At 37.7% G+C, this 104,598-nt stretch overlaps 5 protein-coding genes and 1 long non-coding RNA gene across 7 annotated transcripts; 4 read left to right on the top strand and 2 right to left on the bottom strand.

Annotated features, from left to right (window-relative positions):
- Positions 1-271: 271 nt before the first annotated feature.
- LOC125227940 (sodium-dependent dopamine transporter) lies at positions 272-54,781 on the bottom strand. Of its 2 annotated transcripts, XM_048132347.1 has the most exons (12): positions 54,665-54,781; positions 48,908-49,084; positions 8,938-9,072; positions 5,858-6,012; positions 5,244-5,353; positions 4,416-4,554; positions 3,814-3,948; positions 3,461-3,564; positions 2,445-2,682; positions 1,909-2,137; positions 1,320-1,588; positions 857-1,169 (listed from the first exon to the last, which is right to left on the bottom strand). In XM_048132347.1, the coding sequence occupies exons 2-12, from the start codon at positions 49,050-49,052 to the stop codon at positions 990-992; spliced, it is 1,839 nt and encodes a 612-aa protein (XP_047988304.1). In that variant the 5' UTR covers positions 49,053-49,084; positions 54,665-54,781; the 3' UTR covers positions 857-989. The 2 variants fall into 2 exon arrangements, with proteins under 2 accessions (XP_047988305.1, XP_047988304.1); XM_048132348.1 differs by lacking the exon at positions 1,320-1,588 and having other exon boundaries at positions 272-1,169.
- Positions 41,504-45,151, top strand: LOC125227942. The gene is made up of 5 exons (XR_007177245.1): positions 41,504-41,972; positions 42,298-42,419; positions 42,670-42,740; positions 43,204-43,299; positions 44,994-45,151. It is a non-coding gene; the product is annotated as an uncharacterized LOC125227942 (long non-coding RNA).
- Positions 54,782-61,114: 6,333 nt separating the features above from the next.
- Positions 61,115-66,987, top strand: LOC125227934 (small integral membrane protein 14). The gene is made up of 4 exons (XM_048132342.1): positions 61,115-61,282; positions 61,549-61,622; positions 62,489-62,680; positions 66,802-66,987. The coding sequence occupies exons 2-4, from the start codon at positions 61,551-61,553 to the stop codon at positions 66,838-66,840; spliced, it is 303 nt and encodes a 100-aa protein (XP_047988299.1). The 5' UTR covers positions 61,115-61,282; positions 61,549-61,550; the 3' UTR covers positions 66,841-66,987.
- Positions 66,988-71,049: 4,062 nt separating this feature from the next.
- Positions 71,050-83,515, bottom strand: LOC125228068 (zinc finger CCHC domain-containing protein 8 homolog). The gene is made up of 7 exons (XM_048132516.1): positions 82,715-83,515; positions 82,171-82,340; positions 81,133-81,331; positions 75,505-75,636; positions 73,877-74,054; positions 73,195-73,526; positions 71,050-72,599 (listed from the first exon to the last, which is right to left on the bottom strand). Exons 1-7 carry the CDS (start codon positions 83,420-83,422, stop codon positions 72,090-72,092), a joined length of 2,229 nt encoding a protein of 742 aa, XP_047988473.1. The 5' UTR covers positions 83,423-83,515; the 3' UTR covers positions 71,050-72,089.
- Positions 83,516-83,695: 180 nt separating this feature from the next.
- LOC125228306 (28S ribosomal protein S22, mitochondrial) lies at positions 83,696-97,424 on the top strand. The gene is made up of 7 exons (XM_048132813.1): positions 83,696-83,874; positions 83,947-84,176; positions 85,120-85,244; positions 85,789-85,846; positions 85,995-86,203; positions 96,080-96,260; positions 97,168-97,424. The coding sequence occupies exons 1-7, from the start codon at positions 83,757-83,759 to the stop codon at positions 97,381-97,383; spliced, it is 1,137 nt and encodes a 378-aa protein (XP_047988770.1). The 5' UTR covers positions 83,696-83,756; the 3' UTR covers positions 97,384-97,424.
- A 745-nt stretch (positions 97,425-98,169) lies between these two features.
- Positions 98,170-102,088, top strand: LOC125228214 (MORN repeat-containing protein 3-like). Its single transcript, XM_048132694.1, has 5 exons — positions 98,170-98,371; positions 98,770-98,833; positions 99,655-99,902; positions 100,811-100,998; positions 101,920-102,088. Exons 1-5 carry the CDS (start codon positions 98,227-98,229, stop codon positions 102,028-102,030), a joined length of 756 nt encoding a protein of 251 aa, XP_047988651.1. The 5' UTR covers positions 98,170-98,226; the 3' UTR covers positions 102,031-102,088.
- Positions 102,089-104,598: the final 2,510 nt, after the last annotated feature.

The following is a 104,598-nucleotide window of genomic DNA, read 5'->3' as shown; positions in this document are numbered from 1 at the left end:
CATACTTTTTAAAAAATCTGTTTTTTTGTGTTTTTTTTTTATTATTTTGGACAGGTTACACATAGGTAATATATACCTACCTCCTAATGTAATTTGGCCTACGAGACCTAAATGCTAAAACGCCATGATCTAAATCAATTCAAGGACAAGTAGGTTTTATTATCTACTTATTTACACTGTTATTTTAAACTACGGATACTTAGATAAGTTAATTCATAAAACTTTCACACATGCATACCTATCATTTAAGACAGTTTTATTTACATTTTTTCTTACTTATTTGGGTTTATGACTAATTTTCTACTGGATACTTTTTTAGTTTTAATCGGTAAAGCTTGCTAAATACTTCAGTAAAATACTTATATATAATTAAATCAGCAAAACAATACATTATAGGTAATCGTTTAAATATTACATATGATATGAATAGCAATTTAAAACGTTACATAGCATATCTTATTACTGGCACAGCAGTAAGCGTCAAAATGATTCTTACCAACTACAAAACTCATCAAAATATGCGTAGTAATTTCTAATATATCATCCATCACAGCACAATATTTCATCATGAGTATAATGTATAAATATTATTTCCTTATATTATATGATTAACATAACTTGTTCTGTACAAAAAATATAGAGTTAAAGCGTAAACCAATCGAAAACACTAGTTTCATACTCACGTTATACTAAAAAATATTATGCCTGTTTTGGGGAAGTAAAACTGCTATTACATACACTCTCCTATAAATTCGACAAAAGAAAGGTAAGATCATAATTAAAAGCATCAAGCATTACCTTAGCCTCTAACATTTTAAACGCCTAAATAATATCGACAACCTTTTTTATCCAGCAACTATCCGATGAACTGACACAATTGTCGTAACCAGAATACGTTGCACAACCCCGATTTCCTAGAGACGGTTCAACACAACTGCTAAATGAGGCTAAGCGGACTACACATAGTAGACGTCGAAGGAGAGTTGCGCTCAGACGAGCGCGGGGCCTGCGGCGAGGCCGGGTGTCGTGGGGGTGGTCGCTGGTGGTGTGCTGGGAGATGGTGCAGCGGAGGCTAGCCGCACGCCGCCGCTTTCTGACACCACCATACCGTTGGTAACGCTGCGACGGGCCTCGGTGTCTGCGTAGGGCGTGGTGAGGGTGCGTATGCGCTGGGAACAGATGAGTTTCCGTTCAGACAGGCTTGAAAATAGACGAGAATCTTAAAATGTGGTGTCAGGTGTATCGTGAAAGAAGATACGGCCAAATAGGTTAATAAGCACCAAAAACTAATTATTAGAAGACATTAAAAGTCCTCATACCTCCACAAAAGTGCCCTTAGTGGTGAGAATTTTAAATATCGCCACGGTCGGTATGCATAACACGCTCGACCCAGCTATAGCCCATCCCAGCGCATTAGCCCAGCCGGGGTACACATAGTCCTCATATCGTAGCGGTTCGTAATCCAGTAGCCCGTATACGATGATGAAGAGGAGAAAGATCGGAGCTGCGAAGCGCCAGCAGACGCGCCAGTATAGGCCTGGTCGGAAGCCGATCATGTCGCGGATGTCTTCGCAGAAACGTTCAGTGCCTGAGGGAGAATCGAGTGTCAAGGTCGAGTTGTGAATCGACAAAAAAGTTAGACGATTATAATTATTTGGTGTTGGTGCCGAAGAGATTCAGCTCCGAAGACAAATTGTATTTCGCACAAGCTAAAAGAATGAATATCTAGGTGTAGAACCAAGTGCAGATATCATATCTAGCTCTTTCGCCCCTTTCTAAATGCCTGTTGATCAACTTGATCAGGAAATTAAAGACGATAGTAGGTATATTAAGAACATTTTATAATTTCGTATAAGTAATCAGTACATTTTAATTAAATATTGTACACATTCTAAACAATTTGCTCACCATAAATCCAAGAAACAGCAATCGCCTCAAAGAACACAGCCACCAGAATGGAGTATCCTGCCGCGTACCGGTCCAGAAGTTGGAAGAAGTAGAAACCGCCCTTGGTGCAAGAAGCCAGGCCCACAAAGAAGTACAGTGTGAAGAGGCAGGCCACGAAGATCTCGCGGTGGCGCCCGATCGGGGGGAACTCGTCGCTTAGCGCTGTTATTATGGCCTCAGAACCGCCAAACTGCGGAGGAAAGAATTTATTAAGTTTTCGGATTTGACATTAGAAAATACGACCGATGACGAGTAGGTAGATCTGCCAAAGATTTCAACTGTATTATGTAAATGTACTTATGACTTATGACCTATCAAAGATTGGGGAAGAATAATAATTTGATCGTAATTCTGGCTTAAGTTTTTGATAATGGTACGTTATTGTCGTTATTGCTAGCCTACCACCCTTTTATGCTATGTTGTGAGTACAAGTACATACGAGTCGACATCATATAATCCAGAACAGCTGAGCTTAGTTATGAACTGATTCTACTTACAGAGCTATCCAGTCCCAGCGTAAGCAGCATCATAAAGAATATCAGCGCCCAAAACGTCGAACCCGGCATGGTCGCTATAGCAGCTGGGTACACCACAAAGACAAGCCCTGGACCCTCTGTGGCCACATCCTCAATATGTCGCCCAGACGCGTTGGCCATGTAACCCAGAACGCTGAAGATGACGAAGCCAGCGACAAATGAAGTAGCGGAGTTGATCACGCTTGTTAGGAGGGCGTCTCTGTTGGAAAAATATCCATTATTACAAATTAATGAGACGTCAATAAAGAGGCAGTCGTATCTTGGTATACTGCCTCAAATTTACCCTAAGCAGGCATGTCATGCTTTGAAAAATCGAACAGTCCTCAATAGTACATTACATCAGAGGCCGGGAAAATGAGGATTTCCGGCCAAGTGGGTATATAGGATAGGGATACGAGGCCGGGAATCCGTTTTCACGCCGAGGCATGTATAGTGCTTTTCTCAAACATACAATGAAATAAAATAAAAATGCTCTAAAGGACAATATTTTATAAAAAAAAATTACTTTGCAGGCCTAGGCCTAAAAAATAATATGAAATCCCTTTACAGTCCTCTCGAGTTGTTGCGCCCAAAAAGCGATACTTCCCAGCCCATTTTAAGGAACGTAAAGACAATATTTCATTGCATGTTTGAGAAAAACATATTTATTTCATTATTATGTGATTACTTAGTTTTGATTACCGATTCGCCATCAATTGGATCCTTTTGTACGTTTGCTTTTGTTGAGGGATCGTATGTGTAACTTTTCGTAGGTATGTCAAGTATTTCAATTTATTTTAAGCAAAAAGAAAAAACCTTAACTTATATTTCAAAGATTCACGAAGTATAAGATTAATATAACCCGGCAACCTTCAAATCAAGGGTGAACAGGCATCTTCTGGGCGAGCTCACTCCATCGTACGCCACGTCTTTGCCTTTGGCTAGTCCGAGGTTAAGAGTAATCCAATACATAGTAAAAAAATATTGGTAGAACTTACTTGTATACGTTATTATGGTACTTATTGTATGAAGCATACGCCAAGAGCACGCCAAAACCAGGTCCAAGAGAGAAGAACACTTGAGTCGCCGCGTCCACCCACACCTATTAATAAAGTCGGTTCTCGGTTCAACATTTTGATTCACTAAATACAGCTTACTAAAAATATTAAGAATAAGGGCCTGTTTACACGGTGCACGGTACTGGCACGCGATTTTAATGCGGACTGTTGAGGTTGAAGTCACATCCAATTCGACCTGCCGTTTAGATGGCGCATTGAAATCAAACTCGCATGCAAGATCTCGTTTCGTGTAAATCGGCCCTTAAAAAACAGACTATCAATTTGAATATTACCTGAGGTTGTGTAATAGCCTCAAAGTTGGGACTGAGGTAGTACCGAATGCCGTCCGCCGAGCCGGGTAGAGTGATGCCACGTACCAGAAGAATCAGAAGTACCGCGTAAGGAAAGAGAGCCGTGAACCAAACCACCTACAACAATACAAATTAGTAGACATTGAGAGAGAAAAGTTTTCCACTAGAGTATTGGATGTGCCGAGGTCAAAAACAATGCTAAAGCAGGTTTTAGTGTCTAGGGCAAACCCTATAAAATTATAAAGTCAAGCAGTGCTAATCACGAAATGTTGTCGTTTTGAATCTACGAAGCATTTTTGCCATCCTAATAAGGGAAATTCATGTTATTTAGCGCTAGTTACGACCGTGCAACAATGGTCTTTGTGTTCAGTTATAAATACTTTTCTTTAACGAACAATACTTATTAAAACTTATTAGACATAAAAGGTGTTACGTTTCATTAAAATGCCCTTATTAAAATACACATTATATAAGGGGTTAGATTAAAGAGCAAAGACACCAGCGAGGTTTGTAGCAAGGCATCTAATCAAGAAGAAAAGAAAGATTAAAGTTTTTCCCTATTGTTATTATGATTTGATCCTAACCTTGCCAGAAGTGCTGATGCCCTTCCAGAGCGAGAAGTAGCAGATGATGTAGACTGCCAGCAAGCACAGAGCCATGTCCCACTTGATCGCGCCCAGGTCGTGCAGCCCTTCGCTGCCTTGAAGCTCCAGTATAGCCCGGCTAAAACAGACACAGCTTTTAGAATACCTAGTATATTCAGAAATCCCTTTTACCACAGCCAATTTGGAAAAAAACGCGTTTGTACGGGACATTGGTAGATTTTTTCATGGAATACTCCTATAATAGATTCCTACATAAAAAAATCGGGATTCTTACAAATTGCTCAGGTAAATATCTATAGGCAACTATCTCACCTCGTTAGTCGCCTTGCTCGAGTATCCATTCTGCTCACGTATCATTAGCGGGGATCTTACTAATTGCCCGATTCGAATGTTAGTTATTAGATTTGTTTCTGATATGGTACCGATCTAAAAACTGAAATTCGAGTCTGGCAGTAGCTTTAAGCAAGCGCGGATCCAGCTTAGACGTGGTCTATTTGTATGGCCAACTTAGGCTCAGGGATACGCGCATGGCTTTAAGTCAAATTATAAGTACATTTTTTTTTAATAATTATATGGCTACACTTCAAACGCCTCTCTTCTTCAGTTTACTTTTGGATACCTATACGTAGGTAGGATATCTAATTACAACATACATGATTATTGTATCGTGTATAAGATAAAATCCAGTTTTCAGTTATTAGAAAACTGAATTTAAAATATAGTTTTTTTTAATTATCTGCATTTAGAGTGACATCATTATTTCGTAAAGATTTAAGTCAAAAGTTGAAAGGGGCTTTAAATACTCACTTGAAGTACTCGGAAGCGGCGGAAGTGAAAGGGGTAGTCGCTGCAGCCGCCATTGTGGAATTGTGTGTGCGGGATTGGTTGGTGCTCGTCTGATGCAGAAACGCCGAGAACTGCCACCAAAAAAATTTTACTTGATACACGGTATAAGTAGTGTCTACTTTAGAATGTAGAAGTTGTTACAAATATGTTAGAAAAATCCTGTCACAAAAATAAGATCGTGGTGTTACAAATGACAAACACAGGTTACTAATAGACTATAGGTGTATTGTCAAAATTTTGTAACGTAGTACTGCCCAGCTTGTCCACCTTTTCTAGGCCACGCCTTCATAAGAGCCATGCCTTTTGGTCCTCAGTGATTCTTCTAAACTCGGTAAAGGACCGTTGCCAAAAGCCGCCTACACAAGCTCGCACCACGCTTATCTTCAGCGATCCTTTTGGCCTAAGTCCAAAGTTTAACCCGACCGTTCATAGCTCACTCAAAGGACTGTCGCGTCGCCAAAAGTGTCCACGCCTGAACGCCATACACCAGGACCTTAACAAAAGGGTCTGAGGGAGGGCAGAAGGGTCAGGGACAGGGACCTATAAAATTAAGTATGCAAGTTTAGAAACCTTACCGGTTTACAAGCAGGCGTGTTCCATTCATTGTCGCAGTTGGTCCAGGGCAGCATGGTGGTGAAAGACGCGAAGAAGAAGCGCAGCGCCCACGCAATAATCACGTTGTAGTAGAAGTCCACGTAGAACGCGATTAACACCACAGCGTAGCCTATGCCTGTTATACATTTAAAAAAAAAGTTTCAATTAACTAACATCGCGATGAGAACTTTAAGATACGTCAAATAATAAATGGTAAGTACTTATTGGATGTGCAAGTTTTTTTTCCACATTTTTTTAACAGATAGTTACATTAGGTACTTGTTCGAACCCCCCGCAGGTTGCTCACCTTGTCGTGGTGGAGGGGCTTAGTAACCGTGGCTTGGTCACCCACGGTGAAGCGAAGAAGCAACCAGGGCCGGCTTGTTGATGGGCGAGCTGGCCCGAGGAGGACGCTCCAAGTGGGCTTGTAAAGCCCACTTGAGATGCTTCTAGGAGGACTGCCGTGGGAGGGAAGATCCGGCAGTATGGGATGCCGCTCTGTGCCCTCCCACGGTAGCCGAGGTGGGATCGCAGGGGGAGAGGCGTGATGGTATAACGGTGCGCCACTCTCCCCACCCCCTGCGACCTTGGCGGGGCCGCTCCGCTGTAGCGGCATTGGTGGGGCCGCAAGGGAAGAGGAGTGCCGGTATTACGGTGCGCCGTTCTCCCTATCCTTTGCGGCCGACTTGGTTAGCGGTGGAACCAGAGCCATTCCCACCGCCGGGCGCCGGAACTCTTCTGGCGCCCATGGCCTCTTTGTGGCGGACTCGAGGGGGTCCGTCACTGTACCCATAAGTGGCCGAGGAGGAGGGTGCGCCCTGTCATCTGGCGCACTCATTGTGGAGGGCCGTTGGGCATCCACGGAGGAGCTGCAAGTGGACGGCTGCCGCCGGCGGGGTCGCCGTTGTGAGCGTAAGTGTTCCGGTAACCCCGCCAACAAGGCGGCGAGGTGGCATGTGGGGGGGTTTTAGTGGGTATACCGTGGCCTCATTAGCCAATACGGGAGTCCCACATAACCACTAAGGTCCCCCCTCGCTCCCTAGTGGTATGCGGAACGCATTTCCCCCCCTAAAAAAAAAGGTACTTGTTCGAACGGTACTAAAATCCATCCATTTATTTTGCAAATAACGAAAATTATAATCGAAATGGTACCAAACACATATTTTTACTTCAAAAAATATGTCTGCGATATAATTACCGTGACTCATACATATATTTTCATACAGAGTTGTGCGTGGCAATTAGGCACGACTGCAGACATATTTGCAGAAAAAAAATCACCTTTAGGTACGTAGAAATTAGAATTTGTTTTTAGTCTCCCAAATTATTTATTTTTGTAGACATCATTCCTATTTTTGTATTTGTTAAAAATACTTCAAATACTTTCAAGCTTGGTCACTGTAGAATAAATTAAGAAAACAGTAACAGTTTTGTAGATAAATATTGAAGTAACAGATCTAGAATTTCTAGAAACTTCAAATCCACCTTTCAGATAATGCGTCCAAAAATTCAAAGAACCGTACACCGTAACATTAAATCCAACCCCAACCGGTCAAAAATCCTCCATAAACCTTTCCACTCCATTACCAATTTTATTTCCCAAAAATTCCGAAGCCACTTTACACGGCACGTGACGACAACGTCAAATGAAATCAGAGCGTAAGCCTCGCAAATCTCGAGTCCTTTTAGCCCATACGGGGCACTTAGGGCGGAATGGTGTCAATTATGGATAAGTGCCGGGGCGCGCTTATATCAACCCTGACATGAGACTTTTGAGATTGCTTAAGGTTAAAAGTTGAATAGGTATTGGAAAGTGCAAACAATAATTGATGTTCAATATTACTAATCGCAAGCACTATTGATTGCGGTGTTTAAAATTCCAATGCTATCGTATTATTTAGTATCAATACCTACATACATTCAAAACGTGCAAATCAATTATCTAAGGACAAAATCAATTATTCAACTAAATTAATCATTATTTAATTACACTATGATACTTAAATAAGTACGGTACCAAAATGTGTGAATCTGCCTAAATTTTTTAATGATAATATGTACCTTTACCTTTATTTCTACCTACGTACCTTTATTTCATGAGTCTTCCTTTTATTTTTATAATTTGTTTAGTAAAAGGATGACTTCATATATATTCACGACACATAAACTTGGTAGGTGTCTTAAGAGTGATGAAAAATTACAATTGCTTCTTAGCTTTCAGGGGCTCTTGTTAGTTCAATTGAGACATTTTGAATACTCAAGAATCAAGATGTAAATATGTACCTATATGAAGATATTTCGACCTCGACCTCCTGTATTGACTAAGCAGCACTCGACCCGGCGAGCCTAAGCTTAAGAGCGTAATAACTCAAGATCCAAGCTCTCCAGTTTGATCGTAGCTACGTGACTTGCGCCAATGTGTGTTCACGGTCTACGGTTGATTTTCTCAATGACATAGTAAATAATACAACATAGTAGAAGTTAAATTAAACTTTCATGAGACATTATAAAATATATTGAAAACCATACATAACATGTCGTAAATAACGATATAATCAACATGCATTTTTATGACATGACATTTTAATATTAGAACTGACATCTTAAAGTTAGATACCAATTTTTGTATGTACGAGTATCAGTTCAAGTTCAAACTTAGGATACCGGCGTGATGCATTATGGCACCATAAGGAATAAGCATCACAAATGCAAAGGTACCTTTAAAGACCAGCGGGATTAGCACATGATTGGCGCGAGAATATGTTACTGCGAGACAGACTACCCGTCCTTATGTCATTAATACAATAAGAAAAAGACGTGTGGCCAGGCGGTCTAAGCAGGTCATGGCGACCTTCCAGTGGAACTTCATATTGAATACCGGGATTTTCCCACCGCCATTATGATGCAGCACAGCATCAGAGACAGCCCACCTTTGAAGAGCGGCACCAGGTGGCCCCAGCAGGTGATGACACCTTTGTGGTGGAACTGTCCCAGCGCTAGCTCCATGTAGAACAGCGGGAACCCACCAGCATGATGCCGCACGGCACCAGAGACAACCCACCTTTGAAGAGCGGCACTAGGCGGCCCCAGCAGGTGATGGCGCCCTTGCGGTGGAACTGGCCTAGCGCCAGCTCCATGTAGAACAGCGGGATGCCGCCCACCACCAGCATGATGCAGTACGGCACCAGGAACGCTCCTGCACAAAAATATTAAATCCTATTAGAAGAAAAAATACAGGCTACGTTTTATATTAAAAGAAAAATGGAAAATTTACTTTCGGTTGGACTTGAACCTTCATCCCTTGGAATTCAAAATGCAAATAATTATCCTGAGAATCTTTTGAATTTCGAGAGTTCTATTGAATTTGGACTTGAAAGTTCTATTGAATTGGTACAGTTTTTTACTTTGATATCTACGTAAAATATCCATCAATAATAAAAATATCATACCTGTTGGGTTCAATACCCGTGCGCTTACAAATTAAGATCCCAAGAAATCAATTCCCTGACCAACCAATAAGTCCCAAATTAATTCACTATCTCTAAATCCGACTTATTGTTTCCACAGATTGAACCAATAATCTTCTTAAAGTATAAAAATGTCTGCAATAATGCCGCCGGGAGCGAGGCAAATTGCCCGTAATTGGCCTTTTAAGACGCGGGCAATTTTACTCGAGACTCCGTCCCTTTTGAACTGTGAATTCAGTTGACACGGGCGATAGGGCTTGAATGTTATTAATGTTGCATTGATTTCGTTTGCATTCTATTTTATTGTCGCTGCTACGGGTTAAGAATCATTGGACTAATCGTCTATCGCAGAGGGTTATGATCCTAACATTCAAGAAAAATCTTATGATGGCTTAAATTTTCTATGCGAAACCGGCTTAGTCCACCGCATGCAGGACTGTCAAGAAAAGTTTGTGGAGGTCGGCCCTGACCCCTTGTCGTCGTTTTTGTCTCTTATCAGCGAGTGCCATAAAACAGATTTTGCAACCCTCCACATTCTCTACAACGCAGAATACAGAATACAGAATCATTTATTTGTCCAACATAGGTGTACATAAGTTGTTACATTACATTTCAGTTCAGTTTCACTATGTGGCGCCTTACGGCATACAAATTTGAGAGCATGCATGTCAAACTATAAATTAATAATTACCTACATAATTATATTCTAAATATTCAGAAGTCTTTATCATCTAAGAATTCTTTTATAGAGTAGTAACTCTTTTGAGCTAACAACAATTTTAAGGCATTTTTAAACTTGTTAAGTGGTAATAATTGAATATGTTGTGGTATTTTGTTGAATATTCTTGGGGCCATTCCGACTACATTTTATTGGAATAGCATTGTCTTGGGTACAGCTGAATGCAATATTTTTCCTTGTAGTCGTATGCTTTTAAAGCTTAAGAATAAATGAGAGTTACATTTGACAAAAATACACATTTCATAAATATACAGACTAGGAAGTGTTAGGATCTTAAGATTTTAACTGCACTTGTGTCTCTCCGTCTGATGCTCTGCGAGTCGGTGGTTAATACTTATAAAAAGCAATCGTGTACCTCTTGGTACAGTTTGGTAGCGAAGTAACGGCTACTGACGCTAACCATCATGCTCACCAAGAAAAACACAATGCTGTAGTCAGTTTGTATGGCCTAGCTACTCTAGCTAGGCTCCAGCGCATGAGACTGCGACGACGTTATAATAGTTTTATTATTAGGTAGGTAGTTAGAATAGGTCGGTACGTAAAGGTTAACATTTGAAGATCGTCCTACAGATGTCCACATGTCGTTAATTCGCCAAGATTGTTGACGCCAACGTTGTCAACAGTTTCCAAGTAACGTTGAATGCGACCGACTAATGAACGTCCCAATTGAAGAACGAGATGTTTCCGTCCAAGTCTCATAAACGAGCGAAGTAATCCAATAACAAATATACAATTTTGAGTCTTACCTCCCCATACAGAAGCTTTAAATCTGCAGAGTTATGAACAGGTTAATGGAGTCGTAGTATTGTCGATATTGTGCTTAAATTATGAGTTATCGCACTCCTTTGTAAGGTAAAAATAACTTGAGAATTTACTGACAATATCTAATAAAAATGACTAGGTATACAGAGTACATAGCAAATGAGAAGAAAAGAAAAAGTCTGCACACCTAGCACCTAGGTAACCGTCTTCGGTTATCGCGACAGCACGTATTACTTTTTTTTTATTTATTGAATAATAATAGTTATTTGTTATACAAGGGGGAAAAGTTGTATTTTAACGCTGAGTGTGGAATTGAAAAACGAGCAAGTGAAAGGATTCTATAGCTGAATTTGCGAGTTTTTTAACACACGAGAAGTAAAATACATTTGCACCCGAGTGTAACACAAAACTTTTCCTCTCACTATAGCGAGGAAACTACAACGCAAAAAAATGCGTGCTTCCCTGCTTCAAGTAGTTCCACAGGTGGTAAATCATCTTAATTACTAGATTCACCTACTTTTATCAATTTTAAAGCAGTTAATCTGACTTTATTCAAGGTCAAATTACTTTACCCACTAGTGGATAAAATGCGTTTTTACCCGCTGGTATTAAAGGACAAAACACGTGTTTCCGAGCTAGTGAGGGGAAAAATAATAAAAATACACATTTTCACACGAGACCCACCGTTGGCAAAACCTTGAGGAGGTTTGTGTGGGGAGAGTGTAAATTATGGAATAGGGTTATATACCGTATAATTAAGTAATTTGTAAAATATCCGTTGAACACGAACGTTGTGAAGGGTTTGAAGCATCGGGTTGTAATTTGTAATGTTTCCACAGTTCTATAAGTATTCAATTACACTTCAAATTAATAAAGGTCAGTAATTAAGTAGGCCATTTTTTTTTCAAACTTTCCCACCCCACTTTTTTGTAACATAGGTATTTTTACGTGATTCATACTCAGAATCACGAGGTCTTTCGATCCTGATAGAAGAAAAAAATGTCCCAAGACTTCCATACATTTTTCAAACCTTCCATTCCATTACCGCCATACAAAATGTACGAAAAAATGATAGCGGAATAGGGGAAAAACCTCGGGACACTTTTTTTCTCCTATGAAAGAGCTCGTAATTCTGAGTGAAAACCACGTAAGAATATAGTGGGGTGGACAACTTTGAAAAAAATGTACTATTGCCAGTAAGGCAGTAACTTACGTAAAACAATAGATTCACAATAAAAAAGATAGTAAAGGGAAAAATCAAAGCCACATTTTCACACTGCACTCTCACAAAATGATTATACAGGCACCCCAAGTTCGCATTACTCGACTCCCTCGAGGGGAGACGGAGATTTTCTTTATAGCCGGATGCAACAGGTCGGGAGCTTGGGATAAAGGCATTGTGAACTCGCTAAAGGGCGGCCCAACTTTAACACTTAGAGGGTAATGGGGCCTTAAGACGCAACTTGCGATTCCTTGCTTTTGAAATATTTTTTGGGCGAGTGGTTTTCACGGAGATGTAGGTTGAAATAAAACTTACTGAAATTTTCTAAGTAACGGACATTTTAACTAAATCGGGCAAATCTCGACTGGGGGGCAAATGTAACTGGTCCATTTTATTCCTTGTTTTACAATGTTTGCAATATTAAATAGAGTGTCCACTGGTTATATTATGGTAGGCGTGTTCAGTGGATACATGTAGAACTCAACTGTAATAATGGAAAAATTGGATCAATTACAATTAACCCCCCCCCCCCTCCAGTCGAGATTTGCCCCGCTCTACCTTAAACGGTTACGGATAGTTATAACTTCATAATATATCATTGATATGTTATTATAGGTAGTTATACCGATTCTCTCATATTTAGTTTCTAAAATAAATGCAATATGCTAAAAAATACTCAAGATCTCCAGTTACTCAAGGCTTGAATCGAAATCGAACCAGCGTCCTCTGCTCTCGGCAGATACCTGAGCCATTCGACCACATAAAAACATTATCTAAAATAATTTAATTTGTTCTAGTACTTCTAAGAGTTTAAGGTACTTAATCATTTCTTATTTGAATTTCTCAATTAACATAAAATCAAAACCGAACACTTCACAATTCCCCAGAAACTCGGAAACCAACTGCCCCACCGAGCAAGTCAATAAATACAAGGTCTATTAAATCAAATCCGTATTTCTGGCCCGGTTCGAGTCAGGTGTAATCGAATCGTCTCCGATAGCCCGGGAATGCCGGGTGTATCCCGGTTAGGGTTGTCAGATGATCGGGATTTTCTTAAATTTCTGAAATATCTTCTGACTCCCGACGGTGTAAAAATTTCTTACAGTAAGGAAAATTTAAAATGGTACAATACATGTGACAAACTAAAAAATAATTTACTTTGATAAGTGTAATAACTTAATAACATACGAAAATCATTTCTTTTTGGTCTTTAGTGCGTTTTCACATTATCCGATCCGATATCGGATGTCGGAAGCTTGAATGTATGGGATATCGGTTCTACATCCGATATCGGATCGGATAATATGAAAACGCACTTACGGAGCGCGGTCATTCAGAAAAAAAGTCTTCTAGACTATTGTTTAAATAGGGTTGTGGCAATTTTCTATCGACATCGGATTTGTTTCTCCCGACGAACATTACTAAATCTGTGTCGAAAATATGGTCATTCGATCTGGCAACCCTAATCTTGCAGACGCCGGATGATTGGGTATTATGAGATTTAAACCGGTACGCTAGCAGGGTCGGATCTTTATCGGGATTATTTCGATGCCGACGGAAATGTGTCTATTATGGACTATTGTATTGTATTATTCAGTGGGTTTGTTATGATTTACTACTTTATTATATTACAGGGGTTGATTTGCACCACGTCTGCAGGAAATATCCATCGCTATTTTACACGTGACCCCTTGGTGGTCCTTAAAGTGCAACTGACCTTACAGTTCTAGTTACACGCCATTTATACAAATAGGTAAATAACTTTTTTATAAATGTCGTCTAGAATAAATGAGCCATCTAACCATAAAAACTCACCCCCTTTTCTGCTGCACTTTTAGGCAAAACCTAAAGCCGAGTATCTAAAATTACACAATAGGAGAAATAAAATTACTAAAATAAAACTTTTCAGTAAGAAAGAAAAAATCCATAAAAACTGATGGTGCATGGTGCTAGACATTTTACGAATAAAGTGTCACTCTAATTATATTCAAATTTCGATTATTTCATGTTCCAATATTATCTTTAAAACTCAAGTTTGAAGTCACGCGTCACGCGCCTCAAAATTTTTTTTTTTTATACTACGTCGGTGGCAAACAAGTATACGGCCCGCCTGATGTAAAGCGGTCACCGTAACCTAAATATTGTCTCCATCAAAACAAGAGCCAAGTCCGCGCGCTATACGTCCTAACTGTCACGTCACGCGTGATGAATGGCCGCGTGATGAAGTGGGCGCAATCAATTACGACGCAACCACTGCCCGCCAATTAGAGGGTTATGGAGACGTTTTCTTACTTATTTAATAATATGGGATACAGCTACTAAAGATATTGCAATGTTTCGTAGCTAACACAAAGATTTGATGACAGGCATGTGGAGTGAGACATCTTAGTACTTGCACCATTACAAATCTGACAGTCAAAAGCAATACCTATTTTACCATTATGTAGGTATGTATATATTATATTATATTACAATGCAATAAGGTGAAAAAGTGGATACATCTCTTTGTAGTCGACTGTACCTATTAACATATTCCGTGCCAGCGTGCGTAGCCGAATGGCATTTCTCCGACGCCAAACGAAAACGAAACGCCGTGCCAGCTAGTCTGGCTCTGTCGCGCCAATACGCACGAGCGATAGAGATCTACGAGTACTAGCGTTTCCTTTCGTGAGCGTTTGTGCCATTCGGCTACGCACTCAGTGCATGCTACGTACTACGAGCGTAGCCGATAACAAGGGTAAAATAAAATGTGCATGTAGCGAAAAGCGTCTACTGGCAAAGTACCCGATTTTAGGTTAGCGGCACTATATCGCGTTGAGGGAGCGAACATATACGAGGGGCGTTCAATAAGTAATGATAATGAGTATTAAAACATAAGAATGTAAGTATCCTTATATTTTTATAATTAAAAGTAACTCTTTTGTGATTTATTTACATATTTAATTTTTTCAATTATTATTTTTTTGCCCTCTTTAAAAATTAAAATCTTAACGATAGTCTAAATGTCTAAATACCATGTCAGTAAGCACTTCGCTTCATTATACTTCAGAGTAGCGATTATATTACAATTTTATTTAAAGGTCGGGTATAAAATATTAATGATCCTTATATTGCCTTCAATATTAGGTATGTCACTTGTAGCTTTAAATACACTAACTTGAGCAGCACCCTCGGCAATTTGAGGGTTCGGCCCTGTCGACTGTCATTTTGAAGGCCAAAAACATTATTATTTGTTTGTTTAAAATGTTCTTATTGTAACTAATCATTTTTTTAATATTAAAATGATTGTATGTTCTTCTTTAATACTAACGTAATTTTGTTTCCAATCTATATTCTCAATTTTGGTGATAATCTGTAAAAATCGCGAACTTGACCCAAAACAGTGTGACAGAACAAGCATTTGATTCGTGGTCTTGTTCTTGTTTATTTTTCTTAAATAATACTTACATTGTCAAGGCAACTGGAGACTTCTTTGCTCGATCCTTGGAAAGCATTCATCCAACGTTATTTCACTGGATATTTTAATTAATTCATTGTGGTACTTGTCCGCATGTATTATAATATTATCTCACATAAAATTCACTATTATTTGGTGCAAAACAGGTTGGAAAAGCTTATTTATCAACAAGCTACGTTCACATGTACGGAATACTGACACTGACAGCTGTCAACTGAGTAGCGTTCCAATATTACATCTTGGGTTCAAATACAGGTCAGGAAAACTGGTAAAGATTAATTGTGAACATACTCCCTAGAAAATATTAAAAAAAAAACAGTATTTAATTTTACTCTTAGAAAGAAATCTGATATTTTACCTCTAGTTTGATCTACAGAGCTGGTTAAAAACCTATGATGAAGTAATATTTGCACATTTATATTTACCACAACATAAAATGTTTCATTACGTACTAGGAATCAATAAAAGATATCTCCATCTCTCTCTAAAACACGTGCAATCATGCAGATGTTACTACTGATAGGTAAACAATTATTTGCTGAGAGAACATGAACGTTAAGTACGGCTTAGTAAACAAAGCAGTTATGTCCCAAGTATGTCCCAGGTATATCCCAATTACGTCCCAGTTACTTCCCAGTTATGTCTCAGTTATGTCCCAGGTATATCCCAATTATGTCCCAAGTCCCAATTATATCCCAATTAAGTCCCAGTTACGTCCCAATTATATCCCAAGTATGTCCCAGTTGTATCCCAATTATGTCCCAAGTCCCAGTTACGTCCCAATTATATCCCAAGTATGTCCCAGTTGTATCCCAGGTATGTCCCAGTTGTGTCCCAATTATGTCCCAAGTCCCAATTATATCCCAATTACGTCCCAGTTACGTCCCAATTATATCCCAAGTATGTCCCAGTTGTATCCCAATTATGTCCCAAGTCCCAGTTACGTCCCAATTATATCCCAAGTATGTCCCAGTTGTATCCCAGGTATGTCCCAATTATGTCCCATGTCCCAATTACGTCCCAGAAATGTCCCAGTTACATCCCAATTATATCCCAATTGTGTCCCAATTATGTCTCAAATAGATACTATAAAAGGGTCGAATCAAGTCGACACGCGTCATTCTTCAAATATCAACGAGACTAACAGTGTCCCTGGCTATCGTGTATTATACTGGTAAGTGAAGTTATTCTGCTATTGTTTCTCTGTTTGTATTTACTTGGAAATTATTCTAAGTGATTGTAAACTTTGAAATTGTGTCTCTGTTTGGTTGTGCGAAGACAATATCTTTGTACAGTTGAACTTAGGCTTGTAGTGGAATTGCTTTACTGTCAGTTGGGGGTTATTTTAGTGTTCTTTTATAGTGTAGTGTTACATTTTAATTAAGTGTAGAGTTATTTGTAGTTTAACGTGTATAGTGAAGTTTCTACGCTGTGATTTCCTAAGTGTCATTAAGCAATACAAAGACTGGGTCGATGTATGGCTGAGATTTGGGAAAGCGTCTGTGTTTGATTTTATAGGAAGTGATTCTTGTAAAGTTAAGCCCAGATCATAGTAATTAAAGGAAATTTCACTTGTCGGTTTATTTATGTGATTTTACAAAGAGTTGTGTTAGTAAAATTGAATTTAGTTTTTTGTGGGGTTATTTTGCTATTTTACTAAGCCAGGTCATTGCTTGGGCAGACAGTTTGCCCGACTAAGCGCTTCTTACCTAACGGTGCCAAAAAGGAGCGATTAGGAGTCTTTTGTTCCAAGTCTGAGGAGGCTTGGCGTCTTTTTTATACTTACAAAAGGCGAACATTCCTCCCTGGTCTCAAGGTCCAGCTGCTAGATGGAAGTGAGGACTTTCGCGATTGAAGAAAGACATTAGGAGTAATCCTTGCTCACTGAAGTCAGCAGTAATTGAGGCTAGGTCTTGTATTATATATATTTATTTACTCGGTGCTCTGGGTCACGATGGCGCTGGTTGCTGGGGAATTTCAGTTGTGATTGATCCATACCTAAACGACAAAGTTTTGATCGCAGCTGGGTCTCCTCAAGTGACTGGTGTTGGTGTGTCCTAGAATACTGGATATATACACAGATAGGGCGGTCTACTCTCTGCTACCTAGTCTGCGGACGCAGAGGGGGGGATCAGAACACAAGCCTATAGGTTGCCTATCTCAGCTTCGCTGGCTGAACTGTACAGTTCTGGTAGGGATACACTTGTGCATATTCTGAACACAAGATCTATGGTAAGTGAAGGTCGGTGTTTCAGATATGCTAGAGTAGGGAAATAGATAGGATTAGGGTAACGTCACACACTATTTCTATGAAATTAGGGTTGTTTTACGATTGGTCTTGAAGTATAATTGATAGGCGTGTATTTCTATGGACTAAATGGACTTTAAATGTGGTGTTTACTATCTTAAAATATGTGATAAACTAGTAATTCATAAAATCTCTTAATACTTAATTTATCTGAGTGCAATTAATAATTGTGGTAGCAATTTCTGATCTCTCGGTGTAGCTGCGGAACGCTAAGTGTTGCTAACTGTTTATTCAAGGTAAATTCTATCTAATTGGCTAGGGAAACAAACTGTCTTTGGAATAAAAGGATTTGTTTGTTATAGGGCCCAGTGGCATGCGAGCGCCGACCACTGATGGAAAGTCAAAAGCTTAGAAAAGTTAGTAGACTTAGTTCTTATAAAAGTTAGCAACTGCTCGGTGTTTCGTTGAAACATTAGAAAGATCGAGAAGTTATGGTCTATTAGCAGTATAGGGGAAAGGGGGGTTTAGCTAGGGAAAAAGAAACAAAACAAAAGGGGGTTAGTTCGTAGATAGATAGCCCTTCAGGCTTACTTGCTTAGGATCCTGATAAAGTGGTTTGGTCAGGTCAGGGGTCCCATACCGTATCGCAAGCCCTTGCCCAAGCCGGGACCACTAATAAGGTGTAGCGGATGATTACAAAAATATTTTAAATATTCATTTTCTAAGTGCTGCAATAAACTAGTTCAAAAACCAAAATATTTACATTACATCATTATTCTTATTATAACTTCCTATTTCTGTAACGTTTTAAATTATATTATGCTCTGACAACAGGTTATTTATATTTACAAACTAAAAAATAACTAGAGTTCAAAATATAGTCGTTACTCATTAAAGGATCTGGGTTATCACGGTTCACATCGAAGGGTTCTACATACTCGCATTAGACGATGATGAAGGCCAAATTTACGGGGTATATTTAAAGGGAGGTTAGCTATACTGTTGGTTAGTCAAGTAAGTAAGTAAATAAGTAAGGTGAGCGGCGGTTTAGTTACAACAGCACCTAGATTTTTTTTGGATACCATACCGTTTGAAAATGTATCTATACGAACTTTTTTTATTGCTGTTACTAACAAAGGATAAACCCAGCTTTAATTTAAAGTATGATTATTTTTGATATTCATGTCAGAAATGAACTCACGACATGTCAAATATTCATGAAAACATGCTCTTATTTTACTGAAAATTTTCATCCCCCACCTTGTGTTAATTATTTACATATCAAAGAAAAACAAATGAAAGTAGTAAAAATTTGAATTATGCAATTTCACTTTAATGAGTACTGCTACATGGACAAGTTAAGAAAAATTAAATCAAGATACAGGAACATATCCATTCTCATTACTTTTTGAACGTCCCTCGTAGGAATTGTTTTCACTTATTTCGTATTACGATCTACATATTTTGCAAATAAAGAGTACTTATAAATTATTATTGTCATGACTAAAAATTCATACATACATACAATCACGCCTGTGTCCCATAAATGGGTCAAAGCGGACCCAGGCTCCAATGAGCCGTAGCAAATGCCGGGATAACGCAAGGAGAATCCCATAAATGAGCACATGACATCACTCAAATTTCAGTGCCACTCTTGGCAAATAAAGGGTTGAAAGAAAATAAAATTGTGACATTGCAGTGACAGGTTGTTAGCCTAAGTACGCCACAATCTAATCCACACATCATATCCCACACCCACAGTCGAGTAAATATTTAGAATAGAATAGAATAGAACTTATTTATTCAGGCAACACATCAGTAAGTACAAATCAATTAATAAAGTAGGATAAAACACATCAAACATCAATAGATAAAATAGGACAAAAAGTTGCACAAGGTAAAAAGTAGTAATAACGATGTGAGGCCTAAAATGGTCTCCACTCAGCATTGCAGATGACACGGCTAGCGTGGTCAACGGCGCTGGTTTTCTGTGGAGCCAGCGGGGTTTGCGGGACAGCACACTGAACGGCACTGACGACGTAAATAAATAATATTATAAATATATACTATGTCTTATTTATTTTTAACTTCTGATTAGCAGAAACGTCTGCAATCGATGCCACTAGGCTTAGAATAAATTTAAAAGTGGAAAATGTCTGCCCTGGGTGAGACCCGAACTCACGGCCTCTGGACCAATATTCCAGCGCTCTGCCAACCGATTTCTTTTCAAATAAGTTACTTTGACACGACAATAATATTTTTTTTTTTAATACTACGCTGGTGGCAAACAAGTGTACTGTCGGCCTGATGGAAAGCAGTCACCGTAACCTATGGACGCCTGCAACTTAAGGAGTGTCACATGCGCGTTGCCAACCCATTATAAATTTATACACCTCCTTTTGCTGTAGCCAGCAAAAAGGAGTGCCGACGACTCATAGGACAATAGACGGAACAAATTAGCTCCGTAATAGGTCCTTCCGTCACCAGCACACCGCACCCTCGTTGTGCTCTGGTAGCCTTATACTCACCGGCAGGAACACAACACTATGAGTAGGGTTTAGTGCTATTTGGCTGCGGTCTGTGGTAAGGCGGAGGTACTTCCCCAGTTGGGCTCTGCTCTAGATTCGAGCGAGATGATATCCGCTGTGCTGTGCCCTACCACACAAAGCGGAATATCATTCGCTATGCCCTACCTCCTAGACAAATTTTACTCAAAACCCTCCCCGCACATCCGCATCGCTCCACTCTCGGTTCAGCTATATTGAATTACATTCCCTCGGAGCACTAAATACATTTTCTCAGGCAATCTCGCTCCAAACGTCAAAAGACAGTCATCGACGGCGTATAATCTGATTACTACGCGATCGCCTCGGCGAGATGACCTTTAGAATAGATCACTTTACGAGGACCAAGACTAGACGGTTACACTATGCATTAGTGTTTGAATACTAGGCATTTAGTACTTGGGTTAGAGTTATTAGGTCGGTTGGCTTCAAACCTAATCTTGATCTATCTGGGGATCTCTAAAGAACAATCAATTGCGTTCTTTTAGTTTTAGGTACACACTAACTCAACCGCGTTAGTGAACTTTGATAGGTAGCTAATATAGTACTCTCGACCAGGTACTTGGCCACTTGGAACTAGGCAACATATATTATCATAAATAGCAAGTAATAGTAACATTTTTTTATAGGATTTGCAATAAAATATGTTGGTTGTATTGTATGTCGTTGTTGTTATGTTGTGTTTGCTTGAAATTCCAATCAATCCAGTAAAATACTTGAAAAATAACATGCGGAGTCCACAAGCAGTCACTCCCACTGTCCCAGTACATTATCTTATTAAGCACGCCCCATTATTGCGTTACTAATTTTCCTGCACATCGGGCCCGTAACGAAGTTGTTCCCGACGTGTACCGTTTTGATTGTCAATTACTCCTGGACGGCAAAGGGCTGAGACCAAAGACCAGGATGTAATTAGTGTACGAAACTTTGGTAATGAAAAATGGCGGCTGCTGTGAAAGTTTTCATGAGGGTACGCTTTCATTAAGTTTAAGTTGGTTAAAGCTGCCACTGATATGAAAAAAAAATCAATATCGAATCTAATTTGAAGAAAGAAATTCAAGTAAATTTTGAGGCCAGCCAAATAATATTTACACTCTTAATTGAATCTTTGAGTTTGAGTTCTTAATAGAGTTTTGAATTTAAAAGTAAATTTCCAAAAAAGGCTTTTCAGTGTACCTATCTATACTTTCTCGAACAGATCCTTACTAAACTTTTTTACTCTATCGAGCACTACCTAGGTTTTATGACTTTAACACACATGAAACGTTATATGTTATTGCTAATTTCAGAGTCATAGTGACTCAAGTGAGTCAATCATAATTACTGCATGAGGGAGTTAAACTCAGTTCATGGCTTATTATCCATTACCCAAAGTTTTGAAGACGGTCCTAAACGGCGGAACGAGTAGAGGCGACAAATCTCATTAGAGCCAGTTCCGGCCGCGAAGGACTCATTTCCGGACCCACGCATCTTGTCACTAGCACAGACACTGCAATGGAGCCGTATTCTGACTGTTTAAGCTTTGAATTTGATCCAGATTTTTTAGATTTGTTGTGGTTGGATTGTAGTTCGAGTAGTAAATACGACACGTGTAATACATGTACTAATAGTACAAAAGACACGATTCCCTGCACTGTACTAGACCGAACTACTCCCAAATGATTCTGCTGTCTAGTACATTTAGTACACTCACACACGCGCAACAGAATGGGAGCGAAGAGCCGAGAAGTGACAATGACAGCAAAGGGATCCGTGTGATCCGACCACAACCGAACTAGAACCGACTGACTCGGACCGAGAGCGCGCGAAAACGGCCGATCAGCGCTCGGCTAGTACGAGCGAGCGTTACTGTACTACGCCATATGCACAACTTGTCTCTCGCTCTCTCGGTGTACTACTGTCCTAAATGTCTTAAAAGAATGAACTAGTACACTTCGGAGATCGTACTAGTTGGGAGCGATCTTTTCAGTGAACGAGCAGGCACAACTCTAGTAACATGCTTTCTTATACCGTACTCCGTCTGTAGTCAAAAAGCATATGCAACACGGATTTAACTCTAAAATTGGTACTGAACTTGCACTTGCTTGCAAATTACCTCTATGGTTTGGTTTCTACGCCAAATGAAGTTGGAGCTAATGCCAAACGTTTATTCGGCATTGCTACTGAATTCCATCAATTCCAACTTATTTAGTAAATTTAAGTTTATTTTTAAAGTGGCACTTATTTTTTTATTTCCAAATAAGAAAGTTTTAGTAATACATTTGGGTAATCGTTTATAGTATTTTATGCAACAGGCGTTTAAAGGTGGTCAAAAAAGACGAGTGGCGTGGGTAACAATTTGAAGCGAAGCCGAAAATTGTTATTAAGACGCCTAGAGTATTTTTTCACTCAGTTAAACACCGTTGCATACAATACTTTTTCTACGACCGTGCACTTAGTTTTTAATAGTTTTCTTGAATAACTTTCGTGAAATTCACACTGTTTCCTGTATTTCGACGCAAAGGTTTGCACTGTCAGCTCAGGTGCCCAAAGTGCTCCGTGCACGCGCGCAGTATCGTTATACATAGTTTAGTTTAGTTTATTTATTACATAATGATAAATTACAGTATAAATTAATCTACGTTAACCTATATGAATTTACATTATGATCGTCAATAATGATAATTATAATTAGGCATGCAAACATATAAGAGGTACAATAATATTTATGTCAATGATAATCATAAGCAATAGAAAACATGAAAGAACAATTTGAATTTCAAATGGTATTTCAAAACTACCGTCATTAAGTAAATATGTAGACAATAAAATACAGGTCAAATTAAAATCTAATAGGTAGGTATCTCATAGTGATCGTCATAGTAAAATTAAAACTATGTCAAAACAATTTAAAGCAGGTTATTACAATTTTAATTCCATATATTCATCTACTGAATATAATGGATTATTCAATAAATTGCCGTTCAAATGCTTCGTCAGATACCTCAGTTCTTAATTCGGCGGGTAGGTGTTCGTAATAAGTAGGGCCTATTACTCGTGGGTTCTTGCATGAAAGTGCCATGCGACGCGGCACTGTTCGCAGTCTTCCCGTCGATCTGATCTGCTTGCCTATGACTTCGACGCGTTTGAACATATACAAGTTTCTCCGTACGAACATCAAAACTTGAAAAATGTATAACGAAAAATGCGTCATTATACCATACTTTTGAAAAAGTTCTTTACAGTGACATGTTTGTTTAATTCCAGCCAGTAAACGGATCGCACGTTTTTGGAGAATCAGTACTCTCTTGGCCTCTGTGGAATTTCCCCAAATCAGTATACCGTATGACATCAACGAGTGAAAGTGCGAAAAATACAATACAATACAATACAAATATTCTTTATTGTTCACCAATATACACATTTTTAAGTGATTTTCGTGATATCAATGGTTGTAGTTTCTTTAATGAAAATATTGAACTACTCAACCTATTACAAAGCTGATCGACATGGCACGATATTAACAATGCGTTTTCAGTTTTTTCGATACTGCGTGACGGACGCTGCGGCGGATGCTGGCTTTGGGGAATAGACTTTTATGTAGGGTTTTAAAGATGTCTGCACGACCCTGTAAATGACGAATAACAGTTCGGGAGTAGAAAAAAATAGTTATCGTGGTACCAAGGCCCAAATTTCTAGCACACTAGAACACGTTCCTCAACGCACTCAGCGATGTAAGGTTTCTCTCAAGCACTCGACGACGTGAGTTCATTAGGGTTGCCACTAGCGGCGATTGCGCCTCAGTGCATAATAGCCGGTTAACAATCGCCTTGCCGTCTCGAGCAGTGTGCATTCTGATTGGTCGAGAGAGTCGAGTCTACAAAACCGATGTAATCACATTGTAATGAATGTTACAATTGTAGAAAAGAAGAATATTTTAAGATTTCTCTGCACGTTTAGAGTTTGTTAGATATTTTTTATTTATAGTTTCTGTTTTGTAGTAAAGAAAGCTATTAAAGTATAAATAATCGCTTTCCCGCAACCAATACTTCGGAGTATGGTTATGATATGGAATCGAGTCGAGATGAATAACAACTATAACAAGTCACAGTGTTACCTAGTTCATTTTTGCATAAAAAATTTATTACTGGTCATCTCTCAGTAACTTAGCCACGTTTTTATATGATATAGTCCCAACAGTTACCCGATATAAAGCCGTTATAAAGCCTAAAATGAATTCAAATTACCTTTTATACGAAGTTCATTTTTAATGCTCGGTGGCCAGTTATTGGAAGGGGCAATTTACCGTAATTTCTTTTACTTTTGAACTTAGCATTGAATTTTGTCCGAAACGGTAAATAGGTACAGTCAGCTGCAGAGAAATACAGTAGTAAATTTGAATACAAGTGGGTCTAGTTTTCTCTGCAGCTGACTGTACTTACAAAAAAGGGGTAGCACTACTTTAGCCACCCCAATTCCTTTACCAATTTACTTTGCTCGAAAATGCATGTCACCGTGTCACGGTTGGACTCTAGCTAGGCGAGCATTCGTGACAACCCTACCTGGCGTTCTAATTGACGTATGCAACTGTTCGACGTCTTTTACGAGTGCGGCTTTGGTTTGTAGCCTGCCTACATGCCTATGCGTTTGAGTCAAGGGTCACACTTGAGTTTCTGGAACATTCTAGTTGTAGGTACGAGTATAGAGGTAGTATTACCACAGTATAATAAAGCAACCGGTTATGCTCAGTCGGTAGTGACCCTGCCTGCTGAGCCGCGGTCCTGGGTTCGAATCCCGGTAAGGGCATTTATTTGTGTGATGAGTACAGATATTTGCTCCTGAGTCATGGATGTTTTCTATATATATAAGTATATATTTATCTTTTTAAGTATGTATATCGTCGCTTAGCACCCATAGTACAAGCTTTGCTTAGTTTGGGGCAAGTTTGGGGCTAAGTTGATCTGTGTAAGGTGTCCCCAATTTATCTATCCATACTAATATTATAAATGGGAAAGTGTGTGTGTCTGTTTGTTTGTCCGTCTTTCACGGCAAAACGGAGCCACGTGTTGGCGTGATTTTTGTGGATACAGTTGAAGGAATGGAGAGTGACATAGGCTTCTTTTTGTCTCATTCTAACCCATCAATTCCTAAAATAGGGGGTGGAAGTTTGTATGGAGCATTCCGCAATTTTCGAAATTAACGCGGGTGAAGCCGCGGGCAAAAGCTAGTTCATTTATAAAGAGTACTATCACACAGTATGGCCTCGCTGAAAGTGCCGCCCACCCGCTCACGGTTACCTCATAGTTACCGCCTGTCAAAAACGCGACCAGTCGACCTGTCATATATGAGTCATTCAAGCATGGTACGCGTTCACCTACACGAGCTTACGCCGTGGCTTGCGTGGGTTACGGTCGCGCGATGGTCGCGCGACGGCGATGCGGCGCATACGAAATCAAACCTTATCGATATGGAATTATGGAAGTATGAGACGCGACGGCGACGGTCGCGCGACCGTCGCCCACGCAAGACACGGCGTTAGACTGTGTGCGTAGGAACGCGACTCTTTCACATATTTGATCGCCATTGTCCGAGGTGTCGTATTATTTCTTAGTTTTATGACGTTTAGTTATTATTGTGAACTTGTTGGCAATGTTTGGCCTTATCAGCAATTGTAGCTCATTTACTAAAGCGAATGATATACAACATTAGTTTTATTTTATTGACGTATGCAACTGTTCGACGTCTTTTTCGAGAAGATATTAGTGCAAAAAAAACTTTAAAAACGAGGTTCCGCTCTCGACTGTTTCCTCCTTCAAAAATCAATCGTAACGAAATTTCAAGAATCTGAATAACATGAAACAATCTTTGTCGCTTTTTCGCAAATTGTCACCAATTTTGAATACCACAGCTTTTTTTACGCCATAGTCAATAACGCAGTTTTTGGAAATTTTTGATGGGCTCTAGCGTCTTTAAAAATAAGAATATTAAAAAATCAAAACGGTCCAACACAGATAAAAATAATAATAATCCGTGTTGAAAAATCATTGCACTATCTTCAAAAACCAGGGATGAAATAGTCGAGAGCGTTTGTATGGAGAATTGACCCCTCCTGTATCGGCTTAAAGGTGTTCTGTGACTTGTGAAGTTGTGACCAAGGACTGCAAACTTAAATGTTTAATGAATCTACGGTTGTACTCTCGTTATTATATCGCTACTGCTGCGACATGTTTTGGGCCAATTATGGAGGTCCCTCTTCAGGCATAAAGGAGTTCACGCGATGGCTAAACTCCGAGCATATTTATCAAATATTTGAATATGTCTCACGAAAATTTAACGTCTATGACTGTACACTTGTACAGAATCTGTACAATCTAACATCTGTACCTGGGCATTTCTCAGGAGGCGTGTTTTTACGTGTCCGGGGCGAAAAATGTCAGAACGGACTGTTCTAAAAATCTGATTTAATTCAGGCATAATCTTTAGCCTCTGTTCTATTTGGTACACTACAAAATTATTCATTTATCATTTGTATAGTATAAGTAATAAAATATTAAATGCGAAAAATGACCTTCGGTGGTCGTGTCCCGCACCCAGAATTTGCAAAACAAAAAATCATAACTCAAGATGGAGTTGTTTATTGCAGTTGTTTTAGGTATTCACGCATAAGGTATTAGTTAACCTATCATATTTTCTATATATAAATAATATGTTAGCTAAACTCATCGAGTAAAGACAAATTTACGGTGTGTCCCGGGCTAGTGACTGATTTCGGTGTAATTTTTTAAACATGACAGTACTCATACAAATTAATAAATCAGGGACACAGTGGCACAAATATAGTATGTTTTAGATATGTTTTAACCATTTAGTGTAGAGGAGATGAAGTACCGTTTTATAAAGGGGACTTTTTAAAGGTTTCTCAGTCATTCGGTGGGTTTGGTCTCATGTTTTTTAAGATTCGGTGGTTCAATTTACTCCCACAGTTTTAGGGCATTTGACGTTATGTAAGGTACTAATAAATCCTTGAAAGAATGTTATTTCGTCATTATGACATCTCCTCTCTATCATGCATGCTATTGGAGTTATCTCCAAAAAAGTGATAAAATTTGATATCAGTGGTGTTGATTTCCGTGGCTTCGGTGGATTTTTTGACCACCGATATCAAAAAAAGTGACCACCGACTTCTATTGCCACGTTGTAAAGTGGTTTATTGTGCATTTTTGTCTAACATTTGAGACTTAAATAGTAGGATATACTTTGTAAAAACATAAAACTATATTTGTAAGCAAACTAATCCATACTATGGGTACAAAATTCACTACTCGATAATGACTAGTATATTAACATGTTAAATTTAGTCTTTTTACATGACCTGTCATCGAATTAAAATTAAAAACATCAATATATTAATTATTAAGTTATATATAAAGTTGAAATATGGAATAATGTGTAAAAAAATGATTTCGGTGGGGACAATTGATTACAGTGCCCATACATAATTTCGGTGATTTTAAAATTTCAAATTTCATACAAACTATAAGGTTCTAATGGAGGCCTCCACCACCAATATTTTTTATATTTAGGCTAGATTTTAGTAAATAGACTGACATATCACAAAAGTAGTAAATAAAAATCACCACCGAAATCAGGCACCGAACGTCATCTCTGAGAATCGCCCACCTACTACAAATCTAGCATGGTTTTCCATCGTTTTTCCTCGGAAACATTCGTAATTTGTCGTGCTAGCTCGGTCAGCGTTAGTTTTGTACTTCTTGTACTGAGCTTGACTGAAATATTGGGTTGGCACAAAAGTAATGAGTCACTTGGTTTACGTTTTATATTTTTTATTATTATTACAATACAAAAAGCTAAGTCGATGATGTAATCACCATTAGCATCTATGACTTCTTGCCAACGATCCGGCAAAGTTTGGATGCCCTTCACCCAGAACTCTGATGGCTGTGCCTCGAAAAAGTTGTTCAACTCCACCTGTACATCATGGAAATTATTGAATTGTTTACCCCGCAAATGTCGTTTCAGGGCTCTAAACAAATGAAAGTCAATGTATAGAGTGTAGTAGTACTTAAGAAAGGAAATGTATAGAGTTTTGTAGAGTGTGTCATTACTATTGTGCCAACCCAATAGCATGACATGTTCCGCATGTTCGTGAGTTTCCGTAAAATTACAAAGGAAAAAAAATCGCACTACACCTGTAGCCAGGAGTATAATCGTTGACGCTTGTTATCGTATCGTGGTTATCTTTCTCTATCGCGCTTCCGAGTTGGTGCGATAGAGCCAGCGTATCGTTCGTTACGGAGCGTCATCCAACGAGTTTTCCTAGAGGTCCTGAGGTTGTTAGCAACTTTTAACAAGCCATATCAGCAATAGGGAACTTGACTGTAGTTAAAATAAAATATTTTATACCATGCACGAAATAAAGCATCAGATAATTATAAGAAAAACATAGACAGAAGTTATTTTTAAATCCAATATCTATTTAATAAGTCAGGTAGAAATATATAAAGTAACTCAGTTGACCGTGACGTCACTCAATTCGATTTCATATAAATTCCATATTAGCAAGTCGTTCAAATTCGTTTTGACAGTTCTTAAAAAGAAGCTGATTTGACTAGGAGGCAAGTAGCCTATTGTAGCGAATGTTATTTTTATATTCTTCTATTTTGGTTCTAAAACATAATAATAATAATAACGTTATAATTTTTGTTTAACAGAGTAATTAATGTTGCTTCTATACCAAGCTGCTACGCGCTACGGCGTAGCGTTTTCGTAGCACACTTTGCTAGAAGGAAATTTATTAGTGACTAGTGACCGACCGAAGGTTCGGTATCGGTTTCGGCCAAAAAATCATGTTTCGGCCGTAGTTTCGGTTTCGGCCAAAAAACGGCCGAATCTTTTGGACGGGCCGAAACTTTCAAAATTGTACTTTTGGGTTGCGTTGGGATCACTTTTTCAGGATTTTAAAAGGTCCTGATATGGTGATAACTTGATAAGAATACTACAGAAAATAACAAATGCCAAATTGTGAACTCAAAACATAAAAAAAATACTTACATATACAAGACTAAGAGTAGGATCTAATTAAGATGAGTATAAAAACGATTTTATACATTTTTTTGGCGATTTTAACAAATCTTCTAACGACATTTTTCGGTCGGTCACTAACATTCATTCAGCATGATTCGATATGACACGCACCAATCCACTAGCTCTGTCAATGTCTGTGTCAATGAAAGAAAATGATTGAATTTAAAGGTGTTTTATAATTCTTAGGTATTTATTAAAGAAATGTTATCTAAACTTTATTCTCTATCGTTTGCTGCACCAAAGTTTAGTTTGCCATTATATTGTATTATTCGATACAGGTGATATGTCAAAGTTCCACGTAGCTCCCACACTTAATCCTCTCGCTGCCACACTGACACTTGTCGGCACAATTAGCGCGCAAGTGCCACTTAACCCTTCGTCGCGCAGGCGGTACCTACGTAATGTAAGTAATATTTATGTTATGGACCAAGTGATAAATCGGGCACTATACATAATGCCCGGGCATTATGAATAATGCCCATTGTGAGTGGGCAGTTTGATAATAACTATTCAAATAATTAAATTGCCCGGGCATTATACAAAGTGCCCATCCTCTGTTGGGAAAAGTAATAATAACCTAATATTATAAATGGGAAAGTGTCATAACGTCGGCGGCCTGCTGAACGGATCACCGGAATCTGGCTACCGCAGTCTCACCTCTCGACAACCTTTCAGCCACTCTTTAAGTGTTGCTCTGTTGTCGCACCGTGTGTGCGGCCGTTTTGCAGGGCCTACTCAATGAGTTGGCAAGTCACCGCCTGTCTTTTACAATTGTGAGACTTATTGTCAGGTGCCCGATAGTTTCCTCCCATAGCCCTCTATCCAGTTCATCCAACTTAAAAAACAATAACCCACGACTTTAGCTCCCATCGTAGCACAAAAGTGCTGCACTGCAATAGTCTTTGCACCTGGCGGGGACCATCTACGGTTGTATTATATCATATTGTGCGCTCGGGGTGGTATCCGCCACGTGTATCCCTTGCCTTTAGATTAAAATGTCTTAAAAGGCGTCTGTACTGTTGGCTTTGGCCCCACGCATGCCTCCCAAAGGTCCACGCATGTCCACGATCCAGAGATATGCAAAAGACACACCGAATAGCTGAATTTTGCCCGGGAATTATACATAATGCCGATCCTCTGTTAGGCAAAGTGATAATAACATACCGAATAGCTCAATTTCGCCCGGGAATTATACATAATGCCCGTCCTCTGTTGAGCAGAGTAATAATAAAACATGTAGCAAAGCTAATAGATGGATTGGCGCAGCTTCAGCAGACTTTCGTGCCGATCTGTTCAAGAGACTGTATGCAGTTTCATATCAAACTACAAAGGACATCGTCGCGAGCCACCTGCAGTGCCGTAGGACCTCTCGATGTCAAGGATGGCTAAGATAGGACTTATAATCAATGATTTAGAGTTAAGTTAAACGACAAGTCCGACATAGGCCGAAGATCAGAGCTCGCTTCGAGCCTTAGTGAGACATAGATGATGATGGGGGAGGGCGAGAGCCAATAAGGCAGAGCTACCGGTAAACGCTATCATAAAAGTGTCCTTTCACGCATGGCAAAGATTCAATTCAATTCAATTCAGACTACAAGAGATGGTGAAACGTCTAGTTTGTTTAGTAGGTATGACCAAGTGTCCCTTTCTCGCTAGGAGAGGGATAAACTAACACTTTAGGTGTCAAAAAGTAATTGTTAATAAACTTAGATGATGAACTAGCTCTGCAGAATGTGGAAGAATATCGTGGAACAAATATAAAAAAACAGACAAATTGAGAACCACCTTCCTTGAGATTTAAAGGCGGCGGTTAAAAAGTATGCTTATTCAAGAAAGCGCAATTTACATTTCATTATTTGTTAGGAAACACCCAGTATACTTATTAAACTTATTATCAAATTGCCCAACAATCACGTAGCAGTACCATAATGCCCGGGCAATGTGATAAAAATGGCGTTCATGCAAACTTGTTAAACTTATTATCAATTTGCCCAACGATCGCGTAGCATTATCATAATGACCGGGCAATGTGATAAAAAATGGCGTCTAGACAATGATTAATCACTTTGCCCAATACAGCTAGGCATTATTCATAATGCCCGGGCATTATACATAATGCCCTTATTAATCACTTGGTCCATAACATTTATATTATAGTATGGATTAAGTTTGAATTATTGAATTCAAGGATTGAAGAAAGGCTTAAAAATTTGTGGACAAGTTATTGGATTTCTTCAAACGATACGCTTCAGAAATAGATAGGTGGGTAGATTTTTCTCTTTTAGATTTTATTTCTTAATATACAGGGTGTTTGGCACATGAACTGATAACATTTTTTGGCAGAACCGTGGCTCCTAGGATAGGACCAATGTTCCAAGGACGAAATAGAAGAAAATGACACCACAAACCCCCAAAACTTTTTGTCGGTTCATGCGCCAAAAACACAAATTTAAAAAGTGTAGATTAAAATAAATATTGTATTAAATAAATGTCTACAGAATCAATTCACGGCAAGAGTAACATGAGTCACGATTTTATGGCATGTTCAATTTATTCACGATGCAAGTTCAAGTTATAATATATCTCTAAATAAGTGTTACTTTCCCGATATACGCATAGATCCTTTCATTTGCAGCTGTGGTTCAAATAAACACTCAATGAAGTCGTGACTCACGTTACTTTTACGTGGATTCATCCTATATAAAGGTCAGTCAGCCTCCTTAGGGTCTCTTGTGGAGGGCGATTAGTTACTAAAAGTTTAAAATAATAAATTTATAACGTCATTTATAAGGCACATACAGCTAATAATTGAAACGTAGTACATTATGCATCGGCCATCATTAATAAACATGGATAATATCAAAAAACTTTTTTTATATACATCTATCATAGTAGCTCTCATACTTAACCCCCCCGCTGCACAGACAAGACACTTAGCAGCACAATTATCGCGTAAGAGCCACTTAGCCATTCACCGCTCGAGAGGATAATTATATGGATAAGGCGGAGACTAACAGACTTAAGGTGATATTGATGAAATCTTAAGGCATTAGAGAGAGAGAGAGTGTATTCAATTTAGTCATTTCAAGTGTTTATCGATAGTTTCTTTAAACTTTTATAGACCCTTACAACTGCTCGATTCCAACTTTAACATGCATAAAAAATTTGCTCGGGATACTATGCCCGTGGTTCATACGTATCAAAGTCAATACTGATGTTTAATGTCAACCTCTGTTATCAATTAATGTACATTATACATCTGAATGAGAGCGTTACCTACGTATTTGACCGACGAGCGTGTATGAGAAACGTTATGAAAGTGTGTGAAGCGAAAGTGGTTTGTCAGGATCGTAGTAAATGGAAATCCGTGATCTCTGCCTACCCCCCTGGGAAACAGGCGTGATTGTATGTATGTATTGAAATTGTGTAATTTGTATGACTGAAAGATGTTTGAAAATCAAAGACAAATTCTGAAAAGGAAACCGCCTGTGTGGAAAGCCTCAAATGACCTACTTGTGACTGATAACACCAAGTTAGTAAACTTCTTAATGGGAATGACTTTGGCGTACCGAAACTTGCGATGTTGAAGAGACTTCACGCGAACTGCAATAATTTGCAGTGAATCTTGTTTATTTGTACATGCAATACTGTAAAAAGATTAGATTAGATGGGAATCGACCTTTGTAACTAAATCTCCGCTCACCTTTACTTATTTACTTACTTACTTGACTAATCAACAGTATAGTTAACCCCCCTTTAAATATACCCCGTAAATTTAGCCTTGTGATCGTCTAGCGTGAATAAGTAGAACCCTTCGACGTGAACCGCGATAACCTAGATCCTTTAATGAGTATCAGCTGTATTTTTGACTAATATTTAAATTTTTACTTATTTATATTTTAAAGAAGAATAAAGGTTATTGTAGCATAATAATATAGTGTTATAGAAGAGTATTTTATCAGATTTAGGCCTAAAAAGTTATGAGTGAGAAAATTAATGACGTGATGAAGGAATTTTAGAATAAAAGTTAGTGAGTGAAACATTCATGAAATAAATATTAAAAAATATTTTAGAAAACATCGGCTACGCTCTATTTTCGATTCCGGTTTGGGGTGAGAACTTGCGATACCGTCTGGAATCCTTAGGCCCAATCAAACCACATTATCGGGCATCCTAAGCAAGTAAGCCTGAAGGGCTATCTATCTACAAACTAACCCCCTTTTTGTTTTGTTTCTTTTTCCCTAGCTAAACCCCCTCTTCCCCAATACTGCTAATAGACCATAACTTCTCGATCTTTCTAATGTTTTATCGAAACACCGAGCAGTTGCTAACTTTTATAAGAACTAAGTCTACTAACTTTTCTAAGCTTTTGACTTTCCATCAGTGGACGGCGCTCGCATGCCACTGGGCCCTATAACAAACCTATGCTTTTTATTCCAAAGAATAGTTTGTTTCCCTAACCATCTTGATAGAATTTACCTTTAAAACCAGTTAGCAACACTAAGTGTCCCGCAGCCACACCGAAAGATCAGAAATTGCTACCACAATTATTAATTTCACTCAAATAAATTAAGTAATAAGAGATTTTATAAATTACCAGTTTTACCACATATTTTAAGATAGTAAACACCACATTTAAAGTCCATTCAAACCATATAAGTAGTAGTAGTTAAATTATTTCTCCACAATACACGTTGACCAATTATATTCCAAGACCAATCATAAAAGAACTCTACTTTCATAGAAATAGTGTGTGACTTTACCCTAGTCCTATCGTTTTCCCTACTCTAGCATATCTGAAACACAGACCATCACTTACCATAGATCTTGTGTTCAAAATATGCACAAGTGTATCCCTACCATAAGCTGTACAGTTCAGCCAGCGAAGCTGAGATAGGCAACCTATAGGCTTGAGTTATGATCCCCCCCTCTGCTTTTGCCCGCAGGCTAGGGTAGCAGAGAGTAGATCGCCCTATCCGTGTATATATCCAGTATTCTAGGACACACCAGTACCAGCCACATGGGAGACCCAGCTGCGATCAAACTTTACTTAGATATGGATCAATCACAACCGAAATCCCCAGCGACCAACGCCAGCATGGACCAGAGCACCGAGTAAATAAATATATATATATATAGGACCCCAGCCTCAAATACTGCCGACTTCAGTGAGCAAGGATTACTCCTAATGTCTTTCGTCAATCGTGAAAGTCCTCACTTCCATCCAACAGTTGGACTCTTTGAGACCGGTGAGAAAGTACGCCTTTTGTAAGTAAATAAAGACGCCCAAGCCTCCACTTGGAACAAAAAGACCCCTAAACGCCTTATGTTTAACAGCCGCAAGGTATAAAGCGCTTAGCCGGACAACAGTCTGTCACAAACAATGATCTGGCTTATAACTTTCATAAAATAACCCCATAGAAAATTACTAAATTCAATTTTACTGACCAACTAAACAAACGAGTGAAGTTTTCTTTACGTGCTATAATCTAAGCTTAGTTTTGCAAGAATTACTCCCTACAAAACCAAACACAGACTTATCTCCAAGCACCAGCCATACATCGACCCAGTCTTTGTATTGCTTGACGGCACTCAAGAAACAAAGCACAGAAAACTTCACTATACACATCAATTTAAATGTAACACTACACTATAAATAGAACACTAAAATAACCCCACAACTGACAGTAAAGCAATTCCACCATAGGTCTAAGTTCAACTGTACGACGATATTGTCCCCGCACAATCAAACAGAGACACAATTTCAAAGTTTACATCACTTAGAATAATTTCTAAGTAAAAACAAACAGAGAAATAATAGCAGAACAACTTCACTCACCAGTATAACACACGAAAGCCAGAGACACTGTTAGTCTTGTGGATATTGTAAGAATGACGCGCGTCGGCTCCCTCCGACCCTTTTATAGATTCAAAAAGAGCGACAAAAGAGCGACAAAAAGGCGACAAAAGAGCTACAAAAGAGCGACAAAAAAGCGACAAAAGAGCGACAAAAGGGCTACAAAAGAGCGACAAAAGAGCGACAAAAAGGCTACAAAAGAGCGACAAAAGAGCGACAAGTAACAATGGATAGCCGCTAAATTACATGCATAAGAAAAAGGTCATAACTGTTTTGTTTACTAAGTCGTACGCCTTACGTAATAAAGTTCACAATCATCACGCGGATGTTTGCCTATTAACACGTGCAGATTGCAGCTGTTTTAGAGAGAGACAGAGCTATTGGTATTGATACCTATATAGTCCAATAGTGGAGTGTTCCGTAAATATTTTTACGTAAATATTATTTTGTGAAAGATTGTTTAAATCAATTTAGTAAGTGACTTCGCAATGAAAGATCACATTTGTTCTTAATTGTTACATTGAATGATATATTCAGGAAGTATAATAATCAATATCAGTGATTATTACCTGTTTGACTCGTAAATGAAACCAAGACATAATATCGGAACGTTACGCAGCTGACAATTGTCAGTGTCAGTATTCCGTCCATGTGAACGTAGTTTGTTGATAAATACGTTTTTCCAACCTGTTTTGCGTAGAATAACAGTGAATTTTATGAGTGAAGACGTGACTATACATGTGATTAAACATCACAGATATTATTTGTTAAAATATCCAATGAAATCCCAAAGAAAATATGCACCAAGAAAGTTGGTCAAGGAAAAGTTGATTCGCCGTAAGTTTTATATGTAATAACGAGTCAATTTCCTCGTCATAGACGCTTGTTCTGTTACAACTCGCCCCCGATTGGATTTCTTTTATAAAATACAAAGTGGTTTGTAAAAAAATCCAATCTCACTTAGCAAAAGAAGCAATAAAATTGAATAAAAGAAGAATATCTCTAGATCAGTCGGAAATATCCCCCATTTCTAATCGTGTGGTGTGTATTCCAATACTATGCAACTGCTAGCGACTCAGTTTTGAAATTAGCTCATCAGAATTTCGACAATGAACCATGATAACTCTTTTCTCAGAGTCCACGCATCGCCAGGGATACCAGGTTGTGAATCTGATAGGTCCTATTAACCCGTTCTTGCTAGCTCGTTCCCCGGTCGCGGCGAATATTCATTCCATCCACACTGTTGGACCGGAATAATTATCGTAATAATTTCAACGAGTTCACAATAACTTCCCACGCAATTACGAAGAAACCTTTAGAGCTCTCATTATAAGTCCAGAGCCTTCAATCTCCATTGTCGGAACTCAAACCAATTCCTCTACCTAATCACTCCAGCCACATGTTTTGGCGCATGTCTCATACTTGAATAAAATATACTGACTTAAGATCTGTTTGGATGTGTTTTTTTTTTTTTTATAAAACAAACCTTAAATGACATAAACATGTACCTCAACTCGGTACCATATCATGATCAAATGAAGAAATGATTTGATGATACTAAACTTCACATATTTGAACACATAACAAGGAACCAAATATTGAAAAGAGCCTCGTTCTCACTAGACGATATCGGCCCTTAAATATGTCGATTGTCAAATACATCCCATTCAAGATGAGGTGTGTGTTTTTCGTATGGGTCTTATTACCTTGTGTAGTAGTAATCATAAAAAACTACCCTTGAAATGGGTCGAATCCATTGGATTTTAACCTAACCAATAAGAATTTTATGACTAATGTGTTCCCAAAATTCCCCCCTTGTTTGTTCCCGCAAATTCCGACCAAACTAGTTTTGACCACTTTCCAGCGCTGTCTGTCTATATCAATCCAATCATTCCATAAAAGAATACATTCAAGACAAACTTCGTCCATCCATTCATCCTATCAAACATTCATACATCTATAAGCATTCATCACCTCTAATCTATACACACACATAATGTAACCATTCTTACTTCCTCATTCGCTCTTTCACTCGATCTCAACAGAAAGCCAACGCTTTTAAAAGTAATCAAAATAACGAATAAAAATGGAAATAAAATTACACAATAACTTCAAAAGTTTACGTATCCCATTTTACTCCACTCTACCCTGACTCGAAGGCAAAGAAAATTTCAATTTATTTATGATAGGTTTCATTTTATACGTCTATATTTCATTTTTACAAAGTATTTATTAACCGCAAACAATTTGACAATGTGTGAAAATTATTTGCTGCACATACTAAAAATAAAATGTTCGTACGGACAAAATGTTACATTTTATGTAAACATCTTTTATTTCACAGTCAATCACTGTAAGTTCACTACCCTACTTTCAATTTTCCTGTCTTTGTTTTTTTTTCCTGCAGTTCATAATGCAAAATTGATAGCATAAAATGCAAAAAATTTATAAAAGTAAGTACAGTCACTTAAACAAAATAGTGGCCCTCCCTACTCCGATCTTTGTAGAACAAAATACTGACCGAGTTATGCTTAGAAACGAGGATCTGCACTGGTGATTACCGATATTGTACAGTATACCACCCTATATAATGTAAAAAAAGTGATAACGCATAAATAATAAATATCACTGCTAACTGTAATAACTAAAATGAAAAATAGCTTATCCACCGATCTCGATTTTCCTAACGTCTACCCCAGGCAGACTAGCTACTATGATGTCCAGTTATTGTTATATTAAAATAATCTAACCATACAATGTATATCCAATACATTCTTCTTACAAAATAAAGATTTAAAAAAAAAATTGTTGTCCATATAATGAACCGACTTCTTTATCTAGATAAAAAAAAAAATCCGTATTATAAATTTACATCCACCATACACCATTTTATAATCCTAGGAACGAAACTACTAAATGACAGAGAAACTTTACGATGGGCTAGCCAATAAGGCCCTTTATCACACAGATCACTATAGAAATAAAATTAATTTTAGTCAAAATTTTGACTTCTACCACCCCTATAATAATAACAGTGAATCTCAATAAAATTTTGAAGAACTCATGACGCATTTAAAATAATGATAATGATGATGATGATAAGAAAGAAAAATAATAATGTTCCACATAAGTATGTCGCAATAAATAAACATTCTTTACTAAGAAGTCATTGACTTGTAACCAATGTACTCATAGAATTTACATTACACATCATGTAATGTTCATAATAAACGCATAATACAATTTTGCAAAAAAAAAGTAATTGCAGTTTTGAAGTGGTTTTCATATTTTCAATTTTTTCCCGCAAAATATGATGTATCCTTAATTTTGATATGGTTTTGATATTTTTTGTAAAATATAATGTAACATCAAATTTGATGTGGTTTTGATAAAATATATTCCTTTTTTTTTTTTTTTTCAAACTATCTGCAAAATTTTATTTTGGTTTTAATTGCCTTATGATAAAATACAAAATGATGTCATAAGTAGGTTCAAAATACTTTTATTTGATTGGATAATAATATAACAAAATAATGAATTTTTCTTGAAACGAGCTTAAAACTTGTATTGTCCTATTCTATGTCTTCAATATTGTATAACATGCCCCAAAAGTTTTGTAACCTCAGACAAATTATTCCTTCTTCATGGCATTTGCAGTTGCAGCAAACTTAGCAAATTGTTAACAAACACGACAATGGCTTGAGAAACTTGGTCAAAGGTGTCTCTCTTCCTTTTTTCCCTTCATACTTGGCTAGTTCTATGATGAGTTCTTGAGTAGCTAATGATGATGATTGAATCCTGCTGACCCTCCTCAGAGGCATTTCCACTGGCCCTGGTCCGACGCAAATAGATAATATTTCAAGATCTTCCTAACTATTCTCTTCTCAGTCGGTGTAATAGCCCAGGACACCATGAAATCTCTTCCGAAAACACGCTGCAGACTTGATCACAATCAGCATAACCACAAGATCCAGTCATTCATTCCTGAATACAGCAAAACTAATCAATATTTTCTTCATCTCCAAAGTCGACTCCTTATTTGTAAAATCAATGGCAAGTTTTTGAGGATTACAACCTACTTCCAGTTTTCCTCTTTTTTTTTTCCTAGTTTGTCATAAATAAAATATTACTTAAGTTGAATATCACAAACACTTGTTATTTCACTAGCGTTACTAAACATTTCACCCAATCACTCACTGAAGTTTTCACCGCATGTCTCCACTGTCCTTGCTGATCCACTATGTTCAATGACAGAAACACTGCTGTGGTAAGAATCTATCTTAGGTTGAAACTAAAGCCAAGTTATAGACGTTCCAATAAACAGAGGGAAAGATAAAATAAAAATCACAAGGTCAAAATATTTTCCAAAAATATTTGCCAACTAAGGTTGCAGGACCATCTAGGTACTTTAACCATATGAGACATACGTCTCATTTACGTTCACCTACAATTATTTTTTTTTTTTTTCATTTTCCTCAAATATGATGTCTGATCGCTAAGTGACTTTAATTTTTCTAACTCAAAAATTACTGCAGACTATAAAACTCCGTCTTGTTTGCTTGATAAAACAAAAATACTCGTAGGGTAAATTAACTGGGGTTTTGAACACTTACATATATGTATTTTTCTTGATCCTCATTTTCTGTTCCATTCTTCTGTGTAGTGTGGCATAATATGGCACCAATAACAACATAATCATATTGAAAATCTTCAGTAACACGTTGGTCCTATGAGCAGGTGTGAGACCAGGCTCAAAAACTCTTGCCTCTCCGTTCATTTACATCAAACAAGTCGGATACGTCAACTCTAACGTCGCACGAAATATTTCAATGTTCACTTCATGTTTGTCGCGTCCAATTTGTTGTTAACTCTATTTCCATGTACTCAAGTCATGCACTGTTGCACTAACACCTTTTTTAACTGACTAATTATAGCCTAAAACTAATTGAAATTACTATGTTTTCACTAACAGAGCTCTTCGTTTCAAAACGTAGTTAACTCTCACATTTCTCTACGTGTGATAATAAGACGTCACTAAAAATCACACGTGCTTCTACACAATCAACTATACTAATTATTGGAAGCTACACAACACTGTAATTTCTGTGAAATCGTTTTCTTAAATAAAATTTAATAACTTCGCGCTCAGATTTTTTTTTCGTAAGGAACTGTCACTGTCAATATTGTCATCCTTAACCGTTTTTTTTTTCTTTTACAATTGTCCTCATGGACGTATTTTCATTGTAAACACACTATAGTGTTTTGTGTAGTCACAAACATTAAATGCGTAGGAAATTGCGTGTACGCAACTTAGATTATAGTGTGACCAGGTTTAAAAAAAAAAATATATTGTGAGATTTTTTAAGGAGCTACCAGACGGTCGGACCGCACTTGTAAGGGGACATGTGTTAGGCCCTATTTACAAAATACCGTTCAGAATCTACACAACTTGAATAGTTTGATGTGATTTAAGCAATAGAAAATTAAATTAACAAAATCTTTTGTATTTAAATACATCTATTGTATTAATTTTACTATAATGAAGTAGAGAAAAGTGAAGTAAAGTTTTGTAAATGACAACACCGGACAATAAATTACTGAATTACTGAATATCTTTTGTCAAACATTGTATGACCATCAAGCGTACCAACTTAAAAACAATGATAGTTTGTGTAATGTCACCGATAGAACACCTTTTGGCGGAGATATATATTATCTGTGGTTAAATTATTTTCTCTAATCTATCTGCCATGTTTATCGCCAAACCGCTCTTTTCGCGAAAGAATGGCAGATCCGTTTTGTTTTCTTTAGCTCATTATTAATTACGTGATCTACAATTAGAATTATTTAAATATTCGCTTCATTTTAATCTGCTTAAACAATATGACAGACAATTCTGCGCCGACGCCGGTCATGCATGAACCGTCCATATTCGCCATTTTGTCATTTGTCATTTAAGTAAGAAAATGCAAACAAAACATTATTTGCCCTAAACACGCGTTACTTCTAAATAATTTTGTCGACAAAGTGAGCCTGTTTTATCAAATTGAACTCTGAACTGCAATTGCAATGTAATTTTCCGTTAGCGAAAGTGAGGTTACGAAATTGACATGACATTATTGTTGGAAAAAAAAACGTGAATGCAATGGACATGTGTTTTGTTGTGTTTCTCATCAAGATAATAGAAGAATTTAGTGCTCATACTCATGATCTAATAAGCAAACAGCCCATGCAAAGGATGTCTTATCGGGCTATGCCTCAATTGATAAAGTGAACTAATTGCCTACTTCAAAAGCAGTTTTGCATGAAAGGTAAGCTTTTGTTTTATTATTTGATGTGTTTTCAAACAAGTCGTCGTTTTCGAAACCCAGCAGAACATACTTGCGAACTACAACGACTAGACCGAATATATATGGTGAAATGTTGCTTATTTCATTGTTCTGTCGTCAGATAAGTTATTGATAGTAAATTTCCCACGTTAATTTCTGACTTTCACATTCCCTAAGAGGATCTAAATGTACGTGAAATAGGCCTAACTGTCAAAATAGATTTGTTACTTTCAATGAGGTTTATATGGTTGTTTGATTTTTCAGTCAACATCTAATTGGAATTTACAATGCCCGATATTTCTACACATCTGCCACAAATTTTATGAAAAACAATATTTATAGAAACTGAACATACCTTGGTTAAACGGTAAGCATTAAAATTATATCTTTGACTAATTTACTTGACCTAGGTCTCCTAACTGTACTTGGAACTTGTAATGTTGTTTCCGTTCCAACCAATAAAATTTCTCAAGCTTATGGATTATGGAAAGCAATATTTGTAGGACCTCAAATGAATGTCATGACATTTAAAAATAGGCATTGAAACTTGTCCAAACTTTAATTTTGTATTTTTCAAAGATAAAACTTGACGTCTGATACTTAAATAAAATTATGTAGACTAAAAATCCAGACTTAGCATAGATTTTATTTCTGCTACATTGAGTTTAAACAATGTATGTATTAATTTTCAGTATATGAAATGGGTAACCATCCTCGAAGAACATTCACCCAGCTGTCGGCAATGTGCAGGTGGACTGAGGAATTTTCCGGTGTGTCCTTTATGGACTGTACTCCGTCTTAGCACTATCCTCAAGTAAGTACAAAAAATCATAGCCACTAAACAGCTACTTTTTAACTTAATTAACTCTACTTAGTGAGTAAAACGACTCGACAGGAAATTTTACATAGAAACATGGATATGGTTGTTCTTCTTCTTTTTTTTTTCTTAACCATGAATGGCCTAGATAAATATAAACAATCTTAATGATACATATTTACAAATAAGATTCCTTAAACATACATACACCCTTTTTTAACTAATCTTTCAATATGTACAATTTCAGGTTTTACCCGAGAGGCCACGCTTTAGGTTGGACCGTCTTCCATACATCTACTGACCTCATATAAATGAAAGGTACTTATGTTTTATTATAATAACACGTTCTAATTATTAAATTTAAAAGTGAACAGCTCATGGCATTAATATTATATTTAGATAATTTAGGCGAAGTATAGCGATGGCAATAAGCGATGAAGTGAAAATTGAACTTACATTAATTTATCATAATTTTACTGGTTAAAGCAAACTTATTACTAACTCATTTATGTCCTAGCTCATGTAGATATGAACTACTAGGCAGGGGTTCTCAAACTTTTTAATATTTTTTTTTTCTTTCTGTAAATTTTTCTGTATGCGTTGTTTTTTCTGACACAATATTTCTCACGGGCGTGCCTTAGTTTCAAAATTAAGCGACGCGCCCCCGTGAGTAGATAAATAAAATAATATTGTTCCCAATTGGCAGAACCCCACTCTAAACAATACCCCTTTCTTACACTATCTATATGAATATTTCTAATGTCTGACTATTTTCATTCAGTGTACTAAGGACTCGCTGATCTGCACTACCAGCTCATGTTCAACGTTACTGAACAACAAAGTAATCCGACAATCAGACTGGACCCGGTCATGTTAGGTAAGTTTACATACTTAATGCGTACCACATACTACATACTTTTTCTGAACCTCAGTAAAATATGGTTTTATAATGATAATAGTGCTTATTATCTATGCCTACTTAACAGGAATATTACAAATTTCAATCAATTTTCATGAAATTCATTAAGCAATTGTGACAATGATCAAGCAGTGTTGGAGTTAGGGTATGGCGAGGTACGACCTCCCAGATGCTGGTAATTTCGTAGGAAATCTGGTGACGATTGTGTAGCTATTTAACTTAACTAATAAAATATGTATGTTGGCATATGCCTGATCCGTGAAATATTGCGTAAAAGCTGTGTACACAATCTACCGAACATAATGATTGTATGGTTTTACACTTACTATTTTAGACTAGCCTACAGCTTATCATGTGAGGTAACGAACTCATGTCATATGGAGCTATTAAAAATCTTATTTATACATACATACTTATTTGTATTACTACAGTAAAAATATATACGTATAGAAAGTTGAAATTCGTACAGTGGATTTAATTTATTGAAATAATTGGCAGATATAGGCTATGGTGACCTCTCACCATCAAGAGGGACGTATGCTTGTTTACTACGGATGTAATATGAAAATATATGATGACTTATAAGCTAATGAACTAAAATTAGTCCTAATATGATTTATACCTATATCTTAACAGACAGAAACCTATTCTTCTCACGGCTGCACTACAGTGACAATATTTGGTACAAACCGTACAAACAATATGCCAAATTATTGTATGATGTATGAAATCCTGTGAGCCAATTTGTAGATTATAGAGTTACAACTGAAATGCAAACAAGCCATCCATCGAAGGATGTACTTGTCATAATACCACATGCGTGTAGCTATTCAGCATTCATAGAAAAATGGCGGGACGCCCCATATAATATTGTACTTCAGCGCGACAATGAATAATCGCGCCCCCATAGCCATTAGACTAGAGCCTATCTTCTTGTATTACTAGGTCTTAAATCTAGGGCTTAGGTATCCTGGATTATTTTAGGAAAATAATCTTACATCTAGACTATGTTAGCGACCTACTTACTGACCTAACTAGTAGTTATCCTGCCAATAAATGAAATTCTGTATAACAGACGCCTGCCAGGAACATACATATCAGAGTGTTCATGAATTATATAAGACAGCATCGAAGCTATCCGATCTCCGGTGTGAAGTGCAAACGTGATGTGAGATTTCAAAATAGCCCTGAAGATGGCAGAGCCTGCTAAGAAAATGTACTGGGCATATAGAGAACTATTTGTTTTAACATGAAATTCTATTGCTATTGTACATTGTGTACACACTTATGTTTCCAATTCCGGTCACTAGGTGGCAAACTCTTCTAAAGTGCTACAGCTCCGCGCCTCCGGCCTTTTATTTTAGGTACATGGGTATTTTTCTATAAGTACCTAGTATTTTACGTACTAGCTCCGCCTATCCCTCAGCTAGAAAAACATACATTAAAGCACAGAATAAATAATAGTACTAAGCATAGGCGCAAGGAAACGTTAAGTTGCGCCAACGCCAACAATTGCTACGTAGCAGTGCAAATCAAATGGCCTAATCGGGACGATATTTAGTTCAACCACTACGATTATGAGTTAATTTCCTAGAAATAGATTTTGTCTAGGTTTACTATGCTATTTTAATTTAATTTTTTTTTTTTTTCAGGTACCAAAGGAAGACGAAAATATAATTGATTCTGTACTGATGCATGACTTCGCTCGGAACGCGGCAAGAATGAACAATGGAAGAAAATACTACAGACTTGTTTATTAACGATAAAGTTATTTTAGTTTTTATGAAATAGCGATTGAATAAAAATATTAGGTATATGAGTTTTATTTAGAGATGAAATAAGTCAAGAAATACAGCACACCCACTCGTTTTCACAACAACAAATGTAGCCTGGTAAGGCTAATTCCTATTATTTATTTATAAACCTTGGTATCCAAGATGTGTTCTACAGAGCACATCTTAGATCCCTTGGGCACGGAACCAAATGTAACTAAATCTCCGCTCACCTTTACTTATTTACTTACTTACTTGACTAATCAACAGTATAGTTAACCCCCCTTTAAATATACCCCGTAAATTTAGCCTTGTGATCGTCTAGCGTGAATAAGTAGAACCCTTCGACGTGAACCGCGATAACCTAGATCCTTTAATGAGTATCAGCTGTATTTTTGACTAATATTTAAATTTTTACTTATTTATATTTTAAAGAAGAATAAAGGTTATTGTAGCATAATAATATAGTGTTATAGAAGAGTATTTTATCAGATTTAGGCCTAAAAAGTTATGAGTGAGAAAATTAATGACGTGATGAAGGAATTTTAGAATAAAAGTTAGTGAGTGAAACATTCATGAAATAAATATTAAAAAATATTTTAGAAAACATCGGCTACGCTCTATTTTCGATTCCGGTTTGGGGTGAGAACTTGCGATACCGTCTGGAATCCTTAGGCCCAATCAAACCACATTATCGGGCATCCTAAGCAAGTAAGCCTGAAGGGCTATCTATCTACAAACTAACCCCTTTTTGTTTTGTTTCTTTTTCCCTAGCTAAACCCCCCTTTTCCCCAATACTGCTAATAGACCATAACTTCTCGATCTTTCTAATGTTTTATCGAAACACCGAGCAGTTGCTAACTTTTATAAGAACTAAGTCTACTAACTTTTCTAAGCTTTTGACTTTCCATCAGTGGACGGCGCTCGCATGCCACTGGGCCCTATAACAAACCTATGCTTTTTATTCCAAAGAATAGTTTGTTTCCCTAACCATCTTGATAGAATTTACCTTTAAAACCAGTTAGCAACACTAAGTGTCCCGCAGCCACACCGAAAGATCAGAAATTGCTACCACAATTATTAATTTCACTCAAATAAATTAAGTAATAAGAGATTTTATAAATTACCAGTTTTACCACATATTTTAAGATAGTAAACACCACATTTAAAGTCCATTCAAACCATATAAGTAGTAGTAGTTAAATTATTTCTCCACAATACACGTTGACCAATTATATTCCAAGACCAATCATAAAAGAACTCTACTTTCATAGAAATAGTGTGTGACTTTACCCTAGTCCTATCGTTTTCCCTACTCTAGCATATCTGAAACACAGACCATCACTTACCATAGATCTTGTGTTCAAAATATGCACAAGTGTATCCCTACCATAAGCTGTACAGTTCAGCCAGCGAAGCTGAGATAGGCAACCTATAGGCTTGAGTTATGATCCCCCCCTCTGCTTTTGCCCGCAGGCTAGGGTAGCAGAGAGTAGATCGCCCTATCCGTGTATATATCCAGTATTCTAGGACACACCAGTACCAGCCACATGGGAGACCCAGCTGCGATCAAACTTTACTTAGATATGGATCAATCACAACCGAAATCCCCAGCGACCAACGCCAGCATGGACCAGAGCACCGAGTAAATAAATATATATATATATAGGACCCCAGCCTCAAATACTGCCGACTTCAGTGAGCAAGGATTACTCCTAATGTCTTTCGTCAATCGTGAAAGTCCTCACTTCCATCCAACAGTTGGACTCTTTGAGACCGGTGAGAAAGTACGCCTTTTGTAAGTAAATAAAGACGCCCAAGCCTCCACTTGGAACAAAAAGACCCCTAAACGCCTTATGTTTAACAGCCGCAAGGTATAAAGCGCTTAGCCGGACAACAGTCTGTCACAAACAATGATCTGGCTTATAACTTTCATAAAATAACCCCATAGAAAATTACTAAATTCAATTTTACTGACCAACTAAACAAACGAGTGAAGTTTTCTTTACGTGCTATAATCTAAGCTTAGTTTTGCAAGAATTACTCCCTACAAAACCAAACACAGACTTATCTCCAAGCACCAGCCATACATCGACCCAGTCTTTGTATTGCTTGACGGCACTCAAGAAACAAAGCACAGAAAACTTCACTATACACATCAATTTAAATGTAACACTACACTATAAATAGAACACTAAAATAACCCCACAACTGACAGTAAAGCAATTCCACCATAGGTCTAAGTTCAACTGTACGACGATATTGTCCCCGCACAATCAAACAGAGACACAATTTCAAAGTTTACATCACTTAGAATAATTTCTAAGTAAAAACAAACAGAGAAATAATAGCAGAACAACTTCACTCACCAGTATAACACACGAAAGCCAGAGACACTGTTAGTCTTGTGGATATTGTAAGAATGACGCGCGTCGGCTCCCTCCGACCCTTTTATAGATTCAAAAAGAGCGACAAAAGAGCGACAAAAAGGCGACAAAAGAGCTACAAAAGAGCGACAAAAAAGCGACAAAAGAGCGACAAAAGGGCTACAAAAGAGCGACAAAAGAGCGACAAAAAGGCTACAAAAGAGCGACAAAAGAGCGACAAGTAACAATGGATAGCCGCTAAATTACATGCATAAGAAAAAGGTCATAACTGTTTTGTTTACTAAGTCGTACGCCTTACGTAATAAAGTTCACAATCATCACGCGGATGTTTGCCTATTAACACGTGCAGATTGCAGCTGTTTTAGAGAGAGACAGAGCTATTGGTATTGATACCTATATAGTCCAATAGTGGAGTGTTCCGTAAATATTTTTACGTAAATATTATTTTGTGAAAGATTGTTTAAATCAATTTAGTAAGTGACTTCGCAATGAAAGATCACATTTGTTCTTAATTGTTACATTGAATGATATATTCAGGAAGTATAATAATCAATATCAGTGATTATTACCTGTTTGACTCGTAAATGAAACCAAGACATAATATCGGAACGTTACGCAGCTGACAATTGTCAGTGTCAGTATTCCGTCCATGTGAACGTAGTTTGTTGATAAATACGTTTTTCCAACCTGTTTTGCGTAGAATAACAGTGAATTTTATGAGTGAAGACGTGACTATACATGTGATTAAACATCACAGATATTATTTGTTAAAATATCCAATGAAATCCCAAAGAAAATATGCACCAAGAAAGTTGGTCAAGGAAAAGTTGATTCGCCGTAAGTTTTATATGTAATAACGAGTCAATTTCCTCGTCATAGACGCTTGTTCTGTTACACCTTTCTATCCCATGTCTCACTGCATCTGAACTTAACCCCTCTATATTCTTGTAGCAGAGGTAGGGAAACCGCCACACGTTGGCCAAGTCGACGGCAAAGCCAATGACTGAGAGCAGAAAGTCGACCTTCTTGCTCCAGTTGTCTCTACACTACAGCCGAATGATCCCCTCCATTCTTGTAGCAGAGATAAATAAAGCGCTACACGTTGGATAAATCGACGGCAAAGAGCAGAAAGTCGCCTTTTTTGTCCCGAGTCTCACTACATCTGAACTTACCCCCTCCATATTCTTGTAGCAGAGGTAGGGAAACTGCCACACGTTGGCCACGTCAACGGCAAAGCCGATGACTGAGAGCAAAAAGTCGACCTTCATGCTCCAGTTGTAGCTACAGCCGAATTATCCCCTCCATTCTTGTAGCAGAGACAAATAAAGCGCTACACGTTAGATAAATCGACGGCAAAGAGCAGAAAGTCGCCTTTTTTGTCCCGAGTCTCACTATATCTGAACTTACCCCCTCCATTCTTGTAGCAGAGGTAGGGGAAGCGCCACACGTTGGCCAAGTCGACGGCAAAGCCGATGACTGAGAGCAGGAAGTCGACCTTCTTGCCCCAGGTCTCGCGCTCGCCGGCGGCCGGCGTCGGCGTCTTCAATGACATCCTACACGAGGACCCGACGAAGCCGCCCCACCCTGCCAACAACAATTATTTGTTTAAAAAAACATTTATTACATTCTAGAATCCTCCAAAATGAATGACACTATATTTATCATTTCCCTAAATTTTGTAACCGTCCTGTTGTACAATGAAGGAAACAACCTTAAGAAATATAAAATTGTAATCCCTATAAGTAATATTATTGTCGCCTACCAACCAACATAAACATTTTAAAAAGTTAAAACATATTTTTTCTTGTCAGTTTTTATTAAGTAATAAGCACCTTTCATAATCGTAAACAAAATCTAGGTAACCTTCAAGACTTCCACGTTCCAAAACAAATGGCGACCCTTTTCAAAAGCGCTGTAGCCAAGAGTGCTTGACCTACGTATTGGTATTAATTACCGGCCAGAAATAACTGGCACCGATGGCCATCCATTAGGTCGCGTAATCAAGTGACAAATGTTGGCGCTGACGGAGGGCCCTTGCTGACCGATGCTAGGGCTGTCGCTTGAGTTTATTTTTGCATTTTTATGTGAAGGTGGCCGACTTTGTACTTTGTTTTAAATGCTGTAAAAGTTTCATGATTTGCCATTTGATTTGCCATATATAAGTGTTTAGTTTCCATATTATGCAAATAAAACAGAGATGTCATAAAAATTTAGAAAAATCACGTGTTAAATTTCAAGTTTAAGTCAACTTCACGAAACATTAAAAACTTTGTGAAGTTTTCAACAAAGTTCATACACTAAGTTCAAACTTTTAGTTCACACTTATTTCTGAATAATAACTTTAGTGGTTCTGCAATAGGACCGTTGGGCGAATGTTCGGTAAAATCTTGCTTATTTCCATGCGGCGATCAGGGTTCAAAAGGGTAAGAAATTTGCTAACAAATTCAATTGTCATCGTGCATGATTTCAAACCATCCCGTCATAGTATGTTTTGATGACAATGTTCAGAAATAATCGAATGAAAAGCAAAAAGTATTAAATTTTAATGGCATTTTTGTCGCACTGAATCCGGATTTTTTACTGTAACTGAAACCAAAGTTCGTTTAGCCTCCTGAGGTTCAATGTCCAAATACTAGGACAAAATACCTACGATGGAATTTGAATCTATGATAAATAGAATTGAGTAGCTTTTGTTTTGATTCGTTCGATTTTCAAAAAAATTAAATTTAGCCGTGTTTTATAGTACCATTGATTCAAAGATTGGCAATTTTTTTGTATGGTGGGTCGCTAGAGGTTAGAGCACGCAGCAACGACTTTGAGAATCATTGTTCATATCGAGAGAAAAATAAAGATATACAATATTGTTAGTATGACAGACAGTCATATTTAATCAACGTCTACGTTGCAGATATGTTTGTGTACTTAAGTTTTCACTATATGTTGACAACCCTATACACCGGCTCGGTTTGAGAGCCACGCGTCGCGGCCAGTGTCACCGAAAAAGCGTCAGAACGCCACCACTACACCGAAATTGGATGTCGGCAATGTCGGCATGTCGGGTCGACGCCGACATCGAGCCGCTTCGAACGACTCGATTGCGATTCGAATATTCCATTTACAACTAACTACGTAATAGCTGCGGTTACTATGAGTTTTGAATACGTTCTTCGATTGCGAAAACGTCTCGGTAAAGAAGATCGTCGATTCTGGGCCACACAGAAGACCATCGAATATGTTTTACAGACTTAGATGAAAATGATTGACGCATTTTATTACGAAAAACGACAAAATATTCGGCTTAAACAAAACGGGGAATGGAAATGCAAAATAAAAAGACTATATTTGTATATTTTCGTAATTCAACACAAAAGCTTTACCACCGTCAACGCGGTCAACATCTTCATCAGCCTCCGCATAAGGATGAAATTCACTTATACTGAAGTCTATGGAGACGTAGACGTAATTCATTAATATCGCAGTATCATTTCTTAATCACTTTTTTTTATCGACTTTATTCATTATAATGTATACGACTATCAAAATGCCTAAAATATGTATTAGAAAAGATATTACTTGATTTTCATTTTTGTATTGAAGTATAAATATCAAAATTTTTTGCAGAAATGGTTAATACTTCTTTTGTCTAACAAAACGCGTCCATCTTTTTTCAATCCGTTAAGTATTTACAAGCAATTTATATATACCCTTAATTAAAATTTATAGTTGTTAAAACAAATGTTAATATGCTTAGTTTACAGCAATGATATATCTATCTCTTCAGGGAATAATCAACTATAATACGGCTATTATTTTTTCAACACAGATTAAATATGTTAATCTGACACCGATATCGATAATATTTATTAATATCGGCGTCAGACTGTTTAGCTATTGTCGCTAAAGACCTTCAAACGTGGACCACAAACATAATAATTTAACACTTTAAAATTTAAATTCTCGCGTTTTGTATGTTTTATTTGTTATACAAGGGGGCAAAGTTGTATTTTAACACACGAGAAGTAAAATACATTTGCACCCAAGTGTAACACAAAACTTTTCCCCTCACTATAGCGAGGAAACTACAACGCAAAAAATGCTGCTTCCAGTAGTTCCACAGGTGGTAAATCATTTTTAGGGTTCCGTAGTCAACTAGGAACCCTTATAGTTTCGCCATGTCTGTCTGTCCGTCCGTCCGTCCGTCCGTCCGTCCGTCCGTCCGTCCGTCCGTCCGCGGATAATCTCAGTAACCGTAAGCACTAGAAAGCTGAAATTTGGTACCAATACGTATATCAATCACGCCAACAAAGTGCAAAAATAAAAAATTGAAAAAAATGTTTTATTAGGGTACCCCCCCTACATGTAAAGTGGGGGCTGATATTTTTTTTCATTCCAACCCCAACGTGTGATATATTGTTGGATAGGTATTTAAAAATGAATAAGGGTTTACTAAGACCGTTTTTTGATAATATTAATATTTTCGGAAATAATCGCTCCTAAAGGAAAAAAAAGTGCATCCCCCCCCCTCTAACTTTTGAACCATATGTTTAAAAAATATGAAAAAAATTACAAAAGTAGAACTTTATAAATACTTTCTAGGAAAATTGTTTTGAACTTGATAGGTTCAGTAGTTTTTGAGAAAAATACGAAAAACTACGGAACCCTACACTGAGCGTGGCCCGACACGCTCTTGGCCGGTTTTATTACTAGATTCACCTACTTTCATCAATTTTAAAGCAGTTAATTTGACTTTATTCAAGATCAAATTACTTTACCCACTAGTGGATAAAATGCGTTTTTACCCGCTGGTATTAAAGGACAAAACACGTGTTTCCGAGCTAGTGAGGGGTACGGCGTAGCACCCGTAGCTATATACGATTTTATATTATTATTATATATGGGCTTACACTTGGCCACAGACTAGCCAAAGGCAAAGACGTGGCCTACGATAGTCCCGACTAATACAGCTTTCAGACAAAAAAAAACTAAATCTAAATCACTTCATCCGTTCGGGAGCTACGATGCCACAGACAGACACACACACACAGACAGACAGACAGACACGTCAAACTTATAAGCTTATAACACCCCGTCGTTTTTGCGTCGGGGGTTAAAAAGGGGATCATTTCCATTCTGTTGTGAAAAATGTTAGCTCCTGCTGCGATTAAAGCGTAATTAGAATCACACAGGACAATTCCCGCAATTTACAAACTTAACTTACTTTTCTGTAGAATATAATAAAAGTTCACCTTTTACCAACTTTCAGTCATAAATTAAATAAAACGAAACTAAAAAATTATGAAGAAAGTAACGCCCTCTTTTTTTTGTATTTTTTTTTTCATCATAAATCCATTTGCCGATAAGGTTTGAACTCATGACAGTCACGACCCCGACTATTTCCCACTTTAAGAATAAATCTATTATTTTACGTCACAGAGAACACAGGAAAAAATAGTGCGTGTAGCCCGCGCTGAAGAAGTGAAACTTCGTAAAGTGGAAATGAAAATAGGAAGGAGTAAGTATTTCAAAATTCGAATTGACAACATTACATATTTTTGAGTACAACTTTTTATTGTTTGATTTGAAAGAACTCAATACTAAAAGATACACGTATTTTTTTATTTTTCCAAAAACTGCTATTTTAATGAGAAAATCCCTTCTTATTACTACTTCGAGCAGAAAGAGCGTAAGTTACAAACGTCAAGACAACAGCTTCGTGACGTCACATGTGTTGTTTCATACACCCAAGAAAACGACAAAATCATTTCTAAAAAAAAAGTTTTAACAGTCAGCTCAAACAGTTCGGTATGTCTGACTGTCAAGTGACTCAAGTGTCACTGTCAACCAATAGTGAATGACTACGAACCATAGACTAAGCCATGAAATTTTTAATATCTTTGCTACGAAGAGTGATAGTGTCACTGTCAAACTCAAGTGACAACCCAACTGGAAGATTTTTTTGTTATAGTGGCAGCTTTAAATCAGCTATTTGACGTCACTTCTAATATGGAATTACTATGAAATACTGATTCATTTACGTTATATCTTTCTCATTGACTTATTAAATACAACGTGTTTCCGGTATCACTCAAAACCTCAGACACCCCAACTGATTTTTATTTTTTTAAACTCATCTAGAGTATTCATCTTTTAATCTGATCGTTACTTTTTTTTAAATTGAATTTTTAATTTTCTGTACAGCTCTACTTGACTTTTAGCTCTACACTCAATAAAATAATTGCTAACTACCATCATAAACCATAAGACTATTTATTTGTGTACGTTACTGCAACGACATAAGGTTTACCAATAAACAGCTAAGATGTCACTGTAAAACACCTTAAAGCTTTATCACAGTAAACTTCAAATTGGACAGGTAATCGCAGTAAGCAAATTTAAACCCAATATTCAAAATGACAAGGTTGTACTTAGGTACGACTTCAATTTGTTATGACTTATGATAAACATTAAGATTAAACTGACAAACAACGTCAAACTAGTAGCGGAAAAAATAATCGTCCAAGTAACCAGCCAGTATTAATACCCCTAAATACTGAAAAAGGTAACAACCTCTAGCAATGCGATATACACAATGTTGTATTACGAGTACAATAGAATGGGCACGTAAAAAATAACTAATAATACTAATTTAAATAAAAATATTACCCCCATCAAGATAAAGCTCAATCGATTCTACTCTCGATTCTGAACAAACTGTTTTCAGGTTTTTAGTGTTAAGTGAAACACGGTGTATAAATTATGTTTAAACATAACTACTGTCCATATATTTCTTCTAATTATGTGGTGCTTTATTTCGTGCACTACATAATAGTACATTACGATACAAGTGCGTAAAAAAGGAAGTTCGAAACGAGTGGCGATAAATTAAAACACGACCGAAGAGAGTGTTTTAAATCGACACGAGTTACGAATTTCCTTTTCGCACGTGTATCGTACGATGTTTTTCAGTACAGATGACCCTCCGAAGAAAAACGTCGTGTCGTGTTTTAATTTATCGCCACTTCCTTTTTTACGCACTTGTATCGTATCGTAATGTACTATTATTTGAAGTATAGGAAACTAGCCTATTGACCCCTCCTGTATCGTCTTAAGGCTGTGAAAGTCGTATTAGAAGCTTCACTTCAATAATAAAAGTTGTAAACTCACGTGCGGGTCGGCGGCCGCAGGAGTCGCGCCATGTCCGCACGGCGCGCTGTCCGGAGCACAGTGGCGGTATTGCAGTCACACGCCACGCCTCGTCTCAACCATCCTGTACAAAACAACGTATGTTCTTAAGAACAGTGAGGCGCTTAAGACCTTTTCAAGTTTAATCGTTTGCATGAAAGGACCGACTTGATACCACTCTGGGTGAAACAACGTATATTCTTAGGAATCTTGGGGCGCTTAGGATCTTTTTCAGTTAGGAGAACCGTTTGTGTGGAAGGACTGACTCGATACCAGCCTGGATGAAACGACGTATTTTCTTAACAAAGGTAAGGCGCTTAAGACGTTTTGATAATTGGGAAACAGATTGCATGTAAGAAGGACTGGGATTCTTAGAAAATGTTAGGTGCTTATGACGTTTTGAATGTGAGGTACGTGTGGTGTACAATGTTAGAAGAAGGATGGAAGTGAACAGGGAAATGGTGGGCGTTTGTAGCGTTTGGGAATTGGGTTGATGTTGATGGTGTTGAATCCGCCCAGTGTTAATGGAAAAAGTTGAGTTTGTAGTACCAAAAGTTAAAATTAAATCAAAACAATAAATTTTTAATATAAGTACTTTTTAAGAAGATAACTAAGGTACAGCAGGGGCAAATCTCGACTGGGGGACAATTGTAACTGATCCATTTTTTCCATTATTACACAATGATGTTGAGTTCCACATGTATCCACTGAACACGCCTACATATATAACCGTAAAGAATACAACTCGTCGATCATACGTTAAAATATAAAATCAGTATTTTCGATTCTAACTTTTTAACCCCCGACGCAAAAACGACGGGGTGTTATAAGTTTGACGTGTCTGTCTGTCTGTTTGTCTGTCTGTTTGTCTGTCTGTCTGTCTGTGTGTGTGTCTGTCTGTGGCATCGTAGCTCCCGAACGGATGAAGTGATTTAGATTTAGTTTTTTTTTGTCTGAAAGCTGTATTAGTCGGGACTATCGTAGGCCACGTCTTTGCCTTTGGCTAGTCTGTGGCCAAGTGTAAGCCCATATATAATAATAATAAAAAATCGTATATAGCTACGGGTGCTACGCCGTAGCTCATAGCAGCTCGTAGCAAAGTAAAAGTGAAATGTAGCAAAAGTTTTGCGTAGAGGCCATGTAGAGGCAGAGTGGACGCGTCAAGCAAAAAAATAGTACATTACGAATACAAGTGCGTAATAGTTATTTGTTATTGGCTACGTGCACGACAATTACGCCCACTACCATGTGAAATTGAAGTGGAAAATATCAAAAAATGACATGTAAACAAACATTATATTTTAACGATTTTTCGTTAATTTTAAATAAATCAAATAACAAGAGCTACTGTTTCAAGTGTAATTTAGGTAGATAGATTATAAAGACATGGATATAATACCAAAAATCAGTTTCCAAAGCCATTACTCACGGTATAAACTTCCAACCCCAGACTACAGAAAGAGTCAATAAATTGGTGCTGGCAGGGCATATAAGGAATCTTGAAGAACATAGGAGTAATGGTACAAGTTCTTCGAGCTAGTGATATGGTATTCGCTAAACCTCCGTCCCGTTAATGCCATATAAAACAAATCTAAACGTAAGCACGTAGTCATGTCCGCGGCCGCAGAAATATCCGACACGGGCCTATTCCCAGGCTAGGCCTGAATCTTTAAGCATAATCTTTTACGGTAGGAAAAATACTAACAGCGTATTGAACAATATTAGGTAAACAAAGCTTAAATATAATTTATTATAATGTTTTGTTTTGACATGTCACTTACGTTTTCTTTTCACCGTAGCTATCCATTTAGTTCTTTGATCCAATTTCCAGTGTGCTCTAAGAAACGCATAGAACGTGCAACGACTATTTATGCCATTATTTTTACAATTAACAACGAAACAACATTGATGCCCCATATCAAACATTACGCATTGTATTATATTTTATGAGGTTTGATAGATGACAACCACAATCAGTGTCGATTTTGACCACCGCAAGCACTGCGATCGCTTTGCTTACCCCCTCCATGCACTTCGCACGAAGCCAATACAAGGGGGCAAAGTTATATTTTAACGCCGAGTGTGGAATTGAAAAACGAGCAAGTGAAAGGTTCTAAAATAGAATCCTGAACTTGCGAGTTTTTTAACACACGAGAAGTAAAATACATTTGCACCCGAGTGTAACACAAAACTTTTCCCCTCACTATAGCGAGGAAACTACAACGCAAAAAATGCGTTTATCACTGCTTCCAGTAGTTCCACAGGTGGTAAATCATCTTTATTACTAGGTTCACCTACTTTTATCAATTTTAAAGCAGTTAAATTTGACTTTATTCAAGGTCAAATTACTTTACCCACTAGTGGATAAAATGAGATTTTACCCGCTGGTATTAAAGGACAAAACTCGTGTTTCCGAGCTAGTGAGGGGAAAACGAATATCCTTTTCGCACGTGTATCGTACGTCATTTTTAGTACAGATGGCCCTCCGAAGTTTTGACTTGACAAAAAATTAACCACTTCTCGCACTAGTGCGTTAAAAAAAGCACCATCTGTACTGAAAAGTATAATTCTTTGGCGTGTCATTCCTAAAAAGTCATGTTTCTCAAACCTAGACCGCTTCTCCTGGTGTTAAAAGCCCATAAGGGCACATGTTAACACGATTTATTAATCATAATCATAATCATTTATTTCTGAGAATATGGTACAGTTTTTGTTAGTAAAATAGGTGTTAGAACAGCATATTCTGCCGGCATGCAACGGCGTAGAAATATTTACATGAAGTTGAAGGGGAAAATAATGTAACATAAAATTAACATAATCAATTAACTACCTAACATAACATAATAATCATTCTAAAATTATTGAATAAAGTACAGCAGTAACATAATATGGCATAAAATTAACATAATACTCCTAAGTTATCGATGTTTTGTATAATATTATTTAATATTAAATAAACATACATACATACATATAATCACGCCTGTATCCCATAAAGGGGTAGGCAGAGCACATGAATACTAAGTTTCAGTGCCACTCTTGGCAAAAAGGGATTAAAAGAAATCCAAATTGTGACATTGCAGTGACAGGTTACCAGCCTCTCGCCTACGCCACAATTTAACCCTTATCCCACAGTCGACTTCTACGACACCCACGGGAAGAAAGGGGGTGGTGAAATTCTTAACCCGTCACCACACGGGGTATTAAATAAATTTGACTAAATATTTAAAAAAAATCTCTATTTGTATTTCGTCAACATTACGAGCACATAATTAAGTATATATGTGTACGTACTGAAGTAAGTCGGCTTACCTTACTTTTAGTTTTTAACTGGTAATCTGTGTATGATTTTTCTCAAATACCTATATTTTATTTCACTAATAGACCGACGGACACACCAATTTCTAATATTATAAGTAGTTAAAATGTAAGTACGACCTCGTGACAAGTGGTGGGCGGGGCACGCGCGGACACACCCCCCGCAAGCCACGCCCACAGCACTTTGAAAGCTTAGTGAAGCTCTTAAAGGCTCGGCGAAAGTGCCGAGATATAAAAGTATAAAATATTTTATTGTAAGCGCATTATTGCGACCTGATGGAAATTGCAATTATAATCGTTAGGTTTTTCACGAGTTTTATTGGTAAGCTTGGTTAAAATGGAATAAAATATAAAAGTAGTACGAAAAGAATTTCCTTCGTATATTTACGGAACCGTAATAAGAACGTGTCATGCTATTTCAGCCAGTGTCTGAACTAGCATGACAAATACGAACGTTTCCGTAAAAATACGAAGGAAAAGCTTTTCATATGACGACATATGAAAAGCTTCAGCAATTCTCGAATAGTTTGTACATTTGGATCACGTCTCCGCTTTTGGTGAAAATTGATAGGCTGATAGAGTCCATGACGCTGAGCAAGATCTACTAGGTTTCCCAAAATGTCCTAGGTTGTTTGTATGAAACTTTCCTTTATTGTTACCGAAAATGTATAGAAATCTGGTAACAAAAAGGAAGGTTTCATACAAACAACCTAGGACATTTATGGGAACCTAGTGGATCTTGCTCAGCATCATGGACATCATGGTATCAGCCTCCCAATTTTTATCAAAATCGGAGACGTGATCCAAATGTACAAACTATTCGGGGATTGCTCAGTTACGTTACGCCTGACAGCAATAGGTAGTAGATGAGAAGTTATTTTGCACTTGAGAGTAAAATAAATCGCGACGGCGACGGAAAGACTCGTGTTTGCAATATTCTTACGACGCGAGTTACACACAATGTTTTTCATCACACTATAAATTAATAGTACATTGTGCAACAAGGGGAGGAAGTTGAATATTACTAACGAGAGTAAGTTAAATCGCGACGGCTTGCCGGAGCGATTTAAAGACTCGAATTTGTAATATTCATACTCCCCGAATTACACAAAATGTTTTTCATCACACTTGCGTTATAAAAAATATGCAAAAAGGTGAAATAGAGTTCAATACAGTACTATAAATTTATTTACCCCCTAGGGAGAACGTGTGCGCGTGTGATGAAAAGTTAAATACGGTACTAGAAGTTTCATAACTCCCTGGGGAGAACGATTTTTCTATGACTCGGACGGAGTGTGATGTGATAAAAGATATGAAGTAGGTGTAGAGTCCCATCACTATGGTAATGGTACATAACTATTTTGACACATGGAATTTGTCCAAGAAAAAACCGGCCAAGAGCGTGTCGGGCCACGCTCAGTGTAGGGTTCCGTAGTTTTCCGTATTTTTCTCAAAAACGAATGAACCTATCAAGTTCAAAACAATTTTTCTAGAAATTCTTTATAAAGTTCTACTTTTGTGATTTTTTCATATTTTTTAAACATATGGTTCAAAAAGTTAGAGGGGGGGCGCACTTTTTTTTTTTTTTTCCTTTAAGAGCGATTATTTCCACAAATATTAATATAATCAAAAAACGATCTTAGTAAACCCTTATTTATTTTTAAATACCTATCCAACAATATATCTCACGTTGGGCTTGAAATGAAAAAAAAAAAAACAACCCCCACTTTACATGTAGGGGGGGTACCCTAATGAAAAAAAAACTCCATTTTTTATTTTTGCACTTTGTTGGCGTGATTGATATACATATTGGTAACAAATTTCAGCTTTCTAGTGCTAACGGTTACTGAGATTATCCGCGGACGGACGGACGGACGGACAGACATGGCGAAACTATAAGGGTTCCTAGTTGACTACGGAACCCTAAAAAATGGAGGATCTCGATATCGTTTACGTAAATCTGAATATTGATGTAATAAAAGTTCATGAATAAAGACAAATGTGATTGTGTGAACAGTGTTTTTACAGTAGGTAACTTGTATTTTACACGAGGTGTAAGGTGTGTAGTGTACAGACCTACTAATAATTATCTGGAGCTGAATTCCACATGCATTAACTCTACAAGGATAAACTTTTCAAATTATATAGGTATGTACGCCTTACAAGTAGTCATACTTATCCACCGAACCGGGGCACTTGTCCTGCGCGCCAAATTCGAACTTCTTGGTAGACAAATTAGAGAAGTTTCATCATTTAAGCAACTTTGACCAATGACACATAAGTATATCCATTTATTATTCAGTTAATCCATTAGCAAATACTTTAATTATTTACATCGGGGCGTTTATTCCCAGATTTACTACGGGTGTACATTTGCAGAAAGCGCGGGCCCTTCATTCTTAAACTGTTGGGTCAAAGCACGACTTACGCAATCCAAAGACAGGTGCATTTGACGCCCTTATACTTAAAGAGTCTGGCCAAGCCCAACTTACGCAGTCAAAAGCCGACCTTTGCCGCCCTTTTACTTGTATATTTGGGCGAAGTTCAACGCAGGCGATCCAAAGCCGGCGAGCCCAATCTTGTACAGTCATCGGGCGAAGCCGAACGTTCGTGGCCCAAATCCGGACGCCTTCAGATCTCTCATACTTGAAAAGTCGGACGAAGCCCGACTCACAAAATCCAAAGCCGGGGCGCCCTAATATTTACTTGAAAAGTTGGATGAAGCCCGACGCGGTCTTAGGGCGGGGCGCTAACTCACACGTTTGTTAACCGCCTCGATGACAACGGAAGAGGTGTACGGCTGCTAGCAGTGCCAGCGCAGCTCCGAACGATCCAGACAACGTTTTACGAAAATTTACATAATATATATTATTTAATATTTTAACAGTTAAGCACATTTTAAATAAACCGCTACAATGACACGACACTGTTACCACGATATGACTGACAACCATGAAGAATAGAGGAATACTAGCTAATCTCCATAATCTGTGGCTTCATTGCCGTAACAGATTACCGCTCCCTGTTCGGTCATAATCATGTCTACTCGAACGTGCTACTGAACTGTCAATCCCCTCTCAAGTGGATATCTAGCCAGCCAATAGGAAAACACCCAGACATCAATCGAAAAAATGACGTCGCGAGTCGTCACCATCTTTTGAGGATATTCGCATTTTATTTTTTGTTTAGCAAAAGACGGTGGCGACGAAGCTGTTCCATAATAAGCGTTTAGTTGACTATATATTTGTGTTGTAGTGTTTCCTTGGACAATAATATACACAGGTAAAGCATTACTTTCACCAGCTAAAATCCCCTCCCTTGACAGCTGAGTTTAAGATTTTAAAACATTATTTGTAAATAAAAACAAAGCACCGTAATCATGTAATTTTCGTAATGCAATCCGTTCTCTACTCAATAATTATTATTTTAACTAGCTTGTTTTAAGCTTATATGAAGATTTCTTGTAGTTTTAAAGAGAATTTTAGTAGCCAAACATTACGCGATCTACCTATGTGGCGAAGGCACTTCAAACGAGTTTCTTTATACAGAAATGGGTGACGAAATGGATCCTTGCGAGTGTATTTGGAACCACGAGTTGGCGATGCGGCGTCTGATCAATCTGGTGAGTACATGTATCGTGACCTTGTGCCTATTGTGGTGAACGCTACTATTATCGATAAGTGCCCCTGTACATGAATTTGTTCATAACGTGTGTTGTTATCAAACTAAAAAACGAATTATCGCTAGATTATGGCATACTAAATAGGAGATTTTTAACACCCTTTTATAGGCATACTAAATTAATTTTCAATGTTGTGTATGTGAATAATTTGCTATCGGAATATAGGATTCGTCACACTTGCTCACACACACACACACACGCGAAGTGTATACTGTTATCAGTAGGTATTCCAATTATTTTGTATGTATAATTGGTTGTTTATCAATGAATATCCACCTACTATACTCTGTTGAACAGGCTTTGCTGTGTTTACAAAATAGTTTACAAAGTAGGTTCTTATACATCTGTTTGAATTTTTTGCTGCCATTTGGTGTTTACCAAATTAAATCGTATTTAGGCAATATTTACCATAATAATAAATATTATACAGTTTTTTTATTATTATTTTGGTTTTACTACATATTAGCACAACATAATTGTAGGTATGTAAACATTTGTGCCTTTTCCAGCCAACCTTTGACATAAAATAGTTAACTCTTGGCCACAGACTAGCCAAAGGCAAAACATGGCCTACAATGGAGTGAGCTCGCCCAGAAGATGCCTGTTCACTCTTGACTTATAAATAAACTATACAAGCCTTAACCAGGTGGGCAAGCATGGTTGCATGATATGGCTTATTGCGTTGCTGCAATCTTTTCGTATTTTCTGTGTGCAAAAGTGACACATAGACGCAATAGGCTATATCACGCGACCTCATCCAGAAATTAGTCAAAGCAGTAAACAATAAACGATTTTATTAATTCCAGCTCCGACAAGGCCAATCCTACTGCACGGACACGGAATGCCTAGATGAGACGGGCCTGCTGCCGGCGCCCGCGTCGGCCGGCAACAGCTTCCTGGTGATGTTTGCGATGATGGCGCTCGCCGTGGCCATGTACATGCTGCGCCCGCGCCGCCGCCAGCTGCCCGAAGCTAATAAGCCTCCACGTAACTCACAGGTCACTTTACCAACACATTTTTACGGTTCCATACCTCAAAAACTACTTTCTGAAAAACGATCTGGATAGAGCCCTCATAGAACCAGCAACAATCTCCAGTTCTCTTCATCTGCACTTCTGTCAGTCATGTCATGAGTCAAGACTCTTTGTAGTCTATCTTTAAACATGCTTCCATCTAGCACCAAGATTCTCCTAGTCCAAGCCCTCGTTTTGCCATCATGGATTATGCTGATGTGACTTCCAGTAATTCACCCAAGCCTCTCTATATAAGTTCATCGATTGCTCAACAACTGTATCCGGTTTGTTTTTGGACTGCGAAAATACGACCATATTTCAGCATATCGTAAGAAACTAAACTGGCTCCCTATTCGACAACGACGGTCGTTAAGTATTCTCTGCACTTTATTTTCTATTTTATTTGACCCTTTTACCCCTGATTATCTTCGTTCCAAATTTAAATTTGTTTCTCCGCGTCCCGGCACTGATCTCCGAACCACCCGTAGTCTTAAACTTATCGTTCCCCAGCATCGCACAGGCTTCATGTCTAATTCCTTCACTGTGCAGGCGATCCGGCTGTGGAATGATCTTCCGCTCTCCATCAGGCAGGCCCAGAGCAAATTGTCTTTCAAGCGCATGTTACGCAAGCACCTGTTAGAAAAAGTTCAATAGTTGTCCTCATGATGTTTCACAATGGTTATTTTATTTTATATATGTATTTTATGTATATTTATTATATTTAGCATTATTTATGTATGTATATGTAGATATAACTAGTTAGGCAAATTTAGGTATATGTATATAATTCTACTTAACTGTTTTATGACCCTGCACCAACACGATCTCTCGGTTTAGCCCATGGTTGACTGGTAGAGAATGCCTGCTAGCATTAAGTCCGCCATTTGTACTTTTTAATTGTGCAATAATAAATAAATAATAAATAAAAAGAAAAAGAGCCCTCATAAATACTATCAATGTATTTAGGGATTCTTTAACCCTAAAATATAAAAAATATTATAACGACGATCTTACACAGATTGACTGAGTCCCACAGTAAGCTCAAGAAGGCTTGTGTGACTTAAGAAGAACTTCACATCAATTTTAAACTTAAGGTCTCATATTGACGTCAATCTGATGTCTAGTCACAGTATAATAAAGAGTACTATCGTACAGTATGGCCACTCCCGCTCCCCGCTGAAAGTGCCGCCCACCCCGCTCGGTTACCTCACAGTTACCGCCTGTTAAAAACGCGAACAGTCTACCTGTCATATCACACTCATACAAGCATAGTACGCGTTCACCTACACGAGCTTAGAATGTGTGCTAGGAACGCGCCTCTTTCGTATATTTGATCGCCAGTGTCCGAGATGTGGTCTAGTTGAGTCATTTTGATAGTATCGTTTTTGATACCATATGCATCTAATCTAAGGGTTAATTATGGCATGCAAAAAAGTTTAAATCACGTAATTTTAAGAAATGAAGTTCAAAGGTCTGGACTCTTAATTTCTGCCTAATTAAATAATTTTGTACGATAACGCTCACCGACATTATCATAAAAGAGACGTTTAACATATTGCCTCCATATTGTGCTCACATAACTCTTTATCATTCATTTTCCTCATAATAACCACGTTAGCAGACTCATTTGTAATTGACTAGTTATGACTGTGTAGCTTGCCAATAAATTCTTCACCTTACGGCGCCGGTATAAGGTCTAGATAAAAGTAATCTTGGAAAAGAATAATCGCACAAGACGACTTTTTGCACACATTTAGCCATAAAAGCCGCACTGCAGATGAAATAGTCACTGATCAATTATGAACCATAATTATTACTGTGTTATAAGGACTACGAAAGCTGCTGTGTTTTGCGTCATCAGTCATCACTGTTTTGAGGCCATTTTTTGCCAAAGTTGTCCACCCCACTTTTTTAGTAACATGGTTAATTTTTACGCGATTCATACGAATCGCGAGGTCTTTCGATCCCAGTGGGAGAAAAAAAATTGTAAGATTTCCATACATTTTTCAAACTTGCCCATTCCGTTACCGCCATACATTATGAAAAAAATGGTAACGGAATGGGAAATAAACTTGGGACACTTTTTTTCTTTTATTAGGATTGAAAGAGCTCGCGATTCTGAGTGGAAACCACACAAAAATATCTAAATAAAAAAAAACCGGCCAAGAGCGTGTCGGGCCACGCTCAGTGTAGGGTTCCGTAGTTATTCGTATTTTTCTCAAAAACTACTGAACCTATCAAGTTCAAAACAATTTTCCTAGAAAGTCTTTATAAAGTTCTACTTTTGTGATTTTTTTCATATTTTTTAAACATATGGTTCAAAAGTTAGAGGGGGGGGGGACGCACTTTTTTTTTCCTTTAGAAGCGATTATTTCTGAAAATATTAATATTATCAAAAAACGATCTTAGTAAACCCTTATTCATTTTTAAATACCTATCCAACAATATATCACACGTTGGGGTTGGAATGAAAAAAAATATCAGCCCCCACTTTACATGTAGGGGGGGTACCCTAATAAAACATTTTTTTCCATTTTTTATTTTTGCACTTTGTTGGCGTTAATGATATACATATTGGTACCAAATTTCAGCTTTCTAGTGCTTACGGTTACTGAGATTATCCGCGGACGGACGGACGGACGGACGGACGGACGGACGGACGGACGGACGGACGGACGGACGGACGGACAGACAGACATGGCGAAACTATAAGGGTTCCTAGTTGACTACGGAACCCTAAAAAGTGGGGCGCTCAACTTTGAAAAATAAAATGGCCTATTGATCTAAGAATTCAGCTTTCGGCAGTACCTATAGAATGAAAAAAATATCGGCTTTTCTCTTAATTTAGTCATGCATGGTAAATAAACTTCGTGGTAACTACTGATTACTGAAGAATCGATTTAGTAGCTATGGAAACGTAAGATTTTTTTTTGCTTTTTTTATGTTGATACATTTATTTGAACACAGTCTGTTTTTTATAACCTGTTTTGTACTAGTATTTCCTAGTTACCTTGACTCGTGTGTCAATAACCAAGTTTTAAATTACATAACAAATTACCTATGCAACGCTGAAGTTACCTACAGTTACACTTTCCTGAAGACGTAAGTCAATAAATAACATTCACGAATAAATTTGCATGATAAATACATTGTTTAGTGTAAGGACTTGTTTTATAATTAGTTGTAGGTTTACGTACGTAAATAACAATATTGTGGAGTAGTGAAATATGTAAAAACTAGGGACGTGATTCACGTGATATAAATTTTTGAGAGCAGCTCAGAAATTCCCTAATAATAAAATTGGCGGGAAGTGTAAGTTTCAGTTTCCAATGTAGCCCGCAAGATGGCATAACATACCTACAGGGCATAAGAAAAAGTACGTGAATTTAACTGTAGAGGGCAGTAATTTACTTTGGCTCGATGTACGGAAAGGAAAGAGTATAATTGTAGTTTGATCTTACGTCTAGGAGTAACTACCTACTACTCTCTAGCTATGTTGGTAGAGATTAAATGTCATCAGAAACTAATTAAAAAAAATGTTTCTTGCGCAAGACTAACCTCAGATTTTTCTTCATAATAACACTGCTGTTACAGCTTTTAGCGGTTTAAGATTTCTATTTTTTTTTTATTACAGGTGGTAAGGTTGCATGATTATAGATAATAGATATTTTCTTACCAAACAAGGTTAAAACAGGAAAAATGTGTTTTTCTCTTTTTCTAAACTGGTTGGTCATCCTGCTCATGAATTCAGATACGAGTATGATTATGATATTGGTGTATCGATGGCGAAGTGCCATGAACTCCCAACTAAATACGAAAACCTAAATAGGTACTTCACCGTCGGTATGTTGGAATTGGTCTGAATTTATTTCCGCAGCTAAGGGATAGGTACCCATATATGATTGTAATATTGTACCCATCGATTAAATTAATAAAATACACCTACCTGTCAAAAGACGATTGTATCAGTAGGTAACCAATAACCATCATCATCCTCCTTGCGTTATCCCGGCATTCGCCACGGCTCAACTATATCAGTACGTAACCAATACATTTAAATTTAGTTTTAGGTACACCTACCATATTTATTTTCCTTTTTATTTCAGGATCACGACGGAGCCCCGCCGACGCCGCCCAGAATTTAATCGTGGACGGGACCCGGGCAACCTCTTTCATATAAAACTAACCTAAAAGGTTCATATAAAAGTACTAACGTGTGGCAATTTTATATGAAATGGGTCCGAATACCGACGACTGCCGCGATCATAGTAAAGGGCTAAGATCCGAGCGTTTTACCGTCTTTTATTTCCACACCGTCAGGATATGGCGTCATTTAGTGTTAGGAAATTCAGACTATACCAATATCAGTAACTACGGCTCTTGTCAAGAGGTAAACACCAAATAACTGTTACTTGATTAATTGAAGCAGCAAAAAAACGCCGAATTTTCACCCTGAACCTCTATGTATAAAGTATCTATGCTTAAGACCAATATGAATGGTCGAAAATAATCCCATAAATAGATCTAACTTCCGAAATGTTTGACAGGCTAAACTTTACATTCAGCAGTTTCATTCCATTATAGATTGTATTTATGTTAGACTTCATGATTTCCTGACATTTTTAGTTTAATATAACAAAATCTCGAATAATGTTCTCTTAAAAAAATCATCTTACATTTATGATGATTTATATTACAAATTTTGACAGTTGTTTCAGATAAATCAATCTGACAAACTTAAGAACACCAAAAATGTAGTTGCGCCTTAATTTTAAAGGTAAATTTAAAGTTATGTATAGAAAAACGTTAACAAAGTTGTGATACAATGTCTCAAAACTAGTAAAATTGTATTTACAAGGAATTTCAGGAGATCTTGCCAATTTCAGGTGCTCCATTCTTCTTTTAAGACCGCCAGAAGTGTTGAAATACCTTGTCAGAAGTAAATAGTTACGTAAGTCAGTGGACTAACAATTTGAAATTCTGTAGTAAATACATGGTGTATTTTTACATGCACTCATCATGTTTAAAAGGATTCCGTCTCCTTGCAATAATAAGTGCAATTTGTATGTATGAAATAATAGGTAAATGCTGTAATCGCTACGGGAATCAGCACGTTTCTTAATACAATGTTTTTCGCAAGAAAACAAGGGGAGCGCGCGGATTAAGAAGAATTCAGACTAGCGTTCTTTATATTGCGTGTAGTCGTTTCAGCGATAGGTCCGCACTATAAGTGTATAATCCGCCTATATGCGCTTGCAAAAATGAACGACGCATATAAAATGCTAGTCTGAAGTCCTTAGCGTTCTCTCAACGTTGTATATTTTATTTAGGTCTGAAATGTATGTAGAAATAAGACGAAAATACCTATACTACTTATGTTTAAAAAGTTTTAAGTGATCATATCTGTATTCAGATAATATTTAATCTATTTTAATTTGATTTATTGCACTATTTTATTTTAAATTATGCAAATATGTTTAGTTATATTGGGTGGGTTTCGTTTCTTTATCACTATTGCTAATAATGTCAAGACACCAATGGAGATTTTTATTGATATTATGAAAAAATAAATAAAACAACTGTGACAATTCATTTGTTTCATTTTATAAAAAGAAACATACGATAATTTACAATAAAAAAGTGGTTGGTAAAAGTGTATGAGCTAAAATGGTACACTACCCAGAATAGCGACTTGTAAATGCAATACTTTTAAAACCGTTCGTTTGTAGAATATCTCACAAAAGTAAAATATAGGTACCTATGTGCAACTGTGAGAAAGACAAATAGTTGCAGTAAAAATTAAGTTCAATCGTTTAAGATTCTACCAGACATGTGCTAACTACGTGACGTGAATGCGTTTGATATCCAGTGATCAAGTGATCAGTTTACTTCAGGGGTCTTCAAACCCCAGGCCGGTAAAAGAAACTAAGGAGGAGACAACGTTTGGAGACCCCACGCTAAGGGCCTGTTGCATCAACCACAGTTAACATCACGCAGCAAGTCTATGGAAACCACTTAAAGTCCCGAGGCCTACTATTGGTACTAGCTAGTACTAATTACTTCATTTAAAGAACATAAGTACTTTCAATCAGAACAAAATGACATTTCATTAGTGTGATTTCATTCGATTTGAAAACAACGATTCCAATCACTTCATTTCAAATTCAACTACAATTTTTAATGGTATGGATAGTAGCGGGCCTTAGGAAATTAAGATACCTACATAATCACTAGTGAAACAATGACCATTTCCTCATAATCAGAATAAATCAGGAACACGTCACACAGAATGCAAAGAATTATTGATTGTCTTTTGTTTACATGAGGAGAAAGGGCTATCATGCTTCGAATAGCCAGCAAACAGCGATGGGCAGTGTCATCCAAAACTGTTTTGTCACACCTCGGGACTATGGCGATCAAATATGTATATGAAATAGGAGAGTTGTTACGCACACAGTCTAAGCTCGTGTAAGTGAACGCGTACCATGCTTGCATCAGTGAGATATGACAGGTCGCATTTTTGACAGGCGGTAACTGAGAGCGGGTGGGCGGCACGTTCAGCGGGGAGCGGGAGTGGCCATACTGTACGATAGTATACTCTTTCTTATACTGTGGTTTTGTAGTCAAGAATGCTGTTATGTGGTCAATTTCACGACGCAGTTAAGGGGCTTACCATGAAGTACCAAAGTCGTTCAGTTTAGGTTGAGAGAGAGGTACGGGGCTACACAACAGGTATAGCTGAGTCCCTTTCTCGCGACCTAAACTGAACGGTTTTAATACTTCATGGTAACCCCCCAGGTCATGATGCCAGGGGCCGATTCAGCAGAAAACTCGAGGCACGATTTCTTCTTTCATAATCAATGAACTCTTGATAGGCGCTGCACAAAAACGGACGGATATTTTGTAATATTCAATGTTTCCAGGTATTAATATAAGAAAGACCATTGAAATAAAAACCCCTAAGTGACTTTAGTGGATAGCGTGAAACTGTACAATTCTATTTAAAAAAGTCCAGTTGATGGTAGGGGAGCCCAAGAAAGGATTTTTGTACTTACTCAAGCGTGTCAGATTAACATGATCAGTGTTTTATAAGAGCGTGTACGCGAGTATAGATGAATATGTGGATAAGCACAACGCATCTATACGCGCATAATTATAAGCTAATAGTTTGAAACCTCTATATGAAGTAACTTTTGCCTTCATCATATAAGCTTTCAGTCCCAATATGTATCTACGACGCTTGAGTAACTACAAATTTAGCATAACCGGCTCCCAACTATAAGTACCTATTCAAACGCCTTTAATAACGTAATTAATATCCTTAAGTAGTACTTAATTAAAGTAAAACCTAAAACGTATTATGCTATAATTTGACACGTAAAATATTGGTTTCACTTAAAAACATCGTCATAATATGTTTGCTTTTCAAACAAATAAAAACTATTTTTGGTGTTCAAATAAAATATTTATAATAAAGTAGTTTCTTCAAAAGAAACCAAATAAAATATACTTCTGAAAAGCTAAGTACTTACAGAACATAATGGTAATAGGTATGCTGAATGCTCAACAAGAATAAAATAAGTAGAAAATTTTGAATTGCGGAATTACTAAGTACATTGAAAAATTTCGAAACTTCTAATGTTGTATATGAATCCAAATTTACTATTTCCAAAATGAGAGTTTTCTTAAACCTTCAATTTTCCGTAACTAGGACATGTTAAATAATTAAACATAATAATATACATATAGGACCATGAAGCTAAAAACAATACATGTAACTAATGTCTGATTCTTCAATTCCACAGTAACATACAGATTTTACATTTGGAAGCTCCAAAAATCTAAATGGCTTGAATTAACTTATGCTATTGAGTATAAAAATACGTCGTTTTCTTATTTGAATAGTCCTAAAGGCCCGTTTAGACGTTACGAGAGCTCGCATGCGGTTCACATTACATTGCGGTATTCGATTGACGAGCAGAATTGTATGTAACACAGTCCGTGATGAAACTAAAATGTATGCGAGCTCGCGCGCCGTCTAACTGGGCCTTAACTGTACAGTCAACAAATTTACAGATATGGCCGAAAGATCAGTCAACAGATAGACAATTCGAGCGCGCATGTAAATACCTCTACTTTTTATTCGAACCATCCAAAAACCTATGGTATACTTTTTTTGCGGCGGTAATACGGGTTTATTAGCAACTTAATACCTGTTTAAAAGCCTGACCAGAAACATATCGTCACTACTTTAAAAAAAACTTGTATCTTCGTCTGTCAATGAAAAGATAATTGTAGTAAGTTTGTATGGAATGCATATAGACTTACTGCGTTTTAGCTTTGAGGAACAGCGTGAGATACGAAATTTTTTTAAAGTAGTGACGATATGACTACGCGCGATGTTGCGGAATTTCATTAGAACTATTTTTTTCATACTATACTGTCACCGCATACATCAAAATAACAGCGCCCTCTTGGTCGGACCAACGTTTCGTTTTCGGCGTAAAAATCATGTTTCGACCAAAGGTTTGTATTCTCACTTATTAACCGAACTTTTATAAAACACGTAAACTGTATCTTCCGTGATGGCCGACTAAGGTTTCGGCTAACGAAAGTTACGAAAAAAGTCAGGTTTCTGTACAGAAAAATGTTCTTTGAAATTATTATTTTTCTGGATAAAAGTAGTCAAAATCATAAATTTATTGTCATGACCACCCATTTTATTTCGCGCTGTCTAGATATTGGTGTAGGATGGTATTTGATGACTGCATTTGAACCTAATCTGCTTTAGTTATAATAAAAATAACCTATCATGTACTATTTTATGAACACAATTCGTCCTAATCGCTGTTTACTATCTAATATTTATATAAACTCTGGATAGTATCGCCCATTATATCCTTCAGAATTACAATATAGGTATAGGATTTCATTATACTGCGGGCCGGAAGCAAAATTCGTTGTTCTTAACATCTCAGACTCCTAAAGTGGTTAAAGCTGACGTGTAATGAACTCTCGTGGACGTCAGCTGTCGCTCCGCTGAAAAACTACAGCCACTCAAACGTATAGTTGCCAGCTTATCCCAATTAAAATCTAGTCAAATGATAGTTCATATATATAAAATCTCTTTCTGACTCATAGACTAAGGGCCAGTTTCATCAACCACAGTTTAGCAGACGCAGCAGAAGTGTATGGAAATTCCCATACAATCAAGTTTGTAACGGTCGGTTTGGTGCAACCGGCCCTAAATTGAGGTCTTTTGCAAACTCTGATAAATCTAACAGTCAGGTTTTGGTAGAGTAGTGTGGATTAATCAAAATATAAAGTAAAATGACAGTTATGGTTACAACGAAGGAGGAGCGACCTATCCAGTATCATAATAAAGTCATTAACTTCATGAATCATGTATCCTGTCCACTTCACTCTTAACCTTCTTCAACAAATTGCTTATCTTCTTATACTTACCCGTCGAGTTCGGTAGATTCTCAAAATTAATGACGTCACAAATGTCTTTAGCAAAGTTCGAGTCACTAGGTAACTTCACATACGGAGAAGCGATATTTAAGACTGGCGTTCCGTAGGCGGTAGTTTTAACACCTTTACTATCTAAAGTGGGTGTTCTAGCTTCGTTTGGTGTTCTATTAGGACTTTCTATACTTGAGGGTGATGGGTTAGAATCGATTTCTAACCTTAAGGGTACTGCATTTGGGACCTCCTTTTCTGTTTCGCTTTCGCTAGCTATATCCATCTCGCTCGGTATATTGCTTGGTTCTGCGTCTAAGGAAATGGTGGGAGAGTTCGGGAGAGTGACGTCTGTTTGTAAGGCGTTGAGCAAGAGTTGTTTTTTTTCTTCTAAATCATCGAGGGAGGGACTGATGTGGCCGCTGCTTAGTTCAGTTTTGTCCTGTAAGAAATAATGCAAAATATTAGAAGGAGGAGAAGGTTAAATAAAGTGTATTCTATTCCAAGTTATGGTAATTATGGAGCAGTTCTCTTATTTTTGGAGAGTATGTATACCCTTCAAGTATTTGAAGTTACGAGTTGTGATCCGTTTCAAACAAAATGCGGTACGCATTCGGTTGGTTGGCGGTTCGGATTCAAATCGCGGTTCATTATATGATCAGTGATTGATCGTCTCAGGCGGCTCAATGTATTTGTAGATTCTACATATCTTGTCTTCAGAATATGGTCATATACAATAGGCTAGTTTCCTATTAGTCAAATCAGCTTCTTAAAACGATTTGCTATTATGGAATTACTATGAAATACTGAGGAGTGACGTCACAGTCAATTCATTTACTTTATATCTTTCTCTTTGACTTATTAAATAGAAATTATGTTTAAACATAACTACTGTCCACATATTTCTTCTAATTATGTGGACATAGTGCTTTATTTCGTGCACTGCATCAAATATTTTAGTCTAGGAAACTAGCCTATTATGTGGTGTGACTATAATATTAATATGTAGAGTACAAAATGTATACTCAGTAACTCACCAAATCATCTTCAATAGTGATATGCGAGGCGTCCAACGGCATAGGAATATCCTTCACTTCGGTCACCGCCACGATCTCCACGTCGTCCGTCTCATTCAACTTGTCAGTCTCTTTCTCGGGCTCAGGGGACTTGGGCGGGGTGGGGGGCGGAGAAGATTCGGGAGGAGGGGGCGGGGAGTGTGACGCCGGGGGGACGCTGGCGGGGGGCGGGGGGACAGTGTCGGGGGGCGGCGGGGGGCATTCGGGGGGCGGCGGGGGACAGTCGGGCGGAGGGGGCGGCGGAGGCGGCGCGTCGTCGGGTAGAGGTGGTACTGATGGAAACTCTGCGACTTCTATAAGGTAAAGTATCAATAGTTATTTGTGGTCATTTTCAGAATTTGGGACAGCCCAATTTACTTTTTTCACATTCTTAATGTAGATTATCGCTTAAAGTTTATGTAATTAACACAAGAACAATATTTTTATAGATTTCATTTTATCGTCAATCAGTGAGGTCATTTTTGTTAACAACTTACGCTAATTAAGGGTTCCAAAATCTGAAAATGCCCTTGTACAACAAGAGACAAAGAGAGAAAGTTGATATTTAAATCGAGTGACAAATTTGAATCCCGCGGAAGCGAAAGATTCAATTTTAAAATCTAGTAGTCTGGAAGTGTAATAAATAAGTAACGTCTATTCTTACCATCCCCACTGTCTAGCTCCATCTCCGCCTGCCCGTCAGCTTTCGCCTTGTCAGCCGACGGGAAGAAGGTCAGCTTTTTCCTCTTGTACGCTTTCATGGCGTTAGGGGCTAGCATCTGCAGCATGGAGATCTTGCTATCCTGCTCCGATATGGGCGGCAAGCCGTATAGGTGGGCTTCCTAGAAAAGGATAGCAAGTTGTCGACTTTTCACTAGAAGAATCACCAAAAATATTTTTTCTAAGGTTTAATTTAATCGTTTTTTTCTCAGAATCAACAGCCCTTGTCTAGGCAAAAAAATGCTCTTGTAATGTTCTATTATTTTGCATAGTTGTCCACTTTGTAGCCGCTAAGTATGTGTTTCAAAAACTGGTAGGAAAAAAAAATTTGGGACCTTTTTCTGCCTAGTAGGTTGGAAATATGATTCTGAGCAAAAAAACTTCCATTTTTTCCATGTTTTACAATGTTTTTATTAAATAGGGTGCCCACCGGTTTAGTAGTGTTCAGTGGATACATGTGAACTCAACATCATGGTAGAAACAAAATGCCTTATAACATTATGTCAGCATATTTGACGTAAATTAAACACTCATAAAAATATGATGCGGATAAATTGGATTTTGAAAAGAAACAAAATCAGCATCCAAAGTTTTTTTACTCGATTTTTTCGCCATGGGATTCAAACCAACGGTGCCTAAAAAGAAAACGATAGTTTGAAACACTCTTTCTATTGTACTAATATAAATAGAAGAATGATAGTGGCTGAAGAGCGTCGTGTTTCGGCGGTTCCGGGGCAACTTGCCGAAACGTGCCGAACCCACGCTGTTACGTCATCGCCAGACGACGCAAAAACGACGAGTTTGACGCTGTTGTCGTCGTCGCCTAAATAGAATACTGTTTTTTTTTGTCTGAAAGCTGAGTAAGTCTTGTTTCATGAAAATCTCTGCTTTTTTATTCAAAATTTTAATTTTGTGTTTATTTTTTCTTACTTTTGTATTTTTAGTTACACAGTGCTTTAGTATTTACTGTCATGCTATGTAACGTATTTGATATAAATAAATAAATAATGAGATACCGTTGCGTTGTCGTAGTCATCATAGTGCACATCATTGGTATCTTGGCTAGGCTTGGAGAACTGATATAGCCCTGTTCTAAGTCACCAGGCAGGCAATTATGGTCGCGCGATAAGTGATAAAACATCTGGCCATCTCTATAGCACTTACTAATAGCACACCTCGGTCACTGACGATCAAATGTATGAAGAGGCGCGTTCCTAGCACACATTCTAAGCTCGTGTAGGTGAACGCGTACTAAGCTTGTATGAGTGAGATATGACAGGTCAACTGGTCGCGTTTTTGACAGGCGGTAACTGTTAGGTAACCGAGGGCGGCACTTTCAGCGGGGAGCGGGATTGGCCATACTGTACGATAGTACTCTTTATTATACTGTGCTAATAGTGCGATAGGGAAGGCGTGATATTTTATCGTCTATCGCGCGACCATGCTACCCGTGCAGGTCTACTACTCATAACAAAATTGTATAAATAAATATTGCTATATAAATCTTGTGCGACATACTTGAGAAATCAGTGACGTCACACATTTTTAGCAGTTAACAGGTTAAATACATACCTCACGGTAACGCGAACTGGCAGTCACGTTGAAGCCAGGGAAGTCAAGTATCTTCTTGATATCAAACTTGTCCTTGGAGCCCGGCTCGCAAACCTCCCCCTCTTCTTCTTCTGGGTCCCTTATTGCGCTTCCCTGAAAATCAAAGAGTATGGAGTCATCATTCTCTTGCCCTTATCCCAGTCACTTGGGGTCGGCGCAGCATGTCTTTCTCTTCCATACATCTCTGTCACTCGTCATCTCATCATTAACTTGTTTTAGTTCCATATCATGTCTCACACAGTCCATCCACCTCTTCTTCGGTTTTCCCCTCCCGTTACTTCCACCACCTTCCACATTCATTCGTAGTCACATGTTTCATCCCTCCGTATTACATGTCCATACCATGCTAGTCGATTCGCTCTTAAGTATGGAGTATTACAGAGAGTTACTGTCAAAGTAAAATGCGTAATCAGTCAATCACAGTGCATAGACTGCCATCTCTCGACACAAGCTTATAACTTTTAAACCTCAGTTTTGACAATTTGGCCCATATTGTTAGCCTGATATGTGTTAAGATGTCAAATATTAATATTAGCGCCATCTAGCCGAGCGTTCCCCAAAGGTATAACGCCATCTAGGCCACCGTACCTTCTTCTCTATGGCTTTGAGGTACGTTTTTTTCTTAGACCTTATCCATCTATACGGAGTTACATGTCTTTGCTGAAAATACATAAATATAACCTTTTAACAAGTAAGAATTAAAAAACCTCATCTCCACTCCATAATACAACAAATCTGTACATAAGAATACAAATAATTATGTTACAGTGTGGTTTATTCTAGGATTGTTTCTGTCTATTACGCTAAGAACGACCATGACATTATACCTGTACAGGGCCATGGACTAAGGGCCAAAAAAAATACAAAAAATGTAGCAAAGAAGTACTTCGCACAATCAAATAAGGTTTACTAGTTTGTGTTTTTAGTTACAACGCTCGTATCTTGTTTTGCGTCACTACATCATTTCATCGTTTTGAGCAATACAAGTTCAAATAATGAAAAGCGCTTGTGGCCTAGCGGTAAAAGCGTGCGACTTTCGATCTGGAGGTCGCGGGGTTCGAACCCGGCTCATACCAATGAGTTTTTCTGAACTTATGTGCGAAATGTCATTTGATATTTGCCAGTCGCTTTTCGGTGACGGAACATCGTGAGGAAATCGGACTAATTCCAATAAGGCCTAGTTGGAAGGTCAGATGGCAGTCGCTTTCGTAAAACTAGTGCCTACGCCAAATCTTGGGATAAGTTGTCAAAGCGGACCCCAGGCTCCCATGAACAGTGGCAAATGCCGGGATAACGCAAGCAGGATGATGACAAGTTCAAATAATGTTAGGGTCGGCTCACATCAGAATGACGACGGCCGGCAGCGACTCGGCGAGCACTTTAAGAGGCCTTATTCCTAAAGACGAGCGTTTTTTGCAAAATAGAACCTTTTTCATTCAAAATTATAAAGAAACTATAAATGATTATTAAAAAAATGATAATGTTCCTAAAAGTACATATCTTAAGCTAGAAAGCCAATTGGTACTACTTTAAAATATGTCTTTTTATACTTCCGAAAAATCAGTTTTTTCGGAAGACGTTTTCAAATTTCGTAGTGGAATAGCTCGTTTAGAATCGTGATTGTGCTGTTAAAAATGTTATTTGGGGTAATAAATGATCACAATCCTATTTGTTATATCCTGTACGAGTTAGCTAATACTTTGACATTTTAAGATTTACTTGAAATGGTGGATAAATAACCTTCCGTATCCTCCCCATTTTTTCGATAAAAAGAGGTTTACATTATGTATTTTTCCTGCGATTCCTGCATTTTTTGTAACTCTTAAATAATATTATCCTAAACTAGAACTTCTTATTGACCTATAAAAAAAAATCATACATATAAGACATACCTTTCTGTCGATAGATATGTTTTTAAAACACCTAAAATTCGAATAAAAGACACTGTGCTAACGCGAGCCCGCTCAGTCTGCGCCGAGCGCTCGAAGACAACGGACCTGCGTTTGATCGTCCGGCGCACCTAGCTTTCGTAAGCAGCGCGATAGTTCCGAGAAGTGCCGTAAACTGCGACTAAACAAATCTTGATCCTTTTTACACCTTATGCAATTTTAGCATTCGACATGCTTTTCATATGATTTTGGATTTTAAGTTATACGTGAAGTTTGTTGAGAGTTTGAATTATTATTATATTTTGGGACCAGGATGAGGTTCTGGTTCTCATGATGATGGAGTCAGGCAGGAGATGTTCAACAGAACTGCTATTCTACTTATCATAACTCCACCATGTTTGGGCTCATTAGATTTGGGCTGATGAGCACCATCGATCTAGATGAGGTCCAAGGTCTCATGATGGAGTCAGGAGGTGGTCAACAGAACTGCTATTCTCCTCATCATAACCCCATCATATTTGGGCTCATTAGATTTGGGCTGACGAGCACCATCGAACTAGATGAGGTCCAAGGTCTCATGACGGGGTCAGGAGGTGGCCAACAGAACTGCTATTCTCCTCATCATAACCCCATCATGTTCGGGCTCATTAGATTTGGGCTGACGAGCACCATCGAACTAGATGAGGTCCAAGGTCTCATGATGGAGTCAGGAGGTGGTCAACAGAACTGCTATTCTCCTCATCATAACCCCATCATGTTTGGGCTCATTAGATTTGGGCTGACGAGCACCATCGAACTAGATGAGGTCCAGGGTCTCATGATGGAGTCAGGAGGTGGTCAACAGAACTGTTATTCTCCTCATCATAACCCCATCATGTTTGGGCTCATTAGATTTGGGCTGACGAGCACCATCGAACTAGATGAGGTCCAAGGTCTCATGACGGGGTCAGGAGGTGGCCAACAGAACTGCTATTCTCCTCATCATAACCCCATCATGTTCGGGCTCATTAGATTTGGGCTGACGAGCATCATCGAACTAGATGAGGTCCAGGGTCTCATGATGGAGTCAGGAGGTGGTCAACAGAACTGCTATTCTCCTCATCATAACCCCATCATGTTTGGGCTCATTAGATTTGGGCTGACGAGCACCATCGATCTAGACGAAGTCCAAGGTCTCATGATGGAGTCAGGAGGTGGTCAACAGAACTGCTATTCTCCTCATTATAACCCCATCATGTTTGGGCTCATTAGATTTGGGCCGACGAGCACCATCGAACTAGATGAGGTCCAAGGTCTCATGATGGAGTCAGGAGGTGGTCAACAGAACTGCTATTCTATTCATAAGACTGCTTGCACTTACATTGACATTATACTTTACATAATGCTATTAAACCTAATGAAGCGTTGTTTTATTACCTAAATCTCAAAACCCTCTAAATAAAATATGTATAGTAAGGAAGGAGCAAAAATTTAACCGCAGGCTTTCCAAACCGACGATGTTTGATCAGCTACTTTTAGAACGAACATGTACATAATTTGATTTTCACCCTTTCAAATGTTTCTAAGACGCAATGTTTTGCACAGGTCACGTCATGCACAGTTAAACTGTGGAATGAATTGTTGCCAGCGGTATTTCCGGACCGATGCGACCTTCAAACCTTCAAGAAAAGAACGTACATCCATCTTTAAGGCCGGCAACGCACCAACACTTCTGGTGCTTCGGGTGTCCATAGCCGGCAGTGATCGCTTACCATCAGGCAACTTGTCTGCTCGTTTGCCTCCTATCCCATAAAAAAAAACGTTTAATAATTTTTAAGAAAAAAAAACCGCCGCCTTTTGGGTTCTGATGAAAGCTACTTGCGAATGTTGGATTATGTACAAATACATACATACAATCACGCCTGTATCCCATAAAGGGGTAGGCAGAGCACATGTAGAAATGTGTAGGTATTTTTTAAAACTGCTTTTAATGCTTTAATTATTAAATTTTTTAAATCGGTCCAGTAACGACGGAGATATCGAGGAACAAACAAAAAAAAAACAGACGAATTGAGAACCGTCCTTCCTTGAGAGATTTGAGGCGATGGTTAAAAAGTGACACAACATCATGAGCAGTTCCACTGCACCAAATGTCACTATTCTGGACGTAAGTGCATGCTGTTCTTATAAAAATATGAAAGTCACTATAATTGTGCCGTTTAGATTTAGGGAGTTCCGGTCTGACCATCATCAACAGTTCCACTGCACCAAATGTCATTGTTCCGTACGTAAATGCATGCTATTCATATAAAAACACAAAAATCGCTATATGTATGCCTTTCAGACTTGAGGAGTTCCTGGATTTCTCCAGGATCCCATCATCAGAACTGGGTTCTGATAAAAATGGGACCAATCAGTATGCATATACATTCAATAAAAAAACAGAAATCACTATTAAACTATTCTCTAATTTCCAGTTCCTAACTAAAATTTTCCTAATAAAAAAAAACAAATTGATCCCGATACAAACTTTCACCCCCTTTTTCCCTCTACTAGGGGTGTAAATTTTCATGATCGATTCTTATCTCTTCGAAATTTTGTTAATGCAATCTATACAAATTTCGACTTTCTAGCTTTCGTAGTTTCGGCTCAGCGGTGTTGGTTGTTGAATCAATTAATTAGGAAACCTGTATTTATATATGTATATGTAGACTACTATACTTTTACTACATTCATACACCTTATTTACTACTACCATACCATGAACAGGAAATTCCCCGTATAAAATTGAAAATTATGTTATTACCAATTTAATTCAAAACTATCAAGATTATTTGTGTCGGCGTTGAAACGCGCGTTGAGTTGCAGGTGCTCGCGTACCGAGCGCCAACGCCATCTATCGATGGCCGTTTCGTGAAATTGATGAGCGCTCTAAGGAATAAGGAGTCTTAAGTGTGAAATAATTTTAAACTTTATCTACATATCTAAAAAGACCAGTAGTCACTTGACTAACTCTAACAGGTCGCGCAGCCGCCGGTCTTTTTAAATATGTAGATAAAGTTTAAAATAACCTCGCTGCCACCCACTGCTCGTCGCTGCCGGCGCTGCCATTCCGGTGTGAGCCGACCCTTAACGGTATGGGACCTTGCTTTTCACTTTTGTGTTGTTTTACCATAGAGTCAAAACACGTCATTTTGGATGTCATGGATAGGTATGAAATAGAGATGGGCCGAATACGGACTTAGCCTAATACGAATATTCGGCCGAACATTCGGTTCAGCTGTTACCGAACCGAACATTCGGCCGAATATTCGGTTGCGCCATATTTTAAATTCTGGCTTAGAGTTAACAACTTTTCAATGATTGGTAATGGGTACATTTATCTTACTAAAGGCTATTTTTATTATTCCTATAATTCAGTGCATAAGAAAATTTTGGATTTTGTTTCTTAAACTACGTTATTTTTACTTGTCTACAATATTATTGTATTTGTATTTCAACGCATTTCCCTTTGGTAGTTCCTTAGAATGCTGAATTATCCGATGAATTACGAAACAACTTACGCTATTTATTTACTTCGCTTATTCGTTAAATATTCTGCAATGTAACCAAACTATTCGGCCGAATACAAACATTAAAAATCTTGCTGAATATGGCGAATACCGAGTATTTGGCCCATCTCTAGTATGAATGAATAAAAAGTAGATTTGGATGAAATTACCGTAGAGTCAAACATGGTAATCCCAGAATGTGATATCCGCGCCTCCTCAAGCCAGCCAGGCGGGTACCCTAGCAGCCTCATCCGGTAGATGTAGAGTGGGATCTCGCTCCGTTTCAAGCCGAGCGCGTGCCGAAGGTTGCCGGAGATTCGGCCAGGGATTAGGTGCCCATACTTCTGTTCGTCTTCTACGTGGTAGCGGCTGGAATAGAGGTGTCAATACAGGCATATTGTTAGTGAAAGTTGCAAAGTTGCAAACTGAGTGACTACAGCTCACCATAAAAGGCTTTGAAAGTTTATAGTACACAATCTAAAAAAAAATAGTAAATATAAATAATAGAATAGTAGAATTAAGACTAGCAAAGTCTTTTCCAATTTTCAAAAATCAGCTTAAATTATACTATCTACCTCTATCTTAAATTGCCATTTTTATTTATTGTATTTATGTATGTTGTATGTATGTATTGTTTTTATGTAAATTTATTTATGTATTCGGTATATATGTATGTGTGTTTGAGTTGGTTTTCTCTATATTTTTTGTTCTTGCACTGCCTGTTAGCTTTTGTTTCTGTTCCGTTTTTCCAGCTACCCTAAGGTTGTCTGGAAGAGATCGCTTTTTAGCGATAAGACCGCCTGTTGTTATACCTAGTTATACTCTCACTCAACATTCTGTATATTTTTTAAATGTAAAATGCTAAAATAGTGCAATAAAGAATATTTACTTACTTACTTACTAATGAAAAACTACTAAATAGTTTTCTTTAGTTTAATTTGCTAAATTACATGAGTTTTTTTAATAAATGAACTTAGATTTTGACTATACGACTGTACGTAATACGTTTGCTTTGTCATTAGTTCTAAATAAATGCAAAAAAATAAGGAATAAGTTCTCGCTTGAAAGAATTATGCATTTTGCCTTTGCATTATACTTGAGCACTTGGTCAAATTTCAAACTGATGAAAGAATCAACAGCAAAAAATAAAAATAGGCTCATTAAAAATAGCTCTAGCTTACTAAAATTTACAAGTTAAAGTTACCTACCCAACTTTAACCATGTTTTTTCTCTTTTCCGCAATCCTAGCATTATCTCTTGGCACTGTACAATCTCGTAATGGATGTGCGCCATCACAGTTAAAACATGTTGGGCCTCGGCGAAGCACTGGAGGGGGTGTAGGCTCTTTTGCTGGTACGTTACAAATAAGAGTAGACGCCTGAAATGCAAAAAAGGTTTGCAACATAAAATATTAGATACTTATTATACTTAGGAACCTATTTAACATTAAATTATGAGATTTACCCATAAAAGGTTTTTCTTATGAGAAAAGCTTCTAAGTGACTTTGTTACTAAGCTTTTGAAGTACAAAATAATGAATTAAAATAAACCATTATACATAGAAGTGTTATCTTGATAAATAAAATTGTGACCTAATTTTGAAGTACTCATATTTATCCGAAACAGAATACCTAGGCTAGGTTTTAGAAATTAATATGTTACTTTAATTAATCTGATTGGACCTAATTCGAACTTATTTGTAATGAATTCAATTGGACATTGTAAACAAAACCTATTATTTCTTTAATTCACCTGTTTGTATCTTGGTATATCATCAGGTTCCTGTGTAGATGGGTCAGTATCTACAAAGAAGAAGTTGTCCTGTTCTTCTGGCTCCTCTTGAGACTCTGTTTGAGGTGCACTAGCAGCCCCTTGTAAATCTTCAGGCCAAATGTCAAGTTCCAAGTCTGTTTCCGCATCCGAACCCTCCAAAGCTTCAGAATCATGCAGTTTAATAAGTTTTAACATAAAGGCTTTTATTTCCTCCTTATAAGCTTTAGCAGTCCTGCTATCTTTAAAGCGCACTGTGAATAAAGGTGTCCGGTTCTCACAACCCGCTACACCCAAGTCTGTATTGGATGCTGGAGAATCAACAACAATGTCTTCATTGAATAATGACGATTCAGACGTGTTACTCTTCTGCTTTTGAATAATATCGTCCTCTTCGACCACCACTTGCTCGTCGTCGTCTTCAAGTTGAATAATATTAGCACTTTTCCCTCCATTATGTGCTTTTGTTGGTGATGATTTTACCTCAATAGTATCGGTAGAGCAGTCGATGTCTATACATTCTACAGGAGTTTCTTCAATTATAACATCGTCGCTTGAGGGTTGTGAGCTGATTTTTGGCTCAAGGCGGTTAATTTTAGGATGTTTACCTTCATCTTCGCTACTTAGTTCGATGTCATCATTATCCAATTCATAAATGATATCGTTAACTCCAGCCTTCCTTTTGGACATTGTCGTGAAGATAGGTCATCAAACCGTCGAGAAAAACCCAATTTAAACAAATCAAATAAGAAAATATACACGAAATTCCTTATAAATACAACCAAGCGCGTAAGAAATTTGACAGCTAAGACAGACAACTAATCAAAAATGTTGCTAGAGTAAAATAACAGTTAGCCTGTTTTCTATTACAAAACCCAAAAAATATTGCCACGTTTAATACGTTTACCGGTTTTTTTCTTCGTAGTCCATCTCTAACGATAAACGTCAAAATATATCTCGGAATTAAAAAAAAAAACAAAAGTTAGGTTAGGATTGGGGGTCTTGTGGATTGTTTGTTATTAAAATGTCTATATTATTTAAGAAATTTGCACAATCCAGTGTTAAAAATGTAATATTAAAGAACAGCGACGTTCAGTTCCTCATTTATTCAAGGAAATTAAGTTTCGTGCCATCATTATACGGTAATAGACGTTAACCAACAATTACGTTAAAGTATTATAAACTGCAATATTTAATGTTTTGCGTTTTTGTAGATGGCGATAAAGATCCTGCGCCGAAGTTCTTCTCCCCTGACATTCAAGTTTTACTGAAAAGGCTAACAAGGCCGGACTTGGCAAAAGTTTTCCGCAAAAGAACCAACAGTGGATTACCCGTGCTTCGCACTCCCAAATATAAATTCTTAACGTCCGAGGAGTTAGAACAAGAGGTCGCTAAAGCAAATGAGAGAGCCGACCAACTTCTACAGATGCCTCCTGTTGTTAAGGTACCCAACCATTTTTGTTACAACTATTAAAAAAGGAAACCATGCCGCCCTAAATCGACCTGGCGTCGTTCAGTTCAGCAGGAGCTCAGGGTGCTAGGCATGGGGTGGGAGGTAGTGTTGTTATAAGACTAGTCTTGAAGACTTTTAAACCTTAAAGACTTGCAAACCCTAAAGGTTCACGCTTTAAAGACTCAAGCGTTAAAGGTTTTAGCTCAGAAACGGTTCAGAACCTTAACGACTCAAGCTTTTTATGAGCTCTTAAGAGTGAGTCTTTAAGACTCGGGCTTCATAGAGAGCTCAAGCCCCCTAAACCTCGAAGGCCTGTGTCAAGCTTTAAGAGCTCAAACAACGAGCTTTATAGGCAGATAGTATTTATTTTTAACCCTTAATTTGACGTGTCGGTTTGGTAGATTTTAGGGTTCCGTACACAATGGGTAAAAACGTACGTCTATTACTAAGACTCAGATATTCGTCCGCCCGGTCACGTCACCACGCTGTATCTCAGGATACTAAAAAGTACGGAGCTCTCAGTGGGCGAGTCCGACTCGCACTTGGCCTGTTTTTTTACTTCTGTTGACCTTAGGATCTAGTTTATTAAAACCTCTTAAGACTTAAATGCTACAAACCTTATAGACTTAAACCTTCAAAGCTTAGGAGTCTTTAAAGCTTGAGGACTAAAGACTCGAGGATTCTGTGCTCGTAAGCAGGAACGCAAACTTATAAGGTTGAGGCTTATATGGTCGAGGCTTTAAGACTCAGAAGTTGCGACTCGAGTTTTGTAGTTTACGCCTCAAAACTTAAATTCACAACACTAGTGGGAGGAGGTTGCCCAAACTGCCCAAGACCGAAGTAAATGCAGAGGGTAACAGGATGTAAAGAAGATTAGAAAGAAATACTCTTAGGTTCATCTGTGACTTAATATAATCCTTTAAACCACTTTCAGATACAACAACACATCCAAGATGTTCTATCACAGGATCCTGCTTTAATTGGCTATGACACATCCAAATACATATTCACAGATATCAGTTTTGGTGTTGCAAATGAACACAGAATTATTGTGGAACGGTGAGTGTATCATGTTGTAAGTAGGAATGATCAACACAAATACCAATTTCAACATTTATCACTTTAGCTTAAGTTTTATCATCATCATGATCATCCTCCTTGAGTTAACCCGGCGGTGCTCGTGAGAGCTTAGGGTCCGCTTTCACAACTAATCCCAAGATTTGGCGTAGGCACTAGTTTTTGCAAAAGCGACTGCCATCTGACCTTCCAACCCAAAGGGTAAACTAGACCTTACTGGAATTAGTCCGGTTTCCTCATGATGTTTTCCTTCACCGAAAAGCGACTGGCAAATATCAAATGACATTTCACACATAAGTTCCGAAAAACTCATTGGACTCCGGAATGAAAGTTGCACGTACTTACCGCTAGGCTACCAGCGTTTAGCTAACTTAACTTTTATCCTTAAATTATTTCAATTTGCTTAATTTTTAGGGTTTCCGTACCTCAAAAAGGAAAAAAGGAACCCTTATAGGATCACTCGTGTCATCTGTCTGTCCGTCTGTCACAGCCGATTTTTTATTCATACCTTTGCTTTTGCTTTCAGATTACCTGATGGCACTCTTCAAAGTTGTGACCATGACATCAGAAAAAGGTTGAACCAGGTAATGAAATAAGCCATAACAATTTAATAATCTTTAGGCTCTTTTTGTAGTTTAATTTAAAACAAGTTGAAAATGTCCATACTACTACATACTTGATTACTGTTATCTCTTTATCATATGTCACCAAGTCTGTTCATAAAATTTCCAGATATACTTCCCCATTAACGGCCGATCCATAAGGGAGCCTCTCATGTTCACGGACGAGGACAAGTTCAACAGCGTCCTTGACAGAGAACAGTATGAATTCATCCTGGACCGAGCGTGCATACAGTACGAGCCGGACGAGCCGTCTTACCAACGGGTCACCAGTCTTACTTACCAGCATGTGGATGCTAAGAGCAGATATGAGTTGTTGAGGTGAGTTATTTTTCTAAAATACTTAGATAGTCTGAAATTTCTTAGTCTATTCTTTTTTAGGGTTCCGTACCTCAAAGAGGAAAAACGGAACCCTTATAGGATCACTCGCGTGTCTGTCTGTCCCTCTGTCACAGCCGATTTCTCCGAAACTACTGGACCGATTTACTTGAAATTTGGCACACGTATGTAAACAAGTGGCCCAAAGACGGACATGTAATATAATTAAATGAAATTAAACGAAATTTAATCATAGGGGCCACTTTTGGGGGGTAAAATTGACAATTAAAAATCAAAGTTATTAGAACTATATTGTGTTACATATCAAATGAAAGAGCATTTTATAAGCATCTCAAATATAGCGTCCAAGTCTGTGGTTCAAAGCGATGAGTCCTTATCAGCACAGTACCTAAACAAACATCTTAGTGGTACAGACATACCTACATTCAGGGTTGGGCAGTATTTCAAATACATGTATTTGAAATACTCGTTTAAAATACAAATACGTATTTTGTATTTGTATTGCAAATACTGCTTGGTTAAGTATTTTGTATTTGATATTTAAAATACCTAGACACATGTATTTAGTATTTTGTATTTGAAATACTCAAGGCTGTAAAATACATTTGCATAAAATACATTTCTGAATAGTTTTTAACTGTGTGATAGTCCGATAGTCCCTTTAGGAGACTGTGATATATTAAAAACGGCAACACTGTCAAGTGTCACATCACTTTGATAGTTGATTTCGCGGTCATGACATTTTTCTTACTATAATAATAATAATAAAGACGTTTATTCAAAAGTTTGAACACAGGTACATTATAAACGTACACAGGCATGCTTACAAACTAATTGAAAAGGTAGGTGGCTCAGCTAATGTCTGTGCCAGAGGGCCTCGAGGCCACTACTCTGGATACATTCACTCGCCAACTAGACGGAACTTATCGGACAATACTTTTAGGAATTTGGTTTTTATGAAAGGGAATTCTTTATTCAATTCATAAAAACCAAGTTTCAAGCTTTTCAAGTTTCGTTTATTGGGCATTTTCAGAAATTGGGACCCAAAATTAGTGACATTTGTTAATAAAAATTAACTCCATGTCAGTTTTGTGACAACAATTAAGAATAAAATTTGTCTAAAAACCAACTTTTTTCATGTTCTAAATGTAGATTATTCCTTTAGTTTATGTAATTAACAGAAAAGCAATTTTTTTTTTGAAATTTCAAGCTTAATAAAATTGTCGTCACAAAACTGACGTCGAGTTAATTTTTGTTAACATTTTTCACTAATTTTGGGTCCCAATTTTTGAAAATGCCCAATCACAGGTCATTGCTAAACCTAGTCTTGCAACGTGTTAAAATTAAGCTTATAAAATAAAGTATATTGATATTCATATAAGAAGTATGAACATTATTTTTCATTTTATCAGTAAATTCACTGATTAAATAGAAGGGGTGACATTGAAAGAAACGTTTAAGTTTATTGTTAAATTCTGCGCATGCCTACCTATAAGTATTGTCCTTTAATTTCATAAGTAGACCTTGTTATCTTGGCGCGTTGATATTGTTTTTCCATAGAGTTTGAATGTTTTTTTTTTCACTACACCAACTCTTAAAGACTCTCTTTGTTCTTCGAAAACATATAGCAACATTGCAATTTCATACAAATTTTAACTTGATGTCTTAAACTTGCTGGTAGAATTTACCTAATAAATGAAATATTTTTTATTAACCGTGATATCAAATCATAACATGAATACCATCTAACTTAGGATATGACATCCTGGATATCAAGTTTAATAAACAGTAAGTATTCTAAAAAAAAGATATCAAGTTAATATTTAATATATATGAATTTACTTTTGAACTGCAAAATCGTACAACTTTCTCATCCGTAAACCTTTACCAGTTGGTGTGGTGAAAAGTATTTTGTATTTTATAACGCTATATTTTGTATTTGGTATTTGAAATACATTTTTTTAAACACTATATTTTGTATTTTGTATTTGAAATACCCGTCACCAAAGTATTTAGTATTTTATATTTGAAATACATTTCCAAATGTAATTAGTATTTTGTATTTGAAATACTATTGGCCAGTATTTTGCCCAACCCTGCCTACATTTCATCTCCCCATTGTCTCATCTGAACTTTTGTACACGACAATACAATCAATGCTAAAGACGCGCGACACAGTAGATACTTACGACATATCGTTAAATATAATCATATGTATCTGGCCGGTTATTTCTGATGTGTTGGTTGTGTTGATAAACACGATGTTTCAAACTGGCGTCTACCCTGACGTATTAAAGCGTACAAGGGTATGCCCGGTATACAAAGGGAAAGGAGAAAAAACGGATGTCAATAACTACAGGCCGATCACCATAGTACCTACCATTTCGAAAATTGTGGAGTCTATTTTATCATCAACATTGATGTCATACCTGGAACGTAATAGTCTACTTACTCCACACCAGTACGCTTATAGACGAAATATGTCAACAACCGCTGCAGCTCACAAAATTGTAGATTTTATTATAACGGGTTTAGACAGGCGACAAAAAATGGCCGGTATTATGTGTGACCTATCAAAAGCTTTTGACGTAATAAGCCACACAATGCTGTTAAATAAGTTAAAATGTTACGGAATAAAAGATGAGGCACATCGCTTGATTGCTTCTTTTTTGCTAGATCGAAGACAACAGGTTAAACTGTCCTCAAATGGCCAGCGGTTCCAGTCTGACATTGGCCAAGTCAAATTAGGAATTCCCCAAGGATCTGCCCTTGGAAATACTCTGTTTTTGGCGTACGTCAATGATCTCCCATCTGCCATTACCGCCGGGCTGTCAGTACTATTTGCAGATGACACTACGGTCGTAATCAGCGCGGAAACATACGAACAGCTTGGTGAGTACATCAACAAGGCATGTAGTCAGTTGGGACAGTGGTTTGCTGCAAATGGGTTACTCCTTAACGTCAACAAATCCAACGTAATGCTATTCTCAGGGCGAACAACTACTGTATCCCCATCTGTAGTAAACTGCCCCATGCCAATGTGCAGTGAAGCGAAGTTCCTAGGCTTTGTGTTGGATTCGAATCTAAACTGGAAGTGCCATGTTGACCAGCTATGCAAAAGATTGAGTAGTGCAGTCTTTGCGTTGAGGAAGTTGAAACCCCTTATTTCGCATGTTTCATTAAAATCGGTTTACTATGCTCACTTCCACTCGCTAATGACGTACGGAATACTCATTTGGGGAAACTCAACGGATGCCAATCGAGTATTCATTATGCAAAAACAGGCCATACGAACACTGGCGGGTGTGAAGCCTAGACACTCGTGCAGGGGCCTGTTTGTGACGCACAAAATAATGACTCATTATTCAATATATTTATATGAAGTTATAATGTATGTTAGGAATAACTTATCCTCGTTTAAACGCGTTGAGGTATCCGGTATAAACATTAGAACTACAGGTCGACTAAGAACAGTTCCACGTCGCATGGCACTTGCAACAAAGAATCCGCGTGTCATCGGCCCGACTTATTATGAGCGATTACCGGCAGAAATAAGGTTAGAGACATCGGATGAAACATTCAAACGTCGATTAAGAAACTTTTTACTGGATAACCCACTGTATTCAATAAGTGATTTTTTTGACATAACTGTATAATTTATTATTCTCACTATCCTATTGTTATTCTGACATTGTTGTGTTTAAATATTTTTATTCATATTACTTGACGATCCTTTTTTGGTGATCATTTCATATTCTGCAAATTTAACTTATTTTAATTATATTGATACCATTTTCTTTTACTTTTTTGACGATCACAATATAGATTCTTATAAATTGACATAAATGTAATTTGTACTGTAATCATGTTGTGAAATAAATATATCTAATCTAATCTAATCTAATCTATATTTTTTTTATAGTTTTTATTTTGGTAATTTAGAAGTAATTTAAGAAAATAAGCAAAAAATTACCATTCCCCCCCCCTTATCTCCGAAACTACTTAGCGGAAAATTTTCAAAAAAATACACGAGATAGCCCTCTACCTGTAGATTACAGGAAAACCTATTAGAAATCTACAGTCAAGCGTAAGTCGGACTTAAGAGAAAAAAACTCAAATTGAGATTTTTCACTCACTGCCGCTGCAAGTACTTACTAAATGTTTTGAAATTTTGTGAGCGCCATGGACAGGTAGAAAGAAATTCATTTCTGTTTAGAAATTGTTAAAAATTTTAAGCATTTGCCAAAATGACTTAAGTTCCTACTAAAAAAGAGGCGCTTACGACTGTTTAGAACTGCACTGACCATAATATTGCCCTAATAGGTCCAAAAAATGGTGTATATATACGAAAACAAAAAAATTGTGCCACCGACAACCAAAATCTGAAGTCTATTTGCTCTATCTCTTATAGTTTCCAAAATATACGCAAAATCTTTAAAGTACAAATCTAGTGTAGTCAGGCGCTCATGACCTTTTTGTATGGAAATGTCGAAATCCGACTCGCACTTTACCGATTTTCATAGAAAGTAGTGTTTTATTATAGTTTTGAAGGAGGTTTCTTGTTTTTAACCACCAACGCAAAAATATTATAATAATAATAGGTTTGACGCTTGACATGTCTGTCTGGCATCATAGCTCCCGAACGAATCAATCGATTTTGATTTAGTTTTTAATGTTTAAGGTGAATTCGTCGAGAGTTTTTTTTTGTACCACGTAGGTGGCAAACATGCATACGGTCCGTCTGATGGAAAGCGGTGACTGTTACATATGGACGCCTGCCACTCAAGGAGTGGCACATGTGCGTTGCCGACTCGACTCATTAGAAACTTGTACAAACCTGTACTTAGAAGGGGCCTGGGTGCCGACGACTGAAGGAAGGAGGGGGAAGGAAGGAAGGAGTACCGACCCTCGTTGAGCTCTGGCTGCCTTACTCACCGGCAGGAACACAACAATGAGTAAAGTCTAGTGCTACTTGATTGCGGTCTTTTGTAAAGCGGAGGTATTAGACTCTGCTCTACCTTAGAGTATATTCAATTTAGTATTAGAGTTATCAGTCAAGAAATTTAAATGCAGCGCCATCTATTATTAGTTTCGACAACTTTTCATGTGACTTTCCATGCCTAAAGGTTCGCACAAGTCTCAAGTCGCGTAAATTACTTAGTAAATTTTGCCGAGAGACGGCGCTAAATACAATAATACTCATTAGAGTACCTATACTTCTAGTCAAAGACATATATAACTCCGTATAGACAGATAAAGTCTAAGAATAAAACGTACTTACCTCAGTACCACACAGAAGAAGGGCTCAGCTAGATGGCGCTAATATTAATATTAACACGCTTTTATTAGGTCGTCGTGTATGTAACTAACTATGTAATGGAATCTACGGAGGCTAATTTAACCATCTTCCAAGGATCGTAGCGTAATGATAATTGGCAGCTGTATGTAGTTCTGATGACAGTACAATAATATGGTACTGTTGAACTGATCTGATGATGGAGCCGGAAGATATGAACTGGAACTACATGATGTAACATCGTATCATAGCTGTTTTTGCGTTTCTTAGAAAAGTCTTGTAATGAACTTTGACTACGATTAGGTTTCAAGGTCTGATTTTTTATTTTATTTTATTTTATTTAATATCCAAAAATTACACAGCATAACAGGTAAACTAAAGCACTGTGGAATTCATTACAACTATACACTTATAGTACACTTATATAATAGTAACAGAGTACAAAATGTACAATATATAAACATTACAAACTGATGATGGAGCCGGAAGATATGAACTGGAACTACATGATAGAACATCGTATCATAGTAGTTTTTGGGTTTCTTAGAAAAGTCTTGTAATGAACTTTGACTACGATTAGGTTTCAAGGTCTGATGATGGAGCCGGAAGATATGAACTGGAACTACTAAAAAGATCAAAGTAGTATTTAAAATAAGTTGGGATAGGGTTTTCTTGAGACCCTTAAGAGCAAATAAAGGGGGGCTCAGGGGCGATCGAAGCCCCCCACAAAAAAGACAGATCAACGTAGTCAGGGTGTCCACTTTCTGGAAAGTCAGGGAAAAGTCAGGGAAGCTCATAGTGGTCATGGAAAGTCAGGGAAAGTCAGGGAAATGATTTGGAGGTCAGGGAAAAACTTAGCACCAAGAAAAAAAATCAAAAAGTATTTAAAAAATAATATGATTTCTTTGGTTGACCACATCCATGACAGCAAAGATCGATTCCCGGTAGTGATTTTAAGGCAACTTAAAATTGTCACTTTAGACTTTTCATTACAAGTATAGTACCTGACCTCTAATGAGAGATGTGATTGCTAATGAGAGATGTCAGAGATATCTTCATGCTCTAGCTGACCTTAATTTATCCGGCCCAAAATCGTAAATGCGGAAAAATCCAGATTTTTTTTTACATTGCGTGCCCTACCCACACATTCCAAAATGGCGAAGGGGTTCGGGAATAAATTCAGTTATTGTGATTCAGATTAACTGGAAAGTTGCACCTTGCACCACAATGTCACCATATACAACATTCATAATTTGCTTTTGCTAGGGCGATGTGAAAACGACAAAGACAAAGTTACGTCGCTGTCCAAATTCTAAGTATCTATCCGACAATCCAAAGCGGAGTTCCTCATAAAGCCAATGGCGCATAACGTCACATAGAGGGCATAGAGGCGCAATTTTGTATGAGTCAAAGGAGCATAGGGGGATAATAAGCGTTAAGCGTGACGATGAGAGAACATCAAAACACTTGGAAACCTAAAGGCATGTAGTGGCAAAACACCTAAATGGGCATCCCGACGCTGACAACAAAGAAAAAATTTCGCGCTCGCTTCGCTCGCGTTTAGTATTTTCCATTTCATCGATTTTAATTCCCTTTATTTTTCGTGAAAGTTCCATGAAAATTGAGATTTTTTTGGAAATTTCCTATGTTATGTACAGTGATAGCAATCTGGACATGTTTTACAGCACGGAATCGCAATTCCTTTCGATTAGTAGCCGATACCTGGAAGCTAATACGACTCCAAGTTCCATTAGCTACTGATTATGAATCAATCATAAGACCTTAAGTGTGTATCCTATTGTATGAGTCTCTAAAACTACCCTCCTATTAACATGTATAGCTTGTCTGTTAGTGTTAATTTTAAGGATTTATAAATAAAGAAATAAATAAGGAAATAATAACTACTATCAGCCCCAGGGACGTATAAAAGGGGAAAAATTTTCGCGCTCGCTGCGCTCGCGATGTTTTTTTCTACCGTAGATTACCCAAGGGCGTCGAAACTCAAATTCGCTCTACCCTGATAGAGTGCACGGGCCGGCACTGGTATAGACAAAAGTAAATAGCGATAACTACCAACTACAGATTTCGTTAATGTTAGTTTTATAAAATCAGAAATTAAAGTTTGATAGTTAACATAAAGATAAAAAAACCGTAGGTATAAAACCGGCCAAGAGCGTGTCGGGCCACGCTCAGTGTAGGGTTCCGTAGTTTTCCTTATTTTTCTCAAAAACTACTACTAAACCTATCAAGTTCAAAACAATTTTCCTAGAAAGTCTTTATAAAGTTCTACTTTTGTGATTTTTTTCATTTTTTTTAAACAAATGGTTCAAAAGTTAGAGGGGGGGGGGACGCACTTTTTTTTTCCTTTAGGAGCGATTATTTCCGAAAATGAAAATATTATCAAAAAACGATGTTAGTAAACCCTTATTCATTTTTAAATACCTATCCAACAATATATCACACGTTGGGGTTGGAATGAAAAAAAATATCAGCCCCCACTTTACATGTATGGGGGGTACCCTAATAAAACATTTTTTCTATTTTTTATTTTTGCACTTTGTTGGCGTGATTGATATGCATATTGGTACCAAATTTCAGCTTTGTAGTGCTTACGGTTACTGAGATTATCCGCGGACGGACGGACGGACGGACAGACAGACATGGCGAAACTATAAGGGTTCCTAGTTGACTACGGAACCCTAAAAAGTATGAACTGCCTTGCAAATTTTTAATATTTCGTACTCAGAAAAAAAAATTCTGTGACAGACGGACAGACAGACGCACGAGTGATCCTATATTTAAGGATTCCGTTTTTCCTTTTTGACGTACGGTAAACGTAAAAAAACCGTTTTTTTGCAACTGTAAGCAAAAGTGGTAATAGTTGAATGAAAATTTGGTCAGGGAAATTTTCTTAAATGGTCATGGAAAGTCAGGGAAAAGTCAGGGAATTTTTTTTGGGTTTAGTAGTGGACACCCTGGTAGTATTTAAAGTAAGTTGGGTTAAGGTTTTCTTGTGACCCTCCAGAGGAAATAAAGGGGGGGGGGCTCGGGGGGCGAAGCCCCCGCAAAAAAGAAAGATCAACGTAGTATTTAAAATAAGTTGGGTAAGCGTTTTCTTGTGACCGTTTAGAGTAAATAAAGGGGGGGGCTCGGGGGGCGAAGCCCCCGCATAAAAGAAAGATCAACGTAGTATTTAAAATAAGTTGGGATAGGGTTTTCTTGAGACCCTTAAGAGCATACAAAGGAGGGCTCGGGGCCTTAAAGCATAAGTCCGCCTTTTGTACTGCAAGATTTTCTTTTATCACTGCTTCCAGTAGTTCCACAGGTGGTAAATGATCTTTATTACTAGATTCACCTACTTTTATCAATTTTAAAGCACTAGTGGATAAAATGCGTTTTTACCCGCTGGTATTAAAGGACAAAACACGTGTTTCCGAGCTAGTGAGGGGAAAAATTCAATGTTGGCTGCTCGCGTGCGGTCCGTTTGTTAATGTAGGTAAGAATTTAGAATGGCGTCATTTTGTGAACATCAAAGGAGTGAGCCTTCTGTACTTGTACTATTATCCATATATTCTGTGACAAAACTAACAACATGTGTTCCAAGTACAACATTCGAAATGCCGGAAAGTTAGTAGGTATCGACCGTAAATTGGCGAAATCCAATTTACGGTCAAATTAACACATGTGATGGACCCTGCCGTCTATAATAAATTGCCGCAATATGTGGTTGAAGCGCCTAAGTGTGTCGAACTTTAAGTACCTATCGCTTAAAAAATTGGCTGGTCGAGCACCCGTTCTACACTTATGACAATTTTTTTATTACCTAATTAGAAAAATATTTTTGTGCATTTTTTATGTGAATATTGCCTAACTTTTTGTAATTTCAATCTTCTGTCTATTTATTCTCTAAGTATTATTGTTGTATGAATATTATTTTTTTAAATCAAATCTTGACGTGTAAAATGGCGTTGAATGAATAAATGAATATGAGTATGAGTAGTATGATTATTTTAACCATTGAAAGTTTGTACGGAACCCTCGGTGGGCGAGTCCGACTCGCACTTGGCCGGTTTTTTTTTTATAGGTAAGAGACAGGAAGAGAGTAGGTTCATTAGATCTTCATAGAAGGTTAAGTTAAGTCACAGAAATCATTTATATGGGTTGGAATGAGAGGTTATTTTTCCAACTAGAAACTATTAAGGAAGTACTTATTTGTGAGTGCATTTAGTAAAAAGTTCTACTTTGTCAGTTACCATTAAGGCGAGATTTACTTGTATCTTTATATGAATAAACTGAAAAGCGGCTTTATAGCAATCAACAAAGTGGAATGTTTTCCTGTGCACACTCACATTTGTTTCTGTTACATAATAACTGAATTTTTATGCTCTTCTAATGGTAGAAGCAGAAGAGCTCTTCTGTAACATTAAACATTATTACAAATACCTAATTTTGCTAGTAAATTTATTATTTACTTGCAAAAGCTCCAACCATTATTTTTATAAATAATTTGTATACAGAGTGATATCAGGTAGGACTACCGACTAACTGTTCATTTGTTTCAGGTCTACTCGCCACTTCGGGCCTCTGGTGTTCTACTTAACCTGGCATCGGAGCATAGATAGCCTAATGCTGGAGCTGCTGCAGACCGGCGCCGTGCGAGAGGCCGCGTTGCTAATCGCTACGAGACAGGCTATACATGGCGACATTGCTGATGGACATGTGGCTACCAAACTTGTGCAACAGGTAGTGGATTCGTTAGGAAGTCAACTATCACAGCATCTTCTTCCTCGGTCCCTCGTTGCTGAGGATCGCGACTATATTAGTATATATGCAGCGTGTCCACAGCGTGCGGTCATGCGCCATGTGTCTTGCGCGCTGCATGCCGCCCTCTTCGCGGCACCTGACCATCATGATGCGCCCACGAGGGCTCCCTACCCTGAGCACGCTTCCCATCCATTTGCCCCACAATGATCAGTTTCTCTAGGTCATGCTTATTGGAGCGCATAATGTGTCCTAAGTTAGATGTACTGGAAATGGGAGCAGTAAGATTTGTACATTGATTGGCTAAGGTTGAAGTGGGACACTCTGCTGATTTGTATTGTACGTAAGGTACAGCGGGGCAAATCTCAACTGGGGGGCAATTGTAATTAATCCATTTTTTCCATTATTACACTATGATGTTTACCGGTGGACACTCTGTTTAATAATGCCAACGTTGTAAAACATGGAAAAAATGGACCAGTTACATTGGCCCCCCAGTCGAGATTTGCTCCGCTGTACCTTATGTAGTGGAAGGAGTTAGGGGAGGCCTTTGCCTACAAAAGGCATACAGACAAAAACTAGGAAATATAATATATGAGTGTCAACAACAAAATGAAATGTAACAAAACGTCTGAAATAAAGGCTATTTTATTTTTATTTTTTTATTACCTTATGTAGTATATAGGAATAGGAAGGCGTGGTGCAAGCTCGTGAAGGCCCTTAATTTTACTTTCTTAACGTCTCGTAAAGTCTCGTTTGCTGGAACATCGATCCGTGCAGCAAGTATTTAATTCTAATTCATGTTGAATTACCTTAGAATTAGAACATAGATCAGAGTTCCGACATACGAGAGATTAAGGTGCTATAAAATATTGCCTCTCTATTTCAGATCCTGCCCACACCCATCCAACTAACCAAACCCGATCGCCTCACAGAAGAAGACATCCAGCTAGACAGCAGCTGCGTCGACTGCGTCCAGAAGTACATAACCTCAAACTCCTTAATGAAGAGCCAGCAAGAGCTGGCTCTTCAGGGATTCAGGGAGCACTATCAACAGCTGGTTAAGCTCAGTCGCGGAATCAAAGTGGCACACGGAACTGCTTGAATGTAGATGTATAGTATAGTATAATAAATGTATACTTAGTTAAGAAATGATCTTGTTATTTGTTCTCCTTATTCAGAAGAGCACTTCTTTTTTTTTTGCCACTTTTATGAAGTGTGATATTTTTGAAAAAATATGCTATTTCTACTCAGAATTACTAGCCTTTTCAATCCTAGTAGTTAAAAAAATTGTCCCATACGATTTTTTTCTTATTTTGTTACCATTTTCCGTACATTTTGTATGGGGTAACAAAAGTAGTCCCAGAATTTCCATACATTTTTGTTACTTTCCTAAGTAACAAAAATGTATGGAAATTCTGGGACACTTTTTGTCTCCTAGTGAGATTGAAAGTACTCGTGATTCTGAGTACAATTGACCTAAAATTCCCTAAAACAATAAAAAAAAAAAAAGAAATGCCCAGAAACGAAAAGTATGATATTATTTACAAAAACTAACATCGGAAACTTGCAGCTGTTAAGGAAGAAATACACGTAGGAAAGTACATTCCTAAAAAGCGTACTGATAAGTAAATGACCTAATTAATTAGTCGCGTTTGTTGGGTAAGGTTTTTGCCATCTGAGTAAGATTATATCGGAACCATGTCAAAATGGGAAATTTTAATCGCGCTCCTGGCGGGAAAAAGATTGGCAAAAGTTGTTAACACGGAAGTATAACTAAGTTGTAAAATTCGTAAATAATAAAAAAATATTTAAAAAAGTTTCTAATAACGGTACGTCAAAGTCTATCATACTGTCACAAATTGTCATCAGTTGTCGGAGCTATTTATAATTTTATTATTTGTTATTTTAGTAGGTACTTATATATGTTTTCAAACTCGATTGTATAATGCCATTTTATAGGCACCCCCGAAACTTTACCCCTCTTTCAGTAGCAGCCGAAAAGAAGGCGATAAAAAATGGTTTACACCATCAAATATTTACGTCTAGACTCGATGTATACAGAGGGGACTGGAAATCAGATTTAAAAGAAGGTACTGTAGATAATAAAATTATTCAGTCAAAAATGTAACTTAGGGGTGTGTACCGTGTGTACTTGTAGGTACGAGTATTTAATTTGTTGTAAATTCACCAGTGGCGTTAGTTATTTAATAGGCATCCAAAATGTTATCAGTGAGGTTGACAACATCCAGGCAGCAACTGAAACTGGTCTTATTTGAATTCGTCGACTTTATTCATCTTCACATCGTTCACGAAAATCACGAAAAAATTACCTTTCAGCAGGGCCCATAACCTAAGAAAAGGCCCATAACCTGTTGCAATTTAAGGGTTTGGTGAATTGATTTGTAGCTTCTTATTTTAATTATTTAATTGTTGGTATTTATGTAATTATCTTCATCCGGGAATTTAAATACTTAAACGCATGTTACAGGAAAGGGTTCTTTCTTTACAATAACTGGAAAACTTTACGAAGGAGACTGGTATAAAGGATTCAGGTATGAACTTACACTACTTACCTAATACAGTAAAAAATTACGAGTAGATTACTTATATGACGTTTTGTACAAATGAGTAATTGAGTATGTAACATGTCGTTCTTGTGGCTTTACACCTTTGGAGTACTTAGTTCGGTATCTAAAATATAATTATGCTTACCTGAGAAGAGATGCCGATACCGATGGTCATTAACAGCCGCTACGAATTTAGGGTGCGCGCACACGGGCGACAAAGTTGCTCGGCGACTTTCGTATTTGTATGAAAAGTTGCGTCGCCTCGTGTGTGCGCACCTTCATACTAGCCCATAGACCGAGCGACGGAGACAAAACAGTTTTGTCTCCCGTCTGTGGGGGCCCTTAGGGAATATTTTAGCTGTCGTCAGTATCTTCATGCATCATCAGTAAGAAGATACGTAGTATCTTCTTAGTAGTTTGTGGCTGTCGTGTGTTGTTCAGGTATTTACAGACTTTAAATACTATGGAGAGGTGTAAGAGGCTAAGAGCATTTTCAGAATTTGGGACCCCCCAATTAGCGTAAGTTGTTAACAAAAATTAACTCACTGTCAGTTTTGTGATGATTAAGCATGAAATTTCTATAAAAATATTGTTTTTGTGTTAATTACATAAACTTTAAGCGATATAATACATTCAGAATGTGAAAAAAGTAATTTTTTAGACAGATTTTATGCTTAATTGTCGTCACAAAAATTAATACGCTAATCGTACCAAATTCTGAAAATGCCCGTAAAAATAAACCTTAAAATGTAGTGTACCTATTCATGATTTTTAGAACTATAATAATATATTGACCGAAAAAACAGGCACGGATTTGGAACACTCAGCCACCGCCTCGACACCGGCACATTCCGTCTTGACTACCGTGGCGACTGGGTCCGCGGCAAGCCGGAGGGCATAGGCGTCTGGTACTACGAAAACGGAGACGTGTACCTGGGGCATTGGAAGAAGGGGCACAGACACGGGTACGGCAAGATGTGGTACGCTGATGGGACGTTGTACGTTGGGTATTGGAATAAGAGCTTGAGAGAGGGGTTGGGCATGTTCGTACAAAGTGAGTTTTAGTTAACGTTAGATTAGATACTGGATAAATATGTAAAGGTACGAGAAGTTAACAGAATCAGAATCAGTCATTTATTTGCTAAAACATGGTACAAAAGGTCATGCATATTCAATTTAGGTATAAGAGCTACATGTTTTGTCACAAAGTCATGCAAATATTTATAAATGTTGTATGCATTCTATTACATTACATATCTACTGGATAAATATGTAGAGAGATAGTTAGTAGTAGATTAGAGGTGCAGAGTGATAGGTCGACGTAGCACTTATGTTACCTACACACCGACGAATTCTTACTGTTTAATATGAAACCGATGTGAGACAGCGAAAGGCGTCGCGTCGATTGACCGACGATTTTTGTTCTATTTCTCTCTATAGGTACCTACATATCAGTCATAAAATCTTGTATCCGCTTTATTAGAGCGTCTAAAATAAGTAGTAGGTACCTATAAAGGCAAAAAGCAAGTGTGACTTACAATTTTATGTAACGTACGAAATCGACATCATATGTATGTAATTACGTATGGGACGAAGCGATGGCCGAAACGAAGATGATTAATCGTTTAACCGCCACTGATTGCACTACATAATTAATAATTATGTATTAAAAGATGTCATTCACGCCAATATAATAGGTCCCTTACTAAAAAGGTAACGAAGTTCATGCAGTAGGTACAGTTACCGGCATTAATAAGTGATAATTTCTGTACCTTGTCGCTTTTAATCGTTTGATAATTCAAAGAAGACGTTAATGTGACAAGGTATAGAAATAATCACATATTTATGCCGGTGACTGTACAGACTAGAGTCCACATAAATAAGCAAATTATGAGACACCCACGTCCTTCAAAGTTTATCCAAACTTTTGAATTTATCTACCTGAAGTTACTCTGTTGTCAGAAAACGGCAACCGCTATGAAGGACATTGGGAGAACAACATAAAGAGCGGCATCGGTCGCTTCTACCATTTACACACAGGGCAGATGCAAGAAGGCTGCTGGGTGGACGACATCTGCGTCAAGTCAAGAATGTCTGACATTATCATACGGCAGTTCTGCGATATGCCGACGCCTTACCCTATCCCGCCTGTAAGTATGAACCGGCCACTAATAGTTTGTTGGCATTTTTTTCCTCCACCAAATCGGTTTAGTCATAGGTATTAATAGGTACCTACTAAGTACAGTCAACCAATTAGAATTAGACCACTCTACTAGAACCGTATCGTATTGACACAGTGCTTTATTTGCTATGCCTAATAAGTTCCTCCTTAATCCAGTTTGACTTTTACTGTGAAAGGGTTCTAGTGGCCTAGGATTCAGAGTGGTTGACTATACCTATTATTACTATACTCTACTAGATGTGATCCTACCCCAATGAGGATTTCCTACAAGTATTTCTCTGCCCCGTAAAGGCCTCCGCCACGTAAAGCGTTTTGATAGCGTAGCGTTAGCAGAGCGCAATGATAGCGGTGCGCCGGCGGGCGTTCCGCTCGCAATCCGCGCTCGTTAGTTCCCGCCTGCGTTATTCGCTGGGCGCAACGCCAGCGTTCGTCCGGCGCACCGCTATCGTTACGCTCCGCTGACGCTCCGCTACCGCTCCGCCTACGCTATCAAAACGCGCATGTGTGGCCGAGCTGTAATGGTTTTTGTTATCCCAGCTATCTAATATCTATTACGAAGATTTGTGTATTAGTGCAATTCCCGTAAAGTTTGTACATTTGGATCACTTCTCCGATTTGGATAAAAACTGGTAGGCTGATAGAGTCCATGATGCTGAGCAAGATCCACTAGGTTTCCCAAAATGTCCTAGGTTGATTGTATGAAACTTTCCTTTTTTGTTACCGAAAATATATAGAAATCTGGTAACAAAAAAGGAAAGTGGAACCTAGTGGATCTTGCTCAGCATCACGGACTCTATCAGCCTACCAATTTTTATCCAAATCGGAGACGTGATTCAAATGTACAAACTAAACGGGAATTGCTGATTAAGATTTTATTTCCTTCGCACAGGAACAATTAGAAAATCCCAGAAAAGTCCTGGATGAAAGCGAGCTGTGGCTGAAAATGAAAATAGGAAATATAGACAAGAAACTACGCTACTGCATTGACCAAATGTGGTGATATATTGCTAAAATCATAAAAGATCGTTCGATTATAAATAAAATGGTATATACTTCAATGTCGCATGAACAGCGTGCGTAGCCGAATGGCACAAACGCTCACGAAACGAAACGCCCGTAGATATCTATCTCTATCGCTCTTGCGCATTGGCGTGACAGAGCCAGACTACCTTTCGCGGCGTTTCGTTTTCGTTGCGTCGTAGAAATGCCATTCGGCTACGGGGTTCGGGTCTTTAATTTCAACTTTTGAGACAATAAACGTCAAAAGGAGCTCGATATAAGTAATGTGGTGTTCGAACATGCAATTAGAATAAGGTTCCTCTTGCTATAGAAAATAACATATTATAAGTATGCCATTGGTAGACTATTTTCAAATGACATCTTATATTAACTAGTTCCTTTTGTCGTGCACTGTCTCTATACACAGGTAGGTATATGTCTAACATTCCTTGTCAGGATTAAATACCTACTACTTATTCACTAGCGGTTTAATAGATATTAAATTCAATAATTAATAGTACAATGGACTTTAAAAATTCTACTGCTAGGTACATGTAGTCTGCATCAGATTTGGAACAAGTATGGCATTAATTATGAAAAGGGGACCTTGTCTTGTCGATGGCGCTTAGATAACCAACTTATACGAGTATCGAAACAACAAATGGCGTACCTACCAGTGGCGGCTGGTGAAAATTTCTGCTAGGCAACACTGAGCAAAAACAAACCTACCGTAACATTAAGGTACTTTACTAGTGATAAATTTTAGGCAATGCCTGTGTGGTGATGGGTTAAGAATTTCACCACCCCTTTTCTTCCCGTGGGTGTCGTAGAAGGCGACTGCAGTTTATTTAACCCATATCCCGCCAAGAGTGGCACTGAAGCTTTAGTAGTTTTGTGCTCTGCCTACCCCTTTATGGGATACAGGCGTGATTGTATGTATGTAAATTTTAGGCAAGCCGGTGGGAATCAGCTTGTATGGACCAGCCGCTGCTGGTACCTACTGCTGTGGAAACCGGACCACAATTCTTTATACGCCGCGCGGTTTGTCCATGTACATGCGGATGATGTCGGTCGCGTCAGTACCTACGCGGCGCTGCGTGGCGCTGCCAAGGTCGTGCGAAATAAACTGGTACGTCGCAAATCCCACAATTTCTAAATTCCTAATCTGACGCAGCCACATCCGACAGATTCACAAAATGTCATATTTATCATTATCACAGAGGATTTAAGTGTAAAACCCGATTATTTGGGTCAAATTATTGATAAGTTAACATTTAATTTATTGCCTTCTATAATCTATCGTCACATTACTCCTTGTTTACTTCGAAAGAGAACGTTTCAATCAGGTAACTTTTCGAATGTGCACTTAACATCAAATCGATACCTATATCGGCTAATATATCCGGAGAGTAATGTCAGGGGTACCTAGCCAAATGCACTAACGCTTACGACAATATCGTTATCCTATGTCTATCACTCTTCCGTATTGGCGCGACAGAGCCAGACTGCGTATTGATCGGCGTTTAGCGTCAACGACGTCATTTCGGCTAGGCCGTCAGTTATCATTTGGACTTATTCTGCGAGGTAACTAACTGAATTCATATAAAACTCCCGTGAGACTCCAACATATTTAAAAATATTTTAAGCGGGTTACTCACGTGTTAAGTCGATATAACGTTCGACATGTTTCGATTCATTTCCGAGGATCTTTCTTTTTGAGGACTTAACACGTAACCCGCTTAATAGTTATTTGTTATACAAGGGTGCAAAGTTGTATTTTAACGCCGAGTGTGGAATTGAAAAACGAGCAAGTAAAAGGATTCTATAGTTGAACCACGAGCGAAGCGAGTGGTTCGAGAATAGAATCCTGAACTTGCGAGTTTTTTAACACACGAGAACTAAAATACATCTGCACCCGAGTGTAACACAAAACTTTTCCCCTCACTATATCGAGGAAACTACAACGCAAAAAATGCGTTTATCACGGCTTTCAGTAGTTCCACAGGTGGTAAATCATCTTTATTACTAGATTCACCTACTTTTATCAATTTTAAAGCAGTTAATTTTACTTTATTTAAAGTCAAATTACTTTACCCACTAGTGGATAAAATGCGTTTTTACCCGCTGGTATTAAAGGACAAAACACGTGTTTCCGAGCTAGTGAGGGGAAAAATATTTTTAAATGTGCACGTTCAAGTCACATTAAATATTTTCTTAGTTTCTTACAATTTTAGTATTTATTTCAATAAGCTAACGTTGTTTATGAGAACTGCGTGGGCACAATGTAGGCAGTAAACTTTTATTATCGGCTTTATCCCGGGAAAACATAACTGATAGCTAGTTTAACGCGATAATTTTGTTTATGAATATGAATTGGCGATTAGGTAGAAACAGCTTTGTAAATTAACAACATTATAAAGTTATATTGTAACTAACTGAAGTAATAGCTATCATACACTATTTAACCCATTTAAGTAATTAGAACTCATAAAATAAGTAGGTACTTATTTCATGTAAGTAAGTATTTTTATATAAGGAATATTTTGCTGTAAGTATTATATTAAAATGG

This window comes from Leguminivora glycinivorella, chromosome 7 (genome assembly GCF_023078275.1).
Source record: "Leguminivora glycinivorella isolate SPB_JAAS2020 chromosome 7, LegGlyc_1.1, whole genome shotgun sequence".
In the NCBI taxonomy this organism is placed as follows: domain Eukaryota; kingdom Metazoa; phylum Arthropoda; class Insecta; order Lepidoptera; family Tortricidae; genus Leguminivora; species Leguminivora glycinivorella.
Note: the sequence above shows the minus strand (reverse complement) of the source record. Positions and strands in the feature narration are given on the sequence as shown.

What these genes read in the sequence shown, in the direction of transcription:
- LOC125228306 (XM_048132813.1), top strand. Translation starts at nt 83,757, where the DNA reads ATGTCTATATTATTTAAGAAATTTGCACAATCCAGTGTTAAAAATGTA. An exon ending in TCAGAAAAAGGTTGAACCAG is followed by an intron (nt 85,847 to 85,994) that starts GTAATGAAATAA and finishes TAAAATTTCCAG; the next exon opens with ATATACTTCCCCATTAACGG. An exon ending in AGCAGATATGAGTTGTTGAG is followed by an intron (nt 86,204 to 96,079) that starts GTGAGTTATTTT and finishes CATTTGTTTCAG; the next exon opens with GTCTACTCGCCACTTCGGGC.
- LOC125227934 (XM_048132342.1), top strand. Translation starts at nt 61,551, where the DNA reads ATGGGTGACGAAATGGATCCTTGCGAGTGTATTTGGAACCACGAGTTG. An exon ending in TGCGGCGTCTGATCAATCTG is followed by an intron (nt 61,623 to 62,488) that starts GTGAGTACATGT and finishes TATTAATTCCAG; the next exon opens with CTCCGACAAGGCCAATCCTA. An exon ending in AGCCTCCACGTAACTCACAG is followed by an intron (nt 62,681 to 66,801) that starts GTCACTTTACCA and finishes TTTTTATTTCAG; the next exon opens with GATCACGACGGAGCCCCGCC.
- LOC125227940 (XM_048132347.1), bottom strand. Translation starts at nt 49,052, where the DNA reads ATGTCATTGAAGACGCCGACGCCGGCCGCCGGCGAGCGCGAGACCTGG. An exon ending in TACCATAATAACGTATACAA is followed by an intron (nt 2,683 to 3,460) that starts GTAAGTTCTACC and finishes TTTTTCCAACAG; the next exon opens with AGACGCCCTCCTAACAAGCG. An exon ending in TGCTGTTTCTTGGATTTATG is followed by an intron (nt 1,589 to 1,908) that starts GTGAGCAAATTG and finishes ATTCTCCCTCAG; the next exon opens with GCACTGAACGTTTCTGCGAA.
- LOC125228214 (XM_048132694.1), top strand. Translation starts at nt 98,227, where the DNA reads ATGCCATTTTATAGGCACCCCCGAAACTTTACCCCTCTTTCAGTAGCA. An exon ending in GACTGGTATAAAGGATTCAG is followed by an intron (nt 98,834 to 99,654) that starts GTATGAACTTAC and finishes CCGAAAAAACAG; the next exon opens with GCACGGATTTGGAACACTCA. An exon ending in CGCCTTACCCTATCCCGCCT is followed by an intron (nt 100,999 to 101,919) that starts GTAAGTATGAAC and finishes TCCTTCGCACAG; the next exon opens with GAACAATTAGAAAATCCCAG.
- LOC125228068 (XM_048132516.1), bottom strand. Translation starts at nt 83,422, where the DNA reads ATGTCCAAAAGGAAGGCTGGAGTTAACGATATCATTTATGAATTGGAT. An exon ending in ATATACCAAGATACAAACAG is followed by an intron (nt 82,341 to 82,714) that starts GTGAATTAAAGA and finishes TTTGCATTTCAG; the next exon opens with GCGTCTACTCTTATTTGTAA. An exon ending in CCAGTTCGCGTTACCGTGAG is followed by an intron (nt 74,055 to 75,504) that starts GTATGTATTTAA and finishes ATCCTTTTCTAG; the next exon opens with GAAGCCCACCTATACGGCTT.